Here is a 144179-nt window from a genome sequence, read left to right as displayed (position 1 = left end):
TAATAACAAGTAAGACTGGAACGTGGATTTCTCTAGAGACTTACAGATTATATATATATAATCACTTGTTTTCGAACCTCTTGAACACTTCACATCCAACACACTTTGAAGAAACTAGAAAGGAACAGCTCTTGACCATCATGAAGATTTTATTAGTGACATCTGATGATAATATTTAGGAGCACCCTCCATATGATTTAGTGCTAGTCTGCTAGAACTTTGGAGAAACCTCATTTCAATAACCATTTATTTGCTCCTATTGGTCTATTCATAGTGTTTAACTTATTGCCTACAGATTCAATTTTCAACTCAGCCTAACTTTTATTGTTTAGATTAATTAATGGAAAAATAGAACATCTTAACCTGTTCTATTTATAACATAATAAATTACATAGCATTGATTTGTCCCGGTTTTGTCATCCTAAGTAACAACATGGGACCAAGTTGTAGATGCAAAACTAATAGTGGGTGTTGATACATATTAGGATATTTATCAAAACTGAATGAATATAAGCAAGCTTAGAAAGACAGCCTTTTGAATAAATAAACATAAGCATGATGATGATTGAAAAGAACACCTAGTTTCAGGCAACCAACCATACTAACACAGATTTTAACAAGCATCCAGATTTTAGGAAAGAAAAAAAACAAAGTGTTGGTAGGATATGCCATTGTTGAAAGCTTGAATGGACAATGTTGGAATCACAGGTTTGTTTTTCCCCAAATTATTTCCTAGAATCTAGCCCTAAAACTAACCTCAAATGCACAGATTCATTGAATGGGGTTTGCAGCAACAAGTACTAGAGATCAGACCTAAATATACTTGAGGTTGAACATAAGAAAATACCAACTACCATTATATGATAATCAACCAATGAATTGAACATGCACGGCATCGACATATATCAAAAAAATAAAATTAAAAATTAAAAAACATGCACAAAGCCAATCAAATCCAATTTGTGCATGAAATGGTACAATCCAAGTCACCCCTTTCCATGGCACTATGTTCATGCATGGTTGGAAAAAAAAAATTTACATATGGAAGAAATTACCCCTTTCCATGGACTGGCAAGCCTCGAACACAGTAAGAACTGGGACTCTCTCGGCCTTTGTTTCTGACTAACAGCAAAATGGAAGAAATTACCCCGCTCTAGATCAGGACAGAGGTCGAAGTTGGCTTTGATCTTCGTCTGTACATATGCATTCAACAGAATGGGGATTTAATTTTTGGTAGACGCATAGCAAGGTTTAGAGAGTTTAAGATTTGAAGGGGGTAACATACAACCTAATGGGTAAGCCGATAGTCCCCGGCACAGCTTTGGTTTGGGTTGGAAACGATGACCAAGCTTCTACTTGACGGCGAAAATGTAGTGGAGGCCAGAGAGGGAGCTTTGGGAGTGATTGGGAGGGGGATTATCGTCGCCGCCGTCGTATCGAATCGCCGGAAGGGATTTAGTAAGAAATCGACTGAAACACAAACGGAGGGAGGAGAGGCAGTACTGTGACTAACTCGAGGCCGCGGGGAGGGAAATAGAAAATAAAATTGTTGTTTTGGCGCCTCTACTAATTATTCATGGTATAGCAGCGAAAATTGTCGCCGCGAAAAGAGTTATAAGTTGCTGGGATAAGCAGAATGATCCTTATCGCCACTATTCAGTGGATATATAGCAGCGATTAATAAGTCGCTGCTATATGATATAGATTACGGCGATTTTTTTTGCAGCGACTCAAAAATCGCTTGGAAAAGTCCAAATTCTTGTAGTGTCTTCCCACTCTTAAAATAAATTCTCATGTTAATAACCAATATATAGTGCCTGAATTTTACAAATGAAAATAATAATTAAATAAGATCACATCATAAAATATAAAATAAATAAAGATCTATCATATATATACCTTGTATATCATCATAAGATGTCTTGGCCTCTTGACCAGTTGCGATCCTTTTTGAAGGGTCAGAATCTTGGGTTCCGCCATTCATGTCTTTATCCTCCTTCAGCAACATATCTGCATTCCCAAGAGTACTGTATATATAATGTAATGGTCTACATCATCTATTACTCATTTAGCTAAGGGTTAGTATCTAAATTTTTACTTTTATAAAAAGTAATTACAAATTGAGGTGTAGATCATGTTCAAGTATCAATTTTATGATATATATATATATATATATATAATTGATACTTCAATACTAAAGATTGGTTTGGATTTAGAGATGAATTGAGATCAAATGAGATGGTTTTAAATGAAAGTTGAATAAAATATTATTATTATTGTTTTAAAATTTGAAAAAGTTGAATTGAGATTTGAAAAAATTAAATTGTTTATTATATTTTGTATGGAAATTTGAAAAAATTAAAATGATGAGATGAGATGAAAGAGATAAAATGCTTTCCAAATCCGAAAGAGATCTGGGAAATTACCACATGGAATTAATTAGTATATATATTAATATACTACATATAAACACACACACACCACAAGCGACCAACCAAAGGCGACATACTAATGCCATGTGTACCCGATGCGACATACTAATGCCAAATACTAATCTCATCTCTCAAGAAATTGGCATTTTCACAAAACACAAAAGAAAACTTAAAGTTTAAATAAAATAAATAAATAAATAAATTGGGAACAAGGTGATTAATACATGAGTACCTTTTTTCTCCTTTTGTTGTGGAACGGTATCAATTCCACCTTGAAATTGAGGTCTACCCGATGGGATCTCTTCATTTTTTGAATGGACCCCTTCAGTCACTGTCTTTTGGGTCAGGATATTCATGCTCGCTTGATGGCAAAACTGTGTTCCCAAACTCAACACGATGATGATCATCTCTAAAAGTGAGCATGCATGCATGGTATTTTGCTTTAAATTAAAGAACTTGAAATGTAGAGGAATTATATTTCCCGAGAAAGCAGCTTGCTAGAGCTAGCTAGACAGATATCTAGATCTACCGATAATAAGGTTGATTCAACGTACATTTGCAATCATCCTATCCTAATTTCAAATCGTATGATCATGCTAATACTCATAAAAAATAAAGAGCCCAAAACAAAACCAGGATTAATACCCTTATTGGGTTTTGTGCCTCTTTCGAGGTTGTTGCTGTAATCTTCTTCTTGCTTTACTACTGGGCTTTCATCTTCAGGGTTGCGCATGGTCTCCTCGTTATGGCGTTCACTGGCCATTGTTTCTTCCCTCTGATCTATTAATTGTTGTCCTCCCACCAGACAAAGCCTTCTAATAGGGTGTAGTACTTTTTGTGCTGGTTGCGTACAATTCAAAGAAATTGGGAGATTTGTTTTCTCTTTTATAGGAGAAATTGGTACCTGCATGCAGGTAATTAATAGAGAAGTACTGCAGCTTAAGGAACGATAATATTACAGGAAATACGTACAATAGTAAGTTATAGTTCATTCTAGATGTTTTTGCAAGATTCTTCGTGATTAGAAGCGAATATTTTCTCTGATTAATTAATTAGAACGCTCAATCATGTGAAATGAATAAAGCATGAAAATCCATTGCAAAATAAGTTTAAAAAAAATCCGTTTTTTGGAAATTATTCTCGATCTTTCAAAGTATGCATGATCTCATTTTCTCATGGATTCTTTACGCAACACTCCCACGTCACGAAGATAGTGATCATTGAAAACTTGGCGATGGCATCACGTATTGCTTGGAGAGAAATTCTTGTACTTAGTAGTACTAGTGATTGTAAAAAATATTGAATTATATATGAAATTAATTAAGAGAAATTCTAGGTTATATATAAGACATTGATCTGGGTGCAGTTTTGTAAGGTTCATCATGGTTGGAATTGGAATTTTAGAAGTGATTCTCTCTGTTTAAAGATTCCGGCCCAAAGCTGGGAAAAACACCTTTACAGGCACGTTAATCAGAAGAGAACCACTTAAAAAAGAGAGGGGGGGGGGGGGGGGGGGGAAGCAGAAGAGAGAACCAAATACCAAAGTGAGCTTCTTGAAGAATAAAGAGAACTATATATACAATATGATATATTAATGCTTATCTGAATGCAGCTCTTAATTGAGAAAGGAATAAAGCATATATATATATATATATATATAAAACGTTCCTAGCTAGTTTGGTCCAGTCAATATAATATTGCAAGGAATTATGCCTGATGTTTTGAAATATGATCTCCTAATTTAATTTCCATGGGATCTTTGTGCGTAACACCCACGCCTCCAAGTGATGATCATCCAAATGTAGTCATGAATGGTTTATATTTTCTTGGGGAGAAGTTATATTTAACTGTACCAAGGAATTTCAAAGTAATATTGGTTAATGTCTCCTCCCACAAGAACACCATTATAATTGTCCTTTTTTGACCACAGATTATAAGTATCCCAGGAATAGGGAAAAGTTTTACTTAGCATATATCCCATATGCCATACACCATATCTCATTTCTTTTTTTTTTCTTTTTTTTTTTTTTCTTTTGCCCATAACAAGTATGTGATGTATGAATAATGAGTAGAATAATTCAATTAAATAAAATAAATATGTAAGTTGTCTCATGATATGGGATGATAAGTAGCATCCATCATGCGGCACGCATATAACATGTCAAGCGAATTAAGCACATTTTGATTTTACATTTGGAAAATTGGGAAAAACAGTTCAAGGCAAGAATTGTTCTTTTTTCCGTATATATGATTAAATTCTGAGTGGTTTTTCATTTTTAAAAAAAAAAAAAAACTGTTCTTCTACTATTACTAAAATAAGTGTACATTATTATAACTTCAATAAATTAAGATTTGGATAGTGAGTTGAATTGAAATGACATAAGATGAGAGTTGAAAATTGAATAAAATATTGTTAGAATATAGTTTTTTAATATTATTTTTATTTTAAAATTTAAAAAAATTGAATTGTTTATTATATTTTATTTGAAAGTTTTGTAAAGTTATAATAATGAGATGAAATGAGTTGAAATGAACTCATCATTCAAACAAAGCCGCTGGAGAATTAAATAATAAGAAAAAAAATGAGTGCAGGTACCATCTCTCTTGTTCATGTATTACTGCCTAATATCATGAGGATCATTTGTGATGCTCTTCCAGTGTAGGAAAAATTGTAAGTTTGAAAAAATAAAATGAATAATTTAAAAATTTTGTATTTGAATTATGTTTAAAAAGAAGATGTAATGTGATGTGATGAGATGAAATACGAATTTTGAAATTAGATATATTTACAAACAAGTCCTTAATGATTACAAAGTATTGATATTACCGCTGATCATATTTAATTAATATTTCCCAAGTGAATGTCTTCACACATAAGTTATCTCGTCTGCTTTGTATTAGTTGGTTTGGGATAAATGTAAAGACGTTTCGTCTTGTTATTTTTTATATCCTGTAACTATTTTAATATTCTTGATAAGAAAGAAAAAAACAAAATTAAGCAACCGGCCGGAATAAGATCAGAACCAAATACCAAAAAGCTGTGAGCTAGCTGAGGATTAAAGCCCACTATATATAATTAATGCTTATTAATTAATTAGAACGCTCAATCATGTGAAATGAATAAAGCACGAAAACCCATTGCAAATTATTTTTTTTTTTAAAAAAGAAATCCCTTTTTTGGAAATTATTCTCAATCTTTCAAAGTAGAGAAAATCTACTCGCATTAGCTGATGTGGCAAATCGGGTTGAGGTGAAAACAGTTTAGTCTTATCAAATCCATTTCTCTCTCTGCCATTCCCCCTTTGTCTTCCCTCTCACGGGTTCTTCTCCAAAAAACAAAAAAAAAAGAGGTGTTCCCTTTCCAGTAAAAAAAATCTCTAGGTACAATGTTAAAATGTGATTCTTTTTCTTGATTTGGAGATGAACTTTCACAATTTTAAAGATGAAGTCCCAACAATCTCTAGTTGGTTTTCGAGAAGTAATTATCCCATTCATAAATCTACTCTCTCCCACATAAATAAAATGAAAGATTGATGGCCATTAATATTTGAGAGTTGGAGAAATTATTCTTTCTTGGAAAAAAAAATGGTGGATGCGTTAAAGAGGATGTTTTCAGTCGGTGGATTTGTTCTACCTTGGGAAAAAAATGGTGGATTTATGTTAAAAAAGGACATTTTCAGACGGTGGGTTTGCTTTTAAAAAGTTGGGTTTAAGATAAGAAAATTTTAAAAAGTCACATAGGCGGAGTGTGTGGTGTCGGCGAAATGGAGGGCTTTAAGTGTAGAAGAACTCATCAAAGTGTGATCTCCTTTTCTCATGGATTCTTTACGCAACACTCCCACGTCATGAAGATAGCGATCATTGAAAACTTGGCGATGACATCACGTGTTGCTTGGAGAGAAATACTTGTACTTAGTAATAGTGATTGTAAGGAAACTCGATTTATATATGAAATTAATTAAGAGAAATTTTATTTTTATTTTTTGATAAGTAATAAACTTTATTGATCAAATGCAACTAGGCAAAGCCCATATACACAAAAAGTATATAAAAGAGACACCTAATTATACTCTAGTAAGTTGAAAAGAAATCAAAAACTCATGAAAATTATCTCCCTTTAGTACAATAGCAGAAAACCATTAGACCAAAAAAAATATAAAAAAGTTCTAGATTTTTCTCACTGTTCTCTCCTTGTTGTTGAAGCATCTCTCATTTCTTTATATTCAAAGGTAACATGGTAAGCACAAAGGAATCATCCTCCACATTGCAGCCAGCTGTGAGCTTTGATGATGCATCTTCCAACATGCTAAAAGATCCACCACATGCTTGGGCATGACCCAATTCAACCCAGCCCTACTAATATTGTCATCCCATAGCTCTTGCACCACTTTTCAATGTAGAAAAATATGATAGATCATTTCACCATTCTTCTTACACAAATAGCACCACTCCAAAACAATCATCTCTTTTTTCCTTAAATTGCCAGCAGTCAAAATCTTACCTATAGCTACAGCCCAGGCAAAAAATGCAACTTTAGGTGGCACTAAAACTCTCCATAAACTCTTTCCAAGGGAACATAATAGACTGGTGGTCTTGCAACACCTTATAAAAAGATCTGACAAAAAATTATTTGTTCCTTGAGTATTTCCATAGCATTTTATCTCTCTCATTTCCTTATATCTTCATAGAATAAAAAAATTGTAAAAACTTGGTATCATTTTTATACAACACACTAATACGTGATTAGTCATTTTTTTTCTTTTTATTTAAATACACATATTTACATATCAGTATATGTGTTTAAATAGAATGATAAAAATAACAAATCACATGTTAGTGTGTGGTGTAGAGGATGATAAGTTGAGTTTTTTATTAATTAATAGTGTTGTGAAAACGATGACAATAAAGTGAAAAAATAAATACGAAAGAGAAATCAATCACACACGATATAAAGATTTAAGTGGTTTGGCAAATTGCCTCCATCCATGGGAGCTGCAGAGGATTTTTATTACTGAGGAATCATACTAAAATGGTGGGGTGATTACTGTTCTCACATTGTACGCCATATGTTATAAAATAACATATTTATAGTCAAACGACAGAAAAAATCCTAAATTCTTGTAAAAGCAATGTTCGCTCAAGCGGCATATTGAGCACACGTCGAGTGAACCTCCTTCTTGTAACTGCTCGAACTCATTGTCGAGCTGTCTTCGAGCGTACCTCTGCTCAAGTGATATGGACCAGAGTCCACAGTACTTAACAATTCTCCCATTTGGAGACTGGTACATTTACTGTATCGCCCTCTTTCTCAAACATGATATCCTCTACCTCTGCAACTCACTGCCCATGTCTTCATGCTAGAAGACTAACTGAAGTTGCGCACAATTTCAGTTTCTCAAGTGTAACACCATTTGTCAACATATCAGCAGGGTTCTTGCTTCCACAAATTTTCTCAAGTAATAATTGTCCATCATCTAACAATGATCATATGAAGTGATACCTGATCTAAATGTGCTTGATCCTGAAATGAAATGTTGGATTCTTAGCAAGGAATATGGCTCTCTGACTATCACTGTAGATAGTGCCTTTTTTATTCTTTTTACTCAATTCCTCTAAGAAGCCCTGTAACCATTCATCTCCTTTGCAGTCTCTTACACTGCAATGTACTCAGCTTCTGTAGTAGACAAAGAAACTATTTTCTGTAGATTAGAACCCCATGATACTGCAGTACCACCAAGAGTATAAACAAAGCTGTGGTATTCTTTCTGCTATTAATATCTGCAGCTAAATCAGTATCAACATAGCCTTGTACCTCTAAGCTCTCTCCTGAGAAACACAAGCACGCTTCTGAGGAGCCTTTTAGGCACCTCAAAATTCATTTCACTGCTTCCCAATGTTGTTTTCTTGGGTTACTCATGTATCTACTTACAACTCCCTCTGCATGGGCAATATCCGGTCTTATGTAAACCATAACATACATAAGTGAACCAATAGCTGAGGCATAAGGAACCTTACTCATGTAATCATGTTCCTCATTTGACTCAGGTGACTTATTCTTGCTGAGTCTAAAATGACTACCCAAGGGTGTGCCAACTGGTTTGGCCTTGTCCATATTGAATCTGCTAAGTATCTGTTTCACATACTTAGGTTGTGAGAGTCTCAACATACCTCTAACTCTATCTTTGACAATTCTCATGCCAAGGATTTGCTTTGCAACTCCTAAATCCTTTATTGCAAAGTGCTCTAATATCTACTTCTTCAGATTATTGATCTCATCAATACTAGCCCCTGCAATAAGCATGTCATCCACATATAACAATAGAATAATGTAAGAATTGTCAAGATGCCTGACATGGCAACAGTGATCTGCATGACATCTTATGTACCCTGCATTGCCCATGAAGTTATCAAATTTCTTGTACCACTGTCTAGAAGCCAACTTCAGGCCATTCAAGTTCTTCTTCAATCTGCAAACTAAACATTCTTTTCCCTATACTACAAACCTCTCAGGCTGGTGCATGTAGATGTCTTCTTCAAGATCTCCATGAAGAAAGGTTGTCCTCACATCTAACTGCTCAAGAAATAAATCTTCAATATCAACTATAAACAGTACCATCCTAATGGTTGTGATCTTCACCATAGGAGAAAATATCTCAAAGTAATCAAAACCTTACTTCTGCTGAAAGCCTTTTACAACAATTCTGGCATTGTACGTCTTACTGCCATCATGCTCAGTTTTCACCCGATACACCACCGGTTGTGTAATGCCTTCTTCCCTTATGGAAGTTCTGCCAACTCCCATGTCTGATTCCCTAACAAGGAATCCATCTCATCTTTCATAGCCAACTCCCACTTGCTAGAATTTTCATCTTACAAAATTTTTTCGTAACTCTGCGATTCTCCACCATCTGTCAACATAATAAAATTCAAAGTATGTGAGAAAAGCTGTGAAAAACTTATAGTCCTAACTGGCCTGCGAACTGCAGCTATAGGAGTGGACGGTTCTGAAACTGACTGCAGAATAATAGGAATGGATGCACTGCATTGTGACCTCTAATAGGTCATCCAAACTTACGAACTCAGATTCCTAAGGAGCTGCTTCAAATGTCATACTAGACTTGTCCTTGTACACAATCTTCTCATTGACAATCACATTCCTGCTTCTTATAATCTTTCGACTCTGATCATACCAGAAATGATAGCCAAAATGCCTCTTCTCCATAGCCAATGAAATAACATTTCTTTAACTTAGTCTCAAGTTTACTACAAGTATCAGAATCAATAAGAATATAAGAAAGACAGCCAAAAGTTTTAAGGTGAGAAAATTTGACCTCTTTTTCGCTCCAAACCTCCACAGGCAATCCACAATCTAATGGAACTGATGGCTCTCTATTTATCAAATAGACGACAATGCTAACTGCATCTGCCCAGAAAGTAGGTGGTAATCCAGCGTACAACCTCATGCTTCTAGCACGCTTATTTAGGGTTCTATTCATATATTCAGCAACTCTATTTTGTTACGGTGTCTAAGGAATGGTCTTCTTCATTCTAATACTCAGAACTGCACAATACTCTTTGAACCCACCATCAATATACTCACCACTATTGTCAGACCTCAACCATTTTAATTTCAAGCCTGTCTCTATTTCAACCATGGCCTTCCAAATTTTGAACACATTAAATACATCAGATTTATGTTTCAAAAAGTAAACTCATATCTTCCTATCATGGTCATCAATGAACGTGACATAGTAACAAGAATCTCCAAGAGATGCCACTGGGGAAGGTCCCCACACATTTGTGTGCACTAGATCCAGTTTTCCTGTCTTAGGAGTTTTGCCACTTTTCAAGGAACTAACCTTATTTTGTTTCCCTATAATACAACTCTCACACATACTGAAATCAACTGACTTCAGTTCTGGTAGCTTGCCTATGGATAGAAGTTCTTTCATACCCTTCTGACATATGGCCAAGCCTGCAATGCCACAAATTTGCTGTGCTCTCTACAACGGTAGTAGCAATAGTGTTAATCAAACCAGTAGTCATATAGAATGTACCAGTTTTCTTACCCCGAGCCAGTACCATATACCCCTTTTGTGACCTTTCAGATGCTATCTGAGAATACTACTGAATGACCACATTCATCGAGCTGTCCAACAGAAATGAGGTTCTTCTTTAACTCAGGAATATGTCTGACCTTTTGCAAGGTCTATTTGTTATTGTTAGGAAGTGCAATGTCAATGTCTCTCATCCCCACTATGTTTAAAGCGTCTCCATCAGCCAGATACATCTTCCCAAAATCACTTGCAATATAATTCGGCATTAGCTCCTAATGGAAAGGTATATGGAAGGAAGCCCCTGAATCCAGAATCTAGTATCCAGTCATCAACTGGACTATGAAATGCAAGCAATAGTGCATCCTATACTTCTTTAGTTATCACATTAGCACTATCATTCTCGGTCTTCTTAGGATTTTTGCAGTTCTTCTTTATGTGACCAGCTTTGCCACTCCAGTAAGTTGCCTGCTGACTGGGCTTGACTTGCTCTTATCCCTGTGCTTTGATTTTGATCTTCCTCTATTTGAGTTCCTGTCTTATGATCTCCCTCGAGCATCAACATTTAGTGCTGAACTCGAACCCAAGGTCTCACCTAAATCTTTCATGCGCACCTCCTTAGCCAAAATCAAATCGCGAATATCATCATATTTTAACTTAGATTTACCAACAAAATTACTGACAATCATTCTCATGGCTTCCCAGCTATTTGGCTGTGAGGCTAATAATATTAGTGCACATATCTCATCATCAAATTCAATTTCAAAAGACAAAAATTGATTTGTGATAGTATTAAAATCATTCAGATGTTATGCAACAGATGTACCATCTGCCATCTTCAAATTGAATAACTTTTTCATCAAATGTACTTTGTTTTTCGCTGACAGGTTTTCATACATACCTGACAGAGCCGCCATGAGATCTGCAGTCGTCTTCTCCTTGATGATGTTGTGTGCAACGGATCTTGACAGGGTTAATCGAATAGCCCCCAGAACCTATCGATCCAACAGATTCCAATCAGCCTCATCCATTTTTTCTGGTTCGCTTTCCCAATAGTGGAAGATGAAGTTTCTTCCCATTGAGGTAGTCCTTATCTGCATCCTCCAGTATCAAAAATCCGTGCCATCAAACTTCTCGATCCTCGATACTTTCACTTCGTCTCCAACCATCATTTTCCCTCAGATCCGAACCTTAGCTCTCATACCAATTGTTGTGAAAACGATAACAACAAAGTGAAAAAATAAATACGAAAGAGAAATCAATCACACACAACCCAAAGGTTTACGTGGTTCGGAAAACTACCTACGTCCACAGGAGCTGCAGTGGATTTTTATTACTGAGGAATCACAATACAATGGTGGGGCGATTATTGTTCTCACACTGTACGACCATATGCTGTAAAATAACATATTTATAGTCAAACAGTGGAAAAAATCCTAAATCCGTGTAAAAGTAATGTTCACTCAAGTGGCATGTCAAGCGCGTGTCGAGCAAACCTCCTTCCCACAACTGCTCGAACTCACTGTCAAGCTGTCTTCGAGTGTACCTCTCTGATTTGCCTCCGCTCAAGCGGCTAATGTCTCCGCTTGAGCGATGTGGACCAGACTTTACAGTACTTAACAAATAGTCCTTTCATAAATTTTAGAAGACTATAAATTCAGTTGCTTTCGTTTTTAAGCGCGTGCGCGTGACACACACACACACACACACACACACACACACACACACACATATATATATAATATGTATATAAGGAGCATTAATCAATGTAGATATTTTTTTCAATGTAGATAATAAAGGAGCATTAGTTGTGAAATTCTTTTCAATCTCAATAATATTCTATATATTCAGTTCATATTATCTATATATGTTCGTTGACTCATGTGAATTTAAGATCTTTTATTGAGTTCATTCAAATGTGCATTATATGCTTAATTAGTTAATTTCACACCTAATGCGACAGGTAATTAATTAGACATTACAAATCTTTTCCTTACTTTACAAAAAACTTTTTAATTAGGAGATAAAGTACTTATAAGTTTTGATAATATAATATATGCATGCATGCCCATAATTACAAGGTCCTGTCATCTTTCTTATAAAAAAATAAAAAATAATTATATGAAATTAGGAAATTTCAATCATATGAAAAATATAAGAAAAAAAACTGAATAAAAAATTTAACTAATTAAGATATAAGCTAATATAAACTCTTGCAATCTGCAATAATTAATTAAATAAGACATCGGTACTAACTGTAAACTATAAAATAAATAAAAACTATAAAATAAATACATAATAATGACAAGTTTAAATAGTAAATATGAGAAGTTGTGCTTTGGGTTCTTATATACTGGGGATGAGATTATTTAGATATATATTTTAAACACTTGAGTCAATTTATAAAAATTTCCAGGGATACATGCCAGAAACATAGGATTTTTTAGTTGCACACATATATCCTCTACATGTTCTGCTTTTATTGGGGGAGAAAATATTTTTTTTTTGTTTTAATATATATATAGCAATATATATATATTGCGGTTGATCTCTTAAATGAGCAGGTTGTTAAATTATTGAAGACAACTTCAATATATATTCCAAACTGATTGAGCTGAAATATTGCATGTTTTAGCTATTTAAAACCAATGTATTTTAAATTCTTCGTGACACAATTATTAGTTTTAGATGGAAAAATAGTTAATAAGCATAGATACGAATTGTAATTTTTAATTGATTGATATCATGTTTATGCTTAATTTTATAACTATAATTTAATTGGACAATATTTCCTCACATATATAGTTTATTTTTATAATCTATTTTTCTTTTAATTTATTTTTGAGTGTTATTTTTCTTCTTCTTATTTTCAGCTTAAATAAAATTCAGATGGAATTCGGTTGGAACTTGTGACCAAAAGTGCATATTAATTGAGAGGAACGAAGAGAAGAAATGAAGAAGTGTACTTGGGCAGCTAAAAATAAAGACGAAGACTTTCTTACTTGGTTGTTTAAAGATGCATGAAGAAAGCAATTTTCGGTGGATAAATACATACAATGTAAAAGTCAAGAACAAGTTTGGCAAAAGAAGAAGTGAAGGACAGAAGGGAATGGAGCTGGACGTATACGGAAAGAATGATGGTTGGTGCAGCTAATTGATTGTTTGGCTTTTTACGTTGATAGAGGAGAGGAAATCGGCGCTTGATTGAATTGGAGAGAGGGTGAGAAGGAGTTGGCTGGAGTGAGAAGGTGTCGGTCAGTTCAATGAACTTTTATTGTTGCTAGAGTATTGATGGGGGAGGGAAGACGTGTTGAGAGAATTGGAGAGAGGTAGAGTGAGACGTGGAAGGCTGGGATTAATTTTTCAAACCAGGAAATAGAGATGTACGTGGTTGAAATGGAGAGGTAAGAAGTCGGTTTGATTGAAGGAGTGAAAAAAGGCAATTTCCAGAAAAAAGACGTGGGAGAACATGTGATTGATTGGCTGCTTTTGAAGTGGGTAGAGGTTGGTGTGTAAAGAAAGAGAGGTGCCGTGATTAAAGGGGAGTGAAGAGTGGAAAATCGGTGGTGATTGGAGGAGGGAGTTTGGACTTTGGACGACTAGAAGCAGCTTTATATTTATATATATATATATATATATATATATATATATATATATGTTGCTGGACGTAAGAGGAGGGAATCGGTTGGAGAGATATAAAGTAAGAGGGTTACGTGGGTGATAGAGAGGAGTTGATGGGTGTTGATCATGAGTAGAGAGGGAGAGAAAAGATAGTAGAGTCGGTGCAGAATTTTCAACCAATTGAGATAGGAATTGAGAGAGTTAAGTGGGGGAAGAGACACGGAAAGAGAGAGAAGGGGCAGGACATTTTGGAGAGAGTTAAGTGGGGGATGTGCTGGACGAAAAGAGAGAGGGAGAGAGAGACGTATAGGTCGGTTGAAGAGAGGGAGAAGAGACACGAATTGAGAGAGTTAAGGGGAGACGGCTGGAATTATGTTTTTCTCTTGAAAGTGTGTAGGCCAGCTGGAGTAATCTAATTGGATGGAATTATTTTAGTGGAGAAAGGAACATGATGAGATTGATGCTTGAGTTTAACGTGGAGTTGAAGTGGTTGGAGTTTTATTTTTTTGCTTCTTCATGTTTTTCGTTTGGCATATGGTGGGGCTGCAGCTTCTTCTTGATGAATACCTTTTAATTTCAATTTCTGTTTTATTGTGAGCTTTATTCCTCTGTATCAATTGGATTTCAGATTTTGTTGTTTTTAAGTTATTGCTTAGTATTTCTTGTGTTAGTTATTTAATGGAGAATACTTATGTGATTACTATAGTATTTGCAATGAATATGTTTGGCTAAATTTTCATACTAAGGTTAGAGGTGAAGTTTAATGATTTACATATTGTTTCCGAATCCACGTAAAATATATTTTGCGAGCTTGATTGATTGAAAGATTTTATTTGGATAATTTGATTATCTATATACTCATCTTGATTCATTGTGATTTTCGAATACAGTGAATGCTTGAGGAATCCCTGTGGTATTCAAATAGATTTGTAAATGTTTTAATCATCAATCGTTCACGCTCAATCATAAGCGTTTGTTTTTCTCGATCTTAAATGCTAAATCTACCAATTAAACGGAATCATTATTCTAGTTTAATTGAAGTAAATTAATCGGAAACAATATCATAAATTATTAGACTGATCCTCGAAACCTTAGTCTTTTTCCATTCATTTTATCATTTTAGTTTGATTCATTTTATCAATCTTCATTTGATTGCACGTTTCTTTTAGTAATTTCGTTTCATTGTCTGAATTTATTTTCTTTATCACAAAAGTCAATCCCTGTGGATTCGATCCTGTAAGATACTACAACACCTGTATACTTGCAGGTAAAACTGCACTAGATTTTTTATTCATTAATTTGAGTCAGAGTTTAGTCGCAACACAAACGTACATGTATATAGGCTATTAGTTATACAACTTCATTCATGTTGGAATAATGGTCTTTCATTCCCATTTAATATTAGTAAAATTATTTAATTGTATCAACTGTTGGGTGCAGAAGAATGTAGCACAAATCACATGAAAGTTGATGGGTGATTGCTAATTGGGATTCAAACAACAGTTTTGGGGCAACTTCTCACCATGCTTCACTTAGAGAAAAGACTCAGAGCATGACTGCCACATATACGCATGTGCATCTGCCCCATTAATGTTAGCCTTCTAAATATTGTATGTAGAATCCCACATTCAGTGAAGAACATTAAGAAGTTGCTTTGATAATGTAAGTTTTGCTTCCAACTTCTATGTATATATAGATTGATTGGTACTTGACTCTCGTGAATGAAAGAATTACACTTCTCAACGGCATTGTGTACATAAATATAGATGCTTTGCCTCTCCTCTAAATGATAATTATCTCTGATTTATTTGCGTTGAAATGGAACCTATATACAACAAAAGCATGTTGACTAATAGAGAAAGATGTATAATTGTTAGTAATAATCTGTTGCTACTCAGGCACCAAAAAATTAGATTAGATTTTTATATATGTTCTAGTGTTAACAAAATCAAGAAAATTTAATATATATATATATACATGAAATATGACAGCTTGAAATGTTAATATTGAAGTAAAATTGTGATTTATTGAAATTTTTGCGAGTGAAACACAAAATAATTGACCATTTTTTCTACATCAAAACGGTGACTAAAAACAGGAGATTGTCACAATTTCCTATGATGTACATGCGCTAGGATTAACTTCTCCAAACGATCACCGTTAAAGACACATTCTATGCCGTCATACTTAAGATCGAAATTGTATATTGTGCTGCCATTTGTGATCCAAATAGCTCAATGCCAAAACATTTTTGCGTCCCCGGTTATAACATTTCCATCCAAAATCGAGAAAATGGCTTCCACATTTATATTCCCATCACTAAGTTGGTTATTTGCGACAGTTTGTTGTTTGACACAAAAACATTTATCTTTTCCTACGATTCATTCAGAACCTAAGCGACGGATGACAAGAAGCATGATTAAGGTAACATTTGCAGTTGTCATTTGTGACGCCCAAATATAGCTGGCCGGGCAGCGATTAAAAAACATATTTACGATGATCTTCATTTGCATCAGTATGTTAATCAACGCAAAATTTGTTATCTTTCCCCGCGATTCATTCCTACCTTGTGATAGATGACATCAACATGATTAGGTATCATTTGCAGTAGTTATATTGTCATTTGCGATGCCAAAATATAGGTGGTAATTAGCCTAATATTTGCAGCGATTAAAACTATTTACGACAATCTTCCTTGGACGTAAATGATGCTCTTTCCCTATTCTGATGGGGATGCTAGTTGCACCTGAGTTGTACCATACAAACTAAATGATGCTCTTTTGGGACATATTTGGACATTTAGAGTTTATCTCAGAATTTAGTGAATAGTAATAAAATAGTTTGTATGAATATGTTTTATTGGGTTTTTTTTTTTTAAAGTTGAATAAGAATAGTATAAAGTTAAAAAAATATTTTAATATATTTTTGTTTGAAAATTTGTAAAAGTTGTATTAATTTTTTTTGTATGAATAATAAATATTTAGATAAAAAAATACAAATTTTGAAAATAAAAAATATTTTTATGTTTAAATGATATATGAGAATAAAATTATATAAACTTTTGAGAATTCTCGTGGTTATGTCCAAGCATCTCCATGTATAGTTTTGGACTCGAAAAATGTGATGCTTAAATGGATGTTGGGCCCACTTTCGAGGCAATGTTAGAATATGCTCCGGATAAAGTTCACTAGAAGCACTATAAGAAAAACAAATTTTTATGATTAATTTATTGCAACGAAAAAACTACTCATCTTAAGGTGAGGATTGAAATTTTCATGCTAGAAAGGCAAGATCAACGCCTCACTTAGAATGACAATGGACTTATTCCTAGGACTGTTCACTCGACCCGATCCAACCCGATAATGTATAGTTCCAAACCGACCCGTTTTAAGCACCTTCCGTTAATCGATTGGCCGAACAAATGGTTGCCCAAACCGGATATACCATGAGAAAATTGGTTTCCGACCCGACCTTAAATTTTAAATTAAAGGAAAAAAAATTTCATTAATAGAAGTCATAATACCTTTTCTTACCGGAATGCTCTAGTACTTGAGTAGTTGAGTTTGCTTTAAGCTTTAAGTCACGTCGTCCATTAATGCAAGTCTTTTACTGATTGAGCTGAAATATTGCATAGTTTAGTTATTTAAAATCAATGTATTTTAAATTCTTCGTGACACTATTATTGGTTTTAAATAGAAAAATGGTTAATAAGCATAAATACGAGTTGTGATTTTTAATTGATTGATATCATGTTTATGCTTAATTTTATAACTATGATTTAATGGGACAATATTTCCTCACATATATAGTCTATTTTTTATAATCTATTTTTCTTTTAATTTATTTTTGAGTGTTATTTCTTTCTTTTTATTTTCAGCTTAAATAAAATTCAAATGGGATCCGAGAGGAATGAAAAGAAAGAAGCGATGTATTTGGACAGCTGAAAAATAAGACAAAATGAAGAATCAGTGGTTATTTTCTTCTTTTGATTATTCAAAATGCATGTGATCTTCATGGTTGAGCGAAAATCATGGAGGCTTGAGAATTTTTGGTGGTGCAACATTAAAGTCATACAAAGGGGCTGAATTACGGCAAAAGTGAAAAGAGAAATGAATTTTCGGTAGAAGTGTGAATGTAATTGGGCGGCTGCTTGTTTGGCTTAACTTTCATCGGTTGGTGCAGCTAAATTTGATAGGCAAAGCAAAATAAAATAAATTTGGTGTCGGTTAGAATTAATTAAGGTGAGGAACATGTGATTGATTGGAGGGCTACTTTTGAAGTGTGAAGACGTGCTTGAGTTTTCAACCAAGTGTGAGTCGGTTATTGAAGATGGAATTCGGCTGGGTTAATTTTATTGAAGATGGAATTCGGCTGGTTAATTTGATTGGAGGAAGGGCAGCACCAACTTGAGACAAAGAAGAGCCGTGTGGGAGTTTTCAACAAGGGAGACGTGCTTTTTTTTTTGTGTGCTGAAATCAGAAATTGAGGGGAGATGTCTAGCTATTTTAGAAGAGAGGCAACAAGTCTATAAAGCAAGAGGTGTTGTGCTGGAATGAGGGACCAGTCGATGGGTGCAAGAGTTGAGAGAAAAGTGTAGGAAAATCGGTGGCGATTGAAAGAAAAAGAAATTGTGATTGGAGGAGGGAGTTTGGACGACTAGAAGCAGCTATATATATATATATATATATATATATATGTGTTACTGGACGTAAAGGAAAGGAGTAGCAATCGGTGGGTGTAGGATTTGAGGGACAGGTTACGTAAGAGATAGAAGGGAGTTGAGGTGTGTTGGTCATGAGTAGAGAGGGAGAGAAGAGAAGCAGTCGGTGAGAGGTGATTAGCTGGAGTTCAAGGGAGTCGGCTGGAATTTTTTTTTTTTTTTTTTTTTGAGATGTGTAGGTCGGTTGTAGAGAGGGAGAGTGAGATGTGGGAATCTATAGTGAGTGTCGGCTAGGGATTAATTTTCCAAAGAAGGACATAGTGATGAGACGTGTAGGGAGTTGTATTGTGCTAGAGGAGATAAGTCGGTGCTTGAGTCTTGATTAAAAGAAAAAAGAGGAAGTCGGTTTCTTAGTGGGAGAGCAAGTCGGTTTCTTATTTTTTATTGGTTGGAATAAATTCATGTGTTGGAATTGAATAGAGTTGGGACGTGGGAGTGGAAGAAAGGGAGGTGTTGTGCTGGGATAAAAAGGAAGACGTGGAGGGAGTTTGATGGGGGATGAGATGTGAAGTGGTAGTTAAGTTTTTGTTATTTAGTTTTAGAGTCGGGTGAGACGGACTCAGCGCTCTGTTCTTATTTTCATTATGTTGGTTTCCATTTCCTTGCTTTTCATTCGGAGTGGATGTTTTTCACTTGTGGCATAAAGCTCTTGTATTGATTCATTTTCGTTTAGAAGAGACGGATGGAATTCAATCTCTGCTTTATTCCTCTGTAACAGCTGGATTTTCAGATTTTTGTTGTTTTTAAGTTATTTCCTAGTATTTCTTGTATTTCATTTTAGTTTTCTAATGAATAATATTTATATGATTTCTATAGCACTTATAATAAATATGATTGGCTAAATTTTCATACTAAGGTTAGAGGTGAAGTTTAATGATTTAAATATTATTTTCAGATCCACGTAAAATTTATTCTGCAAGCTTGATCGATTGAAGGATTTTATTATTGGATATTTTGATTATCTATATACTCATCTTGATTCATTGTGATTTCCGAGTACAGTGAATGCTTGAGGAATCCCTGTGGTATTCAAATTGATTTATAAATGTTTTAATCATCAATCGTTCATGCTCAATCATAAGCGACTATTTTTCTTGATCTTAAATACTAAATCTTCTAATTAAACGGAATCATTATTCTAGTTTAATTGAAATAAATCGATCGGAAACAATATCATAAATTATTAAACGGATCCTCGAAACCTTAGTCTTTCTCCATATTAATTCATTTTATCATTTTAGTTTGATTTAGTTATTTTATCAATCTTCATCTGATCGCACATTTCTTTTAGTAATTTCGTTTCATTGTCTGAATTTATTTTCTTTATCACAAAAGTCAATCCCTGTAGATTCGATCCTGTAAGATACTACAACACCTGTATACTTGTAGGTAAAACTGCACTAAATTTTTGGTTTATTAATTTGAGTAAGAATTTAGGCGCAACATTTACCAATCTACTTTTTTTTTCTTTGTCTTGTTCTTTCATTTTATACTCTCTTTCAAGTGGGTTATTGTAGAATCTTCAAGAAGGTCTTCATGTTCGTGTGATTGAAGTCTCTCTCAATTCTCGTCAACTCCAACAGCAGATCTCATCCTCTCTCTCTATATATAAATATATATAGCTAAGATTGATAAGGCTAGCCATGGCAGAAACTAGTCTTATCATCTACAAGGTCTTTCTGTGCTTCTTTTTGGCTTTGTAGTTCTCACCCAATCCACCCCACAGACTGCTCTTCATCGAAATTTTCCCTTCCAAACACAATAAGATGAGTTCGAAGAACATGATCTTGGAATCTGTCTTGGAAGACAATGTATGAAAAAATTGAAGTTGAGGATCGAATCTAGATCTGTCTTGTAAGTTGTAAGACCACAAGGCATGCGGGGTCCCTTGTTTCTTTCTTTCTCTTTGAATCCAAATTTGTCTCTTTCTTTCTATTTGAATGAATCAGGTTTGGGATCCCTTCCTGAGTACAATACCCAAATGAAAAATCCCAGAAACAAAAGCCCAGACAAAGAAGACAACAGGAAAAAATGGAAATCGGTTAATAACCCAATTTCGAACCCATTTTTTTGGAACGGTTACTGAAGATTTCAAATTCCGAATTAATTGTTTTCGGATCGGTTAATATGGGTTGGGTCGAATTTTTGGTAGAAATCGGTTGCCGGTTATTTTGTTCGCCCCTACTTGTTCCCTAGCCTTTTCTAGCAAAGGCAGTAGCTACTTTTCAAGCCATATTATTTTGTAGTACTTGAGATTTAGAGATATAATTTTGGAAGGAGATTTGTTGTAGGTAGTACAAGGACTCAAAGTTTTGAAGAGGTTGGGACTCATACAGCCAGCATGATATTGGCTGATACAAGATCTTTGCTCACTAGTTTTGATCCTTATACTTATCAAAAAAGTTTTGATGCTTGGGTAGTGAAACACGTTGGCACGAATAACAATAGAATAGTTCATACTCTTGGAAAGGATGTTCTTGGTTTACATAATTCTCTCATTGTATTCCAGCCACCTTGTATTCTTTCTCTTTTATATAAGAGACTTATGAATAATACAATGTTGTTTATATTAATTAAAAAAAACCCATATAAATTTTTAGATTGTTTGGATTGAAAAATACTCTCAAATTATTTCGTCTCATCCTTATAATTTTTCTAAATTTTCATACAAAATATAATAAATAATTCAACTTTTTTAAATCGCAAAATAATAATAATATTTTAATAATATTTTATTCAACTTTCAACTTTAATCTAAAACCATCAATCACATCTCATCTCACTATCCAAATAATCTTAAGCTTTCATATGATCTAATTACCTTAGTATATAAATTTTATTTTTATAAAATTAACCTATATAGTACGTTATTTCTTTCAGTTAATCTATATATGCACATCAATTACAAAAACATAATTTTCAAACTTAAGAATCATTATTACATATACTAGTACAAAATAAGCAGCGTAAATTGAATCAAGAATCATGTTTTACATGCATGCCTCCAGATCTGTACTCTGCTCTTAACATTTATGTTCCCTAAAACATCAATGATCATCACATTCCCTAGCTCCTACAATAATTATATTTTTAAGACCCATGCAAGACTTGCCTCCTGTTCATGCAACAGCTTCGTCGACATCCATGTGCCAGTACTACTAGATATTCGGTGATATGCATGCAGACGGCGTTAACTTATAGAGAAATGATATTTGCAGTTGTGATTGTATAAGTACCATATAGTCTTTTTGAAAAAGGTAAATTAATACAGGACCCATGTGAATAAAAAAAATTAACTTTTTAATCGTAAACTCCACTCTTTTTCAAAATAATTGTGCATCGTTTATACATTCTACGACTATATGTAGCATTACTCTAACTTATAATATGGAGCAGCAGGTACAGTGCTTTACTTGGACCTTGATTTATAAAAATATAAAAACTGATCACTATGATTTTGCTATTAACCCTTTTGTTTATAAAAAGTCTTTTCTTTCTTCTGTTATTTATAGAACAAAAATTATTTCCAAACAACATATCAGCTACCTAGCTAGGCACAGATTTCGAAAATTAATGTACCTACGTATTTCAACATTTACAATCAATATCGATCCAACCCCGCATCGAATGATACTATTGATCACAATGCAAAGTAAGAGCCCAAAACAAACATTAATTAGAATATTCTCAATTTTAATTAAGAGGTTAATTAGGCCTTTTAGAGTTTGTGTGCGTCTAAATTATCTCACATGCTGCTTGCTTCTTGCATGCCTGATGTACACAATCTATATATCTTCCATGTTATTATTTTATCAAGAAAGCACTTATTGCTCTCAAAAGAAATTGTCATTTTCACAAATAGAAATGCTAAAGCTACGTACGGGATCCTGACTGGGGATCTTGACTTTGGTATTTTTTTTTATTTAGTGATTAAGGTAGTATATTTTAATGATGTTATGATCTTTTATTTTAAAAAATATTAAAAGTATTAAAAAAATACATAAAAAAAAATGAAAAGAAATTGTCCAGTAAAGATTCCATGTGTGTCTGTAGAGTCACTCTTTTCATAACATGCAACAGAAAACTTAAATTTTAAATAAAATAAAAAACAATAAATTGGGAACAGGGTGATTAATACAGAACCTATTTTCTCCTTTTGTTGTGCACTACAATAGAAACGTTTTTTTGGGACGAAAAATCTCATCCCAAATTGTAGGTTTTTTGTCTCAAAAAATATTTTGGGACAAAAAGAAATCGTCCCAAGGTCATCTCAACATCATTGTCCCAGAAGGTATTTTGGGACGAAAATTACCATTTCGTCCCAGAAAATATCTTTAGGGATGATTTTGAAATTGACCGTTTTATACCGTTCGAACGGGCTAGTTATTTGTCACGGTTCAATTTCGTTCCTGAATGACGTTCGAATGGCAATATATTGGGCGTTCGAATGGAATTACATTGGTTGAACGGTTATGAAAACACGTTCAAACGATCCCAAATTTTGATAACGTTCGAACGGTACGATTTCCGTTCGAACGTTAAAAGAAGAGATCAAACGGTAAATGGATCGAACGGTGTTGAGTTATGATCGAACGGTAAGCTAATGAATTGCGTTCGAACGTTTTTTGACCAATCTAGTTTCGTTCGAACGGATATCTCAATAATGTTCTAACGTTACATGATCGTTTGAACGAAAACTATTTATTAAAATCCAGTAATAATAAAAAACCAATTTGATATTCATAAGATTTGAAAAATATACATTAGAAACAATTTAGTACTCACGAAAGTTTTATAATAAGTGCAAACTAATAAATAACCACGAGACTGACATTGTTCATACATAATTAGATAATGTCATAATCTATACAAAAAAAACCATCTGTTGCTTGAAGGCCTGTACTGTTGCATAAGCTGCTGCATTTGGAGTTGCATGTCTCTCCTAAACTGTTCTTGTTGTTCTTCATGTTGTTTGAGGCGAGTCTCCATCTCTCCTTGTTTAGCCAATTGCGCATCTAACTCATGAAGATATGCTAATATGTATCCTACAAACAATGCAAGATATGCTAATTAAAAGTCAATTGATTAAATTAAATAGTTAGTAAACAAATATTATTAATTTAATTTAATGAACAACTTGACATCAATAGCTATAATATATATGCTTGATTATATATTATAATCAAATATTACTATATATGTTAATATATTTTAATATATATAACATATATACTATCATATAATATAATGTCATCTATAATGCTAGAATAGAGAGTGTTAGTTAATTTTTATATAACTAAAATATAATTAGCTTAATATACTAGACAACTCATAACATGCATTTATCATAACACTATTATATGTTACCTAATATTATTATATAGAGAACTTTATATAGTATACTATATTATACTACATCATATTCCCAATACTATATTTAAGTTAATATAATATAATATTATTACCTAAATGAAAATATACTATATACTATATTATAATAATAAATATAGTAATAATGAAAAATTATTACTATAATAAACAAATCTTTTAATAATAACCGTAATTGGCAATAAATTATAGTTAATACATTCGAACGGTATTAACTTACCGTTCGAACGGTATTGCGACGTCATTTTCACAGAAGCCAAACGTGTGCATTACGTGGTTTTCTGCCGTTAACTATCGATCTCTGCCTTTCAACACCGTCTTCTCCGACGTAAACAGTACCCACTCGAAGCCAATCAATCTAGACACCGGTATTCTTCTTTTTCAAAACATTTTACCATTTAGATTTAGGTTTTGATGGATTATTTGTTTGAATTAGAATAAACTCATTTTTTCATCAATACTCACCGTAAATTTGCTTTAATCCTTTGTATGAATGTTTATTTAGCTTTGCATTTGATTTATTTGGGTGAACAATCCATGGAATCGAATGCTTCCATGGATTTCAATGGTTGAGTCGACTCGGCCTGGAAGCCAAATCGATTCGAATATCGTTCGAACGATATTTACTAACCGGTTGAACGTTTGGTTGGGCGTTCAAACGTTCATCCCAACCGTTCGACCGTTAATCCAAACCGTTCAAACGGTATTTGAATGTTTGAACATTGTTTGAGACGTTCAAATGTTTGGGCCAAGTAGTAACACGTTCAACCGTTCATTTAGACGTTCGAACATTAGATGGACCGTTCAACCTCTACGTTGAGTGTTCGAACGATAAACGTTAAACATTCGAACATTGTTTTACACGTTCAAATGTACATTTTTACCATTCGATCACTATTCCAAAAGTTCGAACGGTAAAATTTATACGATCGAATGGTATATATTTAGTGTTTGAACGTTTAACTAATTTGAGATAAAATATTTCGTTCCTAACTAGACCGTTCGAACACGTTCGAACGGTCTGGACAATCCATCATTTTTTGGGAATGAAATTCATATTTTGTTCTAAAATCTAACTTTTTGGGACGATTTTCATTTCATCCCAAACAAAAATCGTCCCAAAATCAATTTTTTGTTGTAGTGGTGGAACGCTATCCTTTCCACCTTGAAATTGAGGTCTACCCGATGGGATCTCTTCATGATTTTTTTTGAATGGACCTGACCTTCAGTCTCATTCTTTTTTGAGGGGTCAGGATATTCATGCTCACTTGTTTGCAAAGCTGCGTTCCCAAACTCAACACGATGATAATCATATCTAAAAGTGAGCATGCATGCATGGTATTTTGCTTTAAATTAAAGAACTTGAAATGTAGAGGAATTATATTTCCCGAGAAAGCATGCTATCTAGATCTATCGATAATAAACTTGATTCAACATTTGCAAGCATGATCCTATCCTAATTTCAAATCGTATGATAATACTCATAATTAAAATAAAGAGACCAAAACAAAACCAGGATTAATATGAATACCCTTCTTGGGTTTTGTGCCTCTTTCGAGGTTTTTGCTGAAGGAAAACACTAGTCCCACATAAAGGGGTTACCGAAATTTTTTACCGAAAACTGTTTTGATTTTTTTTTAATTTTTTTTTTTTGCTGAGTGATTAAGTAAATGTTTTTAAATGAATATATGATTTTTTTTATTTTTTAAAAATATTTAAATAGTTTTAAAAAATATTGAAAGAAAAATTGAAAAAAAAGGAAATGCACTGATGGGCATGAGAAGATTTCTGTAGAAATCTTCTGTGGACGTAGCAACGTCCTTTGCTGAAATCTTCTTCTTGCTTTACTTCTTGGCTTTCATCATCTTCAGGGAGCTTGCACATGGTCTTCTCGTTATGGCGTTCACTGGCCATTGTTTATTCCCTCTGATCTTTTAATTGTTGTCCTTTCCACCAGACAAGGCCTTCTAATAGGGTGTACTTTTGTGCTGGTTGCGTATAATTCAAAGAAATTGGGAGCTTTGTTTTCTCTTTTATATACATGAAAATTTGTACCTGCAGGTAATTAATTAATATAGAAGTACTGCAGCTTAAGGAACAATATTACAGGAAATATAATAGTTATAAGTTATAGCTCATTCTAGATGTTTTTGCAAGATTCTCCGTGATTAGAAGTGAATATTTTCTCTGATTAAAATTCCCCAAGGGAACACCTTCACATGAGACACGTTAAGCAGAGAGAGAGAGAGAGAGAAAGAGAGAGCAAAATACCACAGTGGGCTCCATGAAGAATACGGCGAACTATATATATTTGCTAAGTATATGAATGCTCTTGAGGAAAGAATAAAGCATATATACATACATATAAACGTCCCATGCATGGTCCAGTCAAGATAAGGCCTTCAATTGCCGAGAACTTTCTTCCTTTATGTTTATTGTTTCAGGAATTGTACTTTATTTTTGCAAGTATCTGATCCTTATTTTCTCCTGGGATCTAACACCCCACGTTTATGAGTGGTGATGATGGAAATTGGAAACTTGGTGAGTGGGATTTTGTTGGAAACCCCCCAAGTATGAATTGTCATTTGATCTTGCAGCCATCCACCGAAAGTCTTTAGCAGCAAATATTGACCAAAATTTGCTGCATCGAAAGAAGCCTCATCTTGGTCAAGAAATGTGAGTGTTTTGTCCCCCATGGCTTCTCCTATAAAAGGAGGTCATTTGCTGAAAATTAAATTCATTCTCACTGCGGTGAGAGATCAAAGCAGAGGGTTGGACAAAATATAGGTTCTGGGGAAACCCAGAACAGAGGGCATTTGAGAGATAGAGAGCTTGTTTATGAGTGTTTGTAATTTTGTACAAACATTGAAAATACTGAATTTTCGCTTCAGTGGACGTAGGCAAGTTGCTGAACCACTTAACTATTGTCTCTCTATCATTTTGTATGATTTTTGGACAAGCCAGAGGTGTAATAATTGGTATCAGAGCTTTGGTTTCGTGCTGTCCAAAAAAATCAAGTTGATCAAAATCAACTTTTGACCACACAATGATATTCCTCGCATCAAGATGAGTTCATTGCCACAAACAGCATCAAAAACGGATGTCAGAAGAGCCTGTACGCGCCCCTAGAAGTTGAAGAGTGCACAGATGCACCTAAATCGCATCAGAGGAAGAAGACGAGTGGGAAACACGCGCCCACACGCCCCACTCGTGGCTGGAGGAAGAAGACTCGTGGGAGACACTCTCCAATGCACCCCCACGCGCTGGCACGCTCTCTCACGCGCCACTGTAGCAGAAGACTGATCTGAACCATCCAAAAGTTGTAGATCGATTTTGGGCTAGATCTAAGCCATTCAGAATCCGATTTCAACGATCAAATAGTACTTTCTAACTATTTGGATCATTTTGGACTCATCCGTACAATGGGAATATTGAGATTCACCATCAGTATTTTCGATCTGAACTGTCCATGAGTTGCATATTATTTTGGGCTTGATCTATGCCATTTGGAGTCCAATTGCGATGATCAAATAGTGATGACAAACTATTTAGATCATTCTAAACTCATCGGTATGGTGGGAATGTTGAGATTCACCATCGGTACTTTCGATCTGAACTGTTCAGAGTTGCAGATCATTTTGGCCTTGATCTACGCTAGTTGGATTTCAATTGTGATGATCAAATAGTGCTGAAAAACTATTTGGATCATTCTAGACTCATTGGTACAGTGGGAATGTTGAGATTCACCATCGGTACCTTTGATCTGAACTATTCAAAGTTGTAGATCATTTTGGTCTTGATCTACGCCAGTTGGAGTTCAATTGAGATGATCAAATAGTGCTGACAAACTATTTAAATCATTCTGGACTCATTGGTACGGTGAGAATATTGAGATTCTCTATCAGTACCTTCGATCTAAATTGTTCATAGTTGTAGATCATTTTGGGCTAGATTTACGCCAATTAGAATTCATTTGCAATCATCAAATAGTGCTGACAAACTATTTGGATTATTCCAGACTCATCCGTACTGTGGGAATGTTGAGATTCGCTATCGGTACTTTCGATCTGAACTGTCCATGAGTTGCAGATCATTTTGGGCTAGATTTAAGCCAATTGGAGTTCAATTGCGATGATCAAATAGTGCTGACAAACTATTTGGATCATTCTAGACTCATCGATACGGTGAGAATGTTGAGATTCGCCATCGGTACTAATGATCTGGACCATTCATACTTCAGATCAGTTGTTGGCTTGATCGTAGCCAGTTGGAGTCGTGATGGACTCATTTGTTTTGGACTTGATCTCAGCCAGTTGGAGTCGTGACGAACTGATTTGTTTTGAGCTTGATCGCAACCAGTTGGAGTCGTGATGGCTCATTTGTTTTTAGCTTGATTGCAGCCAGTTGGAGTCATGACAGACTCATTTGTTTTGGGCTTGATCTCAGCCAGTTGGAGTCATGCCAAACTCATTGGTTTTGGGCTTGATGTCAGCCAGTTGGAGTCCAATGTTGCCAGACTCAGTTCGTTTGGGCTTGATTTAAGCCAGTTGGGATCGTGAAGTTTGAGGAGAAAACTTCAGATCATTGGACGATGCTGATTAACTTGTTATATCAGCAGGTTTTGGCAGTCTTACAACTCATGGAGCATAAGGTTATTAAGAGAAGAACCGCAACAGATCTCATTGTGGCTTTCTTTGAAAAGCCAGTTGCAAATAATAAAGTGCAAATGAAGAAACAGTTCAACTTCAGAAAATGCAAAAGGTACTATTGTTGCCCAATAGTATTTGGCATTGTGGTCAAAAGGTTGGGAGGTCATGAGAATAGCTATGAGTAAATCTGTAAAGAAGTCGAAGTTGAAGTTTCTTAATCTAAGAGATCTTATCCTAGATGAGGAGGTGCGCAGAAGAGATTATGGCAAGATCTAGAGTTGTTGGTCCTGAATGTTGATAGTAAGGGCAGAGGCAAGTCAAGATCTGGATAACAGATGACTCGCTAGAAATTGTGACAAGATAAGCCATAAGAGACTGGTAAAATCAAGAGAAAACTGAGAATGATGCTGTGAATATGGTGACTGAAGAAATACATGGCGTTGCTTTTCTTGCAGTGCACAATGCTGTTAAAGACAGCTTGAAGACAACAGTCATTCAGTAGTGTTTTCTTAAAAGGGCGTGGAAGGTCACAAATGATTCATTGGTCTTGGCTCGTGGTAATGGTCATGTGAATTAGATGAAGAAGTTAAAGGAACTCAGTTTTACTTTTCCTCATCTAAACCTGAAGAAATCTCCCTAAACCACGACATGAAGCAAAGGTGTGAGAAATGAGAACAAAACGTCAGATGTTCCAGGGATATCTACACCTAAAGTTGATGATCACATAACTACCAAGACGATTAGACCTCGATGGTGGTTACTACCTTAAACTATATCCTGCTGAATGAAGGTAGTGAACTACGGTATCTTGCAAAAATAGAGATTATGCAAGTCGAAGTTAGCAGAGACTGCATACAAGATGGACACATCGATTGAAGACAGGATATGTTAGCAGCAAAATGAGGAGTCAGTCGCCCAAATCAGAGATGGAGACTTCAGCAACAGGTTCTCTGATATGTGTCAAGGTCCATGCGAGACCATTGATTTCCAATACAGTGGGAGATATGTTGCCCTATATAGATGTGTTGATTAAGGGCACTATACATGATAAACCAAAGTTATGCATCACTTTAGTTAGTCTTCTAATTTAAAGACATGAGCTGTAAAATTGCAAAGATGATAAGGGATCATGCTGGAGATAGAGGCTAGCATGTTGAGAACCAGTCTCCAAGTTGGAGATTGGTGTGATTGTAGAATTATGGAGCCTGGTTTTGAAAGTTGTAAAGGCACCAGGTAGATTATTCGCTTGGTTGTGGCTCGAGCGAAACTCAGTTTGCTCAAGGTGTACATGAGTACGGACTCATGGACTTGAGCGAAAGAAGAATCTTAGAGAGTTGAGATTGTACAATAAACGAAGATGTAGATGTAGATGATGCTGATGCATTTGAAGATGCATTTGGAGAAGTATCTAGACATCCATTTGAAGACGTACCTACAGATGCATTTAATGGTGGAAATCTCTCATGGCTAACAAGCATTCCAATGAGGGAATGCAATCATTTGAAAGATGCAACCATTTGTAGCATCCTAGTATGGCACACTTGGGTGGAGGGGGTGATTGTTGAAAAGCCCCCAAGTGTGAATTGCCATTTGATCTTGCAGCCACCCACCCATCCACCGAAAGTCTTTGGCAGCAAATATTGACCAAAATTTGCTGCACCGAAAGAAGCCTCATCTTGGTCAAGAAATGTGAGTGTTTTGTCCCCCATGACTTCTCCTATGAAAGGAGGTCATTTGCTGAAGATTAAATTCATCCTCACTGCGGTGAGAGATTAAAGCAGAGGGCTGGGCGAAATATAGGTTCTGGAGAAACCCAGAACAGATGGCATTTGAGAGATAGAGAGCTTGTTTATGAGTATTTATAATTTTGTACAAACATTGAAAATACTGAGTTTCCGCTTCAGTGGACGTAGGCAAGTTGTCAAACCACTTAAATATTGTCTCTCTATTATTTTGTGTGATTTTTAGACAAGTCAGAGGCGCAACAGATTTCATATTTTCTTAAGAGAAGTTATTGTGATTACTAATGATTATAAAGATCAATCTCAACTTATAATTTTGACAAGTCTTTTTGGAATATAAATCCAAATTAATTATCGATAAAAATAAATGTGGTTACAAATGATATCAAACTCAATCATTGACAAAAATAGCCTAATATGGGTAAGAATTTTAAATTTTTAGAGTGTCCTACGTACACACTCCATATGTTTGATTAAAGTTATGGATTTATACTAATTAAAATCAAAAGGATTAAAATTATGAGTGATCTTGGAAAACAAATATCCATAAGGTGTTTGATCCACAATGGCTAAGTGATTTATTTATTTAGTAAATGATTATTCAAATCTCAAAATAAAAATTATATTAAAAAATTATATTATAATAATATTTTATTCAGCTTTCATATCATTTTATTTTATCTCATCTGTGTAAATAAACGAAGTCTTAGGTTCTTGGAAAGTTTATTATTTGATGAAAGGGTGATGGTATAAGGGAAGCATGTGTGGATCCTGCCCAGACCAAAACAGAACATGTCTAAGCTAAAATCATGTCAAATATTCTCTCATTTAATTCTATATTTGGAGTTGTTTCTAAGTTTGATTTCTATAGCTATATATTGTAACAGTAGCATAGAATTAGCCTTAACGTATATATGTTTCCTAAATTAGTTTCTCAATGACTCTGTATATATACAATAGAAATTCTATCAGTGAAGTGTGTGGAGAATTCTTCATTGAAGTTACGACAACATTTGTTTCTCTTTAGGGTATCATAAGAGCTGATCTCAAATGAGCCACCGATCCAAGTCAACACTATGTCTTCCTCCTCTGATCAAAACCCAAATTTTACCCTCAATACCCAACCTCCTTCTGCAGCCGATAAACCCCTCATTGCTCTCAATATCACTGTCCAAATCAATGAAAAATTAACTTCCTCCACCTTTCCTCAATGGCGTGCTCAATTTGAAGCACTCCTTATTGGTTATGATCTACTCGACTATGTCGAAGGCACCCTTGGGTGTCCCTCTTCTACTACAACCCCAGCTGATGACATGTGGAAGACTCACTGGGTCCGACAGGATAAACTTATCCTCAGTGCCATTCTAGCCTCCATGTCTCCTTCAATCACCCCTCTCATTGCTACGGCAAAGACATCACATCACATGAAGCATCGAAAGCAATTTTTTGAACGTAGATAATAATATTAGGGAGCATGCATTAGGTGTGAAATTCTTTTCAATCTCAATATGTATGTTCGTGGACTCATGTGAATTTAAGATCTTTTATTCATGAGTTAATTCAGATGTGCATTATATGCTTAATTAGTTTTGTACAACATTAATTTTATAAAGTGGTCATGAGTATTAATTTTCTTTGGTTTTATTTTGAAAATTTATGTTTAACAATACGGGCACGAGAGTAAAAAAAACTTTAACCATAAATATTGTTAGGACGTTCAAGACTTTGAAGTAAAATAATTTGACCGACTAATAAATAATAATAATTGACAAAAAACACTTCACTCCAAAGTCATGGAAAAATTAGGATGTACAGTGCTAGCTCAATGTGAAGCTCATTCTTGGGTAAGTTGAGCCCGACCCAGTAGGGGATGTAAACATCTCTTCCAAAACATCATGGTAACTGAGCTGGTAGACTTAACCAATAGGAACTAGAGAAGGGATATAATATATGAGATGTTCTACACTGAGTTAGCAAAAAACATACTAAACATTGGGCTCATAGACTTAGTGAATGAGGATTCTTTTATCTGTGAGTGCGACTCTAAGTACCAATGGAGAATACAATGTTAATATGGCCGACTATGATTAGGATCAACAAGAGAGGTTTGCATATCTGAATGAACAGATCATATTAAGTGGAAGTCGTGGAAATTGAAAATATAGGACAAGCTAAAAACTTCTATTTATGGAAGATTGCTCGGGAAGTATCAATTGCAAGAGCAAAAATTCAGTTTTCAATGCCATGAACTCTTGTACGTATGTGATATAGACAATAGAAACTACACAACATTTGTTCTTAAGATGTCAAATATCTAGAGTTGTATGGAGCAAAATTTTGAATACCGTACCGGATGCCATACCAATCAAGGCAGTGCAACGAAATATTTCGATACCGGTACCGTTTCATGTACCATTTCGGGATAGTTGATATATGAACAAATTATATATATAAATATATGTAAATTATATTTCAAAATAATAGTCTATAAATAAATAAATTATACATAAATATATATAAATTATAAATAGTATGGTCTGAATTGTGCGTCAAAAAATGAGCTTACAGTTTGAAGAAATGAGAAAAAAAAAAGTAAAGGCCGATACAGGCCGAAATATCAACCAATACGGCTGATATGTGAGGCGATACAAAACAGGTATAATACCTGTACCGGACCAGTGGCCGGTACGATATATACCGGTCGTACTGGCCAATATGATATGGTACGGTATTTGAAACAGTGGTATAGAGGGAGTCTCCCATGGCCTTTAGATGTACTTAGCTTATCACATTTACCCATTAAGGAGTTGATTTATTGTGTATTATAACCCCATATTAAACTGACATTGACAATGAAAATGAGCAAGAATCATGGACACCTTTAATTGGTATAGCATAAACATGAAAGTCCATCAAGAAAATACACCAAATGCCTTGGCAAAAGCAAGAAATTAAGGTTGAAAATACATTGGAGGAGCATCCAACAACAAGAAAAGAGATTGAAAACGAGAAAGGAAAAAGATGGATCCACTATAAGAACTATTATTTTAGTAGCCAAAGATCACAAATGTATGATCTATTGGATGGTCGTGTGCCTCTCTTATTTCCAAAAGTTAGCTCAAAAGTTGAGACTTTTCCTCACACTTATAAATTGACCACTAGCCCCCTCCACAATCAATGTGGGACAACCGCAACAATATCCCCCTCATACATCGGCCTTGGGTTGGATCAGCGATAACCCGTTTCTCCCGCAAACTGTTAGGATGAGACTGTTGGTAAACCTGGATTCTGATACCAGTGTTGGTTAGTATTGGGCCTCTCACCTTTTTTGGCTCTACTTCTAATGACTACAACAATTAGGTTTACAACTTAATTAATGTGGCCCTAAACCCTTTCTCCATGTGGGCTTAATTATCCCACATGCGCCATCCTCTATGTAGCAAGAAAAACCCAACACAACAAATCTCCCCATTCCCAATTATGTGAGAGGACTCACCATCCCTGCAATTGAGCAACAAGTCTCAAGCTTCTCCTTTGTTACAGCCTTTGTTAACATATCAAAACTATTATCATCAGTGTGAGTTTTTTTTTCAAGTTCTAACAACACAAAGACAACCCACTCTACCTTATGTTCATCTTCCATGGCTTCTACATAACACTTGGGCTCTCCCCGTTAGTCATTAATTCATACTCGTATATAGAATACCGAGTGGAAGGACGTCGATTTCTGGTAGACCTCCTAAGTGGAACATTTGGTGATATCTCTGGTTTTTGGAAACTGATCAAGGGTCTCATTCTACCAGGGAGCATCTGCATCACTTGGACCCTGTTGGTCATCTTGAACAACATGTTCAACCTATGATGGCAAATATGTCAATGGAACCCGATCCCAAGTTATTGAACCATCATTGTACCGAAACACTACTTTATCTTTCTTCTCAATATTTTGTATGGTTTGATCTTCAATAAACACACATATCGGCTTCTCAGGAGTTTCTTATCAACTGGATCATATAATCTATACCCAAGCTCATCAGACCATAACCTAGAAAGATGCACCATTGGATCTTCACATTGATCTTAGACTTCTCATCCCTTGGAATATGCACGAATGCTTTATATCCAAAGGCACCTAAGTGATCATAGGTAACATTCTTGCTAGTCCGAACCTTGCCTAGTATATCAAACTGAAGAGGAACACATAGTGCAAGATTAAGAACATACACAACTGCATTTAAAGTCTCACCTAAAAAGATCCTGGCAATTGTGCCTACGAAAGCAAACATTTCACTCTCTTTATCAATGTTCTATTCTTCCTCTCAACTAAACCAGCCAGCTGAGGAGTCTTTGGAGGTGTCTTTTGATGTCAAATACATTGATGTCTACAATAATCACCAAATGGGCTTGAATAGTCTCCCACATTATCAATTCCAATACACTTCAATTTCCTTCCTGTCTATCTCTTAATGAAGGCATGAAACTGTTTAAACATTTCCAATACTTGATATTTTCTTTGCAAGGTATAAACTCACAACTTTCTTGAATGATCATTTATGAAAGTCACAAAATACAATGAGCCTCCAAGAGTTCTTGTCTTCATAGGGCCACAAACATTTGAATGCACTAAATCAAGTATCCCTAGCTTTCTTGAATGAGGAGAACTTTTGAAGGAAACTCTATTCTAATTCACTGCCAAACAATGAGTATCCTTTTTAAAGGTGCACTCTTCATTCCAAATGGAAAATTCTTTTTAATCAGTATAGCCAAGCCTTTTCCACTCGTGTGAGTAAGTCTCTCATGTTATAATGGTACTGTGAGTTCATTCTCCATAGCATTAATAATGCTATTGGAGAGCCTTGCCTATAGCATGTACAAGGTTAAAACCTTCTTGCCTCGAACGATAACCATAGCATCCCACATAGGCTTCCATTAGCCATTACTAAAGGTGTTGCAATATCCTTCATCATTAAGTTTACTTGTAGAAATCAAGTTCAAATGGATATCAGAAATGTGCTTTTGTAACAACCTAGCCCAATAATTCTAAGGTTGAGATATTAATAATTTTTGTTAGGCCTATATTATATTTAATGGGTCATATTAGATAAACCCACAAGCAATAAATTATTGAGGTTGATTATTAGTTTTAGTCAGTAGTTTTAATTAGACTCAATAATAATTATAATAATAAAACTCATTTATTATTTATTGGATGAGTTAGACTCCTTTTAGAATTTAAATATTAGCCTTTAAAAATTTATTTCAATTTAAAATCATCGTTGATTGAAATTCCCTCCGCAATCTCAGTCACTGTCAATCATACATTAAATGAACTACTAGATCATACTTTTAAATTCGAACTCTCTTCTTGAATAATTGTGAACAAGTCAAACTCGAACTTAAACTCGTCGGCATCCTATTCTAATAGGGATACAACTCTACAAGTCATCTTCACGTTAAAACACTTTAACTGAGTCAAACTCAAACTTGTTGTCACCCTCTACCAAATCTCTCTATAAATATCTCCCTTCCGCATGTTATTTGAAAAAAAAAAAAAAAAAACACCATAAACCTCACAATTCAACACTGTGATAGATTTTTTGTCTGAAATTTTAGGAAGTAACACTACAAGATAAGTAGCATGATCATACCCTTTTACGTATGCACAGTAAACGACATGTCTTTTATAAAAATATTACGCATGTATGCCCTCCATTGGAATCCAATTTTTATGTACCTAAGTTATAATAAAATTATGAAAATCCATGGTTTCCAGTGAAGAATCATGCATTAAATTATTTGTGAAAATTCGTGATTTTATGAAAAGAGTTCTGCATCAAAAGGTTTATGAAAATTCATGATTTTATGTGAGAGTTATGCATTAAAATATTTATAAAAACCCGTGCATGATCTTATGTGAAGATTTATGTATTAAAATATTTATGAAATATCATGATTTTATGAGATGAAACATATATCACGGAATGTTATGAAAGAATGTGATTTCATTTGAAATCTATTATATGACAAGTATGCAAGTATGATTATGATGAATTATGAATGTTCAAATATATAACGGCCTATGTTATGATATGAAAATGATACATATGTTATGGGCATATTGCATTGCTAGGTTGTACATGCTGGTAGTATATCCAGTGTGTCTTTCTTATGTATAGATTCCATAACCCACGACCACAAGTAGAATCCGAATCTAGTTAGATTTGCTAACCCTAACTCACAGGAGTCAATAGTAGGTACCGGCCTCTAACAAGTGAAAGATAAGTTCATGTTCGTGTTATTTATATATGTATTTATGAGTATGCATATTTTTCAATAGATCTTTTGTTTATTATGTTTATTGTATAATATGTTGCTTATTAAGTATTCAACTCATTTTTATATGTTTATATTTTTAAACCACCCTAGGTGATGACATTTATGAGGATGGGACTGCATGATAGGACTTGGCCAAGGGAGGCGAGTCAAAAGCCTAGATAGTTTATGTCATGCTCAGTTTTATAATTTAAAGTTTAAGAAGTTATTTTGATAAGCACATAACACTTTATTGAATTTAAATAAATGCTTCCATAGACTCTCTTTTAGATTTTAAGTATTTAATAAAGATTAAATTTATATATTTATGGGATCTTTTGTATCTGGGACTTCTTTAAGAAGAAAAAGTTTTTAAGTCAAAGTTTGGTAGCACACCGGTTCCTGAAAATTCTAAAAATGACTTTATTGGAGAGCAGGTTGTTACAACTTTACATCTCTAAGAATGAACACCATGCCATTACATCTCTAATGCCAATGATTTAAACCAAGCCACTTTTGCCTATCCTTACTACGCCAAAGTCACCGAGTATATAGTCTATAAAGAAATCTTTTCGAGGTGCAACACAAAAGGATGCACCACTATAAATTACCTAGCTAGTTTCATAAAAAGCAATATTTAAAACATTATCATCATAAAGAACGAAGAAGTCTCCGATAGTAATGGTGGCAACTTGATCATCATCATTTCCATCATCGGTCGTATTATCTCTTCAATTTTCTGTAAATTTTTTTGATATGCCCCTTCATGCCACAATAATAGCACACAACATGAGCAAACTTGTTTGACTTGCTTCTTCCCTTATATTTTTTCTTCAAATCTCTACTTTTACTCCTCCCCCTTTTTTCTGTAACCAAGATCTCTAATTGTGAACAGGAACCTTTCTTCTCATCTTTTCATTCAAAACACAACTTTTCGCTAGATCTATATAGATTGCATCATCCAAGACTAAGTTAGATAATGATATTTTGAATGCCTCCCAAAAGTCCGGCAATGTACCAAGCAAACACAATCCTTATACCTCATTGGTCAACTGAGTTCTATCTTGGTATCTCAAAGTCATCAAATGCTTGATCAAATACATTTTATTATTTCTAGTCTTGTGAGCCTATAATTCAAGTTGATTCCAAAGTGTACATGCATGTGTCTCCCCACTAATATAGTTCAAAACATTATCATTTATCCATTACCTGATGTATCTACAAACTTGTCGATGTTGCAAAGCTCATTCTTCATTAGATTTATTTTCAAGCTTCTCAGAAATAAACATCGGTAAATGAAATTGTTTCACAAATAAAAAGTATTTCATTTTTCCTTTTCAAGTATGATAATTAGAACCATTCAAAGTAACAATTCTACTCAAATTAGTTTCTTTCATTATTCAACACAAAATATTAAATGATTATGGCCCCTCTTTGATACCACTTTGTTGGCTGGTATTGGACTTCTCTCAATCCTAAAATCTAACTCAAAATGTGAGGCTTTCTCTCACACTTATAAACTGACCATCAGCCCCTTCCACAATCAATATGGAACAACCTCAACATGATCCACTTGAATGCATGGATGGAAAAGATACAACGTCCCATATCACCATGTGAAGCAAAAGGAAGAGCTGCAGTGTTAGCTTACAAGTTGGCGAAAGAGATAGCAAGCAACCAAATTCAGATAGAGGGTGACTCAAATGAAGTATTACAAGTGGTGCAAGAAGAAGAACATGAACATTTGAGACGAAGATGATTGATAACCTACATCAAAGAGTTCATAACCAACCGCAACCATAAGAGTAATACTATTCACTATTCTTTTTAGCATTATCCTTCCACCATTCCATAATATATATATATATATATATTATTAAGAAATGCTTGTTAAAGATAAATTTTATTTGTAGTCCCCAAGTAAGAATTGCATGTGTAGACTCTTTATTAAATGAGAAAAAATATCATTTTAGGAAGGATATTTTTGTAATTTTAAAAAATTTTAAAGATAAAATTGCCTAGGTCTACATTGCAATCCCCAAAAATGGACTATACGTAGCATTGCTCCTTGGCAAATGAAATGAAATGAGATGAGAAATACGTAAATAGTAATGAAATGTCTATAAATATTAGTGAAATGGCTTGAGTTATGATGGTTTATTAGATTTTGGAGAAGGAAAGATAAAAAGTTGAATAAAAATATAAAGTTAAAATATTATTAGAATATAATTTTTTAATATAATTTTTGTTTTAAAATTTGAAAAAAATTAAATTATTTTTTATATTTTTTTGGAAGTTTAGAAAAATTATAATGATTAGATAAAAAAGTTAAGATTCGAAATTATAGAATGTTTGTATTTGAGTAATATTTAAGAATGAAATGAGATGAAATGACATAAAATGAAATATATTTCCAAACAATCACTAAATAATTGGAGATGATTTGTTATGCTTTACTTATAAACCAATTATTTGATATAACATTAAAAAATGTTGAAAGATAAAATAAAAAATATTATAAATAGAATTTTTCAATATCAAGAGATAAAAATCAAGTTGGGTGTGCGTAATAAATTGCATCGACTGCAATTCTAAAAATTCCAAATTACATTTACGATAATTATAAAATTGTAAACTTTTCATTCTTTTCGACTACTTGTGATCATAATCGACATGTGGCATGGCGAGTCACGTCAGGCCAATAGTTTGTAGTTGACTAAGTTTTCAAATTCGGAATTAAAAATGATAAAATTAAAAACCAAATAATTAAAAAATAAACATATAGAACTTGTTTTAGTATTTAGTCCATACTTTAAATATATGTATGGATTTCAAAAAAATATATATGTATGAAATTTGTTTTCAATTTTTCTTTTTTAACATAAAACCGTTGAAATAAATGTTTATTTCTTTTTATTTTTGTCCTAGGTAGTTTCGGCCGTTGATTTCGAGTTTCTGATTATTAAGGTTGGGTGATCAAAAGGTGGAAATAAAGAGGTAAGCCTACTCAAGGTACACAAGGTCAACCTCCCTTCCGTCGCAGGCTCTCACTCAGTCTTAGTCATTTAGATTGATGACGAAAATGGTACATACTACACCTACCAAGTTCACCCTACATGATAGCCATCAGTTTGAAGAAAAGTGACGCCGCTCAGCTATTAGGATTTTCTTGATTTCTAGATTGTATATGAAAGTATGGAAACATGAATCGTAAGAAGATGACAGAATGTTGATGAAAATACCTCAAAGATTCATACGGCTTGGGGTCTTCGAGGTCCCCAATTCCTCTATAGAAAATAACCAGCTAATAGATGAAAAGCTCCAGAATGAATGGAAAAACCCATCCTGGCGTGATACATAACTATTTTTTTAACTGAAATTACATAAAAGTCCCTTGTAAGTAAAATATAGACTGAGGCCCAAAACACACCATTTTTATAGATCAAACGATGCGGTTTACATGCAGACTCATTTCCATTTAAACATATAACTATGCCGTTTCTGGCCTTTATTAAAACTATGCCGTTTAATCATAACCCAAGCCCTCCTACTATGTCGTTTTACTCTACCATGCCTTATACGAAATCCCTTGTCTTCAGTTCTCATTTCTTCTTCAACACTTCGGCATTCTCTCTCCTCAGCCCTTAAAGTTTCAAACTTTGCCTCTATCGATCCAGAGCTAGAAGACCTCCTAACATTCCTCTTCCCTTATAAGACATTGTCCACAAGGTGTGGATACAAAGCCCTAAGTTTCCAGAAATTTTCACAAATATTATCTTCTTCCAAAAGCCCTACTCATTTAATCAACACCTCTGTTGCAGCCCATCCCCCATGTTGTCTAATGCGTCGATCACGCACCACCTCTGGCTCGGGAATCACTTCACTATTGTTATTGATGGGTGAAAGAATGGCCAATGGTTGAATATGATCCCCCAGTTTCCTCTTCAAGTAAGAAACATGGAAAACTGGGTGGATTTGAGAAGAGAGAGGTAACTCAAGCTTGTAGGCCACAAATCCAAGCTTTTGAAGCACCTTGAATGACCTATAAAAGTGCAGAGCTAGCTTCATATTCCTGCGCAACGACACCATTTTTGGCGGTACGGCTAAAGGTGGAGGTATACCCAATCTCCTACACTAAACTGCCTTTCGGTTCTCTTTTTGTCTACATAGTGTTTCATTCTCACTTGAGCTGTCGTGAGATTATTTTTCAAGAGATTCAAAATTTGTGTTCTTTTATGTAGTAACTGGTCAACTGTTGCGTTGCTTGATGTGCCAGGGATATAGTCTAGTAACCTTGGGGGAGGGTAACCGTAGAGAGTTTCAAATGGGGATATCTTAGTTGAACTGTGGTAGGAACTGTTGTACCACCATTCGGCTAGTGGTAGCCACTAACTCCACCCAGTAGGTTTAGATCCTGTGTAACACTACAAGTAACCTTCCACCACCTTCCACTACAAACCCAGTACGTTTGACCATCGCTTTGCGGATTATAAGCTAAGCTATAGTCAAGGAAAGTACCCTGGAGGACAAACAACTCTTTCCAGAATGAACTCAGGAAAACTAGGTCCCTATTGGACACTATGGTTTTTGAAAAACCATGCAGTTTAAAAACTGACCCAAAAAATACCTTGGCCATTTCCTAAGCTGTATAGGAATGTGAGAGGGCCATGAAATGCCCATATTTAGTGAAATGATCCGCTACAACAAAAATTACCGAGTACCCCTTAGACTTTGGCAACCATTCCACAAAGTTCATCGAAATGTCGACCCATGCTTGTTGGGGTATGGGAAGAGGTTGTAAGAGACCCGCTGGGGCCAACGTCTTATACTTATAAGTTTGACATATTTCACACTCCCTCGCCCACCTTTTAATGTCTTTCTTCATACCTGGCCAATAGATGTCCCTTTTGGCCCTTTGATAGGTCTTCAAGTACCCTGAATGTCCCACCATAGGGTTAGTATGAATGAACTGGAGTACTTTTAGTTTGAAGGGTGAATCTGAAACTATGAAGATTCGGCCCTTCCTCAAAATTATTCCCTGCTATAATGTTGTCCCCTTAGAAACCTCTTGCTGGTTCAACAATATGAGAAATGATATTTGCAGTCGTGGTTGTGTAAACGGCATGCAGTCGCTTTGAAAAAAATGAATTAATATAGGACCCACATGAAAAAAAAAAACTAATTTTTTAATCGTGGACCCCACTCTTTTTCAAAGCGATTGCGTGGATTTTGCAATTCCACGACTGTATGTAGCATTGCTCCAACAATATTTCCATCAAACCCGAAGCTTATATACTGTTCTTATAGATGAGCTTCAGCTCTCCCACCCAATCTGAAGTGGGAAATGAAATCTGGGCAAGCAACTTGACCTCTTCATATTCAATATCCCCTTTTCTCGATAGTGCATCAGCCACGACGTTCTCTCTTCCTCTCTTGTATTCAATCTTGAAATCATAGCCCATAAGCTTGCTCACCCATTTGTGTTGAGCTTCCATTCCAATTTTCTGCTCAAGCAGAAATTTTAGCACTTGTTGGTCCGTTTTAATGATAAATTACTGCCCCAAAAGGTATGGCTGTCATTTTTGCACTGCTATCACAATGGCCAGAAACTCATTCTCATATGTAGAGAGTACTAAGCCCCCTTTAACATGTTACTCAAAAAAGCAATAGGTTGCCCCCTGCATAAGGACAACACCTATTCCCTTCCCACTAGCATCACACTCCACTATGAAGGGCCTTGAGAAATCTGGTAGTGCAAGGACGGGTGGCCTCATCACTGGTTCCTTTAACTTATTGAAGGCTAGCTTTGCCTCTTGGGTCTATACAAACCCATTTTTTGTCAACAGCTGAGTAAGTAGGGTTGCTAACAACCCGTAATGTCTTATAGATTTTCTGTAGTACCCTGTCAACCCCAAGAACCCCCTCAAGGCCTTAGTTGTCTTAGGGATTGGCCAATCCAACATTGACTGAATTTTTGAAGAGTCTGCTTTCACACCTTACCTAGAAATTATGTGACCCAAATAATCCACTTCTTCTACAGCAAACCAACACTTAGATTTTTTTTTTTTTGCATTCAAGTAATGTCACTTAGATTTTTTTTTTTGCATACAAGTAATGTTGTCTCAGCACTTTCAAAACCTCTCTCAAGTGAATTTCATGCTCCTTCTGAGATTTACTATAGACCGAGATGTCTTTAAAAAAAAAAACAAATTTCCTCAAAAAGGGTTTGAATACATCATTCATTAACCCTTGGAATGTGGCTGGAGAGTTGGTGAGGCCAAAAGGCATCACCAAAAACTCATAATGTCCCTTATGGGTACGGAAAGCCATCTTAGGAATGTCACTAGGCACTACTCTCCCTTGGTGATTGCCCGACTGTAGGTCGAGCTTAGAGAAGATCACCGCTCCAAAGAGTTCATCCAGCAATTCATCTATAACTAGAATAGGAATCTTCACCGTTTCTTTATTAAGTGCCCCATAATCCACGCAAAGCAGCCAATTGTCATCGGCTTTACGAACCAGCAAAACAGGGGCAGAAAAGGGACTAGAACTAGGACTAATCACTCCAGACCTCAACAACTCAGCCACCATTTTTTCAATCTCTGTTTTCCAGTAATATGGGTATTGATATGGTGCAATTGCCACGGGTTGAGTGCCCTCCTTGAGGACTATTCGGTGGTCATGGGAACGAGGTGGGGGTAACCCTTGAGGTTCATCAAATACCTGCTTAAAATCTTCTAATAGTTCTAAAAATGGTTCAGCCACATCCCATCCCCATGTTCTTTTTCCCCAACACACATAATCTATAAGAGAATTCCCTTCCCTTTTGCCATAGAGCCTTACAAACCCTTCCACCATCCTCTACAATCGAAGGGTTTAGTTTCAGCCCCTTCAATTCAATTGCCTTCCCTTCCAACCCAAAGCTTATTAGTAACTTCGAAAAGTCCCAAGTGATAGGACCCAAGGTTTCTAACCACTGGACTCCTAATACAATGTCACAACCAGTGAGATCTAATAAATGAAGAGGGGGTTGTAGCAAGTTAGCTTGTACCTTCAGCTGCACTATTCTACACAACCCGTCACTGTTTAGGCCTTGTCCATTAGCTAACCACACCTTCAAATTAATTGAATAATCCACTAGCAGCTGCAACTTGAAGACCAAGGTCGAATCTATAAAGTTGTGCGAGCTGCACAGATCTACTAAAATCACCACTTGTTCCCCGTGGATACCTCCTATCAACCTCACAGTCCGTACAATAGGAGTACTAGCTATAGCAGCCAAGGAAATTTCTAGCTCTTCCTTGTCGCTGGTTGGTGTGGCTGGAGTTTCCAGCGTAGGTTTTTCTTTAATTTCCACCACTGGTAGTATTTCTTCTTCCTCACAAAATTCCTCATTCACATCCAAGAGATAAATGCAAGGAGTTTTACACTTGTGTAAAGGGTTCCACTTCTCATCGCAATTAAAACATAAGCCTTTGCGGCGCTTTTCATTAATTTGCTCGGAAGAAATTGGTTTAGCGCCCTCCATAGATTTCCTCCATTTGTTGGAATAGTCACTAGAATAGGAACCTGCAGAATAATTTTCTCCTTCCACGGAAGTGGACTTGTCCCCCATAGATTTAGCGACTTTTCTTATACTCGAGAGGTATTCATCTTGCATCTTTGCCAAACCATACGTTGCATTTAAATTCATCAAGTTCAACATTCGAACTGGGATGCAAATTTCTTCCTTCAAGCCGCTGAGAAAACAACTCAGCTTATAGATGTCCGAGAGTCCCCTCAAGCGGTTGGCTAATGATTCCAACTGCACCATGTAACCAGCCACTGAGTTGGTCTACTTGAGCCTTGTCAATGCTTCCATAGGGTTGTCATATGCTGTTGGACCAAAATGAAGAAGTAATGACCTGGAAAATGCATCTCAATCCTTGCATAAGCCCGCATCTACTGCATTTTGGAACCACACAAGAGCCTCTCCTTCCATGTGATAAGAGGCCATCAACAAATGCTGGGGTAGTGGTGTTTGGTGGAATTCAAAGTAATGGTTGGCCTTGAAAAGTCATGCAGCAGGGTTATCACCTTGAAAATAAGGAAAATCAAGTTTGACCCCCCTGGACTTGAACCTTCTAGGGTCTGTATTTTTATGGTCTTGATGAATTTCTTGGTTAAGGGGAGGTAGAGGGGGTGGCTGATTGTTTTGCTTGGCAAAAGGGGTGCGTAACATGTTTTTAATTTCTTTTACATCTACTTTCACCGTGGCAACATCAATTTTCAATTTACTGACATCTGAATTTAATTCCAGGATTTATTGTTGATGATGTTCAACTTGATGTTGGAGGTTCTCATGATGTTGGTGCTTGGATCTGGTGTTGCCCGCCATGGAATATGGTGCTGTTTGGTTGGTTTCTGGGTTGTGTATGGTAGTGTTTGGGTTAGTGTTTGGCTTTAAAAATGGGAAATGAAAGGGTAATGTATGGATGAATTCATGCTGATCGTATTAGTATGGAGTGGCTAGGTAATTAAATGTTTATGTAAAGGATCGATTCTGTTTGGATGAACTAGGTAGGATCGGTGACTTGTGATACCAATTGTTATGATTCTCTTGATTTTCAGATTGTATATGAAAGTATGGAAACAAGAAGAGCAAGAAGATGACAGAATGTTGATGAAAATACCTCAAAGACTCATTCAGCTTGAGGTATTCGAGATCCCCAATTCCTCCATAGAAAATAACCAGCTAATAGATGAAAAGCTCCTAAATGAATGGACAAACTCGCCCTAGCGTTATACTTAAATGCTTTTAATTGAAATTACATAAAAGTCCCTTATAAGCAAAATATAGACTGAGACCCAAAACACACCGTTTTTATAGATGAAACGGTGTGGTTTACGTGGAGACTCACTTCCATTTAAACATCTAAATTGTGCCGTTTCTGGCTTTTATTAAAAGTGTGCCGTTTAATCATAACCGAAGCCCTCCTGCTATGTCGTTTTACTCTGCCATGCCTTATACGAAATCCCTGCAGTTCTCATTTCTTCAACACTCCGGCGTTCTCTCTCCTAAGCCCTTTAAGTTCCGAACTTTGCCTCCATCGATCCAGAGCTAGAAGACCTCCTAACATCAGCACATGATCATGGCCTTCTCGTCCCGCCTCTTGTCCAAATCCAAGCAGGTAGTCCCTACCATTCTCGATCCAATTGGGATATTATTGTGTATGCCATCCTCTTCGATTATTTGACCAGTCCAGAGCTCTCGTTTTCGAGTCCGTTGGATTCTTTTTTTTTTTCTTTTTTTTTTTTTTTGTTCTGAGGAGTTGTAAATTTTAATCCGTTTGGTACTCCGGAAGACTTGAAGTGAAATTTCTAATGGAAGCCAACAGAATATTTTCTTATATCTGAAATGATGAGGAATTTGGGATTCCGTCACTTCGTTTATTTTCATTTCCTGCATTTTCTAGTTTACCAGGGGTTGAGATAGGATTTCGTAATTGGTAGTGGTTTTTGCAACGGGAAATTATTTTTAGGGGGTTTGTTTGATGCGAAAACGTTTGGTTCTTTTGAGCGATTGTTGGGTATTAATGGTAAAAACGTTGGATAATTGAAGCTTAGGTGTTCTTTTTGTGTTGCAGATGTTGAATTGGTGTTTTTATTCATTTATTTTTTAAATTGAGACGTTTATTTCGTGTTTTTCCTGGTTAGAGAGAAAATTCGGTAAAAGAATGGAAACGTTAGATTGCAGAGGTTTATGTGCATTGGGTTAGTTGGAGAAATCTAAAGCTATGTATTACATATTCCACCTCAATTATTTCCCAACCAACTAAAATCTGATCAAATGGGTAAAGAGGCAGCATGGCACAAAAGTGTGGGGAAACAATGTAGTTGAAATTCATCTGTGTACATTAGATATATGGTTTACGGATAAAATATATTATAGACAAGGTATTATGGTAATGAAAAAAGAAATCACAATGTTATGAGTGCTTTTAAAGCAAACAACAATAGTGATGTAGAGGCAAACATTTAAGATAGCATGTTTATGTCACCTATTGTTTGATATACAAATTTGAGGATTATAACTACGGTGTAGGGTGTTGAGATTCAAGTGAGCAAAACTGACCTCCATTCTCTTGATAGCAGTGTTGTTCAGGCTTCTGCTACATATTTGAGGCGAAGTGAATTTGTTCTTATCGAAGTATATAAATTTATTTAGCTCTATGGTATTTAAATTCCAGAATTAGATGCCATATATATATATATATATATATATGTATATGGAAATATATGTATAATACGATACAATGTGTCTGGGAGAGTACGTATGTGCATATATTTCATATTTTTATAGGATCTTTCCTTTGCAACCATTTAATTTTGTGTATTCTGTTTCTTTTCCTTTTTCTTTTTTTCTTCGCTCGTAGATACAGTTTTGTGGTAGCCAAATCACCTTGCAGCAGACTCATGCTATTCCAGTCCGTTTCTTTGCCAAACAAGCTGATCCCCCTGCTCTTAAGGGAGATAGTAAGTGAATATGAAGATTTCTAATTGTTTTCATCAGTTAATAGAGCCTCAATTGAATTCTTCCTAATCATTGGAGGGGAAAAAAAGAAGTCGTATAAAATAGCTTTTCATCACTTGGCATGCATGCATTACTTTTTTACTCCGTATGTGTGTGGGAACGTGCACATTCATGTCTCATTTGTATGCCGTAATTGTCAATGCATGCTTATAGCATATATGTTTAGTTGTGTACTTGGGCTATGCCTATTTCTCATCAATAAAATTCTTATTTATCGATCAAAGAAAAAAATATATATATGTTTAGCTATAGAATATGAAGACAACGAATCCATTCATGTCACAACTAGACCATGATCTAGAAGGGTGATTACTGTCGAATGTTGAATCACGATCCTGAATCAAATATTTGCTTTTGTCTGATATCCTACAAGGTTGACTCTTTATGAGTATTATGTTAGGCCCGTGGCGACTTCTTATCACCTGCCCTATCTCCCATTTAGCAAGATACAAAATGCCTGATGATTTTCATTATAGGTTGATTCATTAATGATCCACTAAAGTAAGATTTTTATTTTGATTGTGTTTTTTATTTTTTATTTTTTTTTGGGCGAGTTTTTTCCTTCATGGTATTTCTTTTACTGAAAAATCAGTTAAAATATTACCTTACAGACATGTTGAAGGGCATCTTTTTTGAGGTTAAGAACAAATTTGAGACAGCCTTGGGGGTGCTTCGAAAGGAGAAGATCACCATAGATCCGGAAGATCCAGCTGCAGTTGCTCAGTATGCCAAGGTTATGAAAACAATAAGAGAAAAGTAAGTCTCTGTTTTCTCTTCAACCCTTTTTTGTTTCACAGTGATTCTTCTGTTTCCTGAGCTTGTCAAAATTGCTAATTCCAGAAGCACCCAATAAATAATTCTATTAATGCAAGACCTAACTTTTGCTCAAAACTTCTATGTAACTCCGTTGTAAATATCAAAACATGCAAAAGTTTGATGAGATGTGAGATTCCCTATTAGCATGAGGTCTGGTTCTCAGCGGGATAATTTGAACTTCCATGTGCTTTGTAGAGCACCTTTTATATCTCTAGTTTCTACCTTTTTTATTTTTGTTCCTGTGTGAGAAATATTTTTATAAGTCATTTTAATTAAAATGCGCAAAGCAGCACTGCCCAAGTTCACATGGAGTATACAAGAGAAGCACCTAGCTAAGTGGATGGAGGGAAACAAAAGGTCATGAAATGTGAATAATAAGAAAAAAAATGTCCTGAACGATTACGAGCCGACATCTGCATTGAAGGAGTTTCTAGTACCATGGAACTAAGCTTATTCATTGGCATCTCACAATCTTCTAAGTTCCACACATTATGTTACTTCCATGCACACATGCGCACACATGCAATGTGAAGGGGCTGTTCATGAGAGAGTCTTCGCAAAGGAAAACGATTGTGGTTAAATGGCTGATGACTGGAAATTCACTCTGTTTGACTGAAAACCATTTTCTACAGAAGTGAGTTATTTCTTAAACAAAAATATCAATTATTCAGGAAAATAAGCTGACATTAATAGCCGGTCTGGTTCTGCGATAAAAGAGCTTTGTTTTTAAACAGATTTTTTCCTATTCATGAGGATTCTATAAATATTCCGTTCCAAACATATTCATTACTATGGTAGATGTTTGTTTTGAAAGAAATAAAATGACAAATAAAAAGTTCTGCGATTAAAATCTAATGCATTTTATTATTATACAATTATGGAATCACATAGTTATGCAAGTCATACTTATTTGATATGATACATGAGACATGATCAATCATAATGTAACTGGAATTCGGAAGATTTCCTAGCTGGTGGGTTTCCTAGCAAGTTGGAGTGGTCTCCAAGGCAATCCACAAGTGACTGCAATTTGGAAAATGGTCTCTATATGAATGTGCTGGTATATTTGGAGGGACAGAAATGATTGAAGCTTTGATGACTGTGAAACAATGGCTGAATTGAAAGGTTTCTTTTTTAAAACTTTGTTCCTTTGGGAGAGGTCAATAGATTTTAATGGGCTTAATGTCCATGAGTTTCTTATTTCGATTTGTAAATCCTGGTTAGGTATTACTCATAGGAGTGGTAATATCTGACATGACCCATGAACTCAACACGAACACGACACGAAATTAGCAAATTTGGGTTTGATATAAAATTTTTCGGATCAAAACTGGTTGACCCGTTAAGACGCGATTAATAAACGGATCAACTCACGTAACTAGAAATCAACTTGCAAAAACTAGTTTAAATTTTATTTCAAACTTACAATTTTATTATTGTTGAGTTGTAATATTGGTATTTCTCAATATATTTATAAAAAAAATATTAGTATTTCTCAATATGCTTATGTTTTTATTGTTGGGATTGTAATTTTGGACGTATACTCATATTTGTTATTGTAGAGTTTGTAATATTGATTTTATTATAGTTTAAAATTTGAAAAATATTGATATTTTTGTTAGTAGGTGGTCTTATTTTTTTTTTAAAGATATTGTGACTACTAATAAATATAGATTTTACCTTCTATGTGAATTTATGTTAATCAGGTCAAATGGGTTATTCGTGTTAATTCAACCCATTTACATTAAAACGGGTTGAAATGAGTTGTGCCATGTTGATCTATTTCTAATTAATTATTAAACGGATCAAAACAGATGACACAACATGACTCATTATTTAAATAGAATTGCTACAGACACGAGAGATTGTACAAAAGTAAATCACAAATTGGCGTGGCTTCACGTGATCTGTTAGATCTATTTTACAATAAAAGTAACTTTATAATCTAATATACTGCATCAAGTCACATCAGTTTGTGAATTTACTTTTGTATAATCCCTTTGTGGTTAAAATATTTCTCTTATTTGAATGGGTCAGGTTAGGGTTTGAAAGTTTGACGCATTTAGCCTAACGGGTCGAGTTCAGGTTGACTCATATAGTCGAATATCCATGACTTGACACAACACGAACACAACCCACAAACATGAATTGCCTCTGCGTATGTCGTGGGTGTCTAGCTATGCTATTATTATAAATAAACCTTCATGATTACCTATAAAAAAAATGGTAACTAGCAAGCATCCTATTCGTGGTATTTTTGTTTTCCACAAGGTGATGAATAACTTCATATCATTGTTTTATGCACTGCAACAACCCAACCCCTCCCCCCCCCCCCCCCCCAAAAAAAACAACTCCAAACACCAAAAACAACCCACCCAATATGTCATGTTTAAGTTCTGATGCATTTGCCTATTCTACTGTTATGTTATCTGCAGGGCAGACTTGTTCTCAGAATCCCAAAGGATCCAGTACACCATACAGACACGAACTCAAGATATTCCAGATGCCCGGACATATCTGTTGACATTGAAGGAAATACGGATCAAGTATGTGTAAAGTTCTGCTGTTCAACTTGTTGCATATCTATTTTTAGATTTGATCAGTGTGCTAATTAATGTTGCTGCTGGAAACTATCTTTTCATAGGGATCAAAGGACTATTTTTCTATATCACTTGCCAATATTTTCCTTGGTGCAGGAGGGGTCTCACAGATGAACTTGGTGCTGAGGCAATGATGTTTGACGCACTGGAAAAGGTTGAAAAAGAACTTAAGAAGCCCCTTATGAGGAATGACAAGAAAGGAATGGCTCTTCTTATGGCAGAGTTTGATAAAATCAATAAGAAGTAAGTGCCACCTTAATATATCTTAGTTTTTTCTTTTCTTTTCTTTTTCTTTTTCTTTTTCTTTTTTTTTTTTTTTTTTGGGGGGGGGGTGGGGGGTAATCAATCGGATGTGCCTTAACCCAGAAACTTGAGTTATGTTGCACGGAGGGTTGTTCAATTTGGCTATAACTTTAAGTAGTTTTCTAGTTGAGCAAATGCTTTGCTGTGCTGTACTGTAAGTTTCTTTTATTTTTGGTGAGTCCTGAAGATTATGTGGGCTCATCTGACTGCTGCTATTCATATATCAGCATACTTGTGTGTATTCTGACTGTTTTGATGGTTAAATTGTAAGTATTATAAGTGCACTTGTTCAAAGATGAACCTTTGGACGGTTGCCTTGTCTGTAGCAAGTTTAGGATTTCCATTTATGAGGGCATTAATATATTACCTTATCAGTCGAATCAATATCTTTCACAAGATCTGAAATTATCAAATTGTCCAAAAGTGTGGTGTCATCCATTTTCCTATCTATGAAGTTGGCTCTTTTGAGAAACAATAAGAAGTTATCATTCTTTTTGGAGAGTTCAAGATATTCTTTTTTGTTTCTGCTACTCAATGTATTCCATAATTAATTTTTTAACACTGGGATATTTTTAGATTACTGCTAGTTGTGGTTTTATGAGATTGTATGCTTTATGCTAAGGGTTTTTAATTGCATGCAAGAGTTATCGGTAATGCTACATTGTTGTGCTTTACAAATGATTATTGCATGGGGCATAGGAGAGAAATGAGTGTGGTGACTCTCAACATTATATTTCATCTTATAAAGTTTTGGGTATTTTAGAGAGGATGGAGCAAGGAGACAATCTCTAGCTAGTTTTCTGAGCTTTCTTTTGGGAACTTTCTTTTAGTCCTTCCTCAATTATTTTTTCATCTTTCCCAGGCTTGGAATCCGAAGGGAAGATCTACCCAAGTATGAAGAACAGCTAGAACTCAAAATTTCCAAGGCACAGTTGGAGGAGTTGAAGAAAGATGCTCTTGAGGCGATGGAAACTCAAAAGAAGCGGTATGTTGTTAATGCTTGCTGACCTTATTCTATCTATCCACTTTACATGTTATCTTCTGTCAGACTATTACTTATTAAAAAAAAAAACTATCAGATCATTCTGGCCCTGATTCTGAAAAATGTCCTTGATTTTATTTCAGGGAGGAATTCAAGGATGAGAAAATGGTTGACGTGAAGTCTTTGGACATTCGGAATTTTATCTAAAGATCAGAGTTTGCAGTCGACTTCACCGTTTGAGGTTAATAATCGTTTGGAATCTGGACAGAATGGAAAATACAATTTTTGTTTGTTGGAGAGTACGTGTCTTTTTTCCTTTTTTCCTTTTTTCCTATCGCTGTGCTGTATGCCTTTAAATTGATATCTGATCAACAGATTCAAAATAAGTATTTTGTAGGTATTGCAAGATTTCCGGTAAGCGACAGCTAGCTAGTTATATTCAATCAATACCAAGATTTTCGTCAACCAGATTGTGTAATTGTTCCTTGTGGAAATAGGCATCTGAAAGAAGAAAAAAGGTCACAGTTAAGAAGAGTCCAACCAAACCCCCTTAACGATCATAAGTGTCGACGCAATTCAGCAGCTTTATAGTTTTGATTTTGGCAGCCAACACCCAGAAGTTACCGTCTTGTTTATAACACCCATATAATCCTGAACTATTCATAAATCATATGCCAATGAGATGAGATAGCTTTATGAAATATGAAAGTTAAATAAAATCTTATTAAAATCTTATTTTTTAATATTATTATTATTTTAAAATTTGAAAAAAATAAATTATTTATTATTTGTCTAAAAATTTGAAAAAATTATAATATGATAAGATAAAATGTTATTCGAATCTAAACGGGACCTCAATCAATCTCCTCAAAAGTAATGCACATTGTAAATCACCATGACTTATCAAAAATATATATTATTAGAAAAATGGTCAAGAAAATGTTTTATAGAAAGCAAAATGAAAACTCTTAAACAGTTTTCATTAATAAGCTTTGTTTGATGATGATGCTATGTCAAAACTGCGTATCATATAAACTATATACGAAATTCGACATACAAATCTACAAAAAAATAAGTACAATAATCTAATCGCTCGTGAGAGCAAAATGGCGTAAGCAATCCATGACAAAATCGTAGCATCTTGATATTTCTCAGAGTTGATCAGTACAATTAGAATTTCTTCTTTTTGTTTGATTTGGAGCCACGATCATCTTTACTTCTCTTTTTCCCGCTCTTATGACTTTCTTTCTGATTGCCATGCTTCTCAGTTTTACTTCTGCTTGATTTCAAACTAATGAGACCACCGGACTGTATCTTACCTCCATTTTGCAAAGCATTCTCAAAATCAGCTTCTCTTTCCACAATGGCATACTGTTGCAGTAGCTCAGGATTCAACACACTTTCCGACTTGGATCTCATCTCATCCTGTTATTGGACCAATCGAGTTCCAGCTCTTTCAGAAATGATGGTTGAGAGAAGAAGTGGAAGGGGGAAATAGAAGGTTGAAAAAAGATATATAATTACAAAGAAATTGGAAATACCTCAACTTCTTTTGCTGCATTATTGAGATCCTCATCCACGGAGATACTATGAGGTTCCATCACAATCTGTATACAATGTCAACAACCATGAGTTGCATTAATAACGTTGGAAGCACACAATATACAGAAATCGATTGTGGAATTGTGAGAGTATCTGTCCTTGATAATAATGCAGACAAGAAAATGTGAGTTTCTATACACGAAAATCAGGCTTGTTGAAAAGCCCTATGGATAAAGGCCTTCGCATTAGAAATTTAAAATTAAGCAACTCTTGGATAGGTAGCCAGTTAAACCTCCCGCTCTAAATGCTGCGAAATGAAGCAACTACCCACAAGAACTTAAAGGCTGACTAATAACATTAATTATGGAAGGACTGTGAGAAAGTGAGAACAAGGCTACGCTATGGAACAAACACTCAAGTTCTCTCCACCATGAAAATACTTCCTCGGCTGATAAACTTACTTCTTTTAGCCGGGGCAGGGTTGACTCAACCTCCTTGGAAGCAATACTGTATAAATATTTGTGGAACTTCTTCATAACTTTTATAAATAGTGACAATATTTGTTGCCTTTCTAGCTTCATCTGTCCCTGTGAAATAAGAGTTCAACCAAACATGACTCCACCTTGCATATTCAACACAAAAGGAATCAAATAAAACTGCAATTCTAGAGGGGAATGTCATCCAATTTAAAACTGGAACTACGTACATAAGGCCCTCAATGTGAAAAGTGTACTAGGCATGACATATTCATAATGGCTTTTTTTCATAAGTAAACCTTGAACCATATAACTAAGTTGAGAAACAAACCTCAATATATGAAATGTTTTGACCCTGTAGACCAATGCAGAGCAGAACAGAAGCCTGTGCATATGACAGTGTAACCGGAATTCTCCCTTCGAAATACAGATTTGCAAGAATCGGAACAAGGTCAAAAATCTGTAACAAACCGCAGATAAGCAACATAAACAGTAGAAGTTTACATGGAAAATTATCCACACTACAAAAATAATGGGGCAACCCTCTCATAGCCTACAGATGGGCAGTAAAAACTTATTAAATTAGTCAAACAGCCTCAAGCCACAATTTATATACATGCATTATAAATTAGAATTTACCACCAGAAGATTTTAATCAATTCAACTTCGCACTAATCTAATCACTTTAAAGATTTACCCCTAACTGAGTTAGCAGGAACAACTTGACCCTCATAGTTAAACCATTTAACAGATTCTGATATCTATCACCTCTTCATTTAACATCCGACCTTCCATAATAGTTTCCAACTTCCTAAATCCCAACGTTTTAAAGCAGACTCATTTATTGCTGTCTCTTAACCAGAAACGTAAAGTTTCCAACATTACCTTTGTTTTTTTAAGCAAGAACTCTTCATTAAAAAGCAAACAAGGCACAACCCAGGTACATAGGGAGGATACAAGAATTTCAACATTATCCTTAAAAAATTGGAAATTTTATAAAAGACAACTTGTAAGGGTAATTTTGAAAAATTAGAATATACCTTTTAGAAAGTGAATGTCTTCTATGAGACATTTACAAAAGGGAAGATGGATAAATAATATGAGAGGGATGGATTGGTAAAAGCTTAGTCTACATACAATTTATAACTATATCGGAGGGATTCATCTTAAACCGCCTCCAATGCACCCAACATCTCCTTGTGATTGGTGGGGTGGTGTAGAAATCAACACACGGGCAAGGATCATCTGGTGGAGGTTTTGCAGGCAGAGACATGGACAGTGGAGAAAGATGTGTGTGGGCTTTGAGGAACAAAGAGGGAACCAATATGATCTCGAAGTAAGCTTGCATCATAATTTATACCGGATTTGGCAAAGGCCATTTGCTAAAATGGAAAGGGCAGGTGGGCAAGTTTAAGCAGGTTGTTAAAGATGTGAGATTGCCATCAGGTTGGAGTTATAGACTGGAGATTGTTAGCGATTGGAGCTAAAGTCTATTGCCAAAAATTGGCATGACAAAAAGATGAAATCACTTTGGATATAGATATATTGATGTGTATATCAGCTTCTACCAACAATAGATCACAACTATAGCTGTAAGCATCATGGCCTACCTTCCCCCCCCCACCCCCCAATGGTTCTGCCTGAGATAAAAAATTCTATAATATGCAATCAATACAATTGTCTAGGGATCTCACCAAATGGAAGTCAACAAGATTGTTGGTATAAGCTTCCAGTCGCTTCATATCATGTGGTGATAAGAATTGTTTAATTGAACTAAAAAATCCATCTAAGGGGGGCAGTGTAGGTTCCAGCTCCATAAAATTGATCTTTGGATCCAGGATGCTGAAAGATTACAAATAGCGTGAGCATATTTGACAACGAACGCATATCTGAAAAGGGTACATTTGTCATACTAACCTCATAGCAAGCTTATACTCCATTTCACGAAAACTGAGATGCAATAGTCTACAAAATCTTCGCTTGAAATCTAGTTATAGAAACAAAATATTGAGATAAAACTGAATATAAGTGGAAATATAAACATTTCACGAAATTCTTAAACAGAGTTGGCACACCTTGGTAAAATGGACCATAAAAGCCCCATTGATCAGACCCACCATCTTCAATATCGTCATTGTTCAAAGATTTGAGGACCATACATGTATGCTCACCAGTCACAGTACTCTGCATCATTGATAAAAGGTTACATTACTACTAATCCTTCATAGCAGAATACAGTATTCATATCAGTCACATAGGAAGCTTCTTTTTTTAAAGGAAAGAAATAGGAATCTTAACTTGAATCTGGCCAATGTAGAATGGAGCAAATCTATGTTTCCTCCAAAAGCGAAAAAGGTCCAGAGTAAGCCCAAAGGAGACACCAATGTAGTGTAGCTTTTCAGGTCGTCTTTCACGAAGATGAACTAACAAAGGAGGAAGATTGGTTCTGGGTTTTATATTTTCTTCTAACAATGAAGCCTACAAATACAGTATTATCAAAGTCAGGAAGTAACCAAATGTTCCGAAACCATAACAATGTAACGGTTACTAATGCCAAACAATCATTCAAATGTGCTAGGTTCTTTGACATTCATTAAGCAACAAAATGTCATTTTGCTTTGAAGCTTGAGGAAGAAATAACAAGCCAGTCAGGTCTGTTAGCACTTTTCAATTCAAAATTTGAATTTCATTGCATCTTATGAATCCAAGGCCACTTGAAACTAGCTAAAAGAGCAAAAGAAAAATATTCTGAAAAATCATATGATTAATAATTCACCAAGACCTGATCTCTGACTTGGTTTGAGCATGCAATATAAAAAATAAAAAATAAAATAAAATAAAAAAAGAAAAAAGTATGAGTTAATGTGAAATGAAACAATAACTATTACTGGACGCATTGGTGCAAGACGTCGTAATACACAATGATCTTAGCTAGCATCATTTTTTTTTATTTTATTTGAGAAGAAAATGGATCAAACAAATCGAAGCCCAGTTATAAAAATGGACCTTCTCAGCAGCTTCAGTGACTCTGACATGTAGAGCTTCTGTAACATTCTCAACATCATCCACTTCAGAAATAGGAGTAAGCTGTCCTTCAAAGTACCTGCAGATAATTAAAGCAAACACCTTTATCATTAAATATGTCAAAAAATGTTCCAAAGCAAATACTCTACATATTATCTTCTCAAATACAATTTCCCTTGCATCAACCGTAGCAGAAATTAGGGCTGTAACTAACAAGACTACTTGACAGGCTACTTGAAGTTGGCACGGTTAAGCTCAAGTCCAGCTTGATTCATTTATTAAATGGGTCATTGATGAACACAAAATTATGATCAATTATCAAAAAATTACAACTTGTATAAAGTTCAGCTTGACTCATAAGTTCATACGAAGTCAAACAATTTCATATTTCTTATTTTTATGGTATTATCTTTAACTTTATAATGAAGATATCTTAAAAAGATACGAGGAAATCATGTTCCTAATACTATGCATGTAGCTTGAATCCTTATGAATATAAATATCATTAAATATTTATATACAAACTATATAAAGATATTACAAAAACCCAAAGTTTATAGAACTCTGTTGATAGAGTTTTAAAAGATGCAATATAACTAATCTATTTCAGTACTGCTACTGGACCATCTTAAACGTACCGCTCCTCTTGACCAAAGTTTTGAATTCCGTTCCGATCACCGTTCCAGTTAAGGTACTGGAACGAAATATTTCGGAACCGGTACGTTTTAATGTACCATTTCGGAATAGTCATTATAGGGATAAATTACATATATATAAATAAACAATTATATATAGAAAGAGAAAAATCATATTCCAAAATAACATCAATATAAGTCATAAAAAGATACATACTTGAAAAACTCAATAATACTTCTCAATACAAGTATTAAAAATATAAATATCTGAAAAACCCAATAATACTTAAGTTCTCAATCCAACTGTTAAAAGAATAATCACTCATCTTCATCCAAAAGACAACAAGGATAAAAGTTTGAAACGTTAATCAAAATATTTTCATCACAATCCTATAGCAGAAGTGCAATTATATTTTGTGTTTATATGCACTTTCTAGCCAATAGAAAAATCCACCAACTATAACAATTATATTTTGTGTTTATAAATATTTTCCAGCCAAGGTCCCAGACTCCCAACAACACAGGTGGGTTCAACAAACCATGGTATGCCCTCAAAAGCCTAGCCCAAATCGCTCAAGCTCCCTATATATTTTCTTCCCAAAACCCTAACCATAGATTTCCTTTAAATCTTCACTGGTGTGCAGCAACAACTCCCAGAGTCCCAGCAGCCAAAGCACACTCTCGCAATCAACCATGGGTAATTATCTAATCTGACCTCAAATATCTCTTTGCCTCAAATCCCTTCTTGTAACAGCTTGTACGCTTTGTGGCTTTCTATTCTCTGATTCATTTTGTAGAGTTTAGGAAATTGTACACTAGGATTTGATAATCTGGGAAGGGGGAGAACAGGAGTTGATGGGGAAGGGAAATTACCAATGTCTCTCACTTTTCAACATATTTACCAAAATGCCATGAAGGCAGATTTCAGACCGAACATAAACTGCGGCCAAAATACCGGAACCCGGGTGGAATGGACTGGAGTAGGCCGAAATGGCCAGAATTTAACCCTGGACGGAATGACCACCTAATCCATGCTGGTTACTGTTCCGACATGTCAAATTCCAGCTGTTTAGGCCGGAACAGAAATAAAAACTTTGCTCTTGATGTGGCACCACCACGTAGTGACACATGGTTTATTAAAAATATATTCAAACCAAAATGACCTCTGAAAATACTAAAAGAGGAAGACTGAAACTCTAGATTCCCTCTACTCATTTTGTGTGAGTTTTTAATTTTTTTAATAAACCACGTGGCATCAAATGGTGGTGCCACGTCAAGAGGGCCATCTGACCAGTAAGTTTCAGATGGCCAAGTAGCATCATTCAATCTATTTTGATACAATTTTCTTTTATAAGTAAGAAAAATTATACAATTAGCTAGTTCGTGAATAAGTTTAGGCTCGTTTCATGTTTGAATAAAAATTAAACGAATGATTACCCAATACTTGCTCGAGCTCGACTCGTTTACACCCCTAGCAAAAATACTTGATGTCCCACAACATCGTTCATACAACAGTATTATGAATATCCCAATATTATGAATAATGTATGCAAACATATCTATAAGTCAAAATCATGCCTGAAATGTGCTTCTTCACAATGAATTCTCACTTTCTTTATTCACCAGGTTGAGGAAAAATTTAAATTCGGCTCCAGATTCGAAAAAGAAAAAATATTATCCCCCAAACAAACAAAATGAACAGATGACTCATGTTCCACATTCTTCTCTCTTTTATGAGTATGAAGATATATAACTAGAGAGCAGGAAATCCTCAGATACCATCTTGATTGAATTTCCCAAGATCCAATCTAAGGTTTTAGACCTTTAAGCCATTATAATACCCTGGATATATGAGAGGGTGGATATAAGTTATTGTGGTCCTGTGTACGCAGGCTATGACTATTTCTTTCAGATCAATAATATTTTTTCTCTTACTTATCAAAAAAAAAAAAAAAAAAAAGTTATTGTGGTCTATAATGATTCTAAAGTGGCTCCAACTGCAACTTTGACTAGTCTTCATATGGTATAAGCCCAAATTTGACTAGGGCTTTCCTTGGATCTTCACACACATGAACTAGAACCATGATGGTATTTTTGATTGCAAGTGCAGAAGAAGTGTGGTGGGAAGAGAGGTTTGTATGCCGACCAACATCACCAAGAGATAATATAGAAGCAACAGGAAAAACATCACAAGCATCATGTGCAGTTGGAAGTATAACAAACATGACCAAGGCCTTCAGAAACCACTTTTTTCTCCAATTTCATTCTATATAGGTAAGGAAAATAAGTATCACAGTCATATTCTCTCTTAACACCTTACAGGATGACGAAGTAAGTCCAATGTTTCATACCTTGTTAAAAGTTCCACAGCTTGTGAACCATATCCAGACTGCAATAATATATAAACACAGAAAAAAACTAAATAATGATAATAAATTGTGACAGCAATCTGGCTGAACCTTTAAAACAGACTTACCCTCATGACGCTTGGATGGGTAGCAATGCGTACAATACGAGCACCTGAAAGACTAGGGAAGACGGTGTCCTGGAATTGCTCACAGAATTTCCATGGTATTTGGTCTCCAGAAGGTTGATAACCATCACTTAAACTTCTGATTGCAGATTTCCGAGAAATCTGTCCCTCAAGACTGACCTGGATACAAATTGATGGACATACACCATGTTAAGCAACAACCAAATAGAAAGTCTTTCACTACGAATATAAAAATAAATTCAAAGGCCTTCAGCAAGTAGTCCATGTTTTGAAGACAATAAGCAGAACTTTAAACGTAGGAAAAATGTGAATTATCCATTAAAACTACAACTCCTTTTCTAGTATGCCCACTAAACTATCAAAGTTATCCCTTAGTCTTTCCCCCACCCCCTCCCTCCCCCCCAATTTGAAACATATGTTGGAATTCACTCCTTGTTAAGATCTGATTATTAAGGCTAAAAAAATAGATGATGTGAGTGAGAAGCCACTATCTTTTTTATATATGAGTAAAAGTAAGTTAGATGCCACAATCTTAATGGTTAGGTATTAAAGGCGGAAGCAAATTGCAAAATGAGCAATAGTTTACTCCTTGTTAAGATCTTATTATTAAGGCTAAAAAAATAGATGATGCGAGTTACATGCCACAATCTTAATGGTTAGGTATTAAAGGTGGAGGCAAATTGCAAAATGAGTAATAGTTTAAAGTAAATGAAAACTTTAGTAATTCGATGGTCATGTCACAAAAAGGAGAGGTAGTTTGAAGATGTTAAATGGAGTTTTTCCTAAGAATGAAAGAGTAATAATAATAAAATAAATAACAGGACCAGCAACCATTACATCTGTTTTACATGGTTATGATGATAGCACAATTGCTGCTAAAAAGTTAAAAATGCTATGTTCTAATTCTGGATAAGAACGTGAAATTCGGATGAGTCACATGGCAATGGGAACGGGCATGCCCATACATGATTCTCAATCCTATCTAGCCTTGGATATAACTGCCCATGCAGAATTCTCGATCCTATTAGCAAGATAGGAAGTTGGCGTAGTCCAATACACATTATAAGAAAGGAAAACTTGCTGTTAGCATTTCCTGGAAGTGAGTAGGACAAGTAACCACCAAACTCTGTAAGTATTGAGCCAATATCCTTTTCCAAATGGGTTTTTACCATTTAAGTCTTTAATAATGAAATTTTAAAGCACATCACTTGCTTCTCTCACTTTTTGAGAAGTAACGCAATTTTATTAAAAGCTCAGGACACAACCAGTGTAACATCCAGATCCAAAAGTGTGATTTTTATTTTTGTGATTTTGATTTATTTCATTTTTTATCTATTTTTATTTTTATTCTTATTATCTCCGGATGTTAACAACAGATCGGATTAAAAAAGGGTTTGTATTTCATTAGGAAGTTTCCTTATTGACATAGTTATCCTTTAGTTTCCAGTTTGAATAGATTCCTAGATTAGAACCAACACTCAAATTCAAACTCTATCCAATCTCCTGAAAACTGACGTAAAACCCTTTCCCTCACCTATAAAACCCACCCCAAGACCCTCCAGAGTTAAACACAAGAAAACCTTATACACATAGCCACTGTAGCGGCCTCTACAAACCAAGAACCCACCTCCTTCAACAAGCAGCCACCACTTCGCCGAAAACCACCACAGAAGACATCGCCGGCAAGTCTCCCTTCCACCCACGCATGCATTGACCCGTCTCTCTCTATCGTTTCTCTCTCCACTTATTATAACCAGCAACCCGTGTGTTTTGCCAGCCACTGTCAACCACCCTAGAGGACAGCGGGTCGCCTTTCAGGCAGCACAAAAACTGCCAGCCGGTTGTTTCCCGGCAAACCCACAACTATCTGCCACCCTCTACTGTTTCGGGTTGACAATTTCTCTCTCTCTCTCTCTCTCTCTCTCTCTCTCTCTCTCTCTCTCTCTCTCTCTCTCTCTCTCTCTCTCTCGCTAGCTTGTGCCGCCGTGACTAGCTCTCAGACCCACCACCACCCATAGTCTCCTCTCTCGGTGATTTGAAGCCCTCCCGTTGTATGTTGCTGCCCTTCCTGGTTTTACGAAGTCACAATCTATTTACTTACTTCCTTTGTCTTCAACCTTCCCAAAAGTTTTGAATAATATTTTAAATAGAAGTTAAATAATATGTTATAAGTTTTGAATAATATTATTATGTAGTAATTCTAGTGTAATTAAATTATCTCTATATATGATTTTAAGTATTTAGAATGCTACAACAAGTTTTCTAGAAAAGTTAGTGACGATTAGTGCCTCGTATAGGTTACGAGCTACGACATAAGATTGTAGAAGCAGCGCTAAGAGGTAAATAGTATGATCATATAAATGCATGTATACTGTAAATATTATTGTTATGTATGAAAATATGATGTGGTTATGATGGTTATCTATACTATGCTAAGAGCCAAGTCAAAGTTAGATTCCCTTCACGATCTTTAATGAATTATAAGATGATGCTTGTATGTATGGATTTGTTGCTTGATGGACTAAATATTATTTAAAAGTCACGTATGCCATGTAATGTTCACGTAGTATTCAAATCACGTATGTCATGTAATGTTCACATAGTATTCAAGTCACGTATGCCATAAAATGTTCATGAAGTAATTTAAGTCAAGTATGCCATGTAATAAAATAACCAGATCATGTATGTCATATTCATGTAAGTACTTAGATCATGTATGACATGTTCATGTAGTACTAGATCATGTATGACATGAAATGTCATAAAATGTTTAAATCATGTTAGGTCGTGCCATGCTATGCTACGCCATGTACAAGAACATATCATGTTGTGCCATGCCATGTACAAGAATATGCCATGTACAAAGAATATGCCACGTACAAGAATATGTCATGCTAGAAAAGTCCATGACGTCCAAGAAAGTTCTCATGCATTAAGAACGATAAATATTTTAAGATGAGAACCCAAGCGTGTTCACCACAAGTTATGCTAAGACGGTGCCACGGACTCAAGCGTGGTTGCCACAAGTTGGGTGAAACACGAACACAAGCGTGTTTCACTACATGATAAGTTATGAGGTGCCACAAACTCAAGCGTGGTTCACCATAAGTGAAACACGAACTCAAGCGTATTTCACTCCATATTATTATCAGTTATGCAAGACAAGTGAATTGGGACTCAAGCGTGTTTCACTCCATGTTATGACAAGTTATGGGGAGCCATGGACTCAAGCGTGGTTCACCATGTAATAAGTAAAATACAAAATAAACAAGTTACTCATGCATTTACGTTTCATATTTGCCATGATTGTGTATGTTTCCACTCATGTTAATGATGTATAGAAATGCTATGAGAATCTGTGAATGACATATGTATGTTATGAAGAGTCTTTCAAAAATTAAGTCTATGATAAATTATGTAATATTTTACGGTATGATGTGCTATCTACTGAGTCTTCGACTCAATTTTGTTTGTCTCTGTTTTCTTCTATGTTTAATTGTCACAAATGAAGTTTATGTTGATGCGGAGCTAGATGCCCAGGAGTAGATCTAATTCAAGGACTTAGAATTAAATAAGTGCTCTTTTCACAAGGATTAGTTCTTTTATGTCTTATTTAAGACTAGTTTATGTTTTGTGTTATTTTCAGTTTCAAGTTCCAAAGCCTATTTATGTTCATTTCAATTCAGTGTGTTCCAATAAATGAGGTATTTCAGGATATGAATCTCTTTACCGGGTACTATTCTATGAACGTTAGTAATATCTCTATCCTACGGGAAGGGGGTGTTGCAACTAGTTACACAGGAAGTATATTTTTTTTTTTAATCAGAAAATAAAATTTTATTGATCATAAGAATTGGCAAGAGCCAGTATATTTTTTTTTTTAATCAGAAAATAAAATTTTATTGATCATAAGAATTGGCAAGAGCCCAAGTATACGAGACATATACAAGAGCAACGCCTATGCATGCTAGTTAAGTGATACAAGGTATTACACAGAAAGTATACAAGGGATACACCCAACTACCACTAAAAAGAAAGAGCAAATATATTTGAAGTATAGAAAACTAGTGAATTGTGAGCAATAAAAGGAAGCCAACTTGCTGTGGAATGAACAATCCAGGACTGATATTTAAAAAAAAAAGTAACATTCCAATGGGGCATATTCCCAGAGATTAGCAAGTGATTGGCAACTGATGCCTCCTTACAATACGATGGCCAAAACAATTTCAGGAAGATAGTCTTCGCGGGCTGGTCCCCACATAACACATCATAACAAAATCTAATTTAAGACCAGTCACCCACCTCATATCTAATGAATTGAGAGAAATTCTCTCTCTCTCCTAATATTCTTCCACACCCCAACCCAATAAGGCCAGCCGACCTTATTTGAACACCATCCACTCCACACGCTACCATATTTTACATCCACACTCGTTTGCCACAAAGTCTATCTCCCAAAAGGAAATCCCTCATAAGCTTCTCAAGACATTGGGCAACACCTACATGGATGGGAAAGAGAGAAGAAAAGGTAGGAAGATTAGAGACGATAATCTTGATCAGACTAAGCCACCTATCTTTGGATAAGTATAGCCGCTTCGACCCAACTAAGTGACATTCCATCTTTTCCATGGCACCTTCCCAAATGGGATACCACCTTAAAGGGGACTCCCAACAGGATATCCATACCAATTATGAATTGCCGAAATTGATTTTCAGCCAAGAAACAGCTTAATGGGAATAAACTGGGTAAGTGATGGATATGATTCTTGGACAACCTCCCAAAAAATCAATGTAACATCAGCGTACAAGAAATGAGACAAGATCAGATCCTCACTGCTCTGGCCCTCGCCCAGAAATCTGATAAAAGCCCTTGTTCACAATAGCTTACATCATTCTACTCGGTGCCTCCATTGCTGCTATAAAGATTATAGGCAATAAAAGATCCCCCAATCGCAACCCCCGTGAACTGTTAAACAAGCGTGAGTGTGTGCCATTTATCAAGACTGAAACACACAAACTAGAAATATAATGCGCTATCCACCCACACCATTTATCCCCAAAATCACGTCTCCGAACCAGGTACAACACGAAGCCCAATTCAGAAGGTCATAGAAATTGAGTTGGCTCTTTCCAGCCACACCACACCCTCTTCATCGATAGAATTAAAGCTATGGCCAGCTAAAGCCTCTGGGGACATTGTTCACTAACTTTACCTCTGTCAAACAAAAGTGCTCCACCAAGTAGAGAGTCAATCATATTGTTTCTACTATTTAAATTTCCTGTCACGTGGTAAAATTTTGTATTCTAGTCTCCCTCCTTGAGCCAAATCGCTCTCTATTTCTATCTCCAACAAGTCTCCAAGAGAATAATCATTCCCAACTCACTGTAGACCTTGGCCTTCTGAACAACTTGCTTTTCTATATTTTATGAGGTAAAGCTGAGAAAATCAAATTTTTATGACTCAAAACTTCTACAACCCCATTGGAGATTAATCAGCTTATTTCAGCAAATTGAGGCTGTGAAAACCAAATTTAAATTAGCGTAAAAAGACATAATCTCACATATCTGCAAAAATAGGTTCACAATGGGAGAATCTCAAACATGATTTCACAAAATAATGCAGGCAGGAAATGTCCAGGAAACTAGCGCATCAGATGAACCAAAACATTAGTTCAGCTGTAATGCATAAAAAAAAGAAAAAAAGAACTACATTCTCGTGAGCCACATAATGATGATAGGTACAAACCTGGATGACACACAAGATGTCAGGAAGCTGATTTTTAGACTCATCAACAGGACCTGCATATCCATAGTTAGCAGAAGTTGAGTCACAACAAAATAAGCATAAAACCAGTCACAAGGGAAACAGATATACCAAGTAATCCAAACAAGTGGTGTGCTGGAGCATCTGCCATTAGTTGTAAATCATTTGGGGAGTTTTTGTAGTGAGAAGCAACATATAAGGCCATCATACGCTGCACAAATGAAAATATATAAATGATATATATTGATAATATAATGACAATAGATTACGACATTGAATATCAACATCAGATTATGTTAACTACCTGCAAAAACAACTCACTCTCTTTGTGATAGGAAAAAAGTGTGTCCCGATTGACATAATACAGATCACACTCACTGGGAGGAGGTATCCTGCTTAAAGAAAAAACAGGAAATTAATGAAGATAATAGAGATGGCTTCAATTACCATGAGTTCTAAATAAGTATCATCTAACCTGTTAATATTAGGAATGGCACTGGTAACATCCAAGCAAAGTAAACTATGAAGCCAGGATTCAATTGGGTCCCCGGAAGCATATCTAATTGATTCACTCAATTCTATCTTTTTGAAAAGACGACCTATGATCAAAGTTAGTTGAGAATTCAGCAGTGTGACAAAAAGAAACATGGCAAAAAAATAAAAATAAAAACGAAAAAGTAACTTTAAAAGTAGTTTTTATAAGCAATGGAGACTACCAAAATATGCAAAAGATATAGATCTGGTATACAGGAAGTATATAATAGTACCACCAAATAGAAATGTGAAAAAATATGAGGAAATTATGGAAGCACAACCCATTAAAATTGTTGAATCCAAGCTTTCAAGCATCATATAATTCTATCCCTACTTATGAATTTTGATGATAATAAACGAGTTCAAGCATAAAGGAGTCTCAAGTTGTCCATATAATGAAGTCTTGAGGACCAAGGATATCAGAAAATTAAGCATGAGCAACTGAGCAAGAAACGAAACAAGTTTACAAATGAAGCTCTAAGAATATATTTTTGTACATCTCTTACTAATTCGAAAAAGTGTTAAGGCTCAAATTTCTTTTTAACTCAAAAAAGAATCTATTTGCATTTTCACATGTGCATTGTGCATGATATGTTTGAAGTTTGAAATTTTGAAAAATGATCGATTGTCCTTGAAATTCAAGTGTATGATACATTTGAACTTTTTAGCTTTGAAAGGGAAAACTCTCATATGTCTATAAATAGCTCATTTAAGATCTTCTAAAGAGAGCAATTTTTTTTATCGATAAACAAAATTTTATTGAGCATAAAATAGACAAAGGCCCGAGTATTCAGGACATATACAAGAGCGTCGCCTATGCATATGAATTTAGCGATACAAGGAAGTCATGAAAAGACATGCCATTAAAATCAATTACAATTGACCAATGGAGTAAAGTATTGAAAACTAAACTTCTAAGCTCGTCTATTGACCACTCTCGATCTTCAAAACTTTTCGCATTTCTCTCCCTCCAAATACACTACCATAGACAAATTAGGACCATCTTCCACACTGTTGGAATCTAAGGCTTGCCCTTGGATACCTCACCAAGAAGCTAGGAGGTTGATTACCCATTTTGGCATCACCCAAGCTAATCTTATTCGATCAAAGAAGCCATTCCACATGATCAAAGCAATCTCACAATGAGTAATAGATGACCTATGGATTCTCCACTCTTTTTGCACATGCAAAACCAATTTATAACTATGATGCGGTGGTTTCGTAGGTTTTCTATTGTGAGGATCTTGCCTAATGAGGTCGTCCATACAAAAAAATTGCCTTCATTGGTGCTTTTGTCTCCCAAATACTCTTCCATGAAAATGGATTTATATTATGTGTGGTCATGGCGTAATAGTATGAGCAGATTGTGAACTTCCCTTTCTTAGAAGAGCACCAGAAGATATTGTCTTTAGCTCCCCTCTTTATACGGATGGAGTACACTAGATTAAAGAATGTAATGTTCCATTTGGAAGTACCATTACATAAGATTAAGAGGTCCACAATTGAGGCTTCTGTCTTATTGCCATGCCATAGAATTCTAGATAAGCTTCCTTGAGTGTCCTATCGCCACACCATACATCATGCCAAAATTTGATTCTAAATCATCACCCACCTCAAAACGAATATTTCTGGAATAGGTGTCCCATCCTCATCTTATGCGCCATAGTCCCACCCCATTTGGTCCACTTACCTCATTTGAACACCATCCTCTCCATGGTTCACCATACTTCGATTCTATGACAGCTCTCCATAATGCTCCCAATTCATTGTGGTATCTTCATAGCCATTTCCCAAGCAAAGCTTTGTTAAAAGATTGCAAGTTTCGAATACTCAATCCTCCTTTCGGGATACGGGAGCCCACCATAGCCCATTTTACCAAATGGAATTTAAACTCATTATTCATCCCCCTAAGAAATCCCATTGAAGTTTCTCCATGCAATGAGCCACCTTGGTGGGAAGTGAAAATATTTAAAAAGTAGGTTGGTAAGTTGGATAGTGTACTTTTAAGTAAAGTGACCCTACCACATTTGGATAGGTACATCTTCTTCCAACTAGCCAGTTTCCGCTCCATTTTTTCTAGTAACATTCCCCAAAAAAGCTTCCACTCAGACTACTTATTTAGCCAAGTTCACCTTCAACCCCCAAAAAAGCTTCAAAGCATAAAATGAGTGCCCTCAAAGCTCAAATTTGATCATGACTGGCACCACAAAAGATTACGATATCATCTCCAAATAATAGGTGAGATATGTGAAGTGAGCCAGTATTTGCCTCCCCCACTCTAAGTCCAGATAAGAACCTGAGCTCCACGACCCTTGAAATCATCTTGCTAAAAGCTTGCATTACAAAAACAAAAAGTAGCAAAGAGAGAGGGTCACCTTGTCTCAAGCCACATGTGCCTTTAAAACAGCCATTTGGTGTGCCATTTACAAAGACAAAAAATCAAACAGTAGAGATATACTATTTGATCCCAAGAACACCATTTTGAACCAAAGCCACATCTCTCGAGCATGTAGAGCAAAAATCTCCAATTGACTCGATCATAGGCCTTCTCCATATCAAGCTTACACGAGCCCCAACACTCTCGACTTGAGTCTGCTATCCAAGCATTCATTGGCAATAAGCACCGAATCAAGAATCTACCTACCTTGGACAAAGGCGTTTTGGGGCTTTGAGATGAACTTCTCAACCACCGTGCTCAATCTATTTGCCAAAAATTTCGAAAGGATCTTGCAAATTCTGCTCACCAAGCTAATAGGGCGATAATCTTTTTACCTCTTCAGCGCCAGGTTTTTTTTGAAATGAGAGCAATAAATGTTACATTAAGACTCTTTTCAAACATACCATTTTTGTGGAAATCATCAAAGACCCCCATTATATCTTCTTTGATCACTTCCCAACAAATTTGGAAAAAGACCATAGAAAATACATCCAGACCTGAAGCTTTGTCACCTGCCATGCTTCTTAACGCTTTTTAGATTTCTATTTCTTCAAAAGCCCTCTCAAGCTATCCTGCTTCTTGCAAGTCAACAGCTTCAAAGTGGAGCCCATCTAATCTCAGTCTCCAAGAGAATTGTTCTGAAAGCAAACTCTTATAGTAGTTAACAATGTGATATGTGATCTTGGTTTGGTTGGAAGAAGCCACTCCATCGACCATCAACATCTCTATTGCATTGTTCCGCCTATGTGAGCTAGCCACCCGATGGAAAATTTTGGTTCATTTATCCCCTTCCCTCAACCAAAGTACTCTCGACTTCTGTCTCCAAGATATTTCCTCCAATAGTCAAGGTTTGTGGACACCTGAATTTTACAAGCCCTCTTTGTCTCAGATAATACCCTCTCATCCTCTTCTCCCTCAAATCCTTTGAGTTCCTCAAAGAGAGTAGACTTTTAAGCTTCCACGTTGCCAAACACTTGCTCATTCCATGCCTTCAAATATTTTTTCAAAGACTTCAATCTACATAACATAATATAACTTGGAGTGCCATGAAATTGATAAGAAGACAACCATTGCTGGACTTGATCAAGGAACCCATCTGATTTGAAACACATGTTTTCAAACTCCAAGGCCTCCATGAATACCTCCACAATCAAGAAGGATGGGAAAGTGATCTGTGCACAATCTGGGAAGTCTCCTTTGGATGAGTTATGAGTAATGTGCTTCCCATTCAAATGATACTAGGAATCTATTGATCCTTGACCAAGAGGGGTGTTCTCAGTTGCTTGACCAAGTGTAAGTGCCACCAACAAGAGGAAGATCAAGTAAATCTTGTTCATAGATGAAGTTAAAGAAATCAGCCATTAGTGAATTGAAGTTAGAACCACCTGATCGTTCACTCAAGAATTGGGTAATGTTAAAGTCACCCCCAATACACCAAAGTAAATCCCATATACTATTTAGGCCAGCCAATTCATCCCTTAGTACACTTCTTGCACGATCTAAGTTAGGGCCATAAACACATGCAAAGGCCCACTGATATCCATCCACAAAATTCTTGAATGAGCAAGCCACCATATAAGCCCCCATACAATCTTCTAACTTTTCGACCACTCTTTTATGATGCCACTTGATGCTCCATTGGATGGTAAATAATGCCACCCTACATGATTATACCACCACAAACTCCTTATAGTGTTTAGGGGGATAGATTCCAATTTCGTTTCTTGTAAGCAAACGATGTCTACTCTCCAGCTATGTAATTGGTTTCTAATTTTGAGACACTTGTCCTTCTCATTCAGCCCCCTCACATTCTAAGATACGGTTTTCAGCTTCATAAAACAACATCCATTGCCCTTCCCTTTGATCTTCCACTGTTAGAACTCCTCTCTCCTACTCCATCATGGATTGTCCATTTGAGCCTTTTTTAATTCTCTAGCTGTCTTCTTTGCTGAATTGATCTCACTTGGTGAAGAGTGAGTCTGTACAGCCTCTATAGCTGCAAGGAGAGCCATAAATTGGTCCTTGAAACCATTGCACAATATCCCCACATAATGTTGAATCTCCTAGCTTTTCCATTATGAGACCTGTATGTTGCTGCTTGGGTCAAGAAATTTCAGTGGCGTAGGTGTTTCCCAGTATTCCTCTTCACTGATTAGAGGATTTGGTTGCACCTCACCATCCAAGACAGAACACAACACCTACCTGTTGCTCTCCCTCAACCCCTTCTGACTTGTACATTACCATGGCCTTGTCTGGGATTTCCCTGATCTCCATGTTACCCACTTCAGAAGCCCCACCCTCTGTTTGATCCTTTCCAGGGCTTAATACATCTCCTATTGTCGGGAGATTTTCTGGGGTGATACCATGGAGTTTTCTATTAGGAACTAGCATTTTCTGGTTCAGAAATAGCTACAAAGTCGTTATTTTTTGTCAGCCCACAAGCTGTGTTTACCCCAGAGGCCCACAGCCGAGCTCGTGACCCATTTCTTCCCAACTTCATTCTCTATGTTTTTTTCCTGACTCAAGCCCAGGCCCATACTTTGGCCCATCTCCTGGTTTACCCAACATATTAAACCACTGACTCTCTCTCTCAAGTCGAGCAATTCCTCTGAGATTGTGCATTCCCCATTTCTGCATCACATCATTAAGCTACTTCCTTTCTTGCGTAAGTTATGGTGGTTTACTGCGCCTCAGACCTCCTGTCTCTGCCAATCTCACAAACAGTAACTTATTCCTGCCACAAAATACCTATACTGCCCTTCACACTCTGGTTCTGCATCCCCTCCCTTCTAGGTTTCTCCACGAATTTTCCAGCATTGCCGTTAGTGACTGGTACTGAGCATGAAACAGCCTCTACATGCTTTTTAGTATTCACTCCCCTAACTGTGTTTTAGCTCGTTTGCTGCTTGAATGTTTCAGCCCCTCCATATACCTTTGCTTCATTTTTTCCTGCACTGCCACATAGCCCATGCAGTTCCATTGTCATCTTCCTCCACCCTTTGCCTTCCACTTCTTCAAGGATGATGATAAGGCTCTTCCTCCACCACCTTTGTACTCAACTATAGTCGAGTACCTTCCATATGTGTTGGAGGATCTCTGTGCTAGAAAAGCACTGCCACCTAAGTTGAATGTTCTCATAAATTCCTTGTCACCCCTCACCTAGAGCATTCCTCTAAGGTTTGTGAAACCCATGATGCAGTTGGTTTTTTTATATTTTTGATAATTAACCCACAATGCAGTTGGTATATCCAATAGCAGCTCTTTGGTCACCTTCCTCCCTCGCTCTATAATGCATACATAGCCACCACCTTCGAAGAAAATCTCAAATATTTTTGTTTCAATGAGGACAACCTTTGAGAATCCCATCCTTAATAATTTGCAACTCTAGCAATTGGTATATGAGCAACGACTTTGTTGTAAAAGTAATCGCCTTTTGAGTTAAATATCTTAGGCTAACATTTTAGGAGCTACATTTGGGGAAGGTTAATCCGCTGTTTGGCTTCCACTATTTTGTGGAAACAATTATACTTTATGGAAAGCCAGAATGAGAATATTTCTTTAGGCTTAAAATCCTCAAATATGGAGATACATTGCAAAAGGACCTCATATCCCAACAAAAGTTGTTGATGGAGTAAAGATTATAAAATAAGAAGATCTTGATGATGAAGATAGGAAATCTATTCAATTGAATGCACAGATCACAAATTGGATATATTGTGCTCTCAATGGGAATGAGTACAACAAAATATCGACTTGCAAGTATTAATATGATTTTGGACAATCACACTCTAAATTGGACAACCATAATCAGAAAATGCAGATGACCAATCTGCTTTCTCTATGCTACATCAAACCCCCCCCCCCCCCCCAACTTAGGATTTACACAAATTGTTGACGTACAAGAAAGATGAGTGAAGCATGGTCATACCATTAGCAGATTCCCTGCTTTGCTCTTCCAATTGCTGCAAAAGTTTTAATGACAAGGAGCGGCCGGTACCTTCATAGCTACAAGTGGATTAAACCAGAAAGTCCTTCACTACTTAATTGCATTAATGTCCAGTACATAATAATAAGAGCAAACTAAGCATGACTAAAGACGAAAGAAACATGTATAACCTTATTGAAAAAGAAAATGGAAGGTTCTTTCATGAAAGTGTTTGTTTCCAGTACACACAAGACATGTTATACAGGGAAAAAATTTTGCAAGCAAAAAAACTGCATCAAAATTCCCCAAGACCAAAAAAAGTAATATATGACAATTTAAGATCACTGCAAAAGGACATGAAAGTGAAATAGGCAAAATCGAAGGAAAATGTGGAACATTAAGATCATTGGAAGACAAAATGAAAGGTTCTTTTACTTTAGTAATAGCTTCTCATTACAAAGCATACAATTGATTATGAGACAAGTCTAACCCATTTACTGTAGATGAAAGGAAGACCAAATAATGGCCAAGCAACGACTTCACGGCTGGCAATGGAATAGCTGCTGCTTCATCAATAACCAGTAGTTCAACTTGGGAAAGTTTTTCATGCTCATGTGGCTGTATATACTGAGGGATATTAAGAAAAAATTATCAGCATTGAGAATTGTAGACTAAAACATTTAGAATCCATTAAATGTAACCTCAGCATAACCAACAAGGAAGCATTTAAGGACTTCGGCTTTCATCTCAACAATGTATTTTACCAAAATGTTCAAAAGGGGGGAATAATCCCCACATGCTTCCTCCATCCTAGAATAGCACTATGTATCATACATGAGATGAAGAGAGAAGGGTGCTCAAGAAACAAGTGAACATTGATGCACAAGTGTGCGCAAACATTTTTTTAATACCTACATGGATGAGGCTTATGCCTCTCGAGTACATTTGCAACAACACAGCCCCTTCCTTGAAAGTTTTGAGTACCTCCCCTTATAGAGAAGATTCAAATGCACGAGCTATGCATGCATCATTATCCAGAAGTATGGAAAAAAAGGTATCACAGGTGTAGTAGCACTAATGGCTAAACCAAGTTGTATATGCACACTCTTAATTTCAGAACTAGAGCATCTGTAGATTGTTTCAGGTAATTTATATTTCTTCTGAATGTAGACTACTGTTACCTATACCATCGAAAAATAAATAGAGAAAGGCATAAACTACCATAGCATAAACTACAACCTCCTACATATGGTACAATTTATTTAAGACAATCAGCTGCAAAGGCGTATGCACATGGTTAAATATTGCATGCATGATCATGGCATACACATGCAAAAACCATTCTCCCACTCCAACAATTATTCATGCAGGGCAAAACTGACCATAATCATATTACACTATACATCCATATCAGTAAATAAACCTGAATTGTCTGTCTGTGCTGCTTGTAAATATTGATCCGGACGATTGCTTTCTTGAACTCAGGATTGTTACTTTTCACCACATCAAAATCCATATGTTCCTGAAAACATGAGTTATAATGTTATGCTTGATACATTTACATACCATTTTCATTATAGAAAAAGTAAAACAAATGGATTAGCATACGTCAAAAACTAACATTTTTTTTTTATTGGCACCGGGTATCCGGGAACAGCATCCAGATTAATCTTGGGGGTGCACAGGCCCTCAGGAAAAAGTTTCCCGCAAGTGCACCTCATGGGATTTGAACCTTAGATCTAGGGGGAGCATACCCCCATGCCCAAGGCCTTTACCACATAAAAAACTAACATATACATCAAAATATAATTAACTACCACATATGCTTAGGAGGTGTTAAAACTACGATACCACAAAAAATACTAAGAAAAAATAAAGATTTTATGCAACTTTTGAATCTTGTCCACATTCGTGGAGACAATCTTAGTTGAGGAAACATGAACCGACCCTTGATTTGTAATGCCATTATAGATTAAGGATTGTCTATAATCCAATGATTCCACAGGTCCTTTGTATTTGATTTTTTATATTTTGGGTGTGTTCTACCTGTTTTTTCTTTGGATAAGTGAGGTAGATATAGTGGGAAATAGGGCAAATGTGAGCTAGAAAAGTAACAGCACATCCGCAACAATTGACATCATCCATTTTCCAGACTAGTAAATGTAGCATCCATCATTCATTAAAGAGGATACATGACTTATGTCTGGTTTTGGGTGATGCTCACAATGACATAAAGCCAATTAACTGACTGAGATCATAGTCTTCTGAATTGTTAAAGCTAATTGACTAGGGTAAAAAAAACTAGCTTTTTCAAGCCATGCGTTCAAACGCATTCAAGGATAGATGTTTTGATCAAGAAAACCTGAGAGAAGCACATAACTGCAACTACCTTTCTAGCACAGGAGCCTCATAAAAGCATGTTAATGATAGTAAATAATATTAGCAAGATTATTTTTCAGATAATTCAAGTGAATAGAAAATGCATGTACCTTATATTCAAGTGCATCAAAACCCTTGCAAACAAATTCGAATAAGGTTTTCAAGTTTTCGGGGCTGGGCGCAGTTACAAAGATATTTGAATACCTATCGAGACAGGTTTCACTTTTCAGAATCTACAATGGTCAACAAAAATAAAAAAACAGATGTAATATAAAAAAATAAAAAATAAAAAATTATTCTCTCCCCATAGAGATCAATCATACTACCCAGCAGCAATAGCTCCAGCAATTGCTAAACCAAGCGCAGCAGATTTCCCACGGCCACGAGCAGCAAGCAATGCAACTGTACTACGAAGTGTCTTGTCCAATATTGCATCTAAAAATGTTATTACAGCTTTTCCCTATTCGAACATGAGAAAGTAGTAAAAGACTAGACTTACCTGCATTATCCAAGCATGACAGAAAATTGGAAACTCATAATATGTCAGCAAAAAATCCCTACCTGGTCCAGGGTACAACATTTCCTTATCAAAGGACCAACAGGAATATCATCATTTAGCTGTTCTTTGAGATTCTTCAGGTCTCGCTCTGCCTCCGATAGCCCTTCAAAGTCCTTCAATGACCAAGAAGTGCCAGAGAAAATAGTTACAAAGAGCTTCTTTGAACCAAAGTATGTAAGGTATCTATCACTATTGTAGTCATATATTTATTATGCTATTCCATTTCATGTGGTGAATAAACTGCACTGTCAATCACACACCAAGATAGAAAATACAGGACATGATTTTGTAGTTTTGCTTAGGATACTGCAAACTGCAAAAAGAGTTTTAAGTCTCTTCAAACCACAAAGTTGTAGATGCCAAAAGTTACCTCTCTAACTGGAACGGGACTGATTGACTTTATATGTGATGAAACTGGTAATATATTCAGTTCATCGTCCATGACCACACATGCTTTGCATGATGCAATGGATAACAAGAAACGCTCGTTAAAACGCCCAACTGCCTCAGAATGGGATTCAGTTCGAAACCTCTCATGAACATCCTGAAATCAGTAAGCCTTATATTAGAATTTTACTGTGATAGTTTAAGCAAAAGAGATAAATTCTGAAATTTAGTTGTGTAATACTTATTAGCATTTGATACATAACTAGATGAAGGTCCAAGCTATAGACCACACACCTAATCATGGTTAACCTGCAAAAAATACTAAGTGTAGAATAAATCAATCCATCATTTAAGGGGCTTGCAAAGCAGGAACTTCTGTTGAAAGTTTTCAAGATGCATATAAAGCTTTAATGATGGAGCTGTAAGTACACAATATAACATGCAATGCATTGCAGTTGCTATCTTTATACAAAGTTTAGAATTACAAGAATATTATTTTGTATCTTCAATTTGTAGCTATCTAGAATGCTCTCCGTACACTCTCTTGGTATCTGCATGCATGCAACCTACTCTCACTCCGGCACCCCTTGCCGCAGTTGATTCCTCCCTTCCCTCCCTTTTGTCCTCCCCCCTTCCTCACCTTCCTCTCTTTCTACCCTGTTTTTTCTGCAATGGAGAGCTCTAGGCATTTTTCAGTGGAGTCGAAAACTTTTGTCTTCTCAAAGGTGGGAGCAAATTGTTTTCATATTCTAGAGAAAAGTAGACGCATGGCCCTTTTTTTACTTATCAATGGGGCGGCGGCTTCATGGGTGGCGAGAATGGTGGTGGAAGCTACTGAGACCAGGTGGCGTGAGAACTTTTTTAGAAAAATGAGGGTCGGCAATGGGTATCTCACTCTCCACCTACTCAGAAATGCTAGGGGCTGCTACCTCCACCTGGAGGAATTCGTTAATGGCAGGAGAAGAGGCTCTTTGATCATCCCCGAAGGCGCCAAGTGTTATGGTTGGGAGGGGGTTTGCCTTCAATCTCAAAAATGTGACTGAACGTGAGGCGGTACCTTCTGAGGCTCCAAGTTGGGTTGGGGAGCTTGGTTTCAGGCCGTCTGCCACACCGCGGTTTTGTCTGGTGCAGCGAGAGAGTGCAGCACTGCAATGGAGTTGATGGAAGACAGGTCTGGTTTTTGCCCAGAGGATCCGGAGGGGATTTCTGACAGTGGTACAAGGTTAGGTGAAATAGAAGGGGTGTTTTGGGATGTAAAATCCAAACTCTCAGGTATCCTCCAAGATATTGCTATTCTGATGAAAAAAGTAGACCTGGGACTCGACATGGCAATGGGACGGGTTAAGGTGATCACGTCTGCCTCGCTCCTGCCATTTTCAGAAGAACTTTTTCCTAATGGGATGGAAGGCCTCTGCATGTGCAGAGATAGGAGAAAACTGTGGGGCTTTGTCAAGCAGTCGGGCTCTTGGGCCTTTGACTGAATCTGGGCTTAACAGGCCTCAGAGCCCACTGAGGGCTAAAAAGCTAAACATCAAGCCCCATCAAACCCAGCAGGCCGGTCCCTCCACTCGGCAGCCCCCTCGTTCACAAGCCTCGAGCCCACACCCTCGGGCTTCAAGCCCACGATCTCGGGCCACTCCTCGGGTCGGTTCCCCCTCTCGGGTCGAACCCGTGACCCAGTAGCCCTTTGAGACTTCAGCACACGGGCCCTCCTCGTCTGGGTCCCGAGACCTAGGCGTCAACCATATCCCGCCAGCATCTTCACCGGCCACCCTGCCGGCATCACAGACAGCACCGACTGACCCCGGTGACCCTACCGGCACAGTAGTTGCACTGTTCAAGGCTGGGCCCTCCTCGTCTCGATCTCGAGACCCAGGCGTCAACCATATTCCGCCGGCATCTTCACCGGCCACACTGCCGGCATCACAGACAGCGCCGACTGACCCCGGCAACCCTATCGGCAAAATAGTTGCACTGTTCAAGGCCACGACGGCGGTAGGTACACCCCTGACAGAGTCGCCCGTGGAGGAAAACGACATCACAGTCGTTCCTCTCGACTCCGTGGGCCCGAATCCGGCTCAGAGAAAGCCGACCGGTCATCTGGAAGCTCCTGGGCTCACTTCCGAGGGCCAGTCCACCCAAGATGAGGATCACTCCTCCCCAGCAGTCAGCGCTGGCCCCTTCCTGGAGGATTCTTCTGAGTTTACTTCTAGGGTTCTTTGTACCCTTGAAGAAGAGGTTGAACCTGACCCTGAAGAGGAGGAAGAAGGGGAGGCAATTTTAGGGTCAAGTATTTTAGTACCTTTTTCTGATCTGGCGAATGAAGGGGATGTTATGGGGAAAGTAGGGGACGATCCCAACCCGCTTTGCTCGTTACCCCCAGCACTGTCGTGGTCTGACCCACAGACAGATTGGGTGCTAAAGAAGGTAGAAGACATTCGGCATTGCGCGGGGATTTCTTGCGTCGGCTTCGAGGACCAACTGACAGCATTGTTCACAGCCATTGCAGCTGAGCAATCTCACCATCTTCGTTCCGCCAGCAAAAGAGAGAGGGAATTAAAGAGACTCTCATGCTCCGTAAATTATGATCGAGAAGGTAGCGCTAGCAGGGAAAGAGTTACTGATAGGGATCACTTAGGTGATCCATGAAGCCCAAGATCCTCTCATGGAATGTTCGAGGTTTAAACAACCCGAACAAACGCCTTAAGAGTGAAGAACCTAATTCGAGATTGGAAGGCGGACATCCTTTGTTTACAGGAGACCAAACTGAAGTACGTAGACAGGAATATTATTAGAAGTTTATGGAATTGCACCTATGCAGAATGGACTAGCTTGCCTTCCAAGGGAGCGTCAGGGGGCATTATTGTAATGTGGGATAAGAGAGTTGTTGATTTAGTGGAAGAATCCGTTGGTGAGTTCGTGGTTGCATGTTTTTTTAAATCTTTAGAAGACGGGTTCGTGTGGGGCTTTGCAGGCGTTTATGGCCCGAATAATAATAATAGCAGGAAGCTTCTCTGGGACGAGATTGCCGGATTGTGTAGTTGGTGGGAGGATCCTTAGTGCATTGGAGGCGATTTCAAGACCACACGGTTCTCGAGTGAAAGGTCGGGGGACTCCAATTCGGGATCAGCCATGGCTGATTTCTCAGCCTTAATCTTTGAACTGGACTTGATTGATCTTCCCTTAGGGGGGGTGACTACACTTGGTCGAACGGGAGGGCATGGTCTCGTATGGACAGATTTATTGTCTCTCCTTCTTGGGAGACACATTTCCCCACTCTTTGTCAGAAGCGCCTCCCTAGGCTTTACTCAGATCATTTTCCACTTATGTTAGACTGCGGCAGTATTCAAGAGGGGCGGAGATACTTCAAATTCGAAAACATGTGGCTAAAGGTGGAGGCATTTATGGAAAAAATCAGATCTTGGTGGTCCTCTTATCAGATTTTGGGCACCCCCAGTTTTGTTTTAGCCAGAAAACTTAAAAACCTGAAAAATGATTTGAGAACATGGAATTTGGAAACCTTTGGGAATCTAAATAACCAAAGATCCACTTTTTTTCAGGCACTGCAGCACTTTGAGGACAAAGAAGCGATTTTGGCCCTCATGGCTAAGGAGAAGGAAAGGAAAACGGCGGTGATAACCAAACTAGAAAAATCACACTTTTGGAGGAGATATCCTAGAGACAAAAATCACGAGCCCTTTGGTTGAAAGAAGGGGACAGGTGCACTAAATTCTTCCACCGTGTCGCCAACTCTCATAGACGAACCAACGCCATTGAGGTTCTGCACTCCGACAGGAGGATTATCACCAACAGGGCAGCCATCAAGGAACACATTGTGCACTTTTACGATCAGTTGCTTAAAGAGCAACATTCCTGGCAGCCTAAGGTAGATGGGTTGATTTTTGACTCTCTTGATGCAACAAGTGCAGCATGGTTAGAAAGGCAATTTGAAGAGAAGGAAGTGCTTAAAGTTCTAAAAAGAATGGAAAAAGACAAGGCCCCAAGCCCTGACGGTTTCACTATGGCTTTCTTTCAAGCTAGCTGGGATATCGTCAAAGAGGACATTATGAAGGTATTTTTCGAATTTCACTCTTTCTTGAAATTCGAAAAAAGTCTCAACGCCTCCTTTATCGCCCTTATGCCAAAAAGGGCAAGCTCAGTGGAGGTGCAAGATTTTCGCCCTATTAGCTTGGTGAGTGAGGTTTACAAAATTATTTCCAAGGTGTTAACTCAGCGAATGAGCACCGTTATGGGAAAGATCATATCGAAGTCCCAAAATGCCTTTGTGAAAGGGAGGCAAATTCTTGACTCTGTTCTTATTGCCAACGAATGTCTGGAGAGTCGGGTCAAAACTGGCATTCCGGGTATCCTGTGCAAGCTGGATATGGAGAAAGCTTTTGATCATGTAAATTGGGACTTTTTTATACACATTATTGGCAGGTACGGGTTCGGGGAAAGGTGGTGCCAATGGATGAAACATTGTATAACAACTGTTAGATTTTCCGTTTTGGTGAATGGCACACCCGAAGGCTTCTTCAATAGCTCCCGGGGCCTGCAGCAAGGAGATCTTTTATCACCTCTTATTTTCATCTTAGTAATGGATGTCTTAAGCAAAATGTTACACAGAATGGTGGAGGGCGGTCACATCTCAGGTTTCTCAGTGGGAAACTCCACCCATGGTAATCTCTCAATTTCCCATCTTCTCTTTGCAGACGACACGTTGATCTTTTGCGAGCCAGACCCTAATCAGATCCGCTCCCCAAGGGCCCTATTGCTCTATTTCGAAGCCGTCTCCGGACTCAAGGTTAATCTTGCAAAATCTGAGATGGTTCAAGTCGGTGTGGTCGATAATCTAAGTGAACTGGCTGATTTTCTGGGCTGCAAGGTGTCATCCTTGCCTATGAAATATTTGGGTCTCCCTTTGAGGGCTTCTCACAAATCTAAGTCTATGTGGGATGGGGTGGTCGAGAAAATTGAACGTAAACTTGCGGATTGGAAGCGACTTTACCTATCCAAAGGTGGCAGAGTCACTCTTATTAAGAGCACTCTATATAATCTCCCAACATACTTCCTCTCCCTTTTCCCCTTGCCTACAGGTGTGGCACATAGACTAGAGAAGATCTTTCGTGATTTCCTTTGGGGTAGTTTGGAGGATGTGAAAAAATTCCACTTGATCAAATGGAAAAAAGTATGCACACCAATGGCAAATGGTGGATTGGGGCTCCGCAGCTTGAGAATCCTCAACAAGGCACTACTTGGTAAATGGCTATGGAGATACCATAGGGAACAAGACGTCCTTTGGAGAGAAATTATTGACAGCAAATATGGGAGCTTGAGTGGAGGTTGGTGTTCTAACGCAGTAAGAGGGGCTTATGGCTTAGGTGTGTGAAAATTCATACGCAACAGTTGGGAAGTCTTTTTTGCTAATTGCAGATTGGTGGTGGGAAGGGGCAATCAAGTTAGCTTTTGGCACGACACTTGGTGTGGCGAGATTGCTTTGAAGATCGCTTTTCCTTCCCTATACAGGATTTGCATCTGATAAGGAGGCCACAGTTGCTGATAATTCTGACAGCTCCTCTACCTTCACGCATTGGTCAGTAAGATTCACCCGAGCGACACAAGATTAGGAATTGGGAGACATTGCTGATTTTTACAGCGCGTTACAGGCGTCGAATCTACATGCTGATGGAGAAGATCATCTCATTTGGTCATCCACAGGAAACAAGAGTTTCTCAGTACGTTCCTTTTACAAGGTACTCTCGGCACACCCCTCCACTGCATTCCCTTGGAAGAACATTTGGAGGACTAAGGCGCCTTTAAAAGTGGCCTTCTTCGTATGGCTAGCATCCCATGAGAGTATACTGACTATCGATAAACTGAGAAGACGTGGCCTCTACCTAACGGATTGGTGTTTGATGTGCAAACACAACAGTGAGACAGCGGATCATCTACTTCTTCATTGTGAAGCTGTCACAGCATTGTGGGATGACATCTTTACAAGACTAGGCTTGGCATGGGTAATGCCTAGAAAGGTGGTTGATCTTTTGGCTTGTTGGAGAGGAATCCGAGGCAAGGGGCAGATTGCAGATATTTGGAAAATGGTGCCACTTTGCCTAATGTGGTGCACATGGACCGAGAGGAACAATCGTTGTTTCGAGGATAAGGAGCGATCTCCGGAAGGCTTTAGGGATTTCTTTTACCATACTTTAGTCTTATGGGCATCCTCTATTGTATTGAATGGCACTTCTTTTGCTGAACTTTACGCTGCTCTTCGCAGCTCTTAGCCTGTAGCAACGCTCTTTGTATACCCCATGTGTACTTGGGCCTTGCCCCTTCTTTTGCTAATATATTTCTTCTTACTTATCAAAAAAAAAAAAAAGAATTACAAGAATACAATAAAATAAAATAAAAACTTGTCAAACCCCAGCTTGAGCTGACCATAGATTAAAACAAGTGACCGCCAGCTAGAATTGGTCCTATAAGGCAGTTGATCCAACTAATCAGACCAACTATAAAAAAGCTGTAATAATTATGATTTACAAATACAATACATACTTCTAGGATAGATTTGAGCTGCATATAAGTCAGAGAATATACATATACACATATATATAACGTGGAGGCACGTTTGTATCTGTGCATGGAGAGAGATAGAAACAAGCTATTATGGCAATAGGTGCTACATTCATACCATAACCATGGTGTACAGATTGGTCAGTGAGGATAGAGAACGAAGCAGCAATACAATTAATCCACCACCCTCTACTGTCTCAATTGTCCTTGCTAATAGATTTGGCGTCAAAGCCTCAAAATCCTGATAGAAGGTCAAAGAGTAAACTTTAACATGAGAGAGAGAGAGAGAGAGAGAGAGAGAGAGACCATGACAGATCAATAACAACTAAAGAGTCCAGCTACAATCCAAGTACACGAGAAAAACACTAGGCAAGCTTACCTGAAGCACACACATCCCAAAGGTATTACCAAGAACTCTCTCTGAATCCTTGTACAAGCAATAAGTTAAGCCCCCGCTTTCAACAAAAAGTGAAAAAGGATCAACCTTCTCAGGATCCAGAAGCCCCCTCTGCATTAGCTTTTTTATCTGCTTTGCACGTTTTTTCTTGTGACTGCATTAAATAACTAACAGTAAAGATTGTGCAGGCACCTCTCCAAATGGAGAGAACACAAAACCAAAACCTTCTTTAACCACAATACTAAATATGCATAAAACATTTTTTAAATCAGTACGTAAAAGATAAATATTATTCATCAATAAGTTGAACTCCTCAACTTCTTAAAGACCCAAAACTTTGTTTTATCAGTAAGATCGTGGTTCCATTAATTTTTTTTTTATAATTAATATGAGAAATTTATTCCAAGTAAATAGGCATAGTCCAAATACACAGGATGTATACAAATGAGAACACCTACTTACTAGCTAAAACAAAAAATAACTAAGACTGAACAATACAATCATTCCCATTCCTTACAAGATTCTTCACCCAAGAGCTTAGAGTACTAAGAAAAAACTCCCCGAGTTCCTCTAAAGAACGAGCACAATTTTCAAAGCATCTCCCATTCCTCTCTAGCCATAAACACCAAAGTAAGCACAGGGGAATCATCTTCAGCACTGCAGTACTGTTAGTTCTCCCCTCGATACCTTGCCAGCAAGCAAAGAAATCCACCACATGTATAGGCATCACCCATAAAATGCCAATCCTTGCAAAAATCTCATTCCACAACGATGTCACCTCCTCACAATGAAGAAAAAGATGGTCAATAGATTCACCATCCTTTTTACACATAAAACACCATTCAGCCATCTAAAAACCTCTCTTCCTCAAGTTGTCTGTAGTTAATATTTTCCCTAGGGACACCAGCCAGCAGAAAAAGGCAACATTGCTAGGCAGCTTGGCTCTCCAAATACTTTTCCAGGGATAGCCTTTGACCCCATGACTGGTTAACACCTTATAATAAGAGCTCACTGAGAATCTTAGATTAACTGGATGCGCCCACAGCAGGCTGTCCTCCCTGTTCTGATCAAGTTTCATCTCATATAATCTTCCTAAGAAATCAGAAACTTCACCTACTTCCCAATCCTGCATCTCTCTAATAAATTCCACGGTCCAGCAAATCAAATTGTTAGAACAGTGATAGGAATCAGCCACTGCAGCCCCTTTGTCTCTAGCAATCCTGAAAAGGTTAAGAAAAACAACCTTAAAGGAGAATCCCCACACCATATGTCATGCCAAAAATAGATCTTTGCCTCATTCCCCACCTTGAATTTGGAATTCTTAACAAAGTCCCCCCATCCCAGCCAAATAGACTTCCACAAACCCACCCCAAACGTCCCTCGAACTTCATTCATGCACCAACTCCCCCACATCCTCCCATATTTAACATCCACAATATTTCTCCAAAATGCATTGCTCTCATTATGTTATCTCCAAAGTCATTTCCCAAGTAGAGCTTTATTGAAAAGTATTAAATTTCGCACTCCCAACCCTCCACAAGAAACCAGAAGACTAACCTTTTTCCAACTCACCAAATGAAACTCTCTATCCTCCCCATTACCATCCCACAGAAAGTTCCTATAAATCCTCTCAATACTTTTAGGAACCCACACTAGTAAAGGAAAGAGAGAAAGGAAATAAGTAGGGAGATTAGACAAAGTGCTCTTGATCAAAGTAACTCTTCCACCTTTATACAAATATAATTTTTTCCAGTCGGCTAACTTCCTCCTAATCTTCTCAATCACCCCATCCCAAAAAGAAATTGATTTGTGAGAGGCACCCAAAGGTAGTCCAAGGTATCTCATAAGTAACGAAGCTACCTTACATCCCAAAATATTGGCCAAATCCAAAATATTCTGACCGCACCCACTGGAACAATTTTAGACTTGAAAAGATTAATTCTCAAACCAGAAACAGCTTCGAAGCATAACAGTAATGCTCTCAAAACGCAAAGTGATCTTGATTGTTATCACATAAAATCAAAGTGTCGTCTGCGAAATGCAAATGTGATACTGAAATACTATCCCATGTTTCATTACCCACCACAAATCCCGACATAAATCTTCCTTCGAAAGCTGCCTCAAGCATACGACTCAATGCATCCATCACTATTACAAATAGAAAAGAAGATAAGGGGTCTCATTGCCTCAAACCCCGAGAGCTATTAAAAAAGCCAACCAGATTTCCATTTACTAATATCGAAAATCTAGCAGTCGAAATACAATGTTTAATCCATGAACACCACTTCTCACCAAAACCAAATCTCCCAAGTAAGTATAGAAGAAAATCCCAATTGGCATGGTCAAAAGCCTTTTCCATGTCCAATTTAACTAAAACTCCAGATTTACCCATTCTTATTCTACTTTCCAAGCTTTCATTTGCAATAGAACCAAGTAAAGAATTTGCCTTCCCCTCACAAATGCATTATAAGACTTTGAAATAATCTTGTCCATAACCACACTAATACGATTTGCTAACACTTTGGCAATGATTTTATACACCCCATTTACAAAGCTAATATGGTGAAAATCCTTACATCTCCACTGCACCCACCATTTTAGGAATGAGAGCAATGAATGTAGTATTAAGACTCTTCTCAAATTTCAGGAATGAATGGAATTCACCAAAAACTTTCATAATGTCATCCTTCACTATGTCCCAACATGCGTGGAAAAACGCCATGGAAAAGCCATCCGGGCCCACTGCCTTGTCCTTCGTCATACCTTTAACCACATCAAGAACTTCTTCTTCCTTAAAAGTTCACTCCAACCAATCTGCACTCATTTGATCAATGGACTCAAACACCAGCCCATCTAACTATGGTCTCCATGAATGTTCTTCTGTAAAAAGCTTCTCATAATAACTCACAATGTGATCTTCAATCTCCCCAATATCGGAAAGAACATTCTCTCCATCATGAAGAACTTCAATAGCATTGAATCTACGATGAGAATTTGCCATTTTATGAAAGAAGTTCATACAATTATAGCCTTCATTCAACCAAAGAATCCGAGATTTTTGCCTCCACGATATTTCCTCCATAAGAGAAAGCTTTTCAATTTCTGCATTCACCTCTTTTTTCTTCTCCTTCTCCTCAAAGGAAATACCTCCCACAATCTCCTTATCTTCTAGAATTCGCAACAGTTCCATGAGCTGTTGTTTTTTATTTACTACATTAACAAAAGTCTCCACATTCCAACTCTTCAAGTCTTGTTTTAAGTGCTTTAATTTTGCCCGCCAGAACAAAGCTTGGGAGTGCCAGAAGGATTATAAGAGACCCACCACCTCCTAACCCTTTCAACAAAGCCGTCATCCTTCAACCACATATTTCCAAATTTAAAATATTTTCTCCCATTTACAATGCCCCCACAGTCCAAAAAGCTAGGATAGTAGTCAGAAACAATTTTCAGCCTTACTTCCAGAAATAAGGCTTCCCAAGAAGCCGAAATTAAAAAACTGTCCAACCGGGACGATACTCTTCCATTTGACCATGAGAAATCCCCTCCCCCATTGGTAAATCAATCAACTGTAGCTCGGAAATGAGATCAGAAAAATCTGACATAGCTTTAGTAATCTGAAAATCCCCACCTCTTTCACAAGGAAACAGAGTAACATTTAAATCCCCACTGAAGCACAAAGGGAGATCCCACCAACTGCAAAGACCTGCCATTTCGTCCCACAAAATGCTCCCTCTAGAGTCCAAATTTGGCCCATATACTCTAGCAAACGCTCATTCAATTCCATCCTCCACATTCTTAAAATGACATGCCACTAAATAATTTTCCACATAGTGGTCTACTAATTCCACAGCCCTTCTATCCCACATAATGATACCTCCCAAGGCTCCATTAGAGACTAACATAACCCAACCCACCCAGCAACAGCTCCATAGGATATTAACCACAGATTGATTAACAAACTTTAGTTTAGTTTCTTGAAAACAAATAACATCTGCCTTCCACTGATGAACCATATTTTTCTCACAGAGACATTTCCTATAGTCATTCAACCCCCGAACATTCCAAGAGATAATCTTGGGTTTCATGAGGAACCATTGATAGCTCTCTCCTTGCCTTTATTTCTAAAGGCACTCCCTTCCCTGTTGTTATAGTAGAAAAAATTTGTACTTCCATTAAGCAGGAAGTAAACAAGAACACCACCTAACTGTAAAAATGAAACATAGCTAGGAAATCTAGAAAAGTGGAAACAGGAAAGATGCAGCATTTTGGGCCATTGTCCAGAGCATCAAGAAAAGATGTATTGAGCTCCAACAACTACTTTTTCACAATCTGTAAGCAGCACTCTCTCAAACTCGATCAAATAATGCTAAAGAGTAAACAGGATTGAAGCATTAAGATTTTGGTCCCATGATGATTAAAATTTCTGTATACACATGGAGATGTGCACATGCAGCAAATTTTCTAATCCAATAACAAAATACTTCTTTTAAGAAGTAAATATCACTTTTCGAGTGCTCTTGATATGCTATCAGATGACATCCACATCCTATCTTAATGCCAGTGGTTCATAACTAAATCAAATAATGCAGCACATCCCTTTATGGTATATGGGACATCATATTGCATTATCTATTGTACAGGGGATACAGAGAGATTCAGTCAGTATCCAATACATGCTAACTATGGTAACAAGTAACATTCATTACTCGATAAAAGAAGAAAAAAACAAGTAACAATCGTTACCAATTCCACAACCCAGATGGAAGTAGAAAATAAGAGGGGTAAAGTTCACCTGCTGAGTTCAAGCTTGTCCTTGTAGCACCACAAAACAGTTGGCCTTGCTTTAATAACTGACTTACTTAGCATGTAATGGAGATTGACAATCTGCAGTACATGAAAATGTAGGATCAACAATCAATTAAGCATTATTCTAAGTGTCAATATTTTTATAGAAAGAAAGAAATGGCTCCAAATTTTATCTTTTTCTTTTTTGATAAGTAAGCTCCAAATTTTATCTTATTTGCCTCCAAAAGGAAAAAAGGTTGGGAAAGAAAAAAGAAAAAGGAATTCTTCCAGCCGAGACTGGCAAGGCTCAAGTTGAGTTTTCACTCAGCATAACGGAAACAAACTGAGTAATTCTAAAATTTATAGCTTCTTCTTTTCCTCAGTTTTTATCGCAGCGAAGCAGAGGAAAAAGAAACTACAACTCAAAAAACAAAAAAAAACAAAAGTATGACCTATAAGAGTTAGAGAACAGCGTCTGCGCCTATCATACAACATCATCGAGAATCCAGTATTGGTTACACCTTATAAATTCATTCAAAAAATACGAATAAGCCCATTTCTGAATACCATCGGGATCAATTGAGAAAAAATTTTCCACTTTTAAAGGACAATGATATCAACAGAAGGCCGAAAACTTCACTTTATTCTTCCCACCCTCAGTTTCTTCAGCATCCACAATGATAAAAGCGATGCAAGAAAAGACCTTGAGTTGCTAATTTCAATCAACGCACATATAAAAGTACACGGGATAAAGGGAAGAGGGAATGCCTGGTCCCGTGACTTGTCGCCGATGATGACGAATATGGAGCGATGGCGGGTTTTGACGCCATTTTCGATGAGAGTTCTGATGCGCTCGTCAACCTTCTTCCTCATTCTCTCCTTCCTCTAAGCTACAACGGTCAGAAAAAATTTCTTCCTTTGATAGGAGCCTGGGAGGTGCAATGCTTCTTATAAAAAGCGTAAAAGACTGTTTTCTACTCGCTCCGCTCTTGCCTAGGGTTTATGCGAGGCCGTGAGGGTTTAAGAGCCACTCGCCACGACGCTAATTTTTAACGAAGCATGTCGTTTTGCTGAAATACTGTCCCTTTTGTGTTTTAACTTTTATTCTATTATCATCGTCTATTATTTCTTGAGCCAACATTGAGATTGCGTTTAGTTACTGATTTCGTAAATAGTTAGAAAAAAGTATTGATAAAATATTAAATAATAATATTAAATAAATAAATAATAATAATAAAATAATAAATAATAATAAAATATAGTGAAAATACCTCCCATCTAAATTGGCTCTGAGATCTCTTTAAATTCTATTTACAAATTCTATATTTACGGAGAATTGAGATTTAAAATAAATAAATAAAATATTAATAAAAAAGAAGAGAGAGAGAGGAAATCTCCTCCGTTAAGGTCCCTCCAATTCAACTGCCCTCGTATCCATATCTTTTTGCGTCGACACTGGTTAGTAGTCACCACCAAAGCATGGCTCTGGCAGCTCCACCTCGGCTCCCCAAACCCATGCCCGGTTTCTTACGAACCCTCCAGTTCGCCGCCTCCCAAACCATTTGTCATCCGTGTAGCCACCGACGTAAACCGTCTCTGGTTCCGCAACTCAGAAGAATCGCTCTCCGCGCACCGACTATTTTGCCGTTGGCAGTTTCTGAAGCAAAGGAGAGTGCGATGACTGAAGGTTTGCCGGACCCGCCGGTGAGAATAGTGGCCCTCTTCGGCGAGGGAAGTGTGAGCCCTCTGAAATCCACCCCCTGGCAAGAGGTCATGCTTCACACAGTAAGTAGTCATTTGGCTCACTTTTTCCTGAAGTCTCTATTTTGTTTTTAAGTTTCTTTTTATTCTTTTCAAAGAACAAAAAAAATTCACCGTGATTGGATCACACTGTGTAATGGAACTGGGTTTTGCTTCATTTTTTGTCAGTATCGAGTGATGAAAAGAATTTGCTGTTTACACTTTACATGGAAGAATAAACTAGAATGTTGCTGTTTACATAGATGATATTTCAGGACCAAACGCCTTATATTTTCATTTTAATCGCTTATATATCCTGTGTTTTAGATTCGTTGTATATTTTTCTTGGTTTTTGGTAATTGCCCAGGCATAATTTCTTGGCAAGAGAGCTTACATCACTTTCTGACTCTCTGTTTGTACGCAGGCAAAACGACTGAAGTGGGTCGACGAAGGGTATGAAATGCTTGTATTTACTGACAGTTTATGTAAATCCGGTGATGATAATGCTACTACCCTTCAAAGGGTATCGAGCCTTGCAGATATTTTGGTTATTGTTGCAGTTACAGATCAAGAATCAGTTCTGTGGATACAGGCCAACTGTGAAAATATCCAAAACATAATCTGCTTCGAGTCTTCCCGGGATTTGGTAAACAAATTAGGAGGATCTTATGTACTATCTGATAAAAAAGGAAAGCTATTCGACAAAATTGTAGGATTTTCACAGTCAAAGAAAGCAAGTGAATCTGAGGAAGTAGTTCGGACTGTATCTGAGGCATGGGACCGGCATAATTCTGATGATATAAGGTTCTGTTTGTTGGTTATAATCAATGCATACATAAGGCCGGTACCGATCCTAAAAAATCTGAGATCTAAGGGATTTTCTACCCTGAACTGCATGGTAAAGAACTGTGGGCCTCAGATACTCAACTGCCTCTTGGATCCTAATTGTCGGAAAGCTCTTCAGTGCTTGAACCGGTGCAGTCCTGTAGACCAAGTGTGTAATTATCGGTGTATTGCTTCTTACGAAAGTCCAAATCTAGAAGCATTTTCTCTTTGTGTATTGCAGAAGCACAATTGTCTCGAACTCGACGCAAAGATCCCTGAAAAGCCATACGTGACTCCCATGGAGAAATTCCGAGGGAAGGACTTGTGCAATGAAACTGCTGAAGATCTTTTTGTTGGCTGGTTGGGGAGTTTGAACTGGAGTTGGCGTGTTGTGGCAGGCCAGAACCCAGCTTATGATCAGTTTCCATGCCAGTACCAGTTATTTTATAGGGGAAAGGCAAAAGGATCATTTTGGTATGAGCCAGTTTTTCAGGTTAAAACCTTAGAGGAGAAGATGGTTTGGAGGAGGCGAAAATATAGGGTTAAGAGAGGGAAGATCCCAGGGACATTCTACTTCAGTGTCTTGGATAATGGGGTTGTTTCAAATGAGTTTTGGACAATTGTTGATGTAAATAATGATCTTAGTTGGGCTTTGTTTCATTATAGTGGGGCTGCTCGAGTTGCAGGACAGTCTTACACTGGGGCAGTGCTTGTTACTCCAGATGGGGCATACCCAAAAGATACAGATAGGATGAAATTAGCTCTGGCTTTGGAGAAGTGTGGAATCAAAGATTGGGAGCTATATACAGTAGATAATTGTTCGTGTGTAGATCCTCCGTTAGGTATTCCAGAAGGTGCAAGTTTACATTCTATGATTGAAGTTAAAGATCAGACATGGACCGCAGTGTAGGCAAGCATGTAGACTTGCGAGCAGCTTAGGCCACAAATTCTATAAACATGAGTTGGGATTGTCAAAATAGATGTTGATGAGTAATGGTTTGGTGCATCATATTGAAATCGAATTCCCCCTGAGATTTCAAGCCAGGTTTATGCTTCCTCACTAGTTCTGATCAACTCTTTTAGCCTCAGTGTATCCTCTTGATAAAGTTGGCTTTGTTAGTTTCATCACCAATAAAGATGCAAAATGGGAACTATTTTTTTGAATTGAAAATGAATCGAGTGTACCAGGAAATGTAAGGGAAATTTAAAGGGTCATTGCAATGCTGTGTTGCCAATGGAAATTTCTCTGGGAAGAGAAACCGTACAATCTCTCCACCATTTTCAGTGATCAAAATAAAGCATAAAAAATGGGCTAGTCCTTTGCTTTGGGACTCAGAAATGAAGCTTGGCTAATTGCAATATTGCAATTTCCATAACTGTTCGAATATGGTAAAGTTGGTCTGTAAAGAGTCGCAGTATGTTGCCCCTATTAGCAACGTGCAGTCAATTTCAGATACCAATATTGCCACAGATTCTGACTTCTGTTTACTTTCTTCCAGTATAATTTGTCAGAAAGTTTTCAAATTTTATTCTTGTTTGTAAATATGAGACTTAACTTGTTTGGTTTAAAAGATCAACTCGGTGAAGATGGCAATTCTGTGAACAAACTCGGAAGGGAAGTTAATTGTATGCAGCTATGAATGAAAACTTCGAATGGAAAATCAAAAGCTGAAAACAACAGTAATTGCACCAGCCGGGAATCGAACCCGGGTCTGTACCGTGGCAGGGTACTATTCTACCACTAGACCACTGGTGCTTGTTGGGTTCAAGCTAATTAAAACTTTTTAAAATCATACTTGGTGGCAGAACTCAACTCCAAATTCTTTGCTGTTATATCATCAGAAAGTTATCGGCGTACTGTTTGGAATAAATTGTTTTAATTTCCACGTTCCCAGTAAGATCTTACTTGGGAAAAAAAAAAAACTTTAGGCCATTTAGCATCAGAATGAGCCATATATACACATTAGAATCATTTGGATAAAAAAGACAAAGTTGTGCGTTCTAAAGCTTCATCAACTTCCCAGCCGGTCTCATGGCTCTAATCTCACACTAATATTGCAAACAAGCTTGCTCTGTATTTGAACGCTCCTGCAAGGTTGGCTGAGACCTTAACTCGTACTCTGTAACAGGCTGAGAGTCTGAGGCCAATGCAATGAACACGGCTCGTGCCATGGGTATGCATAGAGCCGGTTCAGAATATTGGTAGCAATGCAGCATATGTAGAAGTGGGGTTGTGGAATTGCAAATTTAGGATGGTTCTTGAGATTGAAAAAGGAGAGCAACTAGCTAGCTAGAAAAGTTCGTATATAGAAAATGTGGGTTTTTCTTTGGCCATTTGGTGGTGTTGGGTAGTCCTATCCTTTCTTGTAGTTGCTTATAAACGTTACAATTAGAAAGGGGTTTAGAGAGTTCCTAATTAACCTCATTTTCCAATCTTAGTTGTGCATAACTTCTAACACCCACGGAAATTAAAATACTATTTATCATTTTAAATGTTATCATTCTAGTCACGTCACTTTATATATATATATATATATATATATATATATATATCGAATATATATATATAAATGGGAATATTGGACGAACAGTATTTTCGTTTAACATTTTTATTTCTAATTTTACTCTTACTTGTATTCTTAAATTACATCCTCATTATTTTTATTCTTTTTTTTGCCAACTACTAATTTTGTCTTTTTTCCAAATACTAATTTGGTCTTTTTACATTTCTGAATTGCTGAATTCTTTCTAAACTTATCTCTGTTTTAATATCCAAATTTGCCCACTTTTGTTTCTTGTTTTCCTTCACCGCCTTACTATTATTGTCATTTTACATTTGCGGTCTTATCACTTGCTCTGACAAACTGAAACCAACTCAAATATGATTCTTAATATTTTCCTTCCGTTTGTGTTCTCTCTATTCTCACTTTCTTAAATAAATAAATAAAATCTCCTTGTGTTTTGAATTGCTCCTTCTCCTAAGTCTCGGCTGTTTTGGATATGCTTCTTATTCATTCTTTCTCTCAATACTACATGAGTAAATTTCTTGCACTATAATTACATCATGTGCATATACATGACAGGGAAAAAAATCCAAATAGAATAAAATTGAAAATACAATCTCTACAATTGAAAAGATAAGAAAATTATAATAAAAATAAAAAAAATAAAAAAGAAGAAGAAGATCCAAACACAATTTATAAACAAACACATAGGAGATGTCACAAATAGATTATATGCATGTGCATGAGATAAAATCGTAAAAAATAAAAATAAAAAATCATACCCATATATACAAACCAAACCAAATTAAAAAATAGTGTGTGCTACATGTGTACATCCCACCAAATACCAACATCAGCCCAGCCGTGCTCGGAACACCAAAAACCATTGCCATCAAATAACTAGATCTAAGGCATCTGTCTAGATCTACAACAATACCAACTAAAAACACTCAAATCCATCTTGATACCCACCACGCACGGAGGTTAAAGAGGGAGACAAGCAACAAACCGATATACTGACGACATATATGTTAAGTGATAGCAAGTTACTCTACACATGTTGTCGATAGGCTATAGCTATTGCCAGCCACTACCATTCTAGTTCTTATATATGTATTGTTATATAATTAGAATTATACGGTTATCGCCATGTTATTGCTATCCTCATTATCATCACCATGGCAATTGTAATTTTAAAAATGTAGTCACCAAACAGTATACTTTTTATAATGATACCGTCTCCATGGTGATGGTTTCCATGTGGGTGATGGTTAAGGAAGTTTCAAAAGACACAACCTTTTGATTTAGTCAAACGGTTGTGTCACTTGTTTAGAATTGTATCATTTATTAACCATTATATTACTAATAGTTGTGATCATCCTTGTTAACTAGTGTCTCATGACCTATAAATAGGGATAATGATGTGAACCCCAATCGACTCGCTTTGAGACCCAACACAATATTGGAAAACAAACCCAAGAACACCAAACTCAAGTCTATGGATGGAGAATTTAGACCCGTTGAAATCTCGTTCCAAGAACCTAGATTATATTAAAATCTAGACCCAATGAAATCCCGTCTCAAGAACCCAAATTACAAGGAGGAACGTCACAAAGGTTGTGATTTACCTTTGATAAGTTCAAGAGTTCAATTAAGAACACGAGGAGAAAACTCACTCACAATGAAAATTCAATAAAAAATGTCTTACCTCTCAAATGAGGCTACAAGTGCCTTAAATAAACAATTCTCAAAACCCTAAAGGAATAGTGCCGCGGGTACTGTAGCGTGAACAGTGCCGCGCTACAGTAACTTCTAAAACCCTAGTTCACATAAATTAATAACTTTTCAAATATGCCCTTGGCCAAAATACAAGGCCTTCCCAAAAACCCTAGTTCATTAGAAATAAGACATATGGGCTAGACATCTCCCAAGCCCAATTATTCTAGAATAATTCCTTTTACTAATAAAATAAATCATTTCAATGAAATAAATAAGTCCATGGTCTTTAATAACAATCGGCTCAAGTCGTGTCTTCCATAGCTTGGATCAAGTGGATCAAAACTGGTTCTCATTCTTTTAAGCCCATCATGTGTGTTGGGCTCTTGCTAGTTTCATCCCAATTGGATTGCACCAATTCTTGCATTGCTCCCTTAATCTTCGTGGCTCTTAATCTTGTAATTGATCCTTAAGACTTGATCTGCCTTGGGGCCCATCAGATAATTATTAGTGCACAATAAAGGCACTCAATTTTCTTTACCTATCACTAACTTGTAGAACAAATACTCTCACGAGAGTATTATTATATTGTCGATTTTATGTTCGATTTTCATCCATATTTTGTTCTTCATTTTTCTACAATAATTGCTAAAAATCTTCGATCACAAACGTTACACAAGATATATCATGTTGATATCAGTTTATATACAACCATGTAATTATAACTGGTGTGGTAGTAAATAATCCAGAATTAGATGCTATGTAATTAAATTAAAAAAAAAAAAAAAGGGAACTTCAACCACGCAAGTAAAAAACTCTGCAACAAATTTACATGATCTTTTGTATCCAGTGCTTTGGTGGAGATGTTTGAAAACAGACACTTTTTTCCTCGAAAATCCTGGAAAATTAATTTGAATTTGTCTTAAGGAATGTCTCCGTCCCAATAAAGTAGATAGCATCTAATTCCCGTCGGAAGAAATGGATCAAAAATTTGGTCAAACCAATTCATATTTTATCAATAATTTCCTTTTTATATTCTGTTTGGTGTAGATCTAATTCTAGTTGAAACTGATCCATTAAATAAGAAATACGTGATGCAATATTTCTAGAGGCTTAATTTGGGAACATAAGTAATTTTATATCATTTCATCATTATAATTTTTTTAAATTTTTATATAAAATATAATAAATAATTAATTTTTTTAAATTTTAAAATAATAATAATATTTTTTTATTTAACTTTCATATAAAACTATATAATCTCATCTCATTATCCAAACTATACTTACTTAAGTTATTCGACCTGTGAGTATGTGACGAAAGAAATATAGATACATGAAATTGATCTCATAAATATTGTAAAAGTCTTGCTTCATAAGTTTATCTCTATATTTATAATTTATCTTGAATTAGTGGATAAATTATTTTTTATAGGAAAATCTTAAATATAATTTAAAATAATATGGAATTATATTTAGCACGAGAAAATTATTAAAAATTAAAAATAAAATTTAGATATTTAGCACGAGAAAATTATTAAAAATTAAAAATAAAATTTAGATATTAATTAATAAGAATTAAATCGAAAAAATTATACTAATCATTTTTATATATTATACATTATATTTATTTTTATTTTATTTTTTTTAATTTTTTCTTGCTAAATGTGTAAATTATGGACGATGAATAGGAGAAGCCATTTATTTATTTATTTTTAAATAAGAACTGAGCAAAAAAGTAAATAAAAACATTATGAGTAGCAAAATTAAAAAAAAGAAAAAAAGAAAAAAAAAAGCTCTCTTGGACACCATAGTCATCCCTTTCCCTCTGATCATAACGCAGTCATTGCCTCTGCTCTCTGGTCTTTCTCTGACGTACGCACACAGTCACACGCTCACACTTATTTCAACGAAACTTCCAAATTTACTCGCACAGAAAAACTGCATAAATTGACTCTGATTTTTTTGGTGGTTTTTGTTGACCGTTTGGGTTCTGCCTCTTATATCCCCAAAATGACATTCGTTTTTGTTTTTTCTTTATGGAATGTGAACAGTGACAGTGGTTTGGAAGTGTGCACATTTCGAGTTGTTGCGGTGGTGGAGTTTGGGGACGTTAAATGGGTCCTATTAAGCTTGCCGCCGATGCCGAAAGCTCTTCGGCAGCTTCATTTGGTAACCCAACTACTGAATATCTAGTTGTATACGGTTTTCTACGCGAATGTGTTTTCAATGATAATTTCGTAATTTATGTTGTAATGCAACGTTGGTTTTTATGGTTTTACTGCAGCTAATGGATACATATGTTTAAACATGGCATCGTTATCTCGGCTAAAATGCTCTAGTGATTCTAATATGTTCGTTTTTGTTTTCTTCCTTTTTAGGATCCTTTTGACGGCCTAAAGCTCATTCTTTTTGGGGCTAATACATTTTTCTAATTGAGGTCGATATCAATTCGGATTTTTGTTAATGAGTTTGCTATTAGCTGCCGTGTTTTTTGAGCTTTCTTCCCAGGAACATGACTACAACATGCGAATTTTAGGATCTGTGGATGAGAAAAATTTTGAAGCACGTGCCTTGGTGAAATGAAACTTTTTAAACTCATATATTAGAGAATCAAATTTATCCAGTCACAGGTGGATAAAGGATAATTGTCCATTTGTTTTTTTATTCTGTAAAAGAAATCTGCCATCCATTTTAATTGAGCCAACTGCATAGGTTTCAAGATTTTTGTGTAACCTAACATTTTAGAATCCTACTTGCAAACCGTATGGAGAACACACCCTCCACACCGGTGACATAGCAGAATTTAATTTCTAAGAGAAATTTAATATTATTATTATTATTTTTGCAAATCAAATCTTACGATATTAGTGGTGTAGAGAGTATTTTCTTCACACCAACTTGTATATGGGACTCAGCTTGCAAGTATAATTGTTCAACATTCTAATATCATTGACATTCTGATACCATTTCTTCCTCATGCCACCCTTTAACCACTTTATGTACAATGAATAATGTTTAAAAAATATACTTCTCAATTACTGCAGAATACCACATCTTAAAGTAAATGTTTCATTTCATATCTTACATTGCCTACTTTTTGAGAATGGCATGTTCTAGCTGAATGCCGATTTTACTCTGTACTGTTATGGGATCTCATTGTGATAAAGTATCTTCATATTCAGAGTCCTTCACATTATAAGTTTCATTATCTTATTTAATTGGGTTTTAAATTCAATTACTTTTTTCAATCTGCAATCTACTATTTCTATCGAGGGGTATATGGAATGTAGGGCCATGTCTTGTTGTACATCAAAACAATGTCGTTCTTAGTGGTTAAATTTCCCTCTTGTTACAGTGATTGGCTTTTCTTAAACCACAATAACAATTGAATTCTTTGTTTGAAATGTGTTTCTTTTAATCTTCAGAATGCATTTTCCAAAAACATCCTTAACCCAATTTCATGTTGTTTTCTGTTTCTCGTGGCCTGGGATTTTAAACTGTTTATGGAGAACAGAACGAAATTGGCCTCGGGTACTTATGTAGTCCAGTTTCTGGTTACCAATCATGAGATTTTTCCCACTTTCATTGAATAATCTTTAGGACTAAACAAGCATGTTTATTTTATGTCTGAGGAGGTGTTGGTGAATAAGGATGCCATGTATCTTGATGATTCAGCCAATTTCTGGTGGTAGACTAAGCGAATTAAAGAACAAAGAGCATGAATTGGAATTAAATCCTTTTGGTTTAGGGAGACTCCTAATCACAATCTCATATTTTGTTCAATCCATCTATTGATGTGATTGGAATTATTTTGTTTGTTACATCAGTGATATCTTTATTGCACTCTGTTACTTCTTTTTTGAACAGGTGATATGGTTTTGCAGATACACGTGACAGGAAAATGCGGAACTCACTGCTGGAAAGAAAGAAGTCATTTGCATCAGTTAGCATGGGAGAAGAAAAGCCATTTGACTTTTTTCGTACTTTCTTTGGTATGCTCAAAATTTGTTGTTGAAGAATATTGGCAAGGGTCATGATTGTTTTGGGGCGACTAAGAATGATACTGAAGCTCAAACATGAGTTGATCAATATTATGAAGGGCCCTAATTTAAAATGTATCATTTTGAAACCAAATTTAATTTGGAAATAATTTGATGTTCAATGGTACAATTATATTCTCATAGAGGTAATGAAAATTGCATATATTATGTCATTACAGGAAAATATATTTAGAATATGAATAATATTTGTTTTCTCAAGCAGGTAACTACTTTGGATCATTGAAGTATGAACACTAAGATTATGCATTAAGTTAACCCCAAGGGGTTGGCCCAAGTGGTGAAGGCCTTGGTTTTGGGGTCTCACCCCCTTCAATGTCCAAGGTTCAACACCTCATGGGTGCAAACAATCCTTTGGGGCCACACCCCCTGTTGAAAAGCAAACGATTTAACCAATTCCATATAGAGAAACTTCTGAGGGTATGGTGCACGGGACCGAGGTTTACTCTGTAGGGGTGAAAGGGCCCTGCCTTGGAGAGGTTCCCCGACAAAAAAAAAAAAAAAAATTGCATTAAGTTTCTGTAGTAGATCTCTCTCTCTCTCTCTCTCTCTCTCTCTCTCTCTCTCTCTCTCTCTCTCTAAACTAAGTGACTCATCTCAGGTTTCAAAATTAGGTTGCATGGTTTCTATCTCTTTCCCTCTTTCGAGCTTTTAGTTGTAACTTTTCATAGATTAATCCTGGTTAAAAAGAAAATAGAAAAGCAATAATGAAAGTTTTATAACCAGAAAACGGGAAGAGAAATGCTTTAGCCACAAAAAGATTTCACAAAAGTAAACTCACAAACTGACATGGCTTGATGTGGTGTAAAGTTATTTATTGTAAAGTAGATCCAACGTATTAATTGAAGTCTCGTTAATTTGTGAGCTTACTTTTGTGAAATCTTTTTATTCCGGTAGCATTACTCAAATAGGAAAAGCAGTAACATGCTTTCTATTTGAAGTGGTTTGGAATTTGTTGTGCAAGTTGTGCGAAGATAAATTATGCTGTTTTTACTCTTAACCCATATTAGCAATCTTGTCTAATCAACCATACATGTTTAGAAAGCGCATGAGGATTAACCAATACCCTATGTTAGCAAAGGAATACATAGATGCTCATCAATGAGTTTTTGGGGAAAAAAAGAACAATTTTTTCTTTATTTCTTTAATAAATTATGCTTGAGGGGACATGGAAAGCATCTTGGCTAGTCGTAAGGCCTTCTGGTGATGACACGAGGGAACACCAAAGGCCTTTGCTCTTCCAGACCTTATACAGACTACAGATAGAGAGGGCGGAGAATTTTCCTTCTTTTGTGTTGTCAATTTCTTTCATTACGCTGAATGGAAAAAGTTCTAGTAAGAATAAATCTTTCACATTCAATGTTTAGTTTCTAAGAGAAAAAGTGTTTCTAAGGAATGTGGGGGTGGATGTTGCAGAGGGTGTTATAGCTGGTGGTGCAGCCGGTGTTGTTGTTGAGGCTGCTTTATACCCTATTGATACAATAAAGACACGGCTGCAGGTAGGTTATCTATGCATACTAAATTATAGTTGATGTTTAAATGAAGATTATGGAATGTATTTTTTGATGTTACTGGTACAAATGCTAAGTTTTTGGCAGGACATATGGATCTAGATATTGTTCCTTCATTAATGCCTATATTTTGATGCAATGTCAAATAGAGATGTCATTAAGTTGAGTTGCACCTCTATTCTTTTATCAGGCATGTGATCAAAGATAAAACTATTATGAGGTCTTGAATTTCTTTTATCCTTCTTGTCTTGACCACAGGATTGTTCTGCTATGTCCTGGCCCCTTTGTTAAGCATCTGCATGCAGTGGCCAAGTCAGGATTTCTCTGACTTGGTGGTCTAAAATACAGAGGATTAATTGTACTTTTAAATGATCGTTAGTCATAATCAAATGGATGGATAAAGAAAATAACTTCAAAAGTCGAGAGAAATATATACAGGATTCGAGATTAATTTACATGATTTCTTATTTAATACCCTGTATCATAAGAATTACTAATGCCTTTAAAATCCATGAACTAATTCTTCCATACTGGAGGTATTTTTTAGAATAAATTTAACCATTTTTAACACTAGAGGTTTATATGGTGACATATGATTAAATGTTAAATCATGCTGGAAAACAAAGAAATCTGAGAATTACTTGGTACGCATCCAATTATTCAAAGAGATTATGGATGCAATCTCACACTCCGAAAGTAAAACTTTGAAACATTCTTTGATATTTTCAAACTATCAATTTGATATAATTTTAAAGTCTTGATTTATTATCGGCCAAGGAATGATGCAGATTTTAGATAGAACAAGAGAATATGAGGGTGAGCAACACAAGGTTGCCCGCATCAGAAATACTTAGCAATTACATCTTAGCTTTATATAAAATGGTGCCTGTATGTCTGATGTGGTGTATATGGAACAAGAGGAATGGATGATGCTTTGAAATTTGAGAACTTTTGTTTTTTTTTTTTTGGGGGGGGGGGGGGGGGGGGGGGGGTGTTGTATTAGAGCTTTCTTTTATCAATCTTTGTTACTTTGGGCTAAGGCCATTGTATTAGAGGGGGCTAATTTCAATGACCCGTTTGCTTCTTTCTTTGCTAGTAGCCGGTAACTAGGTTTATTCCTCTTGTATGCTACCTGTGTATTTGGGCTTTGCTTGATTAAATAATTTTTTTCTTACTTATAAAAAAATGGGTATAGCATTGTAACTTCTTGTTTCTACATCAAGAGAACTCTTGTCATTCCACATGGTGTGTTGCTTGCTTAGGATGTTATAAGCTTGGGATAAATAGCTTGCCTTTGGCTATTTTGAAGTTATTACTTTCCTTTTTCTTTTTTCTTTCTTTCTTTTTTGTTTTCTGGGTTGGGGGGGGGGGGGTGGTTATATAGTTTTTTTGATTTTTGGTTTGCATGGGTGTTTTTCATGCAGATTGTTTACCAGGGTGTCTTTAAATTTAAATATTGTGCTCTGGTTACAGGCTGTGCATGGTGGTGGGAAAATAGATTTGAATGGCCTTTATTCTGGGTTGACTGGAAATCTTACCGGTGTCCTACCGTAAGTGCCCTTTAAAGCGCATAAATTTACTTAGTTTTTAGGGTTCATAACTTCATATATCAGTATCCTTATTTGTTCTTGTATATCCTTTTTTTTATGTTACTTATGAACTGGGTTTGCACAACCTTAATTCCGAGTTTTGAAGCTGAAAAACTACTCCGGTCATTCCCTTTGAACAGGTTTGTTTGCTTTTTAAATTATGAAGCTTCATTAAAAGATAATAAGAGCTTCCTTGATTATTGTTTCAATTGTCATGGTATATGCCGTAAGTGTGTTGTGTCATCTATTATAGATCATGAAATTATTATTTGTCATCCTTAGAGATAGTCTAATGCATTTAAATAATTGTGAAATGTAATGGAATCGACTTTTGCATGAGAATGAAGGGGTATTCTGGGTTTGCATCTATCTGTTTTGGTGTCTGGATGTGATAGTTATTAGCTCCTGTTTACGTTTTAACTTGGATCCTTCCATATTGCCAGTAAATGACCATTGTGGAAGTAATTTGACCATCTTTCTTAATGTACAATATGTAAGGAAGTGCTTATGATTTTTGTATTGTGCTTTATCTTTCACAATCCTGGTTCTAGTTCTATGATGTCACCAGCACCCTCTTATGCTTGTAGAAGTCTCTTTATGTCATAGCTCAGTGTTGATTATATTAGGAAACACTCATATGGCGGTATACTGCTTTATTTTCTACTCTGGGCACACAAGGACCACTTTTCTGCAGTAGTCTACCAACAATCATGTGGTCGGTGTGATGAATTTCTTTCATAAAAAAATTAGACAAACTAACAATTACTTTAGCATTAACTTTGTGATTCTTGATGTACATGCAACAGGTAATGTGAGGTGGGCTTTAAGGTTGTGGTCATTACATTTAATTTGCCCGTTCATAGGTTCTTCCCTCCCTCAGATCAAGAAAAATCTCTTGGGGTTTTTCTCTAATTTGCTCACGAAGTCCCCATTCACCATGTTGTGACTATCACTTCATTTGATTTTGTAAATTACCCTAAAAACTTAAGCCGATGGGAAAGAGTGAATGTATTAATTTAAATTATATTTTCTAACACTCCCTCTCACGTATGGAACCAAACTTCCAGTGGATCCACTTATTAAGAAAGAAGTTTATCATTTTAATTGGGAGGTAGGGAAGAGGAAGGGTTCAAACTTAATACCATTGCTCTATTACCATGTTAACCCATTAATTGTCCCAAAAGCTTATGCTGATAAGAAAGAGTGAATTCAATCCTTTAAATTGTATTCATTAACAGGCTTATTAGGTGTTTTGTCCTCTCTTGTTGACTGGAAGGATATGACATGTCCTCTAACAACCATCACTCCTGTTTCTTGATAGAACTGTAGTTCTTGTGCAGCTTCTTTCCTTCCTTTTTTTTTTTGATTCAGAAGCTACAAGAAAAGATTATTCTTTGTATTTCTAAGTTGTTTTGATAATATTCTTTTATTTGCAGGGCTTCTGCTTTGTTTGTTGGGGTCTACGAACCTACAAAACAGAAATTGTTAAAGACTTTTCCTGAAAATCTTAGTGCCGCAGCTCATTTTGTAAGAGATTCTTCAATTTATTTTATCATGAATATATTGGATTGGCCTGGGCACATGACTGATTAGTTTTTCTCATTAATTAATTTATTAAGGCTTGTCACAACACAAAGATAGGCACATAACACTGAGTTAGTTCATGTCAAAAGGTGTGAATGCCTCTTTCCATTGGTTTCTTTCATTTATATAGAATAGAGTTACAACAGAGAGCTGGCATTTTCAGCATGATTTCAGCAGTTGATTGCTGCTGTTTACACTGTACACATTAAGTATCTACATGTTAAGTCAATGGTACAGCCACCTATTTCTCTGCTATACCATCTAGAAATAGAAAGGCCTAAAAGTCCATTTATAGCCACCTATTTTACATGTTAAGTCAATGGTACAACCACCTATTTGTCAATGGTACAGCCACCTATTTTACATGTTAAGTCAATGGTACAACCACCTATTTCTCTGTAATTTGTCAATGACACAGCCACCTATTTTACACATTAAGTCAATGGTACAGCCACCTATTTCTCTGTAACATCCTCTCTTAAATTGATGCTGGTGGATCAAGAAGCATCAATTTGTCAACCAAGAACTGATGCCAGTGCCGAGAAAGAGCTTTAGTGAATATTTCTGCAGTTTGGCATTAAGTGGAAATGTAAGGGAGAGTAATCATATGTTTGTCGAAGGATTCACGAATGGAATGAAAATCAACTTCGATATGTTTCGTACGCTCATGGAAGACAGGATTAGTGGCAATCTGAATAGCACTGGTATTATCAGCATGAAGAGGAGTGAGATCCAGGTGAGGAAAACCAAGTTCCCCCAATAACTCACGAAGCCATGTGATCTCAGAGCATGCAGAAGACATAGCACGATACTCAGACTCAGTAGAGGATTTGGAAACTCTGTCTTACTTCTTACTCTTCTAAGAAATGAGTGCATTGCCTAAGAACATGCACCAGCCAGTAACAGAGCGGCGAGTATCCGCACATTTGGCCCAATCAGCATCACTATACCCTACCAACTGTAAGGAGGATTTTTTAGGAAAGAACAACCCGCGTGTAGTGGTCCCCTTCAGATATCTGATAATGCTATGGACAACAGCTAAATGAAGATGTCGAGGAGCCTGCATAAATTGATTGACTTGCTGCACAGCAAACGAAATGTCAGGACGAGTAATTGTCAAATAGTTCAAACTCCTAACAAGTTGCCGATACAAAGATGGATATGATAGAAGTTTCCCTTCTTCCTGACGAAGCTTAAGATTTATCTCCAAGGGAGTAAAAACAGAGTTACCCGATTGAAAGCCACCCAATGAAATAACATCCTGCGTGTATTTGTGTTGGTGTAACAATATACCAGTTGGAGTAAGTTGCACCTCAAGGCCAAAAAAGTACTGCAGGGGATCAAGATCTTTCATGTGAAAAGAGGTCTTGAGATGCTGTTGTAATTGCTTAATTAACTCAGTATCGGAGCCAGTAATCACAATGTCATCGACATATACGAGAAGCAATACGATTCCTGCATAAGTCTTAAGAAGAAAAAGAGAGGAATCAAATTGACTCTGAGTAAAATGAAAAGGAAGCAGGTTAGAGCGAAATTTGTCAAACCATGCACGTGGAGCCTGTTTAAGTCCATACAAGGATCGGCGTAGCCGAAAAACCTCTGAGGAAAGTGTAGCGAACATGCCGGGAGGTGGGGACATATAGATTTCTTCCTTCAAATCCCTATGTAGAAAAACATTCTTCACATCCATCTGCCGGAGAGACCACCCTTGCGACGCAGCAAGTGCCAAGATAGTCCATACAGTAGTCATTTTGGCAACAGGTACAAATGTCTCTTCATAATCAATACCATACTCCTGTTGGTTTCTAAGAACCACGAGACAGGCTTTATATCTGTCCAGTGAGTCATCAGCTCGAAACTTGACTGAGTATACCCATTTACAACCAATAGGTTTGACATTAGAGGGACAAATTACAATGTCCCAAGTGTGATTGTCTTGAAGAGCTTGGATTTCCTCTTGCATGGTTTGCTGCCAACATGCTTGGGTGGATGCCTGAGTATAAGAGTGAGGAACATAAATAGTGTCGAGAGTGGCAATAAGCGAGATGTGAGGAAAACCATACCTATCTGGTGAATGTGTAACTCGGGTGGAGTGCCGAGGTATAGGAACCGCAGAATCAGATGACGGATCAGTGTCTGGAAGGGGCGTTGAAGAAGGAGAAAGACGAAGATGATACACCATACTTGGTTGAAATCGCTTAATAGAGGAAGACACATCATCAAAAGTGGGAAGAAGAATAATAGGAGGATCAGAAATAACCTGAGACTGAAAGAAATATTGATTTTCGAAGAAAATCACATTTCATGATATTCGGAATTTATTTGCATGAGCATCATAACAAACAAATCATTTCTGAGTAGGACTATATCCCATAAAGGCACACATAACAGACTGTGCAGCAAGCTTGTGATGCTCAACAGGTGGCAGGTGAACAAAACAAATACACCCAAATGTATGAAAGGATTGATAATCAGGAGATGTGCCAAATAATCAAAAATAAGGAGAATCATAATCTAGTGTGTCAGTAGGCAAACGATTGATCAAATAGACAGCAGTAGATAAAGCTTCTACCCAGAACTTCGAAGGTATAGAAGAATCAATCAACAAAATACAGACTACATCTAAGAGATGACGATTCTTACGCTCAGTGACTCCATTTTGTTGAGGAGTATAAGGACAAAAACGTTGAGAAATGATCCCCTTTTGCTGAAGAAAAGTTTGAAAAGAATGAGACATGTACTCCCCCCTGAGTCGGAGCGTAAAGTTTTGATACAAGTGCTGAACTGCGTCTCAACAAGCGCAACAAATTTTTGAAAGACAGAAAACATGCCAGCTTTAGAGCGGAGAAAATATATCCAAGTGAATCGGCTATAATCATCGATAAACGTCACAAAATAACGATATTGACCATGAGAAATAACAGGACTTACACCCCAAACGTCAGTATGCACAATCTCAAAACAGTTAGAAGCACGACTACCATGCACAGGAAAAGGTAAGGTTTTACTTTTACCAAGACAACAAGTAGCACAATCAAAAGATACAAGAGAAGAAGAAAAGGAATTTTTATTGCCCAAAAAACCATGTTTCATAAGATGAGTCAAGACAATATAATTAGGATGACTTAATTTCTTATGCCAGACTTCATTGGTATTGGCAGTAGCCGTACAAGGAAGAGAAACAACATTAGGAATAGAAAACTGTAAGGGAAATAAACGTCCTACTTTAGGCACCTTCGCAATCACCATCCTCGACACCTAATCCTGCACAAGACAACTACCACGAGAAAAGTGAATATCACAATTATTATTTACCAATTGTCCAACAGAAATCAAATTGGTAGATAATCCAGGAGATACAAAAACATTGATAGATGAAGAGCCCAAATTAGCAACAGCAGTGATAGGAAGAGTACTGTCATCGATGATCTGAATATTTTGCGTGCTACGATACTTACAAACATCATGTAGACCCATTGTATTACCAGTCATATGATTAGAAGCGCCCAAATCAACAATCCAAGAAGTTGAGTTAGTACCCATACCTTACAGGTCTAAGGCCGTAAAAGCAGACACAATCATCTGTTGGACCATTGCTGGTGTGAGAACAGATGAATTAGAGCTTACAGTAGGTGGCTCAGAAGAAGAAGAAGAAGAAGAGGACTGAACAGCAGCCTGAAAAGCTTGGGATTGGTGATTTTGAGGCCATACTTGACAGTCTTTAATGATATGGCCTTCTTTCTTTTAGTAGTTACAAATTTTCTTAGGACAGTTACGAGCAATATGACCAAATTCTTTGCAACTGAAACATTGCAACTTGTTCCTCCCTCTTCCTTGTGCTGCATAGGCTACATTCATAGTCTCAGAAAAGACCTTCTCATAAGTCATACTCATCTAAGTGGATAACCGCTGTTCTTCACGCAACAAATCTTCCAAACAAATATCCAAAGAAGGAACCGGATTACGGTTCAATAAACCAGTTCGAACGGACTCAAATTCAAGTCGAAGATTCATTAAAAACTGATCGCGTTGACTCTCAGCATAAACTGCTTGAAAAGCCGCGAGTGTCATAGGAGGAACCTTAGCATGAATAATGGCATAATATTTGCTCCAAAAGTTAATAAAATTAGAATAAAATTGTGCAATAGGTAAATTGCCTTTACTATAATTACTAATTTCCAACTCTAATTGGAACTTCCGAGCAGTATGATCTTGGTGGTAAATATGGTGAAGATAATCCCACATAGCCTGAGCCGTAGTAAAACAACAAAAATTGGTCACAAGGTGAGACTCAATCATCCCCAATAGCCATGAGATCACCTTAGCATCATTGACTTCCCATTGGGCAAATTGTTTTTCATAAGTGGGAACCGTAGCAGAACTATCAATATGATTTGATAATTCTTTTCCTTTCAAAAATATCTTAAATTGAATTCCCACGTAGAAAAATTCTTTCCAGTAAAGCGAACAATAGTATTTTCAAAAGACTTGATCAAATAAGCAATAAATCCAACCCAAAAATAAATCCCACTTCAAAATGACCCACTTGAAAACAAATGGCCCACAGCAACCCAAATATAAAACAGAATCTAATGGCCCACGGCAAAACAAGAAGGATGAAGTCTCACGGCAAAAAAAAAGACATTGCTTGAGACAACAGAAAATGCCGACACAGCCCAGAAACCACAAAGCAAGTACTGGAAATAAATACACTGCCCAGAAACAGAGAGGAACTGAACCAGAGAGGAACTGAACCTGCAGCTGCCGGCAGCCACCAACAACCACCAAGGTGACAAGCCCACAAGTCGCAACCCCACAAGCACCTAGAAAACACTCACCACAACTCAGAAACTCACTAACGTGTGAGAAGAGAAGAAAAAAAAATATTGTCGTAACTCAGAAAATTAAGACCACAGAGAAATGATAATCAGAATAGAAGCTCTGATACCATGTCAAAAGGTGTGAATGCCTCTTTCCATTGGTTTCTTTCATTTATATAGAATAGAGTTACAACAGAGAGCTGGCATTTTCAGCATGATTTCAGCAGTTGATTGCTGCTGTTTACACTGTACACATTAAGTATCTTCACGTTAAGTCAATGGTACAGCCACCTATTTCTCTGCTATACCATCTAGAAATAGAAAGGCCTAAAAGTCCATTTACAGCCACCTATTTTACACGTTAAGTCAATGGTACAGCCACCTATTTGTCAATGGTACAGGCGTACAGCCAGCTATTTTACATGTTAAGTCAATAGTACTGCCACCTATTTCTCTGTAATTTGTCAATGGTACAGCCACCTATTTTACACATTAAGTCAATGGTACAGCCACCTATTTCTCTGTAACAGTTCATTACTCTTGTCAAAGCCTCGAGCACATTTTCTGTGAACAACTCTTTCTAATGTCTCAAGGGTTTCCCATTGGACCAGAGGTCTAGAATATCAGTTTCTGTTTTGTACTAGTGAATGAATACATCTGATGCAGTATCCTCCAAGAAAATTGAGGATACATTTTCAGTCTTTTGTCCTATATGGTCCTCTGAATATATTTAGTTGTTTGATAATATAGCTGATAGTTTGGCTGTATAAATGATTATGGCTGTTGAGTTTCATGCAGACTGCAGGTGTTGTAGGGGGCTTTGCCACTTCTTTCATTCGTGTTCCAACAGAGGTAGGAAACATTTTACTTACATTTAAATGTTTTGAGCTGCTTTGCTAGAACCCACCATTTTTTTTCCTTTCCAACTTCTCAGATTGTTAAGCAAAGGATGCAGATTGGGCAATTTACTTCAGCTCCTGATGCCGTTCGCCTTATTATTTCTAAGGAGGGATTCAAAGGACTATATGCGGTGTGTCCTCACCATCTCCCCCCCTGCCCACAATCAAGTATCCATGTCTTTCATGTTATGAAAATATTCTTACAATTCAAGTATCCATGTCTTTCATGTTATGAAAATATTCTTACACTTGTTCAAAGGCTGAAAGGATTCTTTGCAGGAGAGGATGGATCTGAGTTCTTGATTTGTTTTTTATTTGCATATGCATTACATGTGGCATCGATGTGTGACCTGCATGCCTTTGTTATTGACAGCCTTTTTATGGTTTCGTTTGTATATGTGGCCTTGTTGAGATTTCAGGGATATGGATCTTTCCTATTACGAGATTTGCCATTTGATGCCATTCAATTTTGCATCTATGAACAGCTTCGAATTGGTTACAAGGCAGCGGTAAGCTCCTTACCAAGTAATTTCAAGTTAAGCACTTTCTGGAAAAATAATTTTATTTGATGATGTTTTTCATTTCCCACTTTGAATGTGCATCATGCTAATGTATATGCAAAGCATTTGATGGTTTGCAATTTCGAACTACAAGATGCTGTATTTGTGATCTAGTGTTTGGAGCTCCTATAATATTGACCTCCAAGTTTTACCTACAGTGAGAGTACAAGACCTAATATTATATGGGCTGGTTTAGTTCAGATTTAGGCTTACTCAAGTTGAATTTAGAAGGCAGAGCTCTCCAGGTAAAAATTGAGAGGAATTGGCTGCATAAACATTTTCTTAGAGCTAAAGTATTGATTATATTCCTCATCAGTTGTTCATTTTTAGATTTCAATTTGCAGTTAATAGCTTTAACTACTTATCGTAAAAACAATAGTAACAAATGTTTGTAAAATCATATACTACCAAAATCTACATCTGATATCTGATGCAAAAATTTAATAGTAAGCTTATCATTTGACTAAAAAAAAGCCTAGCATTCGACAGACCTTTAATATGTGCTTTGCCTGTGTTATAAAATTCTGAGTCCAGAATCCTATTTCTTTATATTTGGTTGATTTTATACACAGTAATAATTATTAGAGACCTATTCTTTCAGTCTCTCATTCTCACTGATAGTATGATCTAAATTGTTTACAATTTTTGTCAGCTTCTCTCTCTCTCTCTCTCTCTCTCTCTCTGTATTAAGCTTGACTGCAAGCGAATGTGATTATCGAAGACATATATGATTATGTTGTTAGGATAAATTGTTGAACCTACCATAGAACGGTATTACATGATGGCATGGTAGGCCCTGGTGGTATGCATGCTGTAGTGCTTCTATTTGTTTTAATTTCGTTTTTGGAGCGCAATTGATACTTTTGACCCGTTTTCATTTTTTGCCAGGCAAAGAGAGATCTAAATGATCCTGAGAATGCCATTATTGGTGCTTTTGCCGGTACGAAAACAGTAAATTTCGTTTTCCATATGCTATCAGTTGAAATTTTCTTGTAATGATACTTTGTAGATAGATTAATGGCTTTACATTTTTCCAGCATTCTGTAATTACATCAAAACTTGTCTACCTATTCTGAGAAGGATGAATACATTCATTGTTTGTGCATCTCATAAAATAGAATTCCTTTGGATGAGACTTTGTTTCCGACTGTGTCCACATCAGATTCTATTCTCATTTACCCACTTCCCCCTCCCCCGCTCTCACGTCCGAGGAAAGAAAAGACAATAGATCATGAGATTTGTATTCTCTGTGAATTGAGTAATGCAATGTCCATCATGAACGGCTGGAAATATTGACAGCTTAGTCAGATATCTTATGAGAATCGAATGTCCCTGTTGGGTTTTCGTTTTTCATTTGAAGGAAATAATGCATCTCGTTACAAATGAAAACTGGAGCCCTCACTTAAACTGATTATGTATAGCAAATTTAGGTGAGTTGGCTCTTATATTCTGTTGAGTCATTCATGTCAACACCTACTCTAGAATGCTGCATAGGAACACCCAATTCATGTACATGTAGTTAAGATTGGGTTTCAATAGCATCACAATGAGGAAATTAGAAAAGTAATCCAAGAGTTTTCTTTTCTTACATTTAGGGTATGTTTGGTTCGCAAAACGGGTATTCTCCTAAAAGAATTAGAATGCCAATTCCCACTCCCATTCCTTTCCTATTCTTTTTGTTTGGTGACAACAAATAAGAGTCTCATTGAAATCGGAGCAAAACTCCTAAAATATCCATGTTCCACCATTTTCCTTTTCCTCTTCCCATTCTTACTTCTGTAGGTTTCCTGGTATTATGGAGATCTGCAAGAACTTTACAAAAGCCGGCCACCTACAAAAACCTATGGGGGTACTCGGACCACCCCCAAAATGTTCTTCTGGAGATTGAAATGGCCACGTGGGTGGCCTAGGCCATCACTCGTGGTTATTGGGGGTGGTCTGACCAACCTCCATGGTTTTTTTGGGTGGATGGCCACCCAAGGTACTTTAAAGTTTATTTAAAAAAAAAAAGGTTGGAGAAGATAAAGCTTTTTAAAACTTTGCCATTCCAGTGCTTCAGGAATAGCTATCCCTTTCATTTTTCAGAGAAATAGTCATTCCTCCTTATAGAAATGTAACCAAACTAAGGAATAGTTATTCCTGCGTAAAAATGGGAATAACTACACTATTCCAAGATATTATTCCACGGACCAAATGCACCCTCGAGCTAATGGTTTGACTGGAATTTAGTGGTCAACATTAACTTTGTAATGCACCATAGTCTCAAGCTTCAGAAACTATGGTAGGCAAGTAGGATAATCAGGAGTTTTCAGTGAAGTCTAGTATTGAAGAAACACAAGACGTTTCAGCCAGCTAGTTTGTTTCTTTGACACTTTTCCAGCCTGCAAGAGTGTGCTAGGCTACTAGCCTACTATTTATATAATTTTGAGGGGGGGAGGGAGGGTTCAGACATCTTCATGATGATGCCCTTTTGAATTTGTGAAAGATTATCTTTTTCAAAATTTTCTTTACAATGCTTCAAATTAATCTCCTTTTTTTTTTTCTGATAAGTGAATTAACCTCCTATTAATGCTTTTGCACGCATGAATTTCTATTGCCCTTCTGGTTTTATGAAATCTATCTATTGTTATATATAAATATTTTTTAGGTGCACTAACTGGGGCTATAACTACTCCACTTGATGTGATTAAGACAAGGTTGATGATTCAGGTAAGACCAATTTGCTTCCTGGCCTTTTTAATCTTGGTAAATTTCTATAAATCTTCGCAGATGCATGCATTGGGTGCATATAGATTTTCCATGCATTCAGGTAATTTTAATGTCAGATATAAAGCTATTATATGGTATTCTTTCAAAGGGATCTGCAAACCAGTACAAAGGAATATTTGATTGTGTTCAAACTATCGTTAGAAAAGAAGGACCAACTGCTCTACTGAAGGTAGGAATTTCCTGCTCTAATCTCTTCGAGTCATAAAAATTTATGGCTACTAACCTACTTGTTAAACCATTGCACCTTGAAGCCATACTTAAATTTCTTTTTATTTCAGGGCATTGAGCCAAGAGTTTTGTGGATAGGCATAGGCGGCTCAATCTTTTTTGGTGTCCTTGAGAGTACGAAGCGGCTTCTCGCCCAAAGGCTTCCTGCACCTCACCAAGATTCAAATACCAAGCATGGTTAAATCTATGATGGGCTCGATGGTCTGCGACCTTAAATTTTTCTTCAGTTTTCTTCAATTTTGTTTATTTTGCATTCTTTAGCCAGGTGATGGTTCCTGCCATCATGAGACCCCCAATCCATGTAATATATTAGATTCTGGGAATGAAAATTATAGTAGGGTGCGGCAGTTTATTGGGAATCCAACAGTTCATGATGTTACAATCGGGAAGCCTAAACAGTGGAGAAGATAGAAAACCAGCTTGCAGCAGTTGGGGACCCAAAACAGTGCAGAAGATTAACAAAAACTCCTGTGAATGAATATGAGCTGATCGAAAGGCTATTTCCATTATTATATATATATATTGTAAAAGATACAGTTGTTAGGGTATGCAATCTAATAAAGATGCTGAGAAAAACTTACTTTTATTCTAACCAATCGGCATATTAAGGTAAGCTGTGGTAGGTCTTCTATTTTGTCTCTCTCCCTTGCTGCTCTTTTCTCTCTACCCAAACGTTGGTATCTCTACATTTCCTCTGCCCAAATGGGGGTTGAAACTGCGGCTCCTCCCTCCCTCCTCTTTTCCGGCCAATGCCATAGCCTCTCTCTCTCTCTCTCTCTCTCTCTCTCTCTCTCTCTCTCTCCTTGTTTTCCATCACACGTAGCACCACTGAAATCAATAGTTTCGGATCTCTCAATTTCGACCGTCACATTTTTATCCCAACCGGTGCCTGAGGGACATGCATCACCACAAATAGTGAAAGTCCTTTGCTAGTGTATTAACGCATCATCTAGTTACTACGTTCTTATGTTCCTGCTTTTTCTAACTGATGATAAAAAAAATGGTCGTGAAAGACCCCTTCAACCAACCCAGACAAACAAGCTACAGCAAATTCCATTTCATTGCGACTTTTAGTCATAATTTAATAGTCTATTTATTAGAGACTATTCTAAAACCCTTTCAAACGACTTCCTCTTAGTGAGAGCCAATTTTTGACTCTAGATTCCTATTTTTTTATTCCATTCATATTGCGTTTGTTTGTTTTGGAATGATTGTTAGGGACTTCCACCACATGCAATCTTGTATCATGTAGCCACATAATTTAACTATGAAATTGCTTGCTTGAAAAAAAATAGGTAAGCTATGGTAACAACTTTGAGACTTGAGATTAAAACCTTTCTATCTGAGGAGCAGGCTGGTGTTGAAATGATGTGCAGGAATTTTCTTATCATTTTACTTTCTTAGTATGACTTGTATGAGGATGTTTTATCATGCCTTCTAGCTCCTTGGCAAACTTTCATGACAGACATAATTGTCTGTCTGCTGATGGGTTTCTATACCTGGAAAGATCTCGGGAAAACCTATCTAAAAGCTGCACAGTTCCGTATGTCTCATTCGATACGATATTGTACCACATTCAAATCCAAGAACTATGTATTTCCCTTTGAAGTGCACTGGTATCCACTAGACTATAGGTTTAAGAAGTGAGTACAAACCCCAGCTGCTTCAATGGAGTTTAGATCACCATTACATGAATGCATCAAGATGACAGATAACAGGCTTAAAATAAATCAGGGAGACGATTGAAGGGTACAGGAAGGTCAGATGTGGCTGTCACTACTGGCCATCGGGAATCAAAGGCTTCCATCAGCCATAGGCAGCATGCCCATTTTTTCTTCTCTTCGATCTATCTCTCAGCCGAATCCCTGAGAGATAAACCATCGAGTAAAGAATCTAAGAGAGGCCACAAGCAATGGAACTCACCATTGCACTTTGCTCGAGGACAGCACCACCGATAGGAGCAAATACCAATGCGAGGGTATCTATGCCTCAATAATCCCATTCCTAACTGGCAACAGATGAAGAAAACGCATAAAAATAAAATACAAGGTAACAAATCCCAGCTGATGAACATAATTATAACACTCTTTAAACGATCCTAGCATTACAGTGCATGCATATTCCTGATTTCAGTTTCGTAAAAATGGCAACTGAGAGTAATTTGGACTTAAAAAAACAAGCATTGTTCTTCTTCAGAAACTGATAGTAACAAGCGGGACAACTGTGTTCATATCTCACAACGATCGTTTTCTAAATAAATATACCACAACATGTTGCCCAACACATGGAGCAAGCACATTATATAAAACAACAATGAAAAACCAATTTGATATGATACTGAGTAAACATCAATAGAAACCAAGATCTATGGCAAATTAATAATTCATAAATAATACAAATGTTTTGCACTAAAGCACTATTATTGGAGACCACAATCAACCAAACTGTACATATCAGACTTTTTTTTTTTTTTTTGATAGTAAATATCAGACATGAATAGCATTCAATAGTAAATCTATTTCCTAATACATCAAAGCACCTGAAAATCATACTTCCTATAGCAAATGACAACCCCTAGACACAACATCCAAAGCAACCACCATAACCATCATATCTTCTCAATCTTGTCGGCCTTCACAACAGGATTCGCCTTCTCAATAGCTTCCTGCCCAGCGATCTTGTAATCGAACAAGCAGTTGTGCTTGTCAGAGTAGCGATGCAGCGAGCAAAATGTCAATCCGCACCGACACTTGAACCCTGTCAGCCCCACCCGCTTCCTACAGAAGCTGCAACGATTTGCAGGTGGCTTCGCAGGGTTCACGGATGAAGCCCCTTCCTCAACTCGACTCTGGTTCACTTCCAAAACCCCTTTAACTTGAGCCTTATCCTCCACGCTTGTTTCATCGCTCACTTTCTTTTGTAAAACTATATTATCGTTCTTCTGTTTCAAAAGAGAGTCTTTATAGCATTTGGAGCAAAGATTATTAGTACTTGCGTTCCCAAAGAATCCACAGTTATTCGTGCAAAGAATGGGCGGGTTCGAGGGCTCAAGGCCCATCTCATCAACCTTCCTTTTTTGTGATTCTTGTTCCATTATAAACCAGCAACAAATTCACCAAAACCCTCCAAATTGCTCCGAATTGTGGATCCTAATCCAATAAATAAACTCCAAATTTAAACAGCCCGTCAAACCCTATTAATGAACCAAGTATTCAAGAGCCAGCTGTTCAGAGTTTTCAACAGGTAGTTAAAAACATAATTGAGCGAGAACCATGTGATTTCAGAGAAAATTCAGATCAGGAATTACCAGATGATTGTCTCGGTGTTCGACTCAGCTGTAGATCGTTCGTGACTGCGGCCCGGAAATCGAAAACCCTAGCAAATCAAGCCCGTGAAACGAGAATACCCATATCGAAAAGCAAGCGATTCGATTAAGATCAAAAGCCATACATAAAGATAGCACTGATGATGATAATACCGAAAGATACACAGTAAAGAGCGAAACGTTTGGGAAGTTTCTAAGATCTCGATTGTACGGACCTGCAAAGACGACTCTGATTTGCTTGTTAGAGAAAGTTTAATCAGAGAGAGAGAGACAGAGACAGAGACAGAGATGGAGAGAGAAGTGAGGGAGTCGTCCGGGTGGTGTTCCAGACGGAACTGAGTTTCGAAGTTTGAAGAAAGATGAAGATGTCGTTGGCAAAAGAGCAGGTTTTAAGGTAGGGCAGTGATTCTGTGTCACGCGCGTCCACCGTGTAGATTTTGCAGAGTCGGATTCACATCGATCACGAGTACAATGCATGTTTGCATCTGTTTTACTTTTGGCGTCTGTCGATCTCAGAGATGCTAAGTACACAAAAAAAAATTATATAAAATAAATTTATAAATTAATATAATTAAAATTTATTAGATTTACTTTATAATAAAAATAATTTTATAATTTAACTTATTATATCAAGTCACATTAGTTTACGAATTTATTTTTATATAATCCCTTTATAACTAAAATATTTTCTTTTGAATTTTATTATAAAAAATGAAACGCACGTTATTGTTCAAGTATCATGAAATCATTTTGAAAAAAAAAATAATAATGAGTGTTAAAGATGTGTCTCACTTCTCCTCTACAACCATTCAACCACGAACTGTTAAGAGACTCCGATGTAATCCACTTAGAAAATTTCGATGCTTAAATTAGTAAATATAGCCAAAGAATTCAGAGTTCAAAAGAGAATTTGATCCTTTATTATCAAGGGTTACCTGATATATATAAGCCCATACACGATGCTTATTTTATTCAGAATTTATCGATATAGATCATCACCCGATATCTTAGATGATCATGTAACCACATTAATTCTCTATCTTTCCGTGAAATATGACGTTGTGCATGTATAACTTCAATATAATTTGGACTCCCTTATCCCCTTTGATCAACTAGGGCTCTCTCCTATGGGCTTTCCTCACTTTGAACTTTTATGATAGAATAGGCCCTCGGTTTAAATAGGCTCTCTAATAGGATTTACATTAAAATAATAATAATAATAATAATAATAATTTTTTAATAGTAAACTCTACTATTTTTTAAAATAATTGTACGATACTTACATACTCCACGATTATATGTAACGTATCTTTTTTATTATCTCTAGTTAAATTCATGTGTTCTTATCTCCCTTTAGCCTCAATATTAATAGATAATGTCACATCATGATGAAAATTAAACGACAATATATTATGTAGAATTTGTAAAACTATTTGTATATAAAATTTCAGCAGTATAGCTATATTAAAATCCTACTCTGGATAAGGTATGTGCTCATATTAAGTTCATTAAACGAGAGATATGGACGTGTTTCATTATAGGACACGAAAAATAAAACAAATACCAAGTTTTAGGTAGCTGTGGACAAAGAGACCTACATTTTATGGGTAACCCTCTCTGTCGTTCTCGTACACTTTTAGAAGGTCAACACCTTGCAAGAATTCAAAAACCAAAACCTTTTAAAAAATATAACTACGCAGCCTATTAAAAACGAATAAATGCGGTAAAAGCTGGATGGCATAGTAGAAGCAACCATAAATCATATATAGGTCAAAGGAAATCTTTACAGTACCATCAACGTACTGGTGGATATAACTAAGGTCTGGATCTTGGGTATGAACTTCCGTTGGAGGAAGTTCTTGCTTGAGGACCCATTCTTCTTATAGGTTTACGTCTGTCTAGAAAAGCATCTTAAGTGTTATGATGTTAGCATTTGAAGTTGAACCATACATCAGAAGAGTCTCATTTTTGGGAGACTTAATCTTAACCTTTGGTTCAAGACTAATACTTAAGACTATAATAGATTCGATAAACTAAAGCCATTCGTCTGCTACATTCAACTATATCAAAATTAGAGGTTTGGATGTTTAAAGTTAAAACAGACAACATATTTTTATCAAATAAATCAACAGTTAAATCAAGATAGCAATTAAAATGAACAGGTCCATCTATCTGAGAAGTTTGCACTACTCCTAAGACACTGTCATCAAACTTTTTAAATCTGCCATCACATAAACATAAGAGAACAAAAGTATTAATACCTTTCCTAATTAATGCCCTTTGGTTGTGTAAGGCAGCTCAAGCAGTTTGGAGTGGCTGCTCAAGAAGGATACAAAAAGGTTCCATCATGGAAGGCCCTTTCTGTATGGTTTTAGTTCATCTATTCTCCACCCTCTCAAAGGAAGAAATGATAGAAATAGCCTATTTACTCAAACTCATTTGGAATAGAAGAAATAAGTGGGTCTTTGAGTCACATTTCTCTTCACCTCAACAAGTCCTCCAATCTGTATCGTCAAGTATAGCAGACTTCCAATTATCTCAACTAGACTTGTAGAAACAGAAGAAGCCTACTCCTGAGGGTGGCTTACCTCCCAAATGGTGCAAACCTCCCCAAGGTTTTTATAAACAAAATTGGGACGCAGCCATTGATAAACTTCGCTGCAAGGTGGGCATAGGGGTGATAATCAGAGACTGGAAAGGGAAGGTCCTTGCCACTTTGAGAGCCACCCATGACCTGTTCCCTGACCCACTCTTGGGTGAAGCTGTAGCTGCTTTGAGAGCCATCTCTCTATGCCTTGAACTGGGAATGTCTTCAAACATTATGCTGGAGGGAGACTCATTGCAGGTAGTTAAGGCAATTAGAGGAAATGATGATAGTTGGAGCCCAGTTGGTTTAATCACCCGCGATGTAAAAAAACTGCTAAAACAGTTTCAATCTTGGTCTATTGAGCATGTTCCTAGGAAGGTTAATTAAGTGGCACATTGCCTAGCAAGGAATGCATTTGATCTCTCTGAGGAGAGCATTCTTGCAGAGGACTATCCTCATTGTATTAAAAACCTTTGTTGATTGAGTAATGAAATATCAGTTACCTTTCTTCAATATATATATATATATATATATAGGTCAAAGGAAATCTTTACAGTACCATCAACGTACAGGTGGATATAACTAAGGTCTGGATCTTAGGTATGAACTTCCGTTGGAGGAAGTTCTTGCTTGAGGACCCATTCTTCTGGTAGGTTTATGTCTTTCCAGAAGAGCATCTTAGGTGTTCTGATTTTAGCATTTGAAGTTGAACCATACATCAGAAGAGTCTCATTTTTGAGAGACTTAATCTTAGCCTTTGGCTCAAGGCTAGTACTTAAGACTCTATAATAGATTCGGTAAACTAAAGCCATTGGTTAGCTACATTCAACCATATCAAAATTAAAGGTCTGAATGTTTAAAGTTAAAACAGACAACATATTTTTATCAAAAAAATCAACAGTTAAATCAAGATAGCAATTAAAATGAACAGGTCCATCTATCTGAGAAGTTTGCACTACTCCTAAGACACTGTCATCAAACTTTTTAAATCTACCATCATGTAAGCATAAGAGAACAAAAACATTAATACCCTTCCTAATTAAAGGTTGGATAGCAACTTGAACTGAAGCAATATGTATAAATTTAAACCTTTTCTTGAAAAGATTTAATCATTTTCTTTTGAAATAAAACACACTGTTCATGTGTTTTGGAAATAGGAAAAGTTTGTTCTATGGTTTTCACCTGGAACGAACTTTTAAACTTTGTTTGAAACCAAGTGTGGGAATAGAGAGAATCAATTTTAATCTTTGGCAAATGTCATTGATCAGTATTATCTAAATCATTATCTGAAATTTTACAATTTTCTTCATTAATAATATCAAGAGGAGTGGGTCGAGAAAACCAATTCTTCGTAAGACCTATGGGTTTTATGTCTTGCGAATAAATCCTGGCAAGTTCAGGTTCTTCAACTTGAAGACCCTGAAAATTTTTTTCAATTAAATTAATTTTCTGAACTAAGGAGTTATCAGACAAGTTATCATCATCCGAATCATTCCAAGCATACACAGAAAATGAATCATTAAAATCAACCCCTGTGTAGTTTCTGTCTATGGTAGAAACAGAGGATTTTTCTTGCTTAACCTGAGCAAGCATTTGATCAATTTTACTCAAAGTACTGGCTATTTCAAGATGGATTTTTGGCCTGTTTTCTGATTATATAATCAAAGGTTTTTCAACCATTTTCAAACTTATTGAAACAGGTTTTTCAACTTTGTCCTCGATACGGTCAAGTTGTTGACCTATTGTATGGAGGGTTTGCTTGACAAAATTATTTTGTTCGATAATCTTTTTTGTTTCAGTCAAAATATTTTTATTCGGACCTAGATCCGAGATTTTGAAAGATGAAACTTTCACTTCTTTTCCTTTAACGTACTGGTGGATATAACTAAGGTATATATAGAGTATATATGATTTATGGTTGCTTCTAGGATTTTGAGTACTTCTTTCATGTGATTAAAATGGAGTAACAAAAGGTAGTACTTCCCCTACTTGTCCTATGCCTCGTGAGGGAGCAATAGAGTCTGACAAAGTGGCACAGAAAAGATCGTATGGTGGCGGGGCACCAACAAGCAATGCCCTTGTCAGTCGAAAGATGACACCTATGTTGAAGGTGAATGAACGTTTAATGATGACAACAATATTGGACAACAACAACATAATTGTTGAGGAGGTTCGGGATTTAAATGTAGGATATGACAGTGAGGAAATTATAGGTTTGTCGTTAGTGCCTTGTGAGGATGAATGTTTAGGGTCGGGAGTGCAGTTGGGAATTGTGTCTAGAGATAATGTTGTTCCCCTAATTTCTCTCCCTCTAATAACCAATATATATATATAGCGAGTTCACCATCGGATTGAGTTTTGCATATGATTAACGAGATTCAACATATTGTGGGGCTTTCATATGGAGGATGTGAAGACCAATTTAAAGCATTACTCACTGCAATTGAGGTAGGCTACTTACTTAAAACCAAATCAAGTTTTAAAAAAAGTAAGGAGTTAAAACATGTTTCTCGAGCAATTAACTATGACGCTAAAGGAGATAACTCAAGTCGAGGGAAGACTAAATGGAGGGCTTTATAAAAACGTTTTCATAGAAGAAGTTTTGGGATGAGTATTAGTCTTAAAGAAAACAATGGGTTGGGGATTAGGAGTTTTATTCTATTCTAATTCGAGTTTAGTGTATTTTAGATAGATTTTTAATTTTTAAGAGCTTTTCGGATCATTAGGAACTCTCTAGTCTGAGCTAAGTGTTGTCTTGTATACATCTAGTGTACTTAGTTACTCATATTAATATATATATAATATCTATTATTTTTACTTACAAAAAAAATTTTAATTCCCTTCGTGGCAAATATGTTTAAGCTCAAAATGCATGCATGAGAACAGCAAACGACTGGAAGAAACTCATGCGAAAGGCTCATTTTGAGCTGTGGGTCAGACGGAACGGTGACGAGCCGCTTGGACCGACTCATGTAATTTACCAACCCCAAGTAACAAGAGCAAACGACACCGTCTGAGATAAACGAAGGAGAAATAGCAAGTTCCAAAACAAAAACTATAAGGTCTCGGAGCTTGCTTGCGGGCCTGCGGCTACTAATTATCACAAGCATGGAGGGGTGCCGCTGCCAGTTCTGGCTGCCGAAGAAGAACAGATTCTGTGCCAACGTCCCTCTCGGCGATTCTTTGTATCTCTCTACATCCGTCAATCTCCATCTCTCCCTCGCAATTATTATGGCCATTCTTTCTTTAATTGTTCAATTTTCCGGTTCTTTTTTACTGAATCAAACTTGTGCTTTAGGTTCTGTGGAAACCACAATCCCAGGTCTGGCCAGTGGATCCCATGCCCAGTAGACCCTTCTCAGTAATTCTTCGTCTTCCCCTTCTTGTTTTCTTTGTCCCTCGCTGGTTTATACTCTCACCGTAAGCATAATTCGATCTTACTTCTTCTGGGGTTCTTTTATGTTCGTATGACAGCTCCGTACTTAAGGATAATCTTCAAGGGCATGTTAAGAGATGCCCATTACTTAAACAAGTTCAATCCTTGACTCTCCAACCCTTCTACCAGAAGGGCATAAATGCTGGCAGAGATGAAAACAGAGAAGATTTGGGCCACGTATCTTCAGAAATGAAGAGAGCTGCTGTTCATGGTATGGGTCTGCCTGAATTTTTTAAATTGATTGAGAAGATTGAATCTGTCCATGGGTTGGTATGTAAGGATATTTGTGACTCCTATAAGATGCCGGAAGCTTGCAATATGTGGATTAAGAGAGAAGTCGATAGGTAAACAAGCTTGCATAAAAGAGTTTTGCTTTGTGGGGTGGGTGTGGTCTCGTTAAAGATTGAGTGGTTGTTCGTAGGAAAATGCCATTTCAGGAGAAACATGTTGTGCAACAGGCATCGATTCTTGGCCACTTGGAAGAATCTGGGGTATTGAAGAATGACGCTGGGAGGAAACAATGCGACTCTGAGGGGTCATATGACGATGGCAAAAATGATGTCTCTGCAGTGGTTGAATTTGGAGCTGGGAGAGGGTACTTGACACAAATGCTTGCCGATTGTTACGGGATCAAAAAGGTTTTTCTAGTTGAGCGAAAGTCATACAAGCTGAAGGTTAGTTGGGTTGGACTTGAAATTGCTTCTTACATTAACGCTGTTATTCGTTACACTTGGTTATGATCTAGTTTGGAGTATGTTCATGTGCTCTTTGAACTTGAGATTTTTCGAATTATTAATTTTATGTTATGCCAATGTTATTCTAGGCTGATCGTTCCTTGCGACAAAAAGAGTGTTTGATATTGGAGCGCTTGAGAATTGACAGTAAGGGTTTTTGGAATCCTTTTGCTTGAAAATCTATACAACACTTCCATTATTAGATCTCTGCTGCATTTACGAGAACTTTGATAAAATTATATGCTAGACTCAATATAACTTCTTTCCATTCTAGTACTTATCCTGAAACATCTGGCCAACGTTTTACATGTATTATTCTAAGGCAAGAACCTCAAATTTCTTTAAAGCTGTATACTTCCTATGTACACGGGCTTTGCCTATTTCATTCATATCAATAAGATTTTCCTCTTACTTGATAAGTAAACAGTAGTATTAATAAGCTGTATACTTTGGGTAGCCCACGTTTCAAGGTTAGGAAATGCAGTACATTATCCTAGATTCCCAGTGGTTTTAGGTTAACTCATGAAAGACGGGTACTTGCTTGAGCAGAAACATGTGTAATGTATATAACACTGGACAATCTGTGGTAAATGTTGTACCCCTAGCTTCTTTTATGCTGATAGTTTTCAGGTTTGATTAGATACACTGCTGAAGAGCTTTGAAGCTTTTGCAGCAATGGTGGTGGTGAAAATGATGGTGCTGACTGTAATATGGTGGCGTTGGTTTGGAGTGGATAGCCTGTATTAGTGAGTGACAACGTTGGGAGTGGCTACCCTCCTACAAGCAACCCTCCCACGTCTTCCAGTTATCAAACAGGAGGATGCCACGCGTATTAAGGCCCATCTAAAAGTCCAAAATCTGCCACATCACTCTCTCTTCCACACTGCAGTCTCACTCTTTTTTCCCTCTAAAAATGGCTGAACACATGATAGTTTAAGCTTCAGATAAAAGAAGATTGCAGTTGGGCCATCCTACATGAAACAATGGAGTCCAGCAATACTGCCAAGATTTAAAAAAAAAAAAAAAACATCTTTTAGACGTTGCAAAACACATTAGCATTATAACAGGAAAATGTTTACAGGACAGGAAAAATAACTGTGGAGCCAAAGCAGTTAGCGGCGAGATTCTTCCGACAACTTTACTGTTGGTGCTATAGTTGGCAATGAAGGTGGTTTTATCTTAGTGATTCTGGTAGCAGATTCCCCTTACCCTGCCACCAGTATTTGCATCTGAAAATTAGTTAAAATGGGCATTATTAAGTTACCGAAGTTAACATTTGATTGGAAAAACATGATTTTCTTTGCTGTCATAGTATTTGATTTATTGCCTAAGTTTCATAAATTTCTGATATCTGTTTGCATCGTTAAGGATTATTAGTTAGATTAATGGTTATTTCCAACTGTTTTTTTTTTTATCTTCAATTAGTTTGGTTTGCTTCCTCCTATGCAGGATGATATCACATTGTATTTACCTGTAAAACATCTTATCAACATAATCTGCTTATGTAGATTTAAGTTCTTATGTAACTTTTATATTACAAAGTGATGGCATTATCTGCTTGCTGGAAGGATGTTATCATCGTTGACGACATAATTTAGTGCAAATTTATATCTTGTTACATTGTGAAATTTAACTGTCACAGTTGAGGATTTAAACTTGAATGCGGTTGAGTCTTTGCGGGGAGTTCCTTACCTGGCCATTGGTAAACATCTCTGTGGGCCTGTCACGGGTAATTGTGCCACTTTTTCAATTTCCATACAACCTTGACTATGAATTTTTTTTTATACAATGACAACATTTTGTGAATAGAGACCATTGATAAAAGATAGTGTTGCTGAATAAGTTCGCCTTATAAACTTTTTGGCTGCAGATTTGACTCTAAGATGTTGTTTTGCTGAACATTCTAGTCCAGATAATGTTGATTCCTGCAGCGGTAATCAAAACCTCAGAGGTCTTGCTGTAGCAACATGTTGCCATCATCTTTGCCAGTGGAAACATTACACAAGTAATCAATTGATTCAGCATTAAAAATATATTCCCTCTGTCACACAATAGATGATGTTTTAAAGTTCGTGTGTTTTTAAAAACAAGCACTTCTGAAAAACCATTTATTTTGACCAAAAAAGATGCATTGAGATTTGAAAAAAAAGGTGGTCCAAATTTGAGAGAAACTACTTCATACTTGATGGTAATACGAGAATTGAAATAGATAAATGCTTTCATTTTTGAAAGTTTCATCTATTTCTGAAAAAAAAAAGTGCTTTCATCTGTTGTGGAACAGAGGGATTATCAATTAGTAGCTGATCATGTTTTTCATTGGTAGATATCTCTTATTATGAGTTGACTAGCTCTGTGACTCTGGCTGCCCTTTAGATAAAAAATATTTATGTACTTTGGGGATCACCAAGGAAGAATTCCATGCAATTACGTGGTTTACAAGCTGGGCAGTGGATGCTGATCATGGTTCGGATCTCCCTGACGTTACTGATGTCCAACTGCATCTAGAATCAATGTAATCATTTTGAACTTATCTTTATGTTGTTACTTTCTTGTATTTTTCTCTTAGGAATTTCAGTGAGAAATTGGATTCCATTTAGGATTTTCATCGTTTTTCTCTTGAGCAATTGGCTTAGTTACTTCTAAATGCTGTGACAGTGAATGGGAGGGAGAATGTAACGGAGATGCAATTGGAGTGGAGGACTTTGTGAGGAATATGAAAGCAATTGAAAGGGCAGCCTTGGGGTTTATGTGCAAGCAGATTATTGACATGGGGAGATTAATGTGGATCAAGGAACGTGGTTTAGAAACACGGCTTGTCAGATATGTCCCGTCTAGCATCTCTCCTGAAAACCATTTACTGATTGCCAGCCATGCTAATCATTTTTGAGATAAGAGTATGGTTTTTCTTCTATTTGAGCTTGGATAATTTCCTTTTAGCTAGAATATAGATATTGTATTTCAATCTCATTCAAGTTTTTAGATTAATGAAGGTTAGAGTTTTGAGATTAGCAATTGCTTGTCAAGTGAATGACATCAATATATGCAATTTCCCATTCATTTCTTCTGTTTGGATTTGCCGAGGGTTATTTCACAATTATAAGTGTAAGACCAACTGGTAACAAAGAAGAAACTGATAAGAGACTTGAGGGTGTGATTTTGCTTTTACGAGAAAACTATAATATAATGCACAGACAGAATTGAAAACAGGGTGCAAAATATGAGGAAAGCATGCATGAAGTTCTCTTGCCGGGAAATAAATGGAAGGAGCCATTCAAGTTAAACTGGGTCTTCATATAAACCTATTTAATTAGTAGTTACTTTCGGACTCTTTCTAGTAGTTGAGGTCTGTACGTGCCTTTTTCTGGCTGGGATATACATACGCACACACACATATATATATATATATATATTGAAGTTCTGTCGTGTGTGAATAGAATCTCACTTCGAATGGTATTAATGAAAGTGAATAAATGATATAATATTATTGAGTCCCAGCACGTCCGTTGAATTTTTGGGTTAAGGTAACAATCTAATGACTTTAAGTACTTTTCAAGCTTTATCCCATATTCTTTTTTTTTTTTTTTTTAATGCCAGTTCATGTTTGTCCTTTTAGCTCTCCCTTCTCTCTAATTTCTCCCAACTTCAACCTACCAGTACCACCAACCTCACTCTCTCCCTCAAGGAAAGGCCCACTTCCTCTTCCTTTCTCCTCCCTCCTCTTTACCATGGTAGTTAGGAGATATATATATATATATATATTTTTTTTAAGTCTTCTATCCTCTTCCACCATTTTTCTTTGTATTTTTACTACTCCTACCTACCTCCACCCATCTCTCCCTTACCTACCATATTCTTTTTAGGTTTACTACCTCAATTTCTTTCTTTTATTTTGTTTTCATCTTTCAATTGTAGGAAAGAAAGAAGTAAGAGAGAAATAGTAGATTAATCCAAACGTTCAAGTATACCACACCAAGTATCATCCCCTCTTTCTATAGCTAGAGGAGAGATAGACATGGTGATAATGCCACAAAAATTGATAGATGATCAGTTCACTTTACATGTAATGAGTTACTATAACTAAAATGCATATTGATTTATTTTTCCAAGATATGATAGAACTCTTATTTTAATACTTTATTAGCAATATTCTTGCATTTATAAGCAAAATACATAAAAGGTTAGGATCAATCATGTTCGATCTACTACCATAAGCCTCCAAATTTTTCATTTCCAAGGCTCTTGATCAGCAAATTCAACATGTACTATTCATGCAGATCCAAATTAACTTTTTCATATTCAAATCCAACCTCTAGCTCTATGTCCTCTAAATCTTGCACAATCTTAGCTCATCTTCCTTATTACTACAATCATAAAATAGATATCTACAACGTCAAAGTTTGCTAGATGTTGTACAAACTCTGTAATCCACCTAGTGGACTGTCGATCTCTTCAAACCTGGTAGATGACGTACGTACATCTATGAAGCAGTTTTTTTTGTTTTTTCCTTAGTAATGAAAACAACCACAAACCCAAAAAAATCATGATCGATTGAGACTATTATATTCTCATGCATGGTCCTATTTTCTCTCCATTTTAATTACCTTCCTTGTCTTTTTCTTTTTCTTTCTCTTTTACATTGATGGGCACCGTTTTGAATATTAATGTTCTGGCGTTGGGACTCCGCCCGACTAGATCTCTTTGATCAGCATCCTGATATTCTGTTTGCTTATTTAAAAAAGGAAAAGAAAAAGAAAAAGAGTGATAAGAAAATCATGATGGTATTCCACATGCTGAATATATATATTTTAATAAACTTTTCACATTCTTGAAATAAAAGAGAACCAAGACTAATAAGCACATAATTATTCATAGCAAAGTTTGACATAATTCCTTGTAGTCTTGACAAAAAGGTTCATGGAATCATAGGTAGTATAGCTCGAAACTTTAAAAATCAACAAAGAATTGAATTTGTCACACCGTTAAAGCTAGATCAGATCGATGATGATATCTTGTAAATTTACACAGCTACTTTTGCTTTATTTCTTTTATTTTTTTTTACCTACCAAAGCATGCTAGTTACAGTGTGAGCAATCCAGAATCACTGTTGCTTGACAGTAAAGCTAGTACCAATGATGTGGATAAAGTACAAGGACCATCTATTCACTGATACCAAACCATGTAAGTTTGGCAGGCAGGCAGGCAAAGTCGTCTCCTGGGCCATGGACGACCTTTTGTTTAGTTCTTTTAGGTCTTCTTTAAGCATGCAGTTTTTTGAAAGGTGATGCTCCTTAGCCCCTCGCTTAGCTCCTCAATAGTACTTTTAGTATATTTTAGTTTTAGTTTTTTCAGTTTTTAGTTTTATTAAATGTTAAAAGAAAATACAAATTTATTGGCAGTAACTTATTTAAACATTTAAAAAAAATATACTAGCGATGACTTTAAGCAATACATAGATTAGCTCCTTAAAATATACGCAAGGCTAGTTCCTTAGGCTCCGTTTGAATGTTAAGTTGAGTTGAGCTGAGTTTTTTTTTTTATAAATAGTAGTGAATTGAGTTGATAGAGCTAGTGAGTTATGTGGAGCCTATTTAAAATAAGTTTAGATGTGTTTAAATGTTAAGAGGAGTTTAATATTATTTATGAGAGGTTGAAAAAAGTTGTGCAACTCACGTGTAAAAAAGGTTTTGAGTTTAGATGAGTTTAATAATTTAAGAGTTTGGTATTTGGATGTTAAACTCAGTTTAAAATTAGAGTCTAACAACCAAACGAGCCCTTAAAGGTAGCATCTAAAGTATTGATCTATTGATTAATAGAACTAGCAGCTAGCTAGGTTTTATAAATGATCAGGGTCTTCCAAGCTAGTAAGGGTAGTAGAATATCCCTGGAGTGTGATTAAAACAATATGATTGTAAGCACAAAACGATTGAAAAATAATTATCTTGATCATGACTACTTTTGTCAAAAAATTATAAGACCTTGGATGTTTGTCCCAATGTCAAGCTTATTATGTGAAACATAATTACCTTGTTAGAAAACTTTTAGACAGGGTAAGTTGTAATGGCAAACATGGGTAATAATGGCCAAGACTTTATAGCATATGATCACTCTCTTTACCCTTCAGGGTAGGCCCCAAAAACCCAATAATCCTAATTACCAAAAGGAGAAGAGCCTCTTCAATCATTTGTTGGTGCCCAATTAGGCGCTCCCAAGTGAGTTGATTAGTTAGGTTATTATTTTGATGAGATTTGAAGGGATAAAAAGGTAAAAGAAATTACTATATTTTAACACGGAAAACATAAACTTGACAAGATTTAATTTGTAAATTTAATCTCGCTATGTTAAATATCATGTAGAAGACCATTAACGTTTATCAAGCGTACTACAAGAGATTCGACTTTTTATAAGAAAAAAACTGATACAAATAATCTATTTTTGTCGCAAAAGACTATTTGCAACGATGATTGGTCGTTTACTCCACTTTTGCAAATATCGCGTCGGCAAAAGTCAATCCCGGCCAAAAGCAATCGATCGACTTCATAAGGGTTAATGCGACAATAATACTATTTCCAGCTGAGTTTATAGCCAGTGATCTGCACTTAAGATTGATTCTTGATCATTAAGGTTTTCTAATTATTTTCAGTAGTTTTAGATATATAAAGTAATGTATTTACCATTCTTTAATCTACAAAAACTCCGTACAAATTGAGTTGCGAAAGCTGTTTATGATCTGTTACACTTTGAGATCGATGATTTTTCTCCCTAGTCATGAACGATATATATATATATATATATATACATATACATGATGATTGCATATGGAGGTAGAGTACGTAAAAACCATATTTCTTGTGACAATTATTCTTCAAAACGTACACTTTCTATTTAGACCCTTCAAAACGATATTTCTTCGTTCTGTACGTTTAATTTCTTTTAAGCCAAAACGAACGGACACAACCAAAATTGAAAATATCATGTTTTAACTCTTTTTTCGTTGTGATCATGATATTTTTAATTTGTTTCTGAAAACATATATAGCAAAACTTAGTTTCTATTAATATATATTCTTCAAAAAATCGGGGGAAAAAAAGTACCATGCAGCTATATATATATATATATATATGCTGTGGAAAATGGCAATATAATACTGGAAATTAATGATAACTAGCAGTTTATTACACGACATTTACATTGTGTTTGATCAATATGTCTCGGGCGTGCACTACAAGAAAAATACTTTTTTGCATCACTTAAAATAGTCACAAAAAACATAAAAAGCGTCGCGATTATTTTTTAGCATGATGGATTATTTCATTCATTTCATAAGGGGGGAAAATACACTAAAGAAATGACACACGTATGTCGTACATGAGCCTAGTAATTCATTATAAGGAGGAGAGAAAAGGAGGAAATTAAGATTCTGTTTGAATGTTAAGATCAATATCGCAAATCATCGATTTATGAATAATAATAAAATAATCTGTAAATAGTAGTGAAATGTTTATAAATAATACATAGTGAAATTGTCTCAAAATGGTTTAGTTCCCAAACATACCCTAATTAAGGATCAAGATGGGGAATGAAGAGGTAGCTAGTACTGATCTCTTGCATGCTCGTGTGAGTTGTTGGGAGGAGAAGGGAGGGCTAAAAGTTGATATGACAAGGTAGCAGCTTCCCAACTCAACTTTGGCATCATTCATATATGTTAACATCTAATTAGATAAGATATGATCATAATATATAGTTTGTGTGGAGGTTAGGTTTCTGCATAAAGTTGAAGTTTTAATAATTTGGTTCCCATTCTCTAATTTGCTATCGGGACTACTCAGTACTTCTCCAATAAAACACACGTCCCCGCTCTCATAATCATGGAGGGGGGGGCCCGCATGCAGCTGCTCACTGCAGGACTCGGACAGCATGCATGCATGTGCTTCGATCGGCCGGAGAACATCTATTCTTTCCATTGAGTTCCATTTAACTCATATAAATTTCACATGCGTCCCAATATAAGTTTTACACTCTATAATGTTTATTGTCGCACATAGTGGGCAAAATCCCATATATATCTACGTTTCTCAATATGTTTTTAATCTTATTTGGAAGGGATATTTGTATCCTCTAGTAATCAAGCCCACAACCTATAATTTAGTTAAAAGATAAAGTCAAAAAGAGATAAAACAGGTTGCCCCAGACTTCCAAAAGGAAAAGACTACGTAAGACTAATTGGACTTCTATCATTCCAAAGAAATAATTAACCTCTATAAATAGCTTACAGGAGGTAACAACTTCTGGACTTGATTTACTTCATCTTCTATATACATTTACTCTCATATTATTATTCTGACTTTGGCATTAGAGTGTTTCTAGGGCAACCAATGCTGCTCATTACAGATCAACTGTGTAGTTGGTGGTGTGAAATACACTCTTAACAGTGGCGCTATCTGTGGAATCTCTACAGATTTCAACGTGATTTTCACATGCCAACCATAATGCTATCACGCACAAATTGTAATCCAAAAGCAAGCATGGTGGACGTAGAGACGAGGTTGGTAGAAGCTGAGGAAAAACTGAAGCAGGTGATGGCATATGTTGAACAACTGCAAAAAAGAGAACGAAAAACTAAAATGGTAGAAAGATGGCCCCCCTCTATCCAAAATGACTAGGTTGAAGGCAATGTGCATATTGCAAAAGGCATAAACATCAAAGAGATAGAAAAGAAAAGGTTGCATGATGAACTACGCTGTTTGATTGACAAGTGCAAGAAGATGGCGAAGAGGATGGGCGGTTCCTCTCTAGTGGAGCAACTGCTTATTCGTACAAATCTTCTTTACAGTGAGGAAGTCATGGCGGTATCTCTACCATCCAAACTCAAAGTGTCGCAGATCAACTTGTATGATGATCCAAGGATCTCATTGATCACCTTGAAAATTTCAAAGCACATATAACCCTTCACGGCTTTTCCAAGGAAGTGGCTTGTCATGCTTTCCCACTAGTGTTGAAAGGGATAGCGCGGGGCTAGTTCAAGAGTCTAGGTCTCGGATCCATTGAAAATTTTGAGGAGCTGGCAAAGCAATTTCTTGCACAGTTTATGATAAGCAGAAAGCGCCATAGACCAACCGCCTATTTGGTAACCATAAAACAAAAATATGGAGAAAGCTTGAAAGCTTATCTAATGTGCTTTTAAAAAAAAAAAAAGGCTCACTATGGATGACTAAAATGAGAAGATCACTTTGGCTACCCTCTTAGGTTGCATCTAGCCCCGAAGCCCGTTCATGGGGGTGTTAGCCAAGAGAGCTCCATCCACCTTAAAGGAGTTCACAGATCGAGCATGCGATTTTGTGAATATTGAAGACACGTTGTAGGCTTTCTTGGAGCGAAGGAAGTAGGAAGAGAAGTCGGATAGAACCTAGACTTACTGGAGGAGATTAGAAAGGAGGCGGATCCAAAAGCGAGCATGGTAAAAAACAAAAACGAGAGAGAGAGAGAGAGAGAGAGAGAGAGAGAGAGAGAGAGAGAGGCTGGCAACAAGACAAATGCACCTTGGTGGCCAACAAGACCCGCGCCCCTCGACAAGCAATAAGACCAACACCCCTCGGCGAGCAACCAAACTAACATCTCCACCATGAAACTAGACTAAGGTCTTTGAAGAAAGTGATTGAACTGAAATATGATATATTTTATACATTTAAAACCAATATATTTTATTTATTTTATTACATTATTATTAGTTTAGATAAAAAAAAATGTTTAAGATGAATAAATCCTAGTTGTGATTTAAATTGGTTAATAGCATGGTTTATACTTAATTTTAGAACTTGTGATTTAATTGAACAAATTCTGGACTTGATTTACTTCATCTTTTACATGCACTTACTCTCATATTATTATTCTTAATTTGGCATCGGAGTGTTCTTATGACAACCAGTGTCACCCCTTTACTCGTTACAAATCAACCGTGTGGTTGGTGGTGGGAAACATGTCTTTAATATTATTCATACTAGCAAATAGATTGTGCGACCACCAAACATACATGTAAAAGAAAAATTGGAGCACTATACTAAATTTCTATGAGAGAAGACCAGCATAGCAATATTCTAAAAAGTATCTCATTATATATCGATTCATTAAAAAAAAAAAGAAATTAATCACATGATATAAATATTTACTTGATTTAGCAATATGTCTACGTCTATGGAGCTGCATAGAATTTTATTATATTGAGGAATGACAAATTGATGAATGGCAATGATAATGTACCATACGAAACTGGAATTAAAAAACCACATATGTATGTTCTATTCTCTGCATCATGCAGTACTACTAGATCCTATCAGAGACTTTTTTTGGTCTTGGCTCCTTGCTAGCAAAGAGAATTCAAAACCTTAGTGTGTAGTGCTTATGAACAAAAACCCTTTCCCAACACATGAGAATTCAGATCAGACATTGTTTCAGGCCAGCAACAAGAAGACAAAAGGTAATTTGAGTACACTGCACAGAGTGTATATTATACAGTACTGTTAAGGTTCACGCGGCACCTACATATATGCATAAGTTGGCGCACGCATGTCAGCAGCTTCTTGTGCACACCCAACCAGTACTATCCTCGAAGCAAAGCCAGACCCCACCCTTAATATTCTCATTGAACAGTCATTTTCAAACACATTCTCTTAATGCGAAAGAGAATCATGTACAGATTAACTGATGATGAGTAGTGAGAAGTACTGGCGCTGCTTCTACACTTCGAAATTTGAAGTTTGAATGAGGTATATGTATGTGTGCGTGTTTACTGAAATTATTCGATCGACAGAACTCATGTACGGCGGTATATAGTTAGTCCCATTATTCTTCCTAAGCCTGGAGACCAGCGCGTGGAGAGAGAGAGAGAGAGAGAGAGAGAGAGAGAGAGAGAGAGAGAGAGAGAGAGAGAGAGAGAGAGAGAGCAATTTCCCAAGTGGAAAGCCGCTTCTGCTTTTCTCAATGGCGTCCATTAATTCATGCAGGTTATGGTCCTACCTTTCGAATTGTTGCATTCAAATTATCTGGATGTTAGGTCCACATTAGCTTTCACTCATGTGTTGATCTTTAAGGGTCTTGATTGGTGTCGTCATTAAAAGCTATGATCAGAGTGTAAGTTCTTGAAGCTTGTTCCAGTGTGTACGTATATACTATATATATATATATATTATATGTTCTTGGAAATAATATTTTTCTAAGTTTTGTGTAGATTAAAAATGGACTCAAAAATATTTTTTTAGCACCATTTGTCTATATGTACATCATCGAGTGCATGGACGTTGTTGGACTAGTATTTCATCACTGTTCTATATATGAGTACTTAATTAGGAAATTAATATGATATTCCGAGTTCAATATATATGAGATCCAGAGTCTTCACTTCATTATCTTAATATAATATATATAAAACAATCATACATCACTGAACTGAAGTAATTAATTAAAGAACCTTTGTTAATTTGGAATTAATATACGTTTCAAAACAAATACACTCTTTTTTCTTTTTCAATAATGCTGGAGTAGTGATGATTCTTCACATTTGGGATGGAGGGGAGGAATTAGACTGAGAACGTACAAATCATGTATACAATCGAGAGGGAGAGAGAGAGAGAGGTCATTTCATGACAGCTTATTATTGAGGTGAGATGGGCATGGGATGTCTCTGCAAAGGCAGGATCTTACACAGCAGATTGCAGTGTGATAGAGTTTTGGCTCTGAGGGATCGAGACAAGAATCAGAGACAAAAAAGAGGGAAAGATTAAGATATAAGATAGGGGTGCGCGTGGTGTAATCATTCCATGGAATTGGCGGGGATGATCGATGCTCTCAAAACCTGTCTTTCACGTTCAGTACGTTGCAAACTTACATGGTTATCTTCATTTCTGTATCAAATTAAGAAATAATCTCGATCTGTTAGTTATAATTAATAAACTTTCAGGATGTATATATAACGTCTGGATCAGAGAGAGGCCCCAATCATAGAAAATTACGAAGCACCAAAGATCATGACTTGAACCAAAAAAAAACACTATCTCGTGACTAACAAACGGGACATCATAATACAAAAAAATTTATGCTAAACTGATGTTTTCGACAGCATTATAACAAGTTCGATCTACTTTCGGTTTTAAATTAAATTCTTCCTTTTTTTAGGAGAATTTAATATTATCAAGTACTACTCTTAAAAAGTAAAAAAAAGGACATTCAGTAAAATCATAACAGTCTTTTTTAATAGACTTTTATGTCTTTTTGGCCGAAGCTGGAAGTAATAAGTCGATAAAAGCTGAAAAATGAAGTAATGGAATGTAATCTCAGTGGCATGATGGCCACCTATAAACAGAGACAAAAAGAAATGATGTCTGTTTGCCAGCCAGCCACTACTCCATTCCCTATTCCCAAGTTATTACTTAGGGCCAAGCCCTAAAAGAAAACATATTTATATAAAGATCACTCGTTGTTGGTGAAGCAATGTATTATTCCCACAGTACTTACGCGGTATATATATATACACCATCCTAACCTCATAAACACGTCAGCTCCACGCATGCATGAAGTAATGAAAACGTAAAGCTAGATCAGGCTAATTATGAGTTTAAGTTAAATAATCTCGAAATTGATTTCGAGTCCTTTTTTTTATATTATTATTTTAAATATGGTTCCGAATGATCAAACTGATCAGTGATGATAATGAATTTCAATGGCGATTTTTAAGATTTTCTACCTAGCTATGATCAGCATACATACATGTATGTATGTATATGTATGTATGTATATATATGGTGGTTTTCCAATATGCAATGCTTTGAAATTCCTCTCAGAGTATTGAACTTGTTGAGTATGGCTTGATTTATATTGAAAACGTCATTCCGAAAACGTCATTCCAAAGCTTTGGCTTGACTATAGCTCGATATTGGCTCGAGTGAACTCCAGACAGATTTTTCACTCGACATCTACTAGTCAACAAACCACTCGAGTGAATCCAGGTAGATTATTCGCTCGACACGCCGCTTGAGTGAATGGTATTAATTAGGATTTTTACGTACAATATAAATACATGTTATTTTTCACTATATTGTGATTTTGAGCAGCCATATTACAAAGATAGAAAGAGAGATTATTTTGTGAGATTTCTAAGAGTTCATTGGGTGTATTGAGACTATGGGATTGAGAATTTTGCAATTGATCTATTGTACTCCACCTTTGTTAATAGTAAATTCATTGAGAGCAACTCCACCAATGGACATAATCTCATACCGAGCCAAACCACTTAAATATTACTGTTTTGTATGTGATTATTGATTTTCTTTTAAATTGCTTCTGCTATTTCACTTTAACTTAGCTGCTGATAACCTGTTAATCCCAACAGAACTAAGTAACGTTTGGTAGCCACATAGATTAGACTTCAATTGCTACGGGCACCGTCTGATTAAGAAGCTCCTTCTAATTACATCCTCATGATAAATTAAAGTATGAAGTAATCATGTATATCACCAAGATCGGCATAATGATCATTTATATATATGATCGATCTGTTCGGATCATGAGGATGCAACACAAACAGATATATACCACGCACGATACGTAATAATCCAAGGTATGCTTAGAATTATAATTTCCGATGATCCGTAAAATGTTTACAAGGCTGTGGATGGTCCACAGAACTTTTTCGCTTAGAGAAAGAACAAAGTATTTACTAAATTAAAGATTGTTATGCTTAATTGAAGGGGATGATAACAATATAATAGGGTGGTTTGGAGTTTGAGAAATGGTGGGTAGCTGGATCCAGGCCGGGGCAGCTGAGTGAAGTATATAATATGTCAAGTTGTAATTACCAAAAAGGAGATGATGAGAAAGGCGAGAAGCTTTATTTTCTGCAAAAGGTCAAATAGGGCCTCTTTTATTAATCATAACGATATCTTCACAAGCTGATACAAAGAGATGAGAGATTTGCACCAAAGATTCATCATCATTGCCATCTGATATTTCTTTCGGGCTGCCCAAAAGAAACCCTAGCTAGAAATTAAATTGAGGATGCAGCAAAAGAAACCCTAGCTAGAAAGTGGGTGATCGATATTATAAGTATATACGTCTTTTTGCTCTTTTTGAAAGTTTGTGGTGAATGATAATAATTTTGATCACTTCATGTGCACTTTGTATTTTCGGATTTGTCTTCTATTATTGTGCACTCATCTATTTTCACTTTTATCCTTGGATCCGTTTAGACAACTAGCAGTAGCTAGCACGGTACACTTAAATGCAAAATTAAAGATCGACCATCCTATGTCAACCAAATTAACCCGCCAGTACTGCTTAATTAGTCTGCTAGCTGATCTATCCCATGAATATTTGTCGTATTTTGTTGACCTCCTTATCAAAAGTTAAAATTCCACTAGCTAGCTTCCCGTGCGCGCGACACATGCAGGCCTTTTTTTATCTTAATCCTTTTCAGGTCAAATAGTAACTGGGGAAAGTCCAAGTCACCACCTTCGGTTTTCCTTTCATTTTTCTTTAATTTCCATCTCTCTCTCTCTCTGATTTTCTTTTCTTCTTTGATAATAAGATTGTTTATTGATAGGATAATTCAAAAAGAGGGTCTTTTAGAGATAGAGATCGGAGAAATTAAAGAGAGGGCAGGAAGAGCAAATCGTTGGTATATATATGACGTAGCTAGCTATCTAGGTATTTGAACAGTACATTCTTTTATCAGTAAATCTATGAGTATATCTATCCTAGAATTGTTTGAGAGAGCCTCTCGTACGTACTGCTTCTAATCTCGAGTAGTACTAAGTTCTGTTTGTCGTCCTAGATATATAGATAATCCTGATTATCGCCAGTTCTCCTCTCCTATAAAAGGAGACCAGCACCTTCATATTTGATCTTCAACAGTACTCTTCATAGAGATCTCGTAAGAGAGATGTCAACAACTTCCCAAACCATGCTCAACCATGGCCTCTTAGAGGATCAAGATGATCCGGTACCTTCACATATGGGTTTTTTTCCTTTCCCTTCCAACTTGACCAGCTTGCCTCCTTTGGGATGCCACCAATCTAGATCTCTCAAAGCATTCAGTACCATACCTCCTTCACTTGCATCAGATGCACCTTCCAGTAATTTCAGCGAAACTTTATTCTCTTCTGCCCCTACCAAGCAAAGAGAAGACATTACATCTGCAGGTTGTAGAGGATCCCAGCTACTTTCCTTGAATAGATCAAGCGCAAATCTCTGGTAAAGTGATATAGCTTTTTATATCCATCCATGTAATTATGTTCCTTTTTTAAACGCTCCATGCAAATTATCTCTCTCTCTCTCTCTCTAATGAGTTGGGTTTTGAATGAATGATTAATTAATCTAGGGCATGGGGAGATGTGGGTGAGAGCTTAACCGGCAAGAGAGTCGGCGGAGATCTAGATCATCATCATCATCATCATCTAGGGGTTTCTTCCATGAAAATGAAGAAGATAAAGGGGAGGAGGAAGGTGAGGGAACCTCGGTTTTGCTTCAAGACCATGAGCGATGTGGACGTGTTAGATGATGGTTACAAGTGGAGGAAATACGGACAGAAAGTGGTAAAGAACACCCAGCATCCCAGGTTAGACAAATCAAAATTATCTTTTCATTTTTTTCTTTATTCCCTTCGATCGATCGTCAAGAAATGTTTAGATCATAATATTGAGCTATGGTGTACCCCATCTGCATGCCATGTCCCCCTTTCGATTTCGATTTCATTAATATTCTAATTCATGTTATCATAATCAGTATGTCAAGCGCTTAATGCATGAGAAGAATTAGATGGGTTAAAACACGCTTGAGCGGTATGATTAATGACAATATATATATATATATATATATCATTTGCCTTTGTGTGGGTGTGGGGTAAAGTGCAATTGCACTAACACTAGTACCAATTTCTTAGCTTAAGATCAGAAGATGCTTGTTTTCCTGCGGAAATTAAGACCAACAACAGATTAAATGAGATTTGAGTTTACGAAACGACGGTAAGCGGGTACATACAAAAGTAAACGATATCATAATTGAACACACACACACACACACACACACACACATGTACTGTACATATATATCAGTCATGCATTTTACTCAAAACAAAGAAAGTATAGATCAGTTCTTAGTTCCTCATGATTAGTACTACTTATTCCTGATCTAGGTGCTATATATACGTTTTACGAAGTGATCTCCATCTGTTAATTATATATGTGGTCGATGAAGGATTTGAGAAAGCAAATCTAAGTGTTGATGATTTTGGCCCAGCGCACGGCCAGATAAACCACTCAGTACTATTATATGCAACTCCACGGATAACTGGAAATTCCTCCTTAATGATTTGTTAGCACCTTTTTATTTTTATTTTTTTTGGGTTCGGTTCTTCTGCTTCTGCATGTGATCGACTGCTTAGTAAATAAAAAGATGTCACTGCATTTGTAATCTTAAACTTATAAAAAGATGAATTTAGAGATTTAATTATAATAATATTAGTAAATTTAATAATACTAGAACTGCATATTCTAGAAACTACTGTATAAAAGAATCCGGCTTTGTCATATAAAGTCAAGGATAATAATTTTTGATGAATGATTTCGCCTCTGAATTGGCATGTCCTCTCGAGTCTAGCTAGTTGCAGGTAGAAAAAGAGAAATGCATAATGATACATGATGAAGTACTCACTTCTTCTGTGGTTCATATTTTCCAACAAATCATAATGGACTCGAGAGAAAATTGTACTCCAAGTGTCGAGCTAGCTAGCTATAGCTTTTTCCCCAGTTAATTTGAAAATGAACCTGGGTAATTAGGGTTTTTACTGTTGAAGGGTCGAATATTTTTTACCGTTAAAAACGTGGGTTATACGTTAATGGAGATCATGTGGATATAGGGTAATGGTAGTGCTTAACCCCGTATTAATTAATTCTACCCAGGTTAATTATTTGGGTTCTTGTCCTGATCATGCATGTCCTTTTAAATTAAAGTTGATGACACAATGAAAAGTAGCTTTAAGAGGAACAGCTTATGTAATTAATTAGCAGTACTACTACTACCCTGGCCTTGATCTGTCTCTTCGATCTGTCCTGTAGCTGTAACGAAGTTTCCTTCAATTAGCTCTTCTTATATGGTAAGTAATATCACCATGATTGTTTACTCAAGGACCGATCAGAGGGAGAAAGGCTTTGTAATCATGCATGCTTTTTCATGTCTAGGAGGACCATAACTTTCTAGGAGAACCCCACATTAGTAAGATAATTGCATTAACTATATATAGATTTTTTAAAACATTTTTAAGGAGTTAAAAAAAATTACTTTTAACAAAATTTTGAGGGCCAGCCCCAATTCTATATATATATAATATGAGAAAAAATATTTAAAATTGTAAATTATATAATTATTGCGTAATCATTTTAAAAAAAATGAATAAAATATAAAATTTATATAAAAAAATTAATTTTTTAATAATAATTTTTATATTTTTTTTAAATAATTATATGATATTTATAAAAATTATAATTATATATAAAATTACTCGTATATAAATATATATATATATATATATATATAATTACCAGTCAAACGTCCTGATCTGCACCGGATGAAAATGGAAGTGACAAGACTTTCAGAACTCAAACCAATTAACGATATTATTGTCCATCATCTCAGATCAGGATCATACGGTAGATATGGGGCCTATAACCTTTTATTGTTGTCGGTCTTTTAGTTGTAATTATTTTTAAAGATTTAATCAGTATTATAGAAGCACAAATATTCATGTATTTATAAAGAGAAATAATATTATTTATAATTATAGAGTGTGTAAATGTCGTTTAATTTATTTTAAAAAAATGAATAAATATGAAATTTATATAAAAAAGATTAATTTTTTTAATAATAAATCTTACTCTTTTTTAAAATAATTATACAACACTTGCGTACTCTACGACTATATGTACCATTACTCATTTATAAACCCCTCACAATTGATCATCTAGATCTTAGAATTCTAACAGAAATTCTTAAAGAGTACTTGATCGTATATGTTAATTTGCATGTACCTTAAATATAGCCACTGTCAATTGATATCTTATATAATATATATATATATATATATATATATATTGTGATCATGAGCAGGGACTCGCAACAAATTAAACATGATGATCATGTCGAACTAGCTGTAAAAGTCACCAAGGAATTAAAGTACTCGTAATTTAATTTGTTGAGATTTTAGAATAATATTGATGCATGCATTAATGCAGGAGCTACTATCGTTGCACACAAGATAACTGTCGAGTAAAGAAACGCGTGGAGCGATTAGCGGAGGACCCAAGGATGGTTATTACAACCTACGAAGGGAGACACGCACATTCACCGTCGCAAGATATGGAGGATCAGTCCCAAACTCCATCCCACCTTAATAATTTCTTCTGGTAATACATACATGATATAATATAACTGTATGCTTATTTTGGACCAGATTTTTCATCTCAAAAAATGTCATTTTCGTCACAAAAAAAATGACTTTTTGGAGTGCAAAATTTCGTCCAAAGAAAGCATGCATTCATGTTGTAGTGAACCATGGATAATGATGTTTAATTAATATCCTCGATCCATTAATGTGCTTGTTGTACGTACGATGAGCTGCTGGCATTGCTGTGCATGCATGCATGCCTTTGACAGTGTTAATGGGGACACCGGAAATAAACAGTAATGTTTTGTAAAATATATGCCCAGGTTTGTTGGGTCCTTGTACCAGTTGATCTGATCTTAATGCCCATCATAAAGAAAAACTTTCGTTTCAATGAACTGATATAATTGTGTTAAGAGATCTAATTTCCAAAGTAAAAAGGATATTCTGTGTCGTTATTGATAAAATGTAATTACATGCATGAGCTTTGTATACAAAGTTGTTAAGCTGTTCCCAAACCCACATTAGTAATGTGAACGTGTAAAAATAGTAAACTAGAAAAACATGTGAATTGTAAAACTTATTATGTACTCTCCCTCGAGATGGACTATATATATTTACTAGTCTCATCTTGCTAATGAGATGATTAAATTGATACAATCCGAAAGCTTTGGTCAAAATGTCTGCTATTTGGTTCTTAGATTTCACATGAAACAACTTGATAATCCCATCTTGTAGCTTCTCCCTTGCAAGGTGACAGTCCAATTCAATACGTTTGGTTTGTTCATAATAAATTGGATTGGATAAGATGTGAATTGCAGCTTGACTGTTACAATATATCAGAGTAGCTTAATTGAGAATGCTTGATACCAAAATCTGTCAACGAATTTTTTAACCAAATCACCTCACATACAGCTACTGCAATTGCCCTATATTCTGATTCTGCTGAATATTTGAAAATAGTGTGTTGCTTCTTTGATTTCCAGTTAACCAAATTATCACCCAAGAACACAGTATAACCAGTAACAGACCTCCTAGTAGTAGGGCATGCTGCCCAATCAGAGTCTGTATAGATCTTTAATTGAATATCAATCAAAGAAGCAGAGAAAAACATACCCAAACCAACTGTGTTTTTAATATATTGAACTACTCTATGAGCTACTGCCATATGTGGCTTTTGAGGCTTATGCATAAACTGACTTAACTTTTGCACATAAAAAGTAATATCCGACCCTGTAATAGTCAAATAGATCAATCTGCCAATTAATCTTCTATATTGAGAAGGATCTTCCAATTTATCACCCTCACTAGAATTAAGAACCAGATTCTGTTCTATTGGAGAATTGGCTAGTTTACAACCAAGCAGGCCATAATCCTCGATCAATAATTTCTAAGGAATGCTTTCTCTGTCAAAGATGAGTTCCTTTAGAAGATCTAGCAGCCTCTAGACCCAAGAAATACTTCAAAGAGCCTAAGTTTTTCAACTTAAAATGATCATTCATACATGCTTTTAAAGAAGCCATAGATGCAACATCATTGCTGGCTATTAAAATATCATCAACGTAGACTAAATGCATGATGATTGAGCTGCCTTCAATCTTAGAGAAAAGGGAATAGTCTGATTTTGATTGAGTAAAACCAGTGGCTATCAAAGTGGAAGAAAACTTGGCAAACCACAATCTCAAAACTTGTTTTAAGCCATATAATGAATTTTTAAACTTACAAACCAGATTAGACTCCCCCTTGCTGTCAAAACTAGGTGGCAAAGACATATAAACCTCCTAGAGGTCACCATTTAAGAAAGTATTATTCACATCCATTTAAATAATGTTCCAATTCTTGACAGCAGCATGAACAGAAAAAGCCTAACTGTGGTAAACTTAGCTACCAGACTGAAAGTCTCATGGTAGTTAGAACCCTCCAATTGAGTATAACTCCTAACTACCAATCGAGCCTTACATTTCTCAACACTGCCATCTGAGTTAAATTTCAGTTTATAAACCCACTTACAATTGACAAGGTGTTTTCCAATAGGTAAAGGAACTAAATTTCATGTATGATTTTTCTCTAAGGGTGATATTTCTGATTATATGGCAGTTCTCCACTCAAGGTAGGAAATAGCTTGAGAGAATGTCTTGGGTTCAAATAGAGTGGAAGTGGCAAGAACAAAATGTTTATGAGAATGAGATAATATTTCATAAGTCAAGAACTTACCGAGGGGATGAGAAGTAATCTGAGGAGAAGAACTAGTTGCTTGTTTATGAGAAGAATGAGAAGATTGCAAGGCAGTCTGTTTAATGATAAGACTAAAGATATGAAGGAGGATGTCTATGTCTAATTGATCTTTGAGGAAGATCAAATTGAGTAGTTGGTGAAGGAACTGAAACAGCAGATTGAGGTTTTGAAATGGAAATGAAATCAGAAATAGAAGATGAAAGGTGAAGGCAAGAATTTGGAGCATAAAGTGGAAGAGAACAATTAGAAGGATTGTTCTAAGTTTGAGGCAAAAATGGTGTTGATGAAGAAGTTTCAAAAGGAAACACATCTTCATGAAATACTACATCCCTAGAAATGTAGCAAGTTTGAGTTTCTAGGTTCAACAATTTATAACCCTTAACACCAAAGCGATATCCTAGAAAAATAGATTTTATAGCTCTTGGAGAAAACTTGGATCAATTATGAGAAAGTTTGGAGCCAAAACACAAGCATCCAAACACTTTAAGATGTGAATACAAAGAAACTTTATTATATAAAAGTTCAAAAGGACT

The 144179-nt window shown here is 36.3% G+C and overlaps 8 protein-coding genes and 1 non-coding gene across 24 annotated transcripts in view; 5 read left to right on the top strand and 4 right to left on the bottom strand.

Moving 5' to 3' along the window:
- LOC122306950 overlaps nt 1-3349 on the bottom strand; it is a 10697-nt gene extending 7348 nt beyond the window's left edge. Inside the window, exons 1-3 of one of the 2 annotated variants that reach the window (XM_043119533.1) lie at nt 3078-3349; nt 2665-2806; nt 1900-2010 (exon numbers count right to left, since the gene is read on the bottom strand). The gene's annotated coding sequence lies outside the window, so the exon portion shown is untranslated. Of the gene's footprint in view, nt 1-1055; nt 1858-1899; nt 2011-2664; nt 2807-3077 lie in introns of those variants that run through there. The other variant, XM_043119534.1, reaches the window with a different exon arrangement.
- A 42565-nt stretch (nt 3350-45914) lies between these two features.
- Nucleotides 45915-52657, top strand: LOC122308287 (probable ATP synthase 24 kDa subunit, mitochondrial). 2 transcript variants are annotated; one of them, XM_043121534.1, is made up of 7 exons: nt 45915-46088; nt 47340-47433; nt 48103-48247; nt 50743-50853; nt 51004-51150; nt 52073-52195; nt 52336-52657. In XM_043121534.1, the coding sequence occupies exons 1-7, from the start codon at nt 46044-46046 to the stop codon at nt 52397-52399; spliced, it is 729 nt and encodes a 242-aa protein (XP_042977468.1). In that variant the 5' UTR covers nt 45915-46043; the 3' UTR covers nt 52400-52657. The 2 variants fall into 2 exon arrangements, with proteins under 2 accessions (XP_042977468.1, XP_042977467.1); XM_043121533.1 differs by having other exon boundaries at nt 45918-46088; nt 47334-47433.
- Nucleotides 52658-53092: 435 nt separating this feature from the next.
- On the bottom strand, nt 53093-89122 carry LOC122307504 (RNA cytidine acetyltransferase 1-like). The gene is made up of 26 exons (XM_043120415.1): nt 88872-89122; nt 88111-88202; nt 83301-83472; nt 83040-83162; nt 76332-76505; nt 75964-76074; nt 75729-75862; nt 75513-75606; nt 74447-74545; nt 73514-73650; nt 73027-73103; nt 66603-66726; nt 66432-66519; nt 66239-66338; nt 66110-66162; nt 60346-60522; nt 60221-60258; nt 57217-57313; nt 56509-56688; nt 56286-56394; nt 56128-56197; nt 55905-56052; nt 54542-54670; nt 54196-54321; nt 53734-53799; nt 53093-53617 (listed from the first exon to the last, which is right to left on the bottom strand). The coding sequence occupies exons 1-26, from the start codon at nt 88974-88976 to the stop codon at nt 53363-53365; spliced, it is 3078 nt and encodes a 1025-aa protein (XP_042976349.1). The 5' UTR covers nt 88977-89122; the 3' UTR covers nt 53093-53362.
- A 374-nt stretch (nt 89123-89496) lies between these two features.
- LOC122308307 (violaxanthin de-epoxidase, chloroplastic) lies at nt 89497-91832 on the top strand. Its single transcript, XM_043121557.1, has 2 exons — nt 89497-89888; nt 90268-91832. The coding sequence occupies exons 1-2, from the start codon at nt 89583-89585 to the stop codon at nt 91576-91578; spliced, it is 1617 nt and encodes a 538-aa protein (XP_042977491.1). The 5' UTR covers nt 89497-89582; the 3' UTR covers nt 91579-91832.
- Nucleotides 91833-92353: 521 nt separating this feature from the next.
- TRNAG-GCC lies at nt 92354-92424 on the bottom strand. The gene has a single exon. It is a non-coding gene; the product is annotated as a tRNA-Gly (tRNA).
- A 4219-nt stretch (nt 92425-96643) lies between these two features.
- LOC122307201 (S-adenosylmethionine carrier 1, chloroplastic/mitochondrial-like) lies at nt 96644-113521 on the top strand. Of its 5 annotated transcripts, XM_043119906.1 has the most exons (14): nt 96737-96762; nt 96942-97059; nt 97269-97327; nt 98775-98882; nt 100365-100447; nt 101933-102009; nt 103485-103575; nt 109251-109304; nt 109387-109482; nt 109771-109860; nt 110800-110851; nt 112559-112620; nt 112721-112849; nt 112959-113521. In XM_043119906.1, the coding sequence occupies exons 4-14, from the start codon at nt 98792-98794 to the stop codon at nt 113088-113090; spliced, it is 957 nt and encodes a 318-aa protein (XP_042975840.1). In that variant the 5' UTR covers nt 96737-96762; nt 96942-97059; nt 97269-97327; nt 98775-98791; the 3' UTR covers nt 113091-113521. The 5 variants fall into 5 exon arrangements, with proteins under 5 accessions (XP_042975839.1, XP_042975838.1, XP_042975840.1 ...); XM_043119905.1 differs by lacking the exon at nt 97269-97327 and having other exon boundaries at nt 96644-96762; nt 112769-112849; XM_043119904.1 differs by lacking the exon at nt 97269-97327 and having other exon boundaries at nt 96644-96762.
- Nucleotides 113522-114446: 925 nt separating this feature from the next.
- Nucleotides 114447-116718, bottom strand: LOC122307202 (zinc finger A20 and AN1 domain-containing stress-associated protein 6-like). Of its 10 annotated transcripts, none has more exons than XM_043119910.1 (3): nt 116449-116606; nt 116216-116283; nt 115257-116131 (listed from the first exon to the last, which is right to left on the bottom strand). In XM_043119910.1, the coding sequence occupies exon 3, from the start codon at nt 116000-116002 to the stop codon at nt 115517-115519; it is 486 nt and encodes a 161-aa protein (XP_042975844.1). In that variant the 5' UTR covers nt 116003-116131; nt 116216-116283; nt 116449-116606; the 3' UTR covers nt 115257-115516. The 10 variants fall into 10 exon arrangements, 9 of the variants coding, with proteins under 9 accessions (XP_042975844.1, XP_042975850.1, XP_042975852.1 ...); XM_043119916.1 differs by having other exon boundaries at nt 115257-116101; XM_043119918.1 differs by having other exon boundaries at nt 115257-116057.
- Nucleotides 116719-121853: 5135 nt separating this feature from the next.
- On the top strand, nt 121854-126047 carry LOC122307735 (tRNA:m(4)X modification enzyme TRM13 homolog). The gene is made up of 9 exons (XM_043120806.1): nt 121854-122005; nt 122119-122181; nt 122295-122600; nt 122678-122930; nt 123080-123137; nt 124633-124719; nt 124861-124995; nt 125364-125502; nt 125646-126047. The coding sequence occupies exons 1-9, from the start codon at nt 121929-121931 to the stop codon at nt 125875-125877; spliced, it is 1350 nt and encodes a 449-aa protein (XP_042976740.1). The 5' UTR covers nt 121854-121928; the 3' UTR covers nt 125878-126047.
- Nucleotides 126048-137587: 11540 nt separating this feature from the next.
- On the top strand, nt 137588-141809 carry LOC122306719 (probable WRKY transcription factor 13). The gene is made up of 3 exons (XM_043119221.1): nt 137588-138227; nt 138355-138591; nt 141263-141809. Exons 1-3 carry the CDS (start codon nt 137917-137919, stop codon nt 141435-141437), a joined length of 723 nt encoding a protein of 240 aa, XP_042975155.1. The 5' UTR covers nt 137588-137916; the 3' UTR covers nt 141438-141809.
- The last annotated feature ends 2370 nt before the right edge of the window (nt 141810-144179 follow it).

The sequence above is a fragment of the Carya illinoinensis genome, chromosome 4 (assembly GCF_018687715.1).
Source record: "Carya illinoinensis cultivar Pawnee chromosome 4, C.illinoinensisPawnee_v1, whole genome shotgun sequence".
Classification (NCBI taxonomy): domain Eukaryota; kingdom Viridiplantae; phylum Streptophyta; class Magnoliopsida; order Fagales; family Juglandaceae; genus Carya; species Carya illinoinensis.
This window is presented reverse-complemented; position numbering and strand designations above follow the sequence as displayed.

Bases quoted from the DNA above. Each gene is read 5' to 3' on its own strand.
- LOC122307504 (XM_043120415.1), bottom strand. From the start codon at position 88,976: ATGAGGAAGAAGGTTGACGAGCGCATCAGAACTCTCATCGAAAATGGC. The intron at 88,203-88,871 runs GCATTCCCTCTT...CATGTACTGCAG, and splicing joins GCGACAAGTCACGGGACCAG to ATTGTCAATCTCCATTACAT. The intron at 76,506-83,039 runs GTATGAATGTAG...TACTGATTTCAG, and splicing joins ATCTGTACACCATGGTTATG to GATGTTCATGAGAGGTTTCG.
- LOC122307201 (XM_043119904.1), top strand. From the start codon at position 97,005: ATGGGTCCTATTAAGCTTGCCGCCGATGCCGAAAGCTCTTCGGCAGCT. The intron at 97,060-98,774 runs GTAACCCAACTA...ATGGTTTTGCAG, and splicing joins CTCTTCGGCAGCTTCATTTG to ATACACGTGACAGGAAAATG. The intron at 103,576-109,250 runs GTAAGAGATTCT...AGTTTCATGCAG, and splicing joins TTAGTGCCGCAGCTCATTTT to ACTGCAGGTGTTGTAGGGGG.
- LOC122307202 (XM_043119910.1), bottom strand. From the start codon at position 116,002: ATGGAACAAGAATCACAAAAAAGGAAGGTTGATGAGATGGGCCTTGAG.
- LOC122308307 (XM_043121557.1), top strand. From the start codon at position 89,583: ATGGCTCTGGCAGCTCCACCTCGGCTCCCCAAACCCATGCCCGGTTTC. The intron at 89,889-90,267 runs GTAAGTAGTCAT...GTTTGTACGCAG, and splicing joins AAGAGGTCATGCTTCACACA to GCAAAACGACTGAAGTGGGT.
- LOC122307735 (XM_043120806.1), top strand. From the start codon at position 121,929: ATGGAGGGGTGCCGCTGCCAGTTCTGGCTGCCGAAGAAGAACAGATTC. The intron at 123,138-124,632 runs GTAAGGGTTTTT...TAACTGTCACAG, and splicing joins GGAGCGCTTGAGAATTGACA to TTGAGGATTTAAACTTGAAT. The intron at 125,503-125,645 runs GTAATCATTTTG...ATGCTGTGACAG, and splicing joins CAACTGCATCTAGAATCAAT to TGAATGGGAGGGAGAATGTA.
- LOC122306719 (XM_043119221.1), top strand. From the start codon at position 137,917: ATGTCAACAACTTCCCAAACCATGCTCAACCATGGCCTCTTAGAGGAT. The intron at 138,228-138,354 runs GTAAAGTGATAT...TAATTAATCTAG, and splicing joins AGATCAAGCGCAAATCTCTG to GGCATGGGGAGATGTGGGTG. The intron at 138,592-141,262 runs GTTAGACAAATC...GCATTAATGCAG, and splicing joins AAGAACACCCAGCATCCCAG to GAGCTACTATCGTTGCACAC.
- LOC122308287 (XM_043121533.1), top strand. From the start codon at position 46,044: ATGATCATGGCCTTCTCGTCCCGCCTCTTGTCCAAATCCAAGCAG. The intron at 46,089-47,333 runs GTAGTCCCTACC...CTTCGCTCGTAG, and splicing joins TCTTGTCCAAATCCAAGCAG to ATACAGTTTTGTGGTAGCCA. The intron at 48,248-50,742 runs GTAAGTCTCTGT...TGTTATCTGCAG, and splicing joins ATGAAAACAATAAGAGAAAA to GGCAGACTTGTTCTCAGAAT.